Genomic DNA, 124,935 nt, shown 5'->3' on the forward strand with positions numbered 1-124,935 from the left:
GTATTTTAATTCAGTTTTCTCTAATGTCCTGCTAAAAAATCAGATAATCTGTTTTATTTAATTAAACAGCATCAATGTGAAATTTGAGTATACCAGTTGCAATGCTAATGATTTGAAACTTGCAAAGATATCTCAGTGGGTTAGAATCAAATAGTTGATCAGATCACATAGACTAATTTCTTCCTCCTGATTAAGCTTTTAGTTATTTCTGCTGTTCTTTATATTCTGACCGGTTGTCTGACCTGCCAAGTATATTTGCACAGTTATGATCTTTTTTCTTAAGTTCTTTAACCACTTTCTTAGAGGAAGGAAAGGGTAAGAGAAAAGAAGAGTATTATGAAAATGGATTCATGGTCATTAACATAGTTTTAATTCCAGATTATTTTTGAATTGAAATTCCACTATCTGCCATGGGAGATTTGGATGGAGATCCTCATAACATTACCTGGCTGTTTAGCAACAATACGGCTGCAACATCATCTCCCCATCCTTATTCTCCTTAGGTTTTTCTGCCTGTCATCGAGTCATACAGTGCATAAAAGGCCCTTCAGCCCATCAAGTCTGCACTGACAATACCTTCCACTGCAGGTGCACTAATCCCAATTTCCTGCACATGTCCCATATCCTTGAACGTTATGATATTTCAAATGCTCAACCAAATATTTATTAAAGGTTGTAAGGTTTCTGGCTTCCACTACCTTCATAGGTCCTCTGCAATTTCTAATAACCTTTCTCACTGTCCGCAATACCGCTTATTTTAGTGCCATAGACAAGTGTGAGGTCTTGCATTTTGGAAAGCCAATTCAAGTATGAGTTTCATGGCGAATGGTGGAGTCTTAAGGAGTCTGGTGGAATAGAGCGACCTTGGAGTTCAGGTGCATGGTTCTCTGAAAGTGAGGTCATGGGTAGACCGGGCAGTGAAGAAGGCTTTTTAGCACACTGGCCTTCATCAGTCAGGGCATTCAGTATAGAGGTTGGGAAGTTATGTTGCAGTTGTACAGGACATTGGTGAGGCACACTTGGAATATTGTGTTCAGTTCTGGTCACCTTACTATAGGAAGGAAGTTATCTTAGACTGGAAAGAGTGATGAAGAAATTTACAAGGATGTTGCCAGAACTCAACAGTCTAAGTTATGGGGAGAGGTTGGACAAGCTAGGCTCTTTAAAGCATAGGAGACTGAGGGGGGAACTTATAGAAGTGTAAAAGTGAAAATTAGGAAAGTGAAAAATGACACTTCCGACAGTATAGCACCCTCTCAGTACAGCACTAGAGTTTAAGCCTTAATTATAGGTCTCGAATGGCATTTAAAAGCACAATTTCTGACTCAGAGGCAAGAGTACAATCAGAGACAAGGCTGAAACTTTTAAAAACAGTTTTATTTTGTAATTTATTCACAGGATTCTGGTGCTACTAACAAGATCAACATTTATTGCCTCGTCATATATCCTCTCAAGAAAGTAGGGTTGAGCCACCTTCTTGAACCATCAAGTTTGTATGATAAATGGGCTTTCATCGTGCTGTTAGGAAGGGATTTCCAGAATTTTTAAATTCTTTGTCAATGAAGAAGCAGTGATATTATTCCAAGCCAGGATGGTGTATCACTTGGAGGGGATGGTGCTCTCTTCCTCCCCTTGGGTGATAGAGGTTGTGGGTTTGGTGAGTCAGTAGCTGAAATATAGCCACAAACTGAATGATGGCATTGGATTCTAACTCGTATGAAACAATTAGTCATCTCGTGGGTGGGCTGGCTTAACTGCCTGTCCAGAAACTTGAGATAAAACTGTGGATGCAGGATGTGGGCAGCTAATGTACCCTTGACGTATCCATTAGAATTAGATAGTCAAGGTCTGAATTGGAGTTTGAAACCACAATCTCAAACGCAATTATTGAGTCAAGGCTGATACTTAAAGAGGATATTTTATAACAGGCATTCCAATATTGACAAAAGGACCAATGATAGGAAGTTACATTACATCTCTAATCTAACTAAATTGAAAGAGAAAGATAAATTTGCATTTCTATTCTGATGAGTCATATTGGACTTAAAACTCAGTTTCTGTCTCCAAATTTGCTGCCAGACCTGTTGAGTTTCTCCAGCACTTTCTGTTTCTGTTTCCATTCTGTATCTCTTTCATGACTACTGGATGTCTCAAAGCACTTCATAGCCACTGGAATAAGTGTTGTCATTGTTGTCATGTGGAAGATGTGGCAGCAAGTTTGTGTACAGCAATCAGCAACCTGATAATGGCAGGTAATCTTTGTCTGTGACATTAGGTGATGAGTATGGAATTTGCACATTCTCCTTGTGTCTGCGTAGGTTTCCTCCGGGTGCTTCTGTTTTCTCCAACAGTCCAAAGATGTGCAGGTTAGAGTGGATTGGTTATACTAAATTGCTCAAAGTGACCAGGGATGAGCAGGCTTGGTTGGTTAGCCATGGGGATAAGGTGGGGTGATGGGTCTGGATGGGATGCTGTTTGGAGGGTCAGTGCAGACATGACAGGCTGAATGGCCTCTATTTGCTCTGCTGTGATTCTGTAATCATCAACCAGGATTCTGGAAATATTTCTTCCACAAAGTAGTGCTATGACATATTTTACATCTGAGGGAGGCAGGTGGAGTCTCAATTAATCCTTTCTTGTGAAAAATGGATGAATTGAAATTAATTGGGACGATTATTATACTTTTCAGTAGGCTACAGGAGTGTTGGCTCTGTACATTGAACAAACAGATGCATCACTTTCAAGAGGTTGATAGTGACTTATTTTGAAGTATAGATCAGTATTGCAGCGCCCCCTGTCCTGTACCCAAGTGAAGATGACTGGCATTCAGAGACCAAAGGACTTGGTGGCTAGGTCTTGTTCTAAAATCTTCATTTATTTGTAAGGCCAGGATAGCATTTCTTCTGTCCCCTGAGATGTGAAAATGAAATGTTGTCCTGGGACAGTACATATTTGTAACACAATTATTCTCTCCAGTCAATGTAACATTTCTTAGCATGTATTTGTTTGGTGATGAAAAATACAATGTTTCCCTGAGCGAAGGTGAGGACAAATAGTGGACAGCAATATTCTAATTGGCTTTGTATCAACCATGAGTTCATAAGAAACATTCCAGATTTGAGGCGAGTTGTTATTTAGAGTTTCTATCAACTTATCAAAATAATTAGTGTTGATTATTGTCCCTTACAGAAAATGTTCAAGATATTCTCTAATATGTCATTTGTTGGGGCGGCATGGTGGCTCAGTGGTTAGCACTGCTGCCTCACAGCACCTGAGTCCCAGGTTCGATTCCAGCCTCTGGCAACTGTCTGTGTGGAGTTTGCACATTCTCCCTGTGTCTGCGTGGGTTTAGTCCGGGTGCTCCAGTTTCCTCCCATAGTCCAAAGATGTGCGGGTTAGGTGAAATGGCCATGCTAAATTGTCCATAGTGTTAGGTGCATTAGTCAGACGGAAATTGGTTTGGTGGGTTACTCTTCGGAGGGTCAGTGTGGACTGGTTGGGCTGAAGGGCCTGTTTCCACACTGTAGGGAATCTAATCATTGGCTTTTATTGCAATGGGGTTAGAGTACAGGAGCAAGGAAGTCTCACTGCAGCTACACAGGGCCTTGGTGAGACCACATCTGGAGCCGTGTGTGTAGTTTTGGTCTCCTTACCTGAGAAAGAATGCGTGTGCCAAAGAAGGAATGCAGCAAATGTTCACCAGTCTGATTCCTGGAATGGCAGAATTGTTCTATGAGGAGAGATTGTGTTGACTTGGCCTGTACTCAGTGCAGTTCAGAAGAATGAGTGAATAGTGATTGTAACCAGCCAGGTGGATCTCATACAAAAGGAGTTCCCTGATTCGGGGCTGGATAGGTGTTAAGTGTTAGGCATCCTATTCACTCTGGGAGCTTGCGCTGAGGGAGCTGGATCGGTGTCAAGGGCTCCCCACATGTAAATAAAGGGTGACTTGATGATGGGATATTGACCATAGTGGGGTTATTTCAGTGGCGATAAGAGAAAGGCACACTGCTGAAGAAATTTGCTTGAGTTGGGGTAAGCATTTCTGCTATCATGCTGCTGATTGGGAAGCTTAACTTGTTTGATATTGCCATCGAAGACCTGGCCCAATATGTGTCATGTTTTCCAAGCAAAGGACATTGGGGCAATGAAAGATAACGACTAATAAAAGCAAATTACTGTGGATGCTGGAATCTGCAACCAAAAGAGAAAATGCTGGAAAATCTCAGCAGGTTTGGCAGCATCTGTAAGGAGAGAAAAGAGCTGGCGTTTCGAGTCTTTCTGTCTAATTCTCCTGACAGCTTGTGGACCTGCAGCTTTTTTGGTTATCCTCCCTCAGTTCGATGATTGCAGGTTAGAATGGATTGGCCATGCTAAATTGTTCATAGTGCCCAGGGATGTGCAGGCTGGGTGGACTAGCTTTGGGAAATACAAAATTAGGAGGATTCTGGTGGAGGGGGGGAATGCTGCAGGCTGGGTGCGGTGCTCTTCAGAGGATCAGTGTGAACTTGATGGGTTGAATTGCCTGCTTCCACACTGTGGGATTCTATGATTAGGAGCCTAACTTTTCTGAGGCATCAGACACTAAAACCTTTCAAAAGCTGACAGATTTAGTTAAGGAATATTTCAACCCCAACTGTCCTCTAATTCTGAGACGCTATTGGTTTTACTCGGCAATACGTAGAACGTGGGGAATCCGTATTGGGATTTTTGACTCGGTTAAGATGACTGGCAATGGCATGTGACTTTGGTTTAACCATTAATGAGAGAATGTTGACAGATCATTTGATATGTGGGGTTAACGATGTAACCGTACTAGCTGAAGCTCAACTGGACTTCAAACAAGCACAACAACTGGCTTTGTCTTTGGAAAATGAGGCAAGTGGAACATGAGTTACAGGGTATTCCAATGGAAGTGAATACCCTTACCAATCCGACTGAGAGTGGGGAACACCACTTGAGTGAAAGTAACTGCATAGCCTTACTCAGGACGTATTCTGAATAGAGGGTCTCTAAATCAAGCCGACATCAAAACAACAAAACAAAGTCAAGCCTCGGCCAAACAGTTAAGATTTTCTTCAGGATCTGGGCTAGCAAGCTGTTGTAGTTGCTACCTTGAGGCACCAAAGAGTCCTACTTGACCTGAATTGAATGAGAGAACTCATCGGCCTGCATCCAGGAGAATGCACAGCCTGAAATGTCCATTTACATCTGGTTTGGAACAGTTAAATTGCTTTGCAACATCCAAATCAGAACCAATCAAAATAAACATCTGGTTAAATGGTCACCTGGTTCTAATGGAAGTCGATATTGGTGCGGCCATTTCAGTGCTTGCAGAACCAGTCTTTAACAAAATTCGCTCTGGACTCCAATCCTTAAGTTTGCACAAGGTCTCAGCTGGACTGAGAATCTATACCAGAGAACTTTTACAGATTCAGAGTATAACTTTGGTTCCAGTCTCTTATGAGAAGCAGTTCGTGTAACTACCACTGATTGTAGTAAGAAGCTTGAACCTAAGCTTGATGTGGCAGAATTGCTTGAGATTCACCTAGATTGGCTCAACATTTCTCAATTAGAAAATGGCTGCCTGAGGGAAGTCCAAATTAATCACCTCGACGATTTTTTGGGAAAGTCTAGGGACTATCAAAGGAGCCAAGACCACTTTCATGTTGATCAGGAAGTAATTCCACAATTCTGCAAGGCCTGCGCAATGCCATTTGCTTTACCGGACACAACTTCTTGCCAACATCTTCATTTTGGAACCCCTGGATGACCCTGGTGGAATTCAGTCAGTATCTGGCAGCGACCTTTGCTCAGGACAAATCACTCTTGCTCTCCATACCATTCTCCACTGTGATCTGATCTCTTTGGGTCCAAGAGTTTCAATTCTGGTTGTTGGATGGCCCTTTGGTTTCCCCCATCACCACCAGCTGTCTGTTTTTCCAGGACCGGATTTTTTTGTGTCCAAAGTCTGAGATTGTTAGTTGCGACTGAAGGTATGTTCAGAAAACTTAAAACCATTATGGACTTCTCCAGTGGCTGTATCAACCATGGTGTATCAGCCAATGGGGGGCAGCTCAATGCATCTGCTAACTGGCCTCCTGGACAATGTTCCGATTTGCAATTATATGCACTTAGAATTAGAGCTCACAGCTGAATTCAGCCTGAAGCTATGGGCGGCACTGATTTGACCTCTTAATAGATCTAGCAGGTCCATTATTATTACAGATTTATGTCCATAAAAGGTATTGGTGGTACTTCCTGACTGCAAATATGACCACCAAAACCTTCCTTCTCTGTCTGGGCATAACCTGCAGTAGCCAAAGTCCTGGCATTTCTCTCCATTGGGCTATCTATGAGCTGATACCACACTAATGTCATATAGGGAGGAATCGCATGTCTAAATGATCCCAAGCAAGATCTGGTCGTGTGCTAACAGCTTAGAGGATGAGAGCTGTTTCTCCACTTCACTGGCAGCCACATCTAGGCTACACAACTATTTCCAAGGCTGATCCTTTTTTAAGAGTTGATGCAAAGGGTGCCAGATTGGAGGCCAGGTTATGTATGAACTTTCCGTAATAATTCATCAGCCCAAGGAAAGACCAAAGCTCAGTATAGAAGTGGGAGCCGGAGTATCTTTGATCACCCTCAATTTATCTTCCAAAGAGTGTAATCTGATCTTGTTGACTTTGTAGCCTAAGTAGGTCACTTGAGGTGCCTGGAACACACATTTTCTAAGGTATACATCTGTCTGGGCAAAATGTCGAAGGACTATGTTCAACTTCTCTAAGTGCTCATTTCGTAGCATACTTCTGGGAATCCTCATCAAGTACGCGCAACTGACGTCAAGCTTCATGAAGGACAGTTTTCTATGTGACGGATTGAATAATTATCCAGCTGTGAGAAGCAGTTTACCTTGTTTGTTTAAAACCCCCACAAATGCAAACCGACCCACCGGGCTTCATAATTGGTATGACTGGTGCTGCCCATTCTGAAAACTGGACCGGTTTGATGATTCCTTCGCTTTCCAGCCTTCTGATTTCTGCCTTTTGAAAGCATTGGATGTAGACATAGCTGTGGTGGTGGGGTAGTGTGCAGAGTTTCAACAAACTGGCAGCAGCCCCCCCCCCCCACATTTGTGTGAATGACCAGGTAAACCCTGGATTCAACTTACATGTTGACTGTGCAGGTCCTTTTATGGGCTCAATGATCTTAATCATTGTGGACGCCCACTCAAAGTGGCTGAATATGCATACAGTTCATTGGTCAAACATGGGGACAACGACAGAAAAACTGTGCACATCTTTTGCAATACCCAGGCTCCCGGAAATGTTGGTCACAGATAACAGGCCATTGTTTACCAGCCAATAGAAAATATTCAACTAAAGTTGAATGGGATTCAATATATAAAGACTGCCTCAAATTATCCGATCATCTAGCAAAAAGAGCAGTCCAAATTTTGAAGGCACACTTAAAGAAACAGCCTACAGCTTCACTAGAAGCAAACTTTCCCAGTTCCTGTTTGATTATAGGACCACCCTCATACAATGACAGGGATAGCTCCAGCAGAGTTGCTAATGGAGAGTAGACAGGTTAAATCTGATCTTCCTGGACCTAAGGGTAGGGTTAGTGAAATGGAATCAAGAACGCCAATGCTGGCACAAGACTCCGCTAAGCGAGTGTGATAGTTTACTTCAGGAGACAAAGTTTGGTGGAGGAAGCACAGGAATGACATGGGTAAGAGGCATAGTCAATGTGAGGTCAGGTCCACTATCATATAAAGTTTGGATAGGTGTGATGGTCCTGTAAAAGCACGTGGAACATACGAAAGCTGCAAACTCATAAGTGGTGCAGGAACAAAATTTGCCCAGCTCCTCAACAACCTTTCTGATTGTTCCAGAACTTGTTGGTTCTGCCTGTCTGTCAACGTTTGAAGATACCTTGGAATCTGAGATGGACACAGCAGCTCTCTTTGCCACCTGAAGAAGACAATGAATTTCTTCTGAGATGCTCTGGCCACAGGAAGCGAGCTGCTGTATGTTACATGCTACCTGTATTAGAGGCAGAGTTGGAGAAACCTGACCTGGTGCGACTGAACTTTGTACAATAAATGGTGAACTTCTCCACTTCTAACCCATGACATCATTGATGAAACAGCTGAAGATTGTTGAACCTAGGACACTACCCTGAGGGACTCCTACAGAGATGTCCTGGAGCTAGAAATGACTCCAACAAGAAATTTCCCCATGATACCCATTGATACCATTGGTTCATCGATAGCATACTCTGTCAAATACAGCCTTGATGTCAAGGGCAGTCACTCTAACCTTCTCTTTGCAGTTCGGATCTTTTGTCTGTGCTTGAATTCATGCTGTAAGGAGGTCAGGCCTGGCATAATCTAAACTGAGCTTTACTGAGCATGTTATTGCTAAGCAAATACTGCTTGTCTGCAATGTTGATAACCTTTTCCATCACTTTATTGATGATTGAAAGCAGACTGAGGTCATAATTGGCCTGGCTGGATTTGTCCTGTTTTTTATGTAAACACCTGGGCAATTTCCATATCACCCAGTAGATGCCAGTGTTGTAGCTGCACTAGACCTGTATTAAACTTGACCTTCAGAACTTGCCTAGCAAAGTCTTTAGCACTGTTCCTGAAATGTTGTCAGGGTCAATAGTCTTTACAGTATTCGGTGACTTTGGCTGTTTCTTGATATCATGAAGAGTGATCAAATGAGCTAAAGACTGACATCTGTGAAGCTGGACACCTCTGGAGAAGGCCAAGATTGAAGACTGTAACAAATGCCTCAGCTTTTGGAGTGATGCTCCTGCATCATTGAGTTTTGTTGTCATATTTGTGAAGCCTCCTCGTCCTCCAGTGAGTTATTTAATTGTCTACCTCCATTTACAACTGATGTGGCAACTCTGCAGAGATCAAATCTTCACCGAGGGGACCTTCATGACAATGAGAAATGTCCTGTGAATAAATATAAATCATATCCCACATTGTTGTATGAACCTATAACTGTTACCTTCTGGAAACACAGAGGCACCATGAGCAAGGGAATACCACCACTTTCAATTTCCCTTCCAAGACATGCAACATTTCAACTTGTCAATGTATTGCTGATCCTTCATCATCACTGGGGGTTGGGGGATAGTGGTGAAGAAGACACCGCAAGTATTTTTTTCTGTCAATTTCAGTCAGTGCAATTCATATTTTATTGAACATAGTGACTCTATTTTCCCCATTCCTTTGCTGTAGTGATTCTTATTTAAAATCTTTGATTAAGGAAGTGATACTGGTGAACTGATGAAGAGGAGTCATTGGACCCGAAATGTTAACTCTGATTTATCTCCATGTATGCTGCCAGAAATTTGATTGTTTCTGATGTATGTAGAATAGTGTGTGTTTTGGAGGCCTTCAGTGTTGTACCTTCCCTTGCAACAGTAAAAGATGCAAAACTTGCCAGTACACCAACTCCCCTCCCCTCACCTCAACCAGGGCCCTAAACAGTCCTTCCAGGTGAGACAGAGGTTCACCTGCCTCTCCTACAACCTAAATGAAAGTGAGGATTGCAGATGCTGGAGAGTAGAGTAGAGTATGTGATGCTGAAAAAGCACAGCAGGTCAGGGAGCATCCAAGGAGCAGGAGAAGCTATGTTTTAGGAAAAAGCCTAAAACAATCTCCTCCAACCTACTGTATTGTATCCAGTGCTCCCCCTGTGGTCTTCTGTACATTGGTGCGACCAAATGTAAACTCAGGGCACGTTTTGCTGATTAGATTAGATTAGATTAGATTAGATTAGTTAGATTATTTACAGTGTGGAAACAGGCCCTTTGGCCCAACAAGTCCACACCGACCCGCCGAAGCGTATACCACCCAGACCCATACTCCTACATATACCCCTTCACCTAACACTACGGGCAATTTAGCATGGCCAATTCACCTAACCTGCACATTTTTGGATTGTGGGAGGAAACCGGAGCACCCGGAGGAAACCCACGCAGATTGAAAAACGACCCTCAGACAGGCGTGGCCCCGGGAAGAACCCGGGGCCGCAAAGTGCGTTCAAAGTGTCGATGATCAATGTGTCCTGCAATTCACATTAATTCTCGCAGCTAGCTGTGTTCTTCATCGACGCACGAGCCGAGTGATCCACCGTTAAGAGTTGTCTGAGTTTGTTTTCGGTCTCTCCCTCGCCAGAGGAAAGCGACCCGGACCGCACATACGCTCCCCACCTTAGCAGCACCCACCTGCCCGCCGCACAGGGAGAATGTGCCAATTCCACACAGAAAGTCGCCTGAGGCGGCACGGTGGCACAGTGGTTAGCACTGCTGCCTCACAGCGCCAGAGACCCGGGTTCAATTCCTGCCTCAGGCGACTGACTGTGTGGAGTTTGCACATTCTCCCCGTGTCTGCGTGGGTTTCCTCCGGGTGCTCCGGTTTCCTCCCACAGTCCAAAGATGTGCAGGTCAGGTGAATTGGCTATGCTAAATTGTCCGTAGTGTTAGGTAAGGGGTAACTGTATGGGTGGTTTGCGCTTCGGCGGGTCGGTGTGGACTTGTTGGGCCGAAGGGCCTGTTTCCACACTGTAAAGTAATCTAATCTCCCGCCTCTCCCACATCTTTGGACTATGGGAGGAAACTGGAGCACCCTTACAGCGTTCTCCCAGCCTCCTGCTTGTCTACCTTATTTTTAATTAGTGGCGAGAAATACAGTGGATGTGTGAAACTGGTACAAGGCATACACAACAGTGGCACACTCTCAAAGTGAAGGGCAGAGTAGATTCCTCATAGCCTATTCCTGCTTCTGTTTTCTACAATTGCAAATCTTCAGATATGTGCAGCTACAAACAGCGGCAACAGCAATATAAGGCTCCCACTCACAATTCGTATACTCCAGAACGGGACAAACTCCCTGATTTTTTTTGCACAACCAAAGAGTCATCCTCAGAAATGCAGCACCCTCTTTGCTTTGGATGTTATCTGCTGAATGTGGAATCCCATTGAATTAGTTCCCGTTCCGGCATAACATGCCTTTTAATTTTTCCTTGCACACAGACCAACTTCACCAATGTCTGCATTCTGCTGACCTGAAACCTTAACGCTGTTTCGCACTGCATAGGCGCTACACAGCGTTTTCCAGCACTTTGTTAGAAATTGGTACAATCCCAAGCGCAGCTACAACGTAAGCCCCACTGGCATGCCTTCAGTCTAAAAGATCTGACGGCGCCGCGGCATTTTCATGAATGAACCCCGAAAGGCCCCGCCCACAAATGATGAATGGTGTGGCATGCGGCCAATCAAAGCTGGGAGCTGGAGCGGGCCGCGGGCTGATTGGGGACATTCCGCATGATTGACGTCGCGCTCACGGGCTCGTCTTGTGGGTGGGAGAAGGAGACCGCTGCTGCGGCCGCCATTTTTGTTTCTCTGTTCTCTCTCTCATTCTTACCTTCTCTCAGCGCGCGAAGCGTCGGCCGGCTCGGAGCTGTGGAGAACCGGCGATCGGAACCGAAAATGGCGGGCAGGCACCAGGCTAAGCGTTTCAGGTTCGACAGGGTGAGTGAGTGCGTGCGTGCCGGGGTCGGACGGGATGGTTTAACAGTCATCGCGCTTCGAACGGTCGCACCCCCTCCACACCACCTCCCCCTGCCCGCACACACCGGGCAGGCTGAACAAAGAAGGTTTGAGGCCTAGGCCGCGGTCAGTAGATAGAGGCCTTCACAAGGCAGCGGAAGGCATCTATTTCAACGTGCGATCAAACGCGCCGTCCGGAACCAACCACTCGGCAATTCAGTCCCGTCTGCTTTGGTGCTAAGTTAGAAGGACTGCTAATTGAAATGAATGCATATTCAAAGAGACTCCTTTTACGTCGTGTTTCCGCCGTTCTATACCATGCATTTATGATTTCAGTGTTTTGAATGTTAAAAGTTCGGTTTACCTAAGAAATCATGGAAACCCTACAGCTTGGAAGCATGCCATTCGGCCCGTCGAGACCATGCCAGCACTCCAATGAGCATCCCATCTCCTTACCCTATCCCTGTAACCCTACACTTCCCATGGCTAATCCACCTAGCCTGCACCTCCTTGAACACTATGGGCCATCCAGTACGGCCAATCCACCTAACGTGCACACCGTTGAACTTTGGGAGGAAACTAGAGCACCTGGGGGAAAAAAAACCCCACGCAGACACGGGGGAGAATGTGCAAACTGCACACAGTCGCCTGAGGGTGGAATTGAACCCAGGTCCCTGCAGCTGTGAGGCAGCAGTGCTGACCACTGAACACTGAGATGCAAAAATTGGATCTCACCCCTGGCCATTTGCTATCTTCACTGCTGGTAGCTGCAGTGCTCTATGTAGAGATTCGCCAGCAGAGCTTTGATTTGGACACGATTGGTTATTTTCTACTATTGTCAAGTCCAAGGTGATTGTAAATATCATGATCTTGAGATAATTCTTGTATGTAACTTGTCCCCAAAGAAGCAGCCCCACTATCTGACTTAGAGGGATACAAAGAAAGTACATTAATTATTGGGATGAGATTGAAGTGAGTAGATTGGGACTGTACTTTCTGGTGTTCTAAATGAATGAGAATTGATGATAAATGGTAAGGTTCCAAGAGGACTTGGCAAAGTAGGTACTAGAGTCTGTTTCGCCAGTCTTGAATTTGTCTCAGGATAAGGGGCCATTTTATTCTGATAACAAGACTCTGGTTTGTTTTGTTCTGGATAGTATTCAGTTTCTTGTCTCATTAGAGCTACATTAACCTAAGCAAGTAGAGTATTTTGTCAGTGTCCTTACTTGTGCCTTCTCGACACAAGTTGACACATTTTGGAGAATCTCACTTCCAGAAGTCCTAGCTTTTGTCTGTTCTAAGTGAGAGAAAGTTAGGACTGCAGATGCAGGAGAGTCAGAATTGAAAAGTGTGGCACTGGAAAAGCACAACTGGTCAGGTAGCATCCGAGGAGCAGGAAAGTCGATGTTTCGGGCTTCAGCCCTTCATCAGGAATGCTCTTATAACTTGTCTGTCAAAGAGGGCTGGTCCATTTAGTTTCTGGTCATTGGTAACTCCTGAGATGTTGTTACTGTGGACTTGCATGAAGTTAATCACAGAATTATTGTGGTGCTGAAAGATGGCATTTGACCCATTACCAATCTCCTGCCTTTCCCTATATCCTTGCCTACCATTTCATTCCAAATAAGCATTCAATGCCCTTTTAAGTGTTGAATTGAACCTGCATTCATCACGTTTTCAGGCAGTGCATTCCATGAATCTGAAGAGTGGCAAATAATGCTGAATATTGTGCAGTCGACTGTGAGTATCCTTCTGACTTCAGGTTATTGAAGCAGAGTTAAAGATAATTGAGCTCAAGGCACTATCTAAGAAAGCCTGGTGTGATGTTGTGGGGCTGAGGTGATTAGATTATCTTAAAATGCATGGCAGCCTTTTAAGGAGGGAATGATGTCCAAGTAGTATAATTGCTGGATTGTTAGAAGTTCATGAATCCATTGTTGGAAAACCCACCTGGTTCACTAATCTCCTTTTGGGAAGGAAATTGCCATTCTTACCTGGTCTGCTGAATGTGACTCCAGTCCCACAGCAATGTGATTAACTCTTAACTGCCCTCTTGGATGGGTAATAAATGCTGGCTTTCATCCCATGAATGAATTTAAAAAAAGAAAGCCTTGAGCCAGTTGAAAGGTTACTCTTATTTTCTTCCTTTCTTCTGCAGGATCCTTGAAGGAAAATATTATGTTACTGATTGAGGCCGTCACACTTAATGTTGATACTTTATATTCACCTTCTCTAGTAGGAAAACCAGGATCTTTGCTCAAGTTGCATGCACAATCTTCAATCAGAGATAAGGATGGAGTGTGGGAGTACAGGCTATTTTTCTACCCCTGTTAAATTATTGTTAACTGTAACACCATTACTAAAGTGAGTCAGTTCAGCCAGTCCATGGTTGAACATGCATTTCTGGGTAATCACTGAAGCTCTTCTGGCAGCAAAGATTTTCAATGAAATGGCATGACTGTAATCTGAGAGTTGATAACCTGTAAATATTGTGCTGAGGACTGAAGAATGAGTGTTTACCACAGGTGATCAGATAATGAACCATTGAATTGCAGAGAAAATCTTTGTGACTGGATTACAGTGAAATACTGACTTAATTAATAATTGACTTATGTTTTTTTTCAGGATGGTGGTATTGAAGACCTCAATAAGATTTCTCCATCTGCTGTCATACATATCCGAGGACTGTTGGATGGGGTAATGGAAGTTGATCTTATGGAGGCTCTGCAGGATTTCGGCAATATCAGGTATTTAAGAGGGTAATGTGAAGAGTAATGCAGATCCGATGTGAAATATCTCTTGGTAAGATTTGGAATACTTGCATCTACAGTGTGAAGAATAAGTAATCTTTATTAGTTTCAGTTTCTGTTACTTGCAACTTGATAAATGCTGATTGTGACATTTTCTGAGCTTGGAAGGGAGCAATACACAAACTTTTTTAACCATTTGTTATTTTTGAATAGCATTTCTACTTGGCTCAGACCTGATAATAAGTTCTGACTATTACACTCCTAATTCAAAGAATGTTCAATGTTAATCTTCCATTAGAATGGTGCAACACAGAAGGAAGCTGTTTGGCTCACTGGATCTGTTTTTCTTTCAAAGAGTACTTGATTTTGTTATACCATGTTTATTTTGGTGATTTCATTGCTGTGTGTGATGGTACTTGTGCAAAAAATGGACATATGGTTGTTTTCCTAAAATGGCGGTAGAAATAGTCCCTTTGAATATTTTTAACACCAAGGTAGATTCCTCATGAGCAAAGGGGTGAAATTTTGTCAGGGATAGATGAGAATGTGGAGTGATCAGATCAACCGTGTTCTTATCAAGTTTGGAGCAAGCTTGAGGGATGGAGTGGCTTTTTATTCCTAAATCATATATCTAAATGGTGTTTCCACACGCTTGTGTACAATATATGGTTTTGGTATTGGGACTTCCTACCGACAGTTACAAGAGTGATTATTAACATTTTGAAGTTTTTCCAGTTGGTGTGAACATTATTGTAAATGCTGGGACTTAAATTTTTTGTAGTTACTCAGTACATTTCCGTGTTTGCATGGGTGAACTCTTGGAGCTGGAACAAGGATCTTGAGGTGATGAATGCTTACTCTGAGAAATGAACCTAGAGGTTGAGTACTGATCTAAGTAGACAGTAGGTGTTGAGCAATTTGGAATGAAAGCCAGTGTGTGGATGCTTAATAGTTTTATTCCCTGGAACCCCAAAATGAATTCTTTTCAGTCAAAATGGACAACTTTTATATACAATGTATTTTCATGATTAGCTAAGTGAGTGGACAAATACCTGGCAAATGGAGTATAAAGTGGGAAAGTGTAACATTGTCCATTTTTGCTGAATTAATTAATTTTTGGTTTTCAGGAAATTAACAAAAGTTAAATCCTAATTTTTTATTCTCTAACTGATTGCTTACTACAAATGCAGGTTGCTGAAACAACATTGTACTCCACAAACAAAATCTGAACATTTCAGACAATTTTAGAATCTGTTGTTAACTGTCCTTCTGCTTGGTTTACAGTTGTGTGATGCTGATGCCCAGGAGAAAGCAAGCATTGGTTGAGTTTGAGGACATCGCTGGTGCATGTAGCTGTGTGAATTATGCAGCAGATAACCCAATCTATGTTGCTGGACAACTGGCCTATGTTTGTTTTTCCACAAGCCAGAAAATTGCCAGACCAGATGATGATGACTCTAAAAGCAATAAAGTCCTGTTGATCACTATTGCAAATTCTATCTATCCCATCAACACAGTAAGTTTAACAGAAGCTAAATAATGAATTCAGTTTTTAGCAGTCCCAATGTAGAAACTTTGTGTAGTTTAATGCCCCAAGGTGCATCAGAGGAGTGTTGAGCCACGTAATAGAAATATAGAAGGAGTAGTAGGTCATTCATCCCTTCTAGCCATCCATGTTCTAAATTATGGCTCATCACCTACTTCAGCAGTATTACCTCCGTAACCCTTGGTGTCATCGATATCTGGAAATCTCTCAATTTCGGTCTTCAGCATACTCAAAGACTGAGTTACCATGGCTGTTTGGGTAGAGAATTCCAAAGAATCAGTGCCTTTGAAAAGATTCTCCCTCATTTCAGTCTTTAAATGGCTTGTCCATAAATAACTAATTGGTGTCAATCCATTTGGGATGAAAATCTCTTAATTAATGAATTTTGTGGCCATGTTCTCTGATTCTAAACATGCCTCCCCATCTGAACACTACACAATGTGCCATTTGTGATGATTTTGGCACTGTGGTTGGGCAGTGTTCTGATAAGAGAAATGCAGAGTTGGAGTTTGCAAATGTGATTTAGTCATATATTGTCATTCTTTTACTGTTGCAACAGTTCTGGAACATACTCCCTAATAGCAATGTGGTTGTACTGCAAATGGACTGCTTGCTTCAAGAAGGCAGCTCAGCACCTGCTCTGGAAGAATGACTAGAGTTGGGCAATGAATGCTGGCCTAACCAATGAAAATAACATGCCATGAATTAATTACAAAACTTTTTTTAAAAAAAGCCTCTATGCTTTTATGCCATTGTCCATTAGATTCAAACATTGACTATTTTGAGGAGTCACTCAAACATGTTAGAGTTTGGATTCCGTACAGTGTTGAAACTGGCCCTTCGGCCCAACCAGTCCACACTGACTCTCCGAAGACTAACCCACCCAGACCCATTTTCATCTGACTAATGCACCTAACACTATGGGCAATTTAGCATGGCCAATTCACCTGACCTGCACATCTTTGGACTTTGGGAGGAAACCGGAGGAAACCCACACAGACACAGGGACAATATCGCCCGAGGCTGGAATCGAACCTGGGACCCTGGTGCTGTGAGGCAGCAGTGCTAACCACTGAGCCACCGTGCTGCCATGGAACGATAGACCATAATCATTTTTTTAAAAATCAGGAATATGATATTGTCAGCAATCTGCTAATTATAAATGCATAGCATTTTGTTTTTGGTCTGTACTGTATACTGTGACCACTGTGTTTCTTAGGTTTATGCCTAGATAATCTAGACCTCCAACCCAGCTGAGTTTGCATATTTATACTTTTTTTTTATTGTTGCTGGCTTGTCCTGAGTGGTTTTCTTTGGTTGCTTTCTGCTTAAAGCATTAAGTTGATATCAGTCAATTAAATATTATAGATGGTAATATTTGACAACATTTTACATTTGATCCTTAAATTGAATCTGTGATATTCATAGGTACACAAAGCAGGACAGTTTGCTCAATGTCAAGCTCTGGTTAGGCCATTACAGCCATGTTGCTTGAATCTGGTCGTCACATTTCAGGAGTGATATTTGCTGAGATCATCTGTTGGAATAGTGCTCAAAATTGTGCATTTTAGCTACGGTTCGCTAGTGAAGCAGGAATTCTTGGAGCACAGGAGACTGAGTTGAAATCTGATAACAGGTTTGATGAAGGTAGACAAAGAAAATACTACTAGTTTTGCTGATGGTATGAGATGTATAGGACACAAATTTAAGTGATGCTGGGGGTGTATGCAAAAAAAAACTTTTCACTCAGCAAGTTGTATTAACCTGGAGCATGTTGCCTTGCTGAACTAATGAAGGCCAAAATGTTGAGTGATTTCATAATAAATTACATTGATTCTTGAAGATGATAAACTAACTTGGCTGTTGGGATATAGCGAGTGAGATTAGTCCACAGAAAGCTGATAGATTTTGTGGGCCCACTGGCCTCTTGTGTCATAAATGACTCTGACACTGTCCTGTTATGAATGCCTTTTCTTTTGTTTTCAACTGCAATCTCATCAAACTCGCGTATTGTGTGTTGTATTTAGTTTCTTTGTCTGCTTCTTGAGAAGTTAGAACTACTTTAATCGTATCTCTGTGGGAATTTAAATGTGTGGTTAAGTCTTTACCCTTCACAACTTCCTTGTTTTGCAGGACATTCTATACACTATTTGCAACCCATGTGGACCTGTTCAAAGGATTGTGATTTTCAGAAAGAATGGAATTCAGGCAATGGTGGAATATCCTTTGAGTTCAGCTTTAAGCAGAATGTTAAGTAAATGTTTTTTAAAAGGGAATAAGTAGAAATGAGTAAATGAGAAATGAGTAAATGAGAAAATAGAAACAAATGTAACAGTGATTACAGGCTCATAAACAGAACCTGAAATAAGTGTTGGTCCTTACAGGCTGTGACAGGAGAAATTTCCATGGAAATTGAGGGAAGAATGTACATGTTGAACAAATATTTTGTGTTCTCTCAAGAGGTAAATGATTGGATATTAACCAATGGGCTAATAATTGTGAGTAACATTGAGAAATTATCAAGATAAAGAAACCATATGGTATCTTACTATGATCTGAAAAGCTCTCAAATTCCAGCAGCTAGAACCCTATGTCTCAAAGGTTCCAAACAAGGTACATGATAGATGCTAGTTCTTATTTTCTAAATTTCTTTGTATTCTAGAATGGTCCCACTGGGTAGGAATGTTACAATTATGAAACCACTGTTCAAAAATGAAGTAGAGAAAGAAGTTTAATTTACAGGCAAATTACCCTGACAACAGTAATTGGGAAAATGCTTGAATCCTTAAAATTGAGAAAGCCTTAATAGTGCACATGGAGAAACATTGTCAGACAAAGTCAACAGTTTTAAGTAAGCAATTTTGTTTTAACAAATGTATTCGTTTTCTAAGGAATTAATTGGAAGGCCAGATAGGAACAAATACAGAAACACAACAGGTCTGGCAGCATCCGTGGAGAGAAATCAGAATTAATGTTTTGAACTTTTAACTCCTTCAGAACTGAATGTAGCTTCATGAAGGTTGGTATGTATGTTGAAGATTGGGTGGGGTGGTGAGGAGTGAAGAGAGGGAGAGAGAGTCACAGTTGGGCAAGCAAAGGAATACGTAAAGGTCAATCTGGGAGAATGAATAACTGCTAATAGGACCATTAGTAGCTGACAGTGGGTTGTGGTAGTGGCCCATGTGATAAGGCCTGGTGTGTGGATGTTGGGGTAAAGACTTGGGAGAAAGGGCTCAGCCCTAAAATTATTGAACACTATATTGAGTCCATAAGACACTGGGGTTCCCAAGCATAAAATAAGTTGATCCTCCAGCTTGTGTTGAGATTCACTGGAGCACTGGCGACCTGAGACAGATATTGGCCACAGTGGTATGTTGAAATGGCAGGCAAGTGGAAGCTGCCAGACAGGAGTCATTCGTTGGTGCTTGCTTGAATTTCTAACAGGCATTTGATAAGGTGCTGCATGTGGTTAATACTCAAAATGTTCTCACAAAGTTAGACATAATACGTGAACATGAATGGAAGATTTGTTAATAATCAGGAAGTGGAGAAGAGAGATGAATGTGGGCTAGTAAGGGTTTTCACCTCTGTAACAGAGGATAGGAGCAGGAGTAGGCCACTCGATCCTTTGAGCCTATTCTGCAATTCAGTATGACCATGGCTGATCATAGAGTTCAATACTGTAAACTAACCCTGCCCTCTCCCATAACCTTTGGTTCTTTTAGCCTAAAGAGCTATACCACCTTTCTGAAAATAATGTTTTGGACTCAACCACTTTATGGTAATTAATTTCACAGCCATACCGTTCTCTAGGTGTAGAAATTTTGCCTCATCTCACTCTGAAAATGTTTACTCCTTTAAACTATGACCCCTGGTTGTAGACTTCCCTTACCATCAGAATATCCTTCCTGCATCCAACCTGTTTGGTCCTGTTAGAATTTTATAGATTTCAATGAAATATTGCGGTTATTCTTCTCAACCTAAGTGAATACAATACTAACTGATTTAATCTCCTCATGCATCAGTCCTTTCGTCCCACGAATCAATTTGGTAAACCATTGCTGCACTCCATCTGGCAAGAACATCCTTCCTCATATAAGAATATCAAAAATTCACACAATAATCCAGATATGGTCTCACCAATGCCCTGTATAATTGCAGCAAGATATCTTGTTCCTGAATCCTCTTGCAATGAAGGCCAGCACAGTTTGCCGCCTTCACTGCTTGCTGCACTTGCACGCTTTCAGTGACTGGTGTATGCGAACACCCAGATTTTGTTGAACATGCCCCTCTCCATTTACAGCCATTCAAATAATAATCTGCCTCTCTATTTTTACTTCCAAGTGGATTAAAAGTCTAGATAATGATGTTCAAAGATACTTCTCCAAGGAACAGTTATTGTTCAGGTGCATCAAGCAATTAAGGAAAAAAAACACTGCTGACTTTGCAAGAAAGTTGATGAACAAGTGTAAAGAAATGTTGCTACAGTTATATGGAGTTTTAGTGAGATCACATGGCGGTTACTTTGTGCAGTTTTGACTTCTATATTTGAGGATTGAGAGACTCTTTAAATGGGCCAATTGATACATTCAGAAAAATATAAACTCATTAAAACAGATTCTGCAATAGCTTGACAGGTTATACAGTTTGTGGTATGTAAAAACCCAGGGGCATAATCTTGGGATAAGAGCACTTTGGATTAATTTGAGAAATTTCTTCATATTAGGAATTCTGTATTGCAGAGGCTGGGGGTACTCCACTGGTAAGTAGATCAAAAGTTGAGATAGATGAGCAGAAGTCAGCGACTCAACTTTGAACTTGCTCTGTTGTCATATAAGATAGTGACTGATCTGATCACTGCACAATTCGACCCTGTTACCAAACTGCTTTGAGCATGTTTACATCCTTCATTAAATAAGGAGACCAATACGGTACGCAATTATCTTTTCCTAGGGTGGGGGAGTCTGGAACTAGGGGGCATAGGTTTAAGGTGAGAGGGGAAAGATTTAAAAAGAACCTGAGGGATAACTTCTCATACAAGGGGGGGGAGGGGGGAATGTGTGTGTATGGAATGAGCTGCCAGAGGAAGTGGTGGAGCTGGTACAGTTACAACATTTTAAAGGCATTTGGATGGGTAAATGAATAGGAAGGGTTTTGGAATGATATGGGCCGAACGCTGGAAAATGGGACGGGGTCAGATTGAGTTATTTGTTTAATGTGGATGAGTTGGACCGAAGGGTCTGTTTCTGTGCTGTATGACTGTGGTGCTTCACAATATCAGAATAAGGAACATCCAGTTGAAGTGGATCATATTGAATAATGCAGCAAGCACTGATGTCAGTGTACTCCTCTTTCTTTCCGTTCTTGCTTGTTCCTGATCTGCTCTTGTAATTTGGCTTTTCCTCATAAAAGTTTCTGTGTAATGCCAGAGGGCTATCTTGTCTATTGGTGGTTATCAACCACAGACTACACTCTGCTTCACAGTGACATTTACTAAGGCAAGTGCTTGCCCAAAAATAACATTGTGAAGTTCAAATGCTCTCATAGCACTTTTGTCTTGCATTATCCTCCCCCACTTGTCTGCCACAAAAGCATTTGACAATGATGACCAATTGTTAGTCTCGGGACACTTGAATTAGTGCAGGAATTTCATCATTTGCTTGCTAATCTAGTTGATGACGATTTTGCATTCTTTGAGCAGTTTCTGTGTATATGCAACAAGGCCTGGACAGTATTTAGCTGTCCAAAAAGTGTGAATGTAATTATCTCCCCATGACATTTCATTACATTACCAATGCTAGATTCTCATCAACAAAATGCTTAACGGTGCATTTATTGTCTAAACCATTGAGGGGAGCTGTTGAGCTTCTATCTTTGTGCTGAAAATGTTAATTGTCACCTTTTTGTGGAATATATCTATGCTTATTTTCCTTAATTCAGCATACATTTGACTCTGTTCAAAGTGCACAGAAGGCCAAAGCATCTCTTAATGGTGCCGATATCTATTCTGGATGTTGTACTCTGAAAATAGAATATGCCAAGGTAAGCATATGTGGTAAAATGCAGATTGTGCTTGTGAAAGTGATTGCGTTAGATAACCTGCATTATATCCTTTGTGTGGTGTTTTTTCTCATTTCTTTGGATGAGTGGAACTTGTAGGCATCTGTGCTGTTACTAAACTCTTGTCGCCTCCCCACAAAATCCTAATTTGGTAGTTTACCCTACTTTTCTGAAGCTGGTGATTCCTTGGTTGAGGTTCTGAGAACAGCTCTCCAGATGTCTTGCCCCGGGATGGAAAATGTTGATGTTTGAATGTAGAGTGTGTTACAGCTACTTGAGTTTTATCCTGTCCACTGGTACCTTGCATGTGCTTTCCAACAGTTGAATGTATAATGTCAACTGCAAACATTTTCCCTGTTTCCAAAACCTTTTCATGTTCTGAAGCTAATTAGTACACTAATTAACCAGTTAGTGCCAGTTGCTGTTCTGAAAGACAAGTAATTCAGCAAATACCAGAAATTGATTCTTGGTATAGTACCAAGTGTGAGACTTGGTATTATATTGTGTTCTTACCAAGCTCAGTAATCTAGTTAGCAGATTAGGTCACCTTTCATTCTTGGGCTAACTCTTTCAATGGTGAAGTAATTTGATAATATGATGTAGGGCCATTCAGTTCCAGTTGTGGATGGTAAGTGACAATGGTCTTTGTTAAATAGTTAAGCAAAAGTGATGAAGGGCTTTTGCCTGAAATATCGATTTTCCTGCTCCTCGGATGCTGCCTGACCTGCTGTGCTTTTTCAGCACCACTCTGATCTAAACCCTTTGTTAAATAGTTGCGTAGTCAACTGAATGGCTTAAATTTTAGGCACTTAATGACTAGCCCATTCACTAATAATTATTGTGTCCCTGATGCAATGTTTCACTAAATATTGTGCAGTCATCGCATCTCCAGGACATTACTATGAGTGTTCTTCAGGATAGTTTTCTAGGCGAGCCATCTTCAGTTGCTTTATTAATGACCTTCCCTTTAGCTTAAGGTCAAAAACTATTTGGTTTGATAGTTGTGCATTGTTTGAGCAGTTTCAGCTTATATGCAACAAGACCTAGATAGCATTCAGGCCCTTCAGAAAGTGTGCACTTCATTATCTCCACAGTTATTGAATTATCTGTGCTGGGTCCGTGCAATCAACATCCTTAGGTTTGCTATTGACCAAACCTTAACTGGACCAATCATATACATATTATTGCTACAAATCCTTTAATAGTATCCCATCTGTCAGCTTACATATTTATTCATAGTACTACTGTGCACAGTGACAACTTTCCAGTACTCCTGACCTTCTAAATCCTTGATTTCTTTGACCTCCCTATGAAAGACAAGGGCACCAGATGCATTGGAACACGACAATGTGCAAGACCCTATCCAAGTCTTTGACCTTTTGACATAGAATTGTATCCTTTATTCCTCACTGTCATTGGGTCAAAGTCCTAGAACTCCCTCCTTACCGCACTATGGCTGTCCCTTCACCACTTGGACTGCAGTATTCAAGAAGGTGACTCAGGACTGTCTTCTTGAAGCTACTTTGGGATGGGCAATAAACGCTGCCTTTGTTCCCATTGAATTTACTAAAAACTGGGAAAAGGCTGTAAATGATTTGCTGCACATTAAATTTGATAGCTCAAGTTTGCTAGGAATTGCTTTCTTAGGAAGTCATGAAATGTTCTGCCTTTAGGAATTTGTTTTGAATGCTGGTCACTTTGTTTCCATTTCAAAGTTTAACTTAACCTACTTTGAGCCAGTGAGCACTTATCTGAGATTTTTTAGCCATCGTCTTGTGATACCTTCTATGAACTAGATTCATTTATCCATACAACTCCTTATTTCCTGTTGCAGCCAACTCGTTTGAACGTCTTTAAGAATGATGCTGATACCTGGGATTATGTAAACCCTAATCCTGGTAGACCAGGTAAGAATTTAATTAGAATTTCAATACAGTCCTCTTTTGCATAGCTTGTCTTTTCTTTCTGCTTCTATTCAGTTTTACTTCCTGTCAGCAAATATATAGTAGAACCTCTGACCTTCAACCACACATTATTGGCATGGTGTAATAAAATTATCTTGTACGTCATCTTTGTGTATGTGGAATATGGGACTGTAAACATCGGAAGTGAGACTGTAGACCCGAGAATTTTGAAAAGATTTATTGTTTGCTTTTAAACTTTTTCGTCTTTTTGAGGCAACCGACCATTTTACTGAAGTTGAGGTGATTTTGTGGTCCTTCAACTGTTGCTAATTATCAGATTAATAGAGCTGATTTTAAAACACTCCCACTTGTGTTCAAATCCTTTCATCACCTTATCCACTTCTTCGTAACCTGCCGCAGGTTTCTATGAACTCTGTATTTCACTAAGTTTGGCCTCTTGTATATCTTCCATTTCCTTCATTCACCTTTAAGCCCCAGTCTTCATAGGCAGCAAGCAGTGAGATGCCCTCCCTAAACCTGTTTTATATAGGAATTCAGTATCTCTCCTCTTGTGTGGCTGCCCCTAAACTGAGTTTTTCTTTGTCACTTCCTCTTAATGTGTTTTCCTTTGTGCTGTGAAGTTCTATTTTATTATTTTTGAATTGCCTTGGAACTGTTATTCTGCGCTGAAAGCACTCTAGAAATGCAGTGGTTCAATCGTGGTTACATTTGACTGAGAAATTAATGCAGTGAAGATTTGTATCGGTGGCCAAAACACTTCCAGAGACTGGCAAATTCTTGCGGGTGAGGAATTGACGTCTGATGAATGGATTTTTTTATGCATGATGTTTAGGGGTTATTTTATCTATATAAGGTAACTGAAGTGCTTTTTTGTTGGAAAAAAAGCTCATCTCTGGGAGGGAAAAGACATTTTATTCATTTATTCACTTTCTCTTTTACAGCTTATTTTGTTAATTAGTGCCCACATTTTGTTAATGTTTTACAAAGCCAGTACTAAAAATGAACTGGATTAGCTTATCTAAATTCTTGAAGCTCATTGGTATTTGCCCAGACTTGAGGGAAGTCATCAATTGAGCATGTCAGGAGCTACGGGTCAGATTTAGGATGTTTTAAAATACATATATTGTAGAAAATTAAGATAATGTCATTACAGAATTATGTGGATTAGTTAAGTAAACCTGTAATATGGCTTAGCTAACTACAATAACAGCAAATGCAGGTGATAGTGGTTTGGCAGTACCTGTGCACAGAGAAACCGCTAATGTTTCAAATTGGTGACCTATCGTTAACATTTGGATTGTCACAGTTTGCCAGAGCTTATTGGGATGTGATAGTTTTCCTGAAATTTGGTGATTTTTTTTTTTTCTTTTCGCCCCTCCATTGAACTAATGTTCCTAGTACTTGGGAAAATATTTAACATTGTTCTGGATAGCTGAATATCGATAGGTATGACTATCTTTTGTCATCCTTTCTATATGTGTCTGTCAGCATTCAGGAATCAGACTGCTTTTTTTTTTCAACTGTGATAGTACTTGGGGTTTCCAGCTCTGGTGTACATGTTTGAGTGAATAGTTTTGTGTACAAATGCCTCCTGATATACGGGAGTGAAATTTACACTTTTTTTAAAAAAAGACTACATCCCATCGACTATCCAACCACAGAACTACTTGGTCCCTATCTGCTCTTTTCCCCTTGAATGTCTTGAAAACTGGCATTTAACCATTTAAATTTCAACGAATGCAATTCTAGTTTGTGCATCCTCTGCTCATTATTCTTTTTGAGACGTCAGAAGCGTGATTGGTTGTTTTACTTAATTCTGTTCCATGACTAAAAGAAATTTGGATTTATACTATTTAGTTGCAGTATTAGAATATGTAGCAAGTAATGCTATACTATTGTTCCACATGCACACCATTTAGTTAATTTGTGCCCCGTCTGACAGTTATCTAATTTATCTGATAAAGCCTGTTCAACATGGATCTGAAGTCATTAATAGTGGTTGGAGGTCAAAGGTTATGTTTTGAACCTGCACTCAGCTAAGCTTCCAGCACCCTGTATTAGGAATAGTAGTAGTGATTTATTTTATGTTGGCAATGAGGTTACCCATTCCTGCCACATTTGGAGTACTTAGTTTAGGATTGGTGTGAGCAAGGTGACAATATAGCAGTCATTCAAACAGTCTGGCATCTCCACAACTGCAGTTCAAGTCTCTCTTAAACATTTTGATCCAGCACAAACCTATTTAGATTTTCTTAGATTCGCAGCAATATCCAACCACATATATAAATACATAACCAGTACTGCAATTGAATTTAATGAAGTTACACTGTCATAGAATTTTAAAAACTTGTATAGCATTTAAAGTGGTCCACTTAGCAATAAATCACGTCACATATTATCACCTACACTCAAAACCCCTTAACTTTCATATCCTACTGATAGGCTTGTTTCTTGACACTAAATTCATAGCTTCATGTTCCCCTAGTCACTACTGCAAACAATAAAACTTGTAACACTTCACATTAATGTGCAGCTAACAATGTTCAATAGGTGCAATTCAGGTTCGACTAGACAGAATATTAGTGGATTTTTTTCAGAGTTTAAAGTGAATTGTATAGACATTTCATATTTGCCGTCCTGTTCAGCTGATACACAGGTGGCAATAATGCCCTCAGTGCTACTGTTTGATTGAGGTGGGAGGAAATGATGGTAAGATGGATCCAGGCCATCTACTCCGTATGATTTAAGTTGTACAATGATTTGCCTATTTCCTGTAGTTCTAGCACTTATTAATTAATGCATCTCACTGGGTTCATCCATGTGCTTCTAGTTAAACAAACCAAAACGTGTGAAGTTGTGTACTCATGAAAATGTAAATATTTTCATGTATTGGAATGCTTTACAAAGTCTCTTTTAATACATTTGTCCTTTGTTCCCAAGAAATGGTTGATTTTAACTGTTACAGTTAGAAATATAGTTCAGAACATTGCTTTGGCAATTCACCTTGCCATTTGTTTAAAAATGTGTTCTGTCACTCGATTAACAAATTGGAAACAACATATTGTATTGATTTCAAGTTTTGTAAATTTGGTGAGTTGTTCTTACTGTGCATCTCTGCCTTGAAATCACACTTTACATATTCTCCATTGGAAAGCAATTGGTTAAGTAATTGCAAACCTAAAATAATAGTCAGGAACTCAAGAATGATATTTCATCAGCAATTATAATTTCCACAGCACTGATCAGGCTTGCTGCTGTCAAGCAGCATTGACAAATGAGCCAACCTGAAATTGATAAATAAGCCTCTGAGTTATCTGCAATTGTTATTCCAAAATAAGACAACCCTACTGTATCTAACTCCTCTCCATGTGATTGTTGTATGAAGAGATATTTCAAAACTAGCAATCTTGTTACCATCTTCTTATCAATTCACTTGTACTGTGAGGTGGAGTTCAGTTGTGGATCAATGAATAATATCACCTCAGTTTTGCCTAAGCCTCTTCACCAAACCTGAGCAGCAGTTTCCTCGAGGATTCCAAGTTCTTGTTCAAGATTTGTAAGCACATTAACCTATCACCTCATCGCTATTCAGTGTAAATACTCTGCACATTGCTTCAAATTTCTGTTACTATGTTCATACTTAACCTACAGCTGCCATTTTAATAACTTTGCACTAAAAATGACCTATCAGTGAATGTATATAGAGTAATGTTTTCATGTCTATCCTTTACAGCCACAATTTTTGACTGAGGAAAATGAATGGGAAAATTCAGCTTTATTTCTTCTCTTGCCTCTTGCTTTCATTCCATGTTTCCACAATAATACTGATTTGTTTAATTTTTAAAAATCTGCTGTTGATTCTTTCAGTGAATAAGATCATCTCAATGGCATTGGAATGTTGAACATTTCTCTGTGGAGAGGAATGGGCTCCAAACTCTAGGGCTGGTTCACCTTGTTTACACTACTTTTTAATTTCTAACAACTGGATATTGTAGAAATTGGGGGGACTGATAGATAATAATTGGGGCTTAAGCAATGTTTGATGTTCTTGGCTTTAATTGGTTGTTATAAACTAAGCCGGTCGATATTTGTGACATAGGAATATTGACCCTCTAATATTGCATGTCCTATATTCTTTACTGAAAACTCCTTCAATTGTTTATATTGATTGCTGTGTTGAAACTTTGATTTATTTTTAAATAAGCCAAACAGTTTAATGTGCTAACCAGAAATCGAAGGTTGCTGGAAGCTTATCCTTTGCGTACAGCGAGCCTTCAGCTTTTTCTCAACAGTCTCTATTCACTGCCTACAACACAAGATGCTCACTTCTATACACACTTATAACGATGAACGTTACCATCGCTGGATGTGGACTGCATGCACAGATTGTCATGTAGCTAGTACTGTGCAAAAGGAAGGGGTGAGAGTGGCAATCCATGTGATCCTCACTGTATTCACAAGAAAACACAATGAATGAGGAAGCTCGTCAAGCTGTTGAGACCATGAAATACCTGAATAATTTCACCTCAAATATGTCCTGCTTTTCATTATAATCTTGTTCACCAACCTCTAACAAGGTGAAGACACTGAAATCATTCATCTACCAAGCCTTTTCTACTCATTAACTTCAAAACAAAATGTCACATTCTTGCTCTACCTGATGTGCACTGAAAGTCAGCATTCTATCTTCCACTAAATGCTCCAACCATACAGAATCTCTGAAGGATACCAGTCCTTTCACTGGGCAGACCATTCTACAGCCAGAGCCAGTCACCTCTGCAGGAGAAGTCATTGATATCAACTGTGAGCCGATGCAGTCAGTGCTAAGAGTACATGAGAGCTTGAGGGCAATTAAACATTTAAAAAAAAACTGAAGAACCAGCATGTATATAAGACCATGACTTTTTTCCTCTCTGGATTTAATTTTTTTGTAATCCTTCTGTATGACACATGGGGCAGCATGTTGTTCTATTTATGCAACGTCATGAAAACTAAAGTTTGAAAGTCCAAATAAGTGCCCTTTTGAAAGCAAGGTGCATTAAACAAAAAATCTTCCATTATTACAACAGCTGCTTAGTATTTTGCTGGGTATTATTCTTGATGTATACGCACCAGTATGTGTTATTTGAAAAGTGTGTAAAATAATGCTGCAAAACCATCTTAAAAACCTTTAAACAGGATGCATCTGTATAGGAAGCAAGCAGCTTTCATTTTTCAACCTTTCACTCTCTGTCAGACTAACGTTTAGAAAGGAGACAGAGCAGGGCAAGACCATAGTCTGATATACAGAAAAAAAAATTGATATGCAAAATACTTAAGTCGGTGAATAGGTTAATACCAGATGTCAGATAATGATGGGACAATGGGAGGCATTGTGAAAGAAATAGGCATGGAGAGATGGGCATGTGCAGAGAAGCATAAAGTGGTAAAGCACCATTTTGGTGGGGAAGTGGGGGTGTGAGCAGGTTAGGGAAAACCAGATAACACCACTGATGCCAACATGTGACTTGTTCCCAGATCAGGCATTGACCTGCTTAAGGTTTTTCATATCCTTGTCAGTACTGACACAATACATCTATTGCTGGAAGAGACTGGGAACAGTGTTTATCTAAATTGGCTTGTTAGGATTTGTCATAAATATATGATGAAGATAGGCCTGGGATTCATCTTGATACTTTGTTGACACTTTCATTCTAAGGAAGAGTTCCGGGGCAGGGCAGTAGGGTGGTCCTTGATGCCAGTGGGACAGAGTTGCTGTCATAGTCATATTTGACTTAACTGAGCAAACTTGGTGATCCCCTGTAAGCCAGCCTCAGGACATTGGGAGGCTGGGGAGTAGCAGAGTGAAAGACAAATTTGATTTTAGTCACAATTGGTGAGAGATTTTGTTTTGCAGGAAGAAATAAGGAATATAATTTTCATTTTGAGTAGCTTCATCTTTATAAAGAATAATGGTGACTTTTTTTACATGGCTGATGTAAGGCTGCCTCAAAATTAACCTTTCCAAATCTATACTGTTTAGAAACGCAGTGCATTTTATAAAGACTTTCATCTTCCTATTTAATCACAATTTCAGCAAACCAAATGTACTGCAGCTTAAGAGAACTTTCATCTGTTTGCATATTATGCATCTCAAGATAACGTTGCATAAGAGAAACAAGGTGACAAGGTCCCATAGAAATAAATACATTTCTGTTTCATGGTGTTGCTCGTGGGTTTTACATTGCAGTTCTGTCTGTCTATACATACCTCGAACGGTGGCTGTGATCTTGAGTCCTAAATGCTTTGCGAGATATTCACTAAACCAGAAGCTTCCTTGGCTTATATAAATTCAAACATCTTGATTCATATATACCACAGTCAGATATATGCAGTGGTGAACCTTTTCCCCTCAATCCTAGATTTTTCACTTTCTGCACATATTTAGATGTTATTATACAAATAAACAAGACCTTGATCTCCCTGTGATTAATTCTCAGGGCATTTAGGGATCATGTAGTTTTCAAGTTCATTGCCAGACCAAACTGAGGAGAAGAATCTTGCATGAAATCACATCAGGAATCTGTACATGTAATGTATCAACTAATCAGAATTCCTTTTCACTAAATTCCCAAATGTTACTGTGCAAAAGAAGTATATTTGGCCTAATTCTGAAATTGTCAGCAAGTGACCAACTCTTAACCAACCATTTGTAATTACAAATTTTACCCTGAAATTTTTGATTTGAGTTGTTAAAAATACTTTGAGTTATTTTAAAAAGTTGCTTACAGAACTTGAGTATTGTTGACAAGACATGTTGTGAAAAGCTTTCTAGCTTGAATGAATCAGGACAATTTGCGAGAAATTCCAAAGTAAAAGGAAAATCATTTATACTGTATGTGAGAGTGGTTCAGATCGGTTTCCCTTTAATTTGGTGTTTCTCGTGAATTGATTTGAGTACAAGATGAGAAGCTTCAATTTAAAGTATTAATTTATAGCAATGCTAAATGCTTTATACTACAAAGACCAATGTAAGCAATGGTCATGAAATGGGTGAGCTGAATTCCATGGTTCAGTCACAGTTCAGGACAAGTGGGCCTCGATTATAGAACTCTTTTGACAGTTATGTATATGTTGTATTGCTGAGCACCGTCATGTCGCGGAGAACATGTGCTTACTAAGTAAACTTGATGCCATCATGAGTATACTGAGAGGTTGAGGAATAAAACAGTAAAGACCAATCTGTAGAAATACTAAACCAATTTTAAGAACATTCCCTCATGGGACTGTTAGTCTGTTAATATGATTAATTTGTTCCTTCGACATTTTCCCTACTATTTAAATAAGGTATTTGGAATGTGGGGGAAATGTCTCTTCTGTAATAACATGAGTCAAGATTAGAGTAGTGCTGGAAAAACACAGCAAATCAGGCAACATCTGAGGAGCAGGAGAATCGACGTTTCTCTCATTCATCAGGAATGAGGCTGGGAGCCTCTGGGATGGAGAGATAAATGGGAGGGGTGGTGGGACTGGGGAGAAAGTAGCTGAGAGTGTAATAGGTGGATGAAGGTGGGGATAAAGGTGATAGGTCGGAGAGGAGGGTGGAGGGAAGGAAGATTGACAAGGGAGGGAAGGGTGGGCTGTTAGGGGCGTGGACCTGATCAGGTAGTCGTGGAGGGCGGTTAGGGGTGGGGAGAGAAATACATCTCTGGTGTTGGGGTCTGTTTGTAGGTGGCGGGTATGTCGGCTGATAATGCGATGTATACGGAGGTTGGTGGGGTGGAAGGTGAGGACCAGGTGGGAGGGATGGGGTTCGAGGGTGGTGGTGCAGGATGTGGATGAGATGCGTTAGAGGGCATCTTCAACTGTATGGGAGGGGAGGCCCTTAAAGAAGGAGACCATCTGGTGTGTTCTCGAATGGAACTGGTCCTCCTGGGAGCAGATGAGGTGGAGGAATTGGGAATAGGGGATAGCATTTTTGCAGGAGGCAGGGTGGGAGGAGGTGTAATCCAGGTAGGTGTGGGAGTCGGGTTTGTAGAAAATGTTAGTGTTGAGTTGGTCACCATTGGAGGTGGAGAGGTCCACGAAGGGGGAGAGGTGTTAGAGATGGTCCAGGTGAATTAAAGGTTGGGGCGGATGAGTTGGTGAAGTTGATGAACTGTTCAACCTCCTCATGGGAACACGAGATGGTGCCGATGCAGTCATCAGGGTAGCGGAGGAAAAGGTGGAGAGTGGTGCCGGTGTAATTCTGGAAGATAGACTGTTCTACAAAGCCGACAAAGAGACAGGCATAGCTGGTGCCCATGGCTACCCCATTTGTCTGGAGGAAATGGGAGGATTCAAAGGAGAAATTTTTGAGGGCGAGGACCAGCTCAGTTAAATGAATGAGTGTCAGTGGATGGGTACTGGGGGTGACATCGAGAAGAAGAAACTGAGGGTTGGAGGTCCTGGTCATGGTGGATGGAGGTGTAGAGGGACTGGACGTCCATGGTGAAGATGAGGCATTGGGGGCCGGGGAAACGGAAGCCTTGGGTGGTGTCCTGAATATATGTGGGGAGATCCTGGACCAGGATGGACAGGACACTATCGAGGTAGGTGGAGATGAATCCGATGGGGCAGGAGTAAGCTGAGGTGATGGATTGGCCAGGGTAGTAAGGCTTGTGGATATTGTGTCAGAGGGAGAATCAGGCAGTACGGGGTTCCCAAACTGAGGTTGGAAGCTGTGGGTGGGAGTTCCCCTGAGGTGATGAGGTTGTGTATGGTTTGGTGATGGGAGGGGGTGAGGTCATGGTCAACGGTGCAGTAGAAGGAGATGTCTTTGAGTTGGTACCTCGCTTCAGCAGTGTAGTGGTCAGTGCCCCAAACTACCACTGCACTCCCCTTGTCTACTGGTTTGATGGTGAGGTTGGGGTTGGAGCAGGGGGAGTGGAGGGCTGTGCGTTGAGGGTGAGAGGTTGGAATGGGGGAGGAGGTAAAAACATGAGCCAAATCCCTTTTTGCTTGTGGTTTAAAAAGACTAGGAGGGAAGTGCTTGGATATAATGTTTATCTTTCTGCTTTTCTGTTTTTCATTTCTGTATCAGCCTGTGGTATAATCACTGTATCTTGCCAAGTTGCTATTTACTTGCAAGATTCAAGGCCACCATGAATGCCAGCAGGCTACTCATTTTGGATATTGTAGCTGAGCCTCATTTTGTCCTTGCCTAGCTTATCTTCATTTCAACAAAAGGTTATAGGGAAGAAAACTGTGAGCAAAAGTCCTGACTGATTTTCTTCCTGCTCCCAAAAGATATTGAAGTTCACATTTCAGACCATTTGGTGCTTTCCCAGCTAAGTTAATGGTGTACAGACAGGTCATTAACCCTTTAGAATCAGCTCACCCATTTCAAAGTTTCCTAAAGCACTGACTTTGCAGTTTTGGTTTGGCTGAACTTGAATTTGGGTTTATTTCAGATATGGTCACTGACCAAGCTTAAACATTTGTAAAGTGAAAACTGTTGGACCCATTTATGATGTACGATACAAAATTTAGTCAACTAGCAACACAGATGCATGAATGTGGATCAAGTTTCCAATTCTGTTACACTTTCTGCCTGGGACCAGTATCTTCTACCTACTGTGTAGGAATACTTGCATTTGCATAAGCTATCTTCACTAGTTAGTTTAAGAGGAAATATGTAGACCCTTCTCACTTCGTGTACAGTGGACATCAGTACGAAAAATGAATACACATGTTTTCAAATGAACCTACAACAATTGGGAATCCTTGAGGGCTCAAACATAGAAGAACAGCTTTTCTTAAGTCACTTCTCACAGACTCTGACCTGCAGTCTTTCAGTGTTAAAAATTCATTCCTTCTGTAACTTCATCTGTGTGCTGTAAGCTTTTAAAGTGCAAATAAAGAAATATGATGTGTAGAGAATTCTTTCTAATTGTAATCTTGTACCTCTATGGTGTTCATTTACTGTAAAATGTATGATGCAGGATTGAAGTTTCAAGCCTGTGTCGAATCTGCTTGCAACCGTATGTTTGATGGAGAACCATCTTTCAAACTGCCATTTGTTGCTGTTGAGGCATAAAAGTGGTAAGATAATGTTCACTTGGACCTTGTGCCCTAGCACTGCTGTAAGTAGACTCATTTATGTATTAGTTTTGTTTTCCTTTGTGCAAACTATGGTCTTTTTGATTCAATTTTTTTAAAATTGACTTCTGATAACTCTGTTTAGTATTACATGCTTGGGCAATGCTACTTAATGTAGTTCTGAAAGTGAGACCTTGTGTGTAACAATTGTTAATAGTTTATTCATGCTATATGTGATTTGTTATTAGATTTATTCCATTTCTATTCCAGAGCCTTCAAACAAGCGCTCTAGATTGCCTGCCTTGCTTGGCGATGCTCCGTCTAACTTTGGTGAGTAAGACTGCATGAAAAATATCAGCACTGTCTCCACTTGTAGTATGTTCATTCTGTGTCTCCTTCTCTACTTAAATTCAAAATGTGCATATATCCCATGTTTGGCTTTAGTTTCAGAGACGAAGCCTTAATTTTTAGACTGTCATTTCAATGTTTTCCGTCCTTCACTGGGGAAAGGAATAAATCTGTTTGCATTGAATAAGATCACAGTATGTAAAGTTCTTGAATTATTTCTTGCCCAACCCAGCAAGTGGGTTTATGAGTGAAGAATGATGTGCTAATTTGTAGTAGCCAAGGGTGACTGGACTTGCTAATCTCATGGATGGAGTCTTGTATAAATCCTTATCAAGTTTTATATGAATAGCTTGGTTCCACTTAAAATCTTTTAAACCTGTGCATTATAAAATTCCAGTTTCTCTTCGCAATCTGAAATTCCACAATTGTATTTTCCAGATTATTTGTGTGTCCAAATAGAATTTAAAAATCAATTTCTGTTATTTTCCGTTTTTGTTCCCTGGGTATTATCTGATCTGATGCTTTGGCAAAACATCTGCAGGAAATCGCTGATGCTGTACAGTGGGCCAGTTTCAATTTTATGGGTGTGGTGTTGGAGGTGAAAAATACTATCTCATCACAAAGCAGGCCTTGAGTGTGTGGATACTTGATGCATAATGGAAGAAATTGCAGGGCCATTATTGGAAGAAAGATGATCAAAATCTGACTGATCCATTTTGGACTTCGAATCATATAATCAATACAGTGTGGAAACAGGCCTTTTGGCCCAGCAAGTCCACACCGACTCTCTGAAGAGTAATCCACCCAGACCCATTCCCCTACCTTATTAGATTAGATTACTTAGTGTGGAAACAGGCTCTTTGGCCCAACAAGTCCACACCAACCCCCTGAAGAGCAGCCCACCGAGACCCATTCCCCTGCATTTACCCCTTACCTAACACTACGGGCAATTTAGCATGGCCAATTCACCTAACCTGCACATCTTTGTGATTGTGGGAGGAAACCGGAGCACCCGGAGGAAACCCACGCAGTCACTGGGAGAATGTGCAAACTCCACACAGACAATTGCCTGAGGCAGAAATTGAACCCGGGTCTCTGGCGCTGTGAGGCAGCAGTGCTAACCACTGTGCCACCGTGCTGCCCATCGTGGCACCGGTAGCAAACCTGAGATCACTACTCTTCTCGTCCTGCTCTTCAGCTTATCATATGTTTACCCCTGACTCATGCACCTAACCTACACACCCCTGAACATTATGGGCAATTTAGCATGGCCAATTCACCTAATCTGCACATCTTTTGGATTGTGGGAGGAAACCAGAGCACCCAGAGGAAAGCCAGTCAGACATGGGGAGAATATGCAGACTCCACACAGATAGTTGCCCGAGGCTGGAATTGAACACACATTCCTGGCATTGTGAGGCAACAGTGCTAACCACTGAGCCACCGTTAGCATTCAGATGGAAAAAGGCAGGTTAGTTAGCAAGAGTCAGCATGGATATGAAATGGGGAAATCATTTAACTAGTTGCCTTTTTTTTTGAAGAATGAACAGGCTTGATGGGGTAATGCTGTTGAAATGTTATACATGAATTTGCAGAAAGCAGATGATACACTGTCACACAATAGACTTGTGCGGAGCATTATAGGTCATGGTATAAATGAGACTGTAGGAACACGGATACAATATTGCCTGAGTACTAGGAAACAGTCATTGTAATGTGCATTTTTTTTGGGCTAGAGGAGGGTTTGTAGTGGACTTCCCCTGAGGTCACTATTGGGACCCCGGCTTTTCCTGATAGATATTTATGATCTGGATTTTGATATGCAGAGGACAATTTCAAAGTTTGCAAATGACACAATTGTAAGAATTGTAAACTCTGAGGAGGACAGTGTAGGACTCTAAAAGGGCATTGACAAGGGTTGGCGAAGTGGGTGGACAGGTGGCAGGTGAGGTTTGATGCAGGGAAGTGCGAGGTGAGCCACATAGGTAGGATGAACATTGACAAACTATATTAAGTAAGAGGGTGTTGGTGCAGAGGAGCCTGGCTGTGTATATATGCACAGATCGTTGAAGGTGCCAGGACAGGTGGAGAGAACAATTGATAAAACATTGTGTCATTGGCTTTATTAATAGGAGCATAAAGTACTGAGCAAGCAGCTGATGTTGAACTGTGTAAGACACTTTTTAGACCTCAGCTGGAGTATTGTGTACAGTTGTGGACGCCACATAGAAAAGATACAAATGCAATGAAGAGAGTGCAGAAGCAATTTAGAAGAATATTTCAATGTTGAGGACTTTTTGAAGATAGATGGAAGAAGTTGGGAGTGTTCTCCTTGAAGAGTGGAAGGCTGAGGGATTTAGTCGAGGTTTTCAAAATCATGCATGAGCTGGATAGAGTAGATGTGGGTTACCTGTTCCCATTTCATAAAAGGAACAAGAACGACAAGGTGTAGATTTAAAGTGATATGCAAAAGATAGGCCAATTTACCTAACCTGCACATCTTTGCATTGTGGGAGGAAACCGGAGCACCTGGAGGAAACCCATGCATATTCAGGGAGAATGTCGCAACTCCACACAGACAGTTGTCCGAGGTTGGAATTGAACCCGGGTTCCTGGCACTGTGAGCCAGCAGTGCTAACCACTGAGCCACTTAGTGCTTTAATTTAGCTCTACGCCTGTAAATTCAAACCAAGACAAATGTAGATGACTTCACTGTCCCCATGAGTGTACTGGCAATTCATGTTTCCAACTTTGAGTATTGGGCAGCATGATGGCTCATTGGATGGCACTGCTGCCTCACAGTGTTAGGGACCTGGGTCTGGTTTCATCCTAGTGTTCGTGTGGGTTTCCTCTGGGTACTCCTATTCTCTCCCACAGTCCAAAGATGTGCAGGTTAGGTGGATTGGCCGTGCTAAGTTGCCTCGTGTCCAGGTCTGCGTAAGTTGGGTAAGTTAACCATGTGATCTGCTGGGTTATTGGGGGTGGATCTGGATGGGATGCTGTTTAGAGGGTTAGTGTGGACTCGTTTGGCTGAATTGCCTGCTTCTACGCTGTAGGGTTTCTATGCTTCTATTTTTGTCAGTACTACCTGGTAATCCCAGGATGTCTTTTTAAGGGATGAAATAAATATTTTTTGAAAAGTGGATTATCTACTATACTGTATTTTTTTTTCCTTCTGCGTATGCGCCGAAGAGTTAATGGGTATCTAAATTAGTGTCTGCTGCAGCTTCCCCAGTTAGTGGTTGTCAGGTGGGTCTGTATGCCAGATTTCATGCCATGTAGTTAGCAAGTTCACCTACACTTGACAATGATACAAAGTTTCGAGAACCTATGAAATTCTCTGTGGAGGCTAAGTCACGAAATATATTTAAGAAAAGTAGACTTCCAGAGGCTAAAGGTGTCAGGGAATGTATGATAGAATAAGAGTACAGTATTGAGACAGAACAACAGCCATGATCATGTTGAATGGCAGAGTGGGATTTTGGGGCCAAATATCCTCTTCCTGCCCCTTCTGAAAACAGTCCAATGTTTGTGCAATATCAGTCTTTTGTATTGTGATTTTCCTATTTGGATCGCTGTAATGCATGCTTGGTGCTGTTATGTAAAGTAGGAGCTCCTGCTGTAGAGAGTAATATACCAGCATGGATAGAAGATTATCATGCAGAAAACTAGGTTTACATTAATGGGTATTTTTCAGATTGGTAAGATGTGTTAAATGGAGTCTGGCAGGAGTCAGTGCTGGGCTCGCAACCTTTTACAATATACAACAATGACTTAGATTAGGGGACAAGTTGACATGGTGGCTAAATTTACACATGGCACCAAGGAAAGTATGTTGTGAAGATGATGTGACAAAGGTGCAAGTATATAGATTGAGCAGACAGATATGTGCACATAGGGTATAATGTGAGGAAATGTAAAGTTTTTCACTTTAGCAAGAAGAATTAAACAGCAGAGTATTACTTAAACGGAGAATTATTGCAGAATTCTGAGATGCAGAAAGATCCAAGTATACGAGTGCATGAGTCACAGAAATTTAGTATGCAGTTACAGCAAGAAATTAAAAGGTGAATAGAATGCAATTCCTTATTATAAGAGAAATTGAACACTAAATAAGGAATTTATGCTTGAATTATACAAGCCATTGGTCAGACCACGTTTCAGAAACTGTGCAGTTTTGTTCTCCTTATTTCGGGAAATATGTTGTTGATTCAGAGGGAGTTCACCAGATTGCCTGAAATTAGTGGGTTGTCTGTAAGGAAGGATTGGACAGGTTAGACTTGTTTTGGTTAGACTTGTTTTCACTGGAATTTAGAAGAAGGGTGGTTTGATTAAAATGTATAAAGTCATGAATTGTCTTGACCAGGTGGATGTTTCCTCTTGTGAGTGAGTGCAGAAGTTGGAAATGCTGTTTTTAAAATTAGGGGTCGACTTTTTTTGGACACCGATGAGGCTAACTTCTTTTTCTCTTGAGTTTTGAAATTGAAACTCTCCACTTCAGAAGGTGGGGGAGCGGGGCGGGCGTGGGGTCATTGAATATCTTTGAGACAGATATATAGATTTTTGTTAGGCAGGGAAGTCTAAGGTTGTTGTGGTAGATGGGAAAGTGGACTTTGGAACACAAATGGATGGCCCACAATCATCATGAATAGTGAAGTAGGCTTGAAGGATCAAATGACTAACTTCTGCTAATTTTAATGCAAGAGGCTTAACAGGTCAGGCAGATGAACTCAGCATGGGACTGGGATATCATAGAAATTACAGAGATGTGGTTCAGGAATGGGCAGGACAGGCAGCTCAATTCAGGGTATAGATGCTATAGGAAGGATAGAAAGCAGGTTAAGAGAAGAGAGGGAGTGGCAATTTTGACGAGAGATAACATTATGGCTGTACTTTGGGAGGGTATTTGAAAGGGATGATCACCTCATTGGGATTGTACTACTAAACCTTCTCTCTCCCCCCCCCCCCCCCCCCCCTACCCCCAACAGTCAGTGGGAAATTGAGAAACAATTTTGTATCTGTAAGATATCTATAGGAATAATAGGGATCTGATAAGAATAGTAGGGTGGTTACGATAGGGAATTTTAACTTTCAAACATAGACTGGGACTGCATGTGATAAGGACTTGGATGGAGGGGACTTTGTGTGTACAAGAAAATTTTCTGCTCCAGTTTGTGGATGTACCTACTAAAGAAGGTGTATAACTTGACCTACTATTGGGGGAAATAAGGCAGGGGGAGTGACTGAGTTGTCAGTGGGAAGCACTTTGGGGCTAGCAACCATAATTCTATTAGTTTTAAAATAGTGATAGAAAAGAATAGACCAAATCTAAAAGTTAAAGTTCAAAATTGGAGGGAGGCCAATTTTGACAGCATTAGGTAAGAACTTTCAAAAGTTGATTGGGGGCAGGGTGTTTGCAGATAAAGGGACAACTGGAAAATGGGAAGCCTTCAAAAATAAAAATGAGCGTCTAGAGACAGTGTTCCTGTCAGGGAGAAGGGCAAGATTGGCAGGTGGAAGGAATGCTGGATGACTAGAGACATTGAGGTTTTGGTCAAGAATAAGAAGGAAGCATATGTCAGGTGTAGACATGAGAGACGGAATGAATCCCTAAAAGACTATAAAGGCAGTAGGAGTATACTTAAGAGGGAAATCAGGAAGACAAGAAGGGGAGATGAAATAGCTTTGGCAAATAGGGTTAAGGAGGATCCAAAGGGATTCCATGAATACATTAAGGGCAAATAGGGAGAGAATATGGCACCTTTAAAGATCAGCAAGGCTGCCTATGTGTGGAGCTGCAGGAGATGGGGAAGATATTAAACAAGTATTTTGCATTAGTGTTTACTGTGGAGAAGGATCTGGAAGATAGAGAATGTAGGGAAATAAATAACGATATCTTGAAAAATGTCCATATTACAGAGGAGGTGGTGCTGGACAACTTAAAATGCATAAAGATGGATAAATGCCTGCGATCTGATCAGGTCATAGAGATGTACAACATGGCAACAGGCCCTTTGGTCCAACTCATCCATGCTGACCAGATAGCCTAACCTAATCTAGTCCTGTTTTCTAGCACTTGACCCATATACGTTTAAACCATTCCTATTCATAAACTCATCCAGATGCCTTTTAAATGCTATAATTGTGCCAGCCTCCATCACTTCTCCTGGCAGCATATTCCATACACGCAGTGCCCTCTGCGTGTTGTACCCTAGAACTCTGTGGGAAGCTAGGGAAGTGATTGCTGGGCCCCTTGCTGAGATATTTGTATTATCAATAGCCATAGGTGAGGTGTCAGAAGACTGGAGGTTGGGTAATGTGGTTCCAGTATTTAAGAAAAGTGTTAAGGAAAAGCCAGGGAACTATAGACTGATGAGCCTGACATCGTGATGGGCAAGTTGTTGGAGGGAATCCTGAGGGACATGATTGACATATATTTGGGAAGACAAGGACTGATTAGAGATTGTCAACATGACTTTGTTCGTGGCGATATCGTGTCTCACTGACTTGATTCGAGTTTTTTGAAGAAGTAACAAAGAGGATTGATGAGGGTAGAGTGGTGGATATTATCTGTATGGATTTCAGTAAAGGGTTCGAAAGGTAGATTGGTTAGCAAGGTTGGATCATATGGAATACAATGAGAACTAACCACTTGGACTGAGAACTGGCTTGAAAATAGAACACAGAGGGTGGTGGTGGATGGTTGCTTTTCAGCCTGGAGGCTTGTGACCAGTGTGTGCCCTGTTCACTACCTTTTGTCATTTATATAAATTATTCGGGTGTGAATATAGGTGGTATAATTAGTTTGCAGATGGCACCAACATTGGAGGTGTAGTGGACAGCAAAGGTGGTTACCTCAGAGTACAATGGGATCAGGATCAGAAGGGCCAATGGCTGGCAGATGGAGTTTAATTTAGATAAATGTGAGGTGCTGCATTTTGGAAAGGCAGATCAGGGCAGGACTTGTACACGCAATGGTAAGGTGCATGGGAGTGTTGCTGAACAAAGAGACCTTGGAGTGCAGGTTCATAGCTCCTTGAAAATGGAGTCACAGGTAGATAGGAAGGCATTTGGTAGGCTTGCCTTTCTTGGTCAGTGCATTTTAGTATTGGAATTAGGAGGTCATGTGGTGGATGTATAGGACATTGGTTAGGCCACTTTTAGAATATTGCATGCAATTCTGTCTCCCTGCTCTAGGAGCGACATTGTGAAACATGAGAGGGTTCAGAAAAGATTTATAAAGATGTTTCCAGGGTTAGAGGGCTTGAGCTATTGGGAGAGACTGAATAGTTTGAGGCTGTTTTCCCTGCAGCATTGGAGCCTGAGGTGTGACCTTAGAAGTTTATAAAATCATGAGGGCATGGATAGGGTGAATAGACAAGATCTTTTTCCTAGGTTGGGGAAGCACAAAACCAGAGGTTTTGTGAGAGGGGAAAGATTTAAAAGGGACTTAAGGGGTAACATTTTTCATGGAGTATGGTGCGTGTGTGGATGAACTGCCAGAGGAAGTGATGGAGGCTGGTACAATTACAACATTTTAAAAGGAACTGGGTAGGTATATGGATAGGAATGGTTTAGTGGGTATGGACTGAGTGCTGGCAAATGGGACTAGATTAATTTAGGGTATCTGGCCAGCATGGATGAGTTGGACCAAAGGTTCCTTTTCTGTGCTGTATATGTGCATGGTGATAGTACTTGTGTAATCAGTGCCTGGATTGGGGCTTGAAGCCATGACTACCTGATTAAGGTGCAGATACTGCCACTGACCCATGTTAGTAATCACATGGTTTCAAAACACTGTACTAAAAAAAAGAGGACCAGGTCAGATTTTGTTTTAAATTTATGCATTTCTTCTGCTTGCTTCTGACCATGCTATCATTCTAATTTGAACAGGTCATGGCTACCCTCCTTCTACATACCATGGCTATTACGATGATGAGGATGACGATGACTATGCTCCACCACACCATTATGAAGGCAGGGGAATGGGTCCTCCACCACTGCCACCTTCAGTGGGAGGTCCTCGTAGGGGTCCACCTTCACGACGATACACAGCTCAATATGGTGGTGCAGCACCACCGCCACCACCACCTCCACATGGTGATTATGGTCCTCTGGCTGATAGTCCCGTACTGATTGTTTATGGGCTAGATAGTAAGAGGATGAACCCAGACAGGGTGTTCAATATCTTCTGTCTTTATGGCAATGTGCATAAGGTATGTCTTGATCTTTTTATTTTAAAGAGTATGAATTATTGTTGTGGACCCTGCTTTCACTGTTGAGTTGTTTTGAAGCTTTGAAATTTTGAAGTTGTGCTGCCAATTCTGTTGGATTTCAGTGACGTTTCAATTTGTGTTTGCAGAAGACCGGCATAAATTATGCAATCAGCATATATATTGATTCCATGTGTGAACTAGGGAAAATAAGTGATAGCTCTTGAAAGTGGAGTCACAGGTGAATAGAATAGTGAAGAAGGCATTTGGTATACTTTATTTTATTGGTCAGAGTATTGAGTACAGGAGTAGGGAGGTCATGTTGCAGGTGTACGGGACATTGGTTAGGCCACTGTTGGAATATTGGTGTGCAATTCTGGTCTCCTTCCTATCGGAAGGATGTTATAAAACTTGAAAGGGTTCAGAAAAGATTTATAAGAATGTTGCCAGGGTTGGAGGGTTTCAGCTATAGGGAGAGGCTGATCAGGCTAAGGCTGTTTTTCCTGGAGTGTCGGAGGTTGAGGGGTGACCTTTATAGAGGTTTACAAAATCATGATGGGCTTGGATAGGATAAATAGATAAAGTCTTTTCCCTGGGGTCGGGGAGTCCAGAACTAGAGGACAGAGGTTTCGGGTGAGAGGCAAAAGATATAAAAGAGACCTAAGGGGCAACTTTTTCACGCAGAGGGTGGTACATGTATGGAAAGAGCTGCCAGAGGAAGTGGTAGGGGCTGGTACAATTGCAACATTTAAGAGGCATTTGGATGGGTATATGAATAGGAAGGGTTTGGAGGGATATGGGCCGGGTGCTGGCAGGTGGGACTAGATTGGGTTGGGATATCTGGTCGACAATGGACGGGTTGGTCCGAAGGGTCTGTTTCCATGCTGTGCATCTCTATGACTTTCTGACTCTATGTACTTTTCAAGTGTAGTTATTGTGGAGAATAGTTGGGAAATGTGTTAATCAATTGCACTCAGCAAGATGCTAAAAACCAAAATGAGCAATGCAACTAAGTTTATTTGCTCAAGTTTATTGATGCCTAAATGTTCAGCACCCTGAAGTGAAAATTGCTGGCAACTTCCAAGTTGTTTTTCCTCCCCACTTTAAACTGGTTGTAATCAACTATACCAGTGTTCTACCTGTAATGTAGCCTCTGAGCTGCATGGTCATACAGCAAACCAGGATATTACTGTGCACTAGTCCTCCCCTTTACGATACTGCATCAACACAGCAGTGTGGTGATATTTAATCGTGCTATGCACTTACTGGATAGGCAACGTACAACAGCCAAAATAAAGGGATGCTGACCACTCAGGTTTTTGTATAAATCTCTCTGTAGGTCAAATTCTTAAAAAGCAAAACTGGGGCTGCCATGGTGGAGATGACCGATGGATTTTCAGTAGACCGAGCCCTAACATGCCTGAACACTGAAAACTTTCTGTTTGACCAGCATATAAACGTATGGTAAGAAAACTGTGCTATCGGTGATCTTGGACCGTGTAACTTTAGCTGATGTTTGTGACTATGTTGCTGAGATGTGTTTTCCCACCTCCCCACAGTGTGTCGAAACAGAAGGTAATAGTTCCAGGCCAGTCATTTGAGTTAGAAGATGGCTCTTGTAGTTTCAAGGATTACTCAACCAACCGAAACAACCGGTTCACAAACCTGAAGCAAGCTGCCAAAAATCGAATCCAGAAACCTAACAACATGCTACATTTCTTTAGTGCTCCTCCAGGTGTTACAGAAGAAATATTCCATCAGGTTTGTATTTAATTTATATTTTTTTGAGCTCTCTCTTCTTCTGTGATGGAAGCAGGTACACAGAGTGATATCTTGTTCTCACATCTGCTGAAACCACGCAGCACATGATTGTAAAAATGAACTGAACTATTGCTGTACCTCCAAAGGTTTAAGACCATAAAAAATAGAAGCTGAGTCGACCATTGAGTCGACTGAACCTGCTCTGTTTTTCAATAAGATCTTGACTGATCTTTAAATTAACTCCCCTTCCAGTCCCAGGAATATAGGATAAGGAGTTGGCCCTTCTGCACCTTGAACTTGATTCACCATTTAGTGTCATACCTGATCAGCTATCTCAATGCCATTTCCTGTGCTGATCCCATATCCTTTGATGTCAATGGTATCTAAAAATGGTTTGATTTCTATCTTGAACATATTCAGTGACATGAACTTCTTTAACCCTTTGGGGTGAAGAAGTGAAAATTCCAAAGCTTTGGAACCCTCCGAGTGAAGACATTTCTCCTTATCTCAATCCTAAGTAGGTTGTCCCTTATTCTGAGACTCTGTCTGCTGGCTATAGATCTCCCAAGTCAGGAAAAACATTGTTTCAAAATCTATCCTGTCTTCAATGAGGTCACGTTGTCTTTTCAACTCTAGAGAATGCACTGTCATCTCTGTACTACCTGATTACCTTGATGTCCAACAATCTATTGATCTCAGTCTTCAGCTTTAATGATTGAGCATTCACAACCCTCATAAATATTCATAACTCGTTTCCCTACTGGTGTGCTTCATATATTGGTGATAATAACTATTTTATCTTTAAGAATGATTTTTCGGTGTTATCATGATCTGATTCCATGTTTAAAGCCGGAGTGACAGATTTTTTCACTTAAGTTAAACAACAAAATTGTCTTTAGATCCAAGACTTTGGTATAACTCTTCACATAGGAAGATAGGCCCCAAGTGCATTTTAATTCCTTTGATTCTCTGAAGATTTCTTTTGAGTGGTGCTCAGTGTGCAGACAAGCAGTAGATGGATTTCAGCAGATTTTCTGGCCTTGTTTCACTTGATGCTGAGATTTCATGAAATCACATTATAAACTGATATTCTCATGACCACTGAGTCTTTATGTGCTTTTCAATTTACAATTTGATAACTTTGGTTATCACTTTTGAAATCCATAACTGTTATAGATCAACCTTTTCTTTCTTCTCATGCATCCTAAAATGAGAGTGGGTTTCAGGACAATGGTTGAACTAAAAGGGTGGCTAGTATTTAGCAAGTGGTGACTACTAAATAGATGAGGATGCTAAACTGTGAATTTATTTTTGCTCTGCATTTAATTGCTCGATATATCTTGACAACTTTATCTGGGCAGAGATCAGGCTGGTTAATCTTCACTTTATTTCCAGATATCTGACAAAGCTAACGTGAAGAGGCCTAAAAGTATTATATTTTTCAGTGGAAAAAGTAAGTGACACTTTGCAACTTGGGTTAATTTTACAGTTCTGTTGTCATTCTGATTCCAAAATGTGAGGGATAATGGGTGTGTGCAATTTTCACAATATTTCGAATTCTAATATGTGGAACATTTTAAATATTACCATCCCAAATTCTGCTGTAATTTGTCTATTCTACGAGTATATTTTGTGATGAATGGAGAAGGAGTTGATGTAACGGTTTTCTGGAGGGCACCAAATGCTGCAAAAGCAGTGTGGTGTGTTCTATGAGGTGTCTTGCTGTCTTTTTGACCGGCCTGACTGGGACCCTCCATGCATTAGTTTACTTGCTGTTTGCAAAATACTGGCTATTATCACAAAACGAAAACTGCTTCTAATGTTTCCAATTTGTTACTTTAATCTGAAGGGAGGGATCCTCTGACTTTGTAACTGAGTGGATATCTGAGGACTTTTGAGAATTTCTGTTAATCAATGTATGCATGCAGGGAAACTTCTTGTTTGATTTTGTGCTTTTTTTTGTGATCTTTGGCATGTTTCAACCTTCTTCAGCTGGATCAAAAGGAAACCAAGGTAAGAGCCAACTTCAGATGTCTTCACTAGTTACTGTCTGTTTTTCTTCAATGGAACTAGAGTATGTAGTATTCACTTGTCATGCAGTTGTGATGGGTTCAGGTGATGGCTGCCTATATAACTTTAATCCCATTATTTTAGGGCTTTAATTAAAGAAATTATTGATCGTAAACCTTACGAATGCTGCTAGGCTGTGCAAGAGCGACCTTCTATCAGGATAGGGAGGAACATATGTATCTCAGTATGTTCCAGGGTGAATGATATTTAGAACACATCATAAAGTTGGTGTTGCTGACCAGTTGGTTATACAAATGCACCTTGAAGTAAGAATCTTATGATTTCAGGTCAGTTATGTGCAAAAAGGAGTTTGTTCCAAATTTATTATCTATTTCTATCTGTAATAAAAATGTGTCAATTTTTCACATTGGAGTCAAATACTCTCAATTATAATGCAAGTTGTATTCGTCCAGGCAGATAACGGGTGGAATTTTAAATGTGCCGCTACTATCCCCAAGGATTGGCTTTGGGAGCAGAGATTACATTTTTTAAAATGCAGAACTGATTCAATCAGCTGTGAACGTACGTATTGCTGCTTCAACTAGGGTGGGTGTTACTGTCAGGACAGTAACACGCTCTCAAATGGTGAATTAGTAATTATATTATTTAAGTGGGTCTGTCTCCTTCAGATGTGAGTAACCTATGAATTTAATACAGGCAAAGTCAAAGTGATTCCCAATGACCATTAATGTAAAGGGCACACAATGTGGTTTCCACCTCTATATTCACATATGTTTACAGTCTTTGTTTTGGTAGGATGTGTGGGAGGCACCAACCAGGTTACTCACTCTGAAGGCAACTTTGTGCCTGTATAAATTTGTAATTTCACTAACCCACGACTTTTTTTATTTTGCATTCATACAACTGGCAATAATGGAAAATATTTCTAGCATTGTAAGGAGATCTCCGTTATCTGTAAGAATAATAGGGTGGTTATGGTAGGGGATTTTAACTTTCCAAACATAGACTGGGACTGCCATAGTTTTAAGGGTATGGAGAGGTATTCAAGTGTGTACAATAAAATTTTCTGATTCAGTATGTGGATGTACCTACTAGAAAAGGTGCAAAACTTGGCCTATTCTTGGGCAATAAGGCAGGGCAGGTGACTCAGGTGTCAGTGGGGTAGCACTTTGGGGCCAGCGACTATAATTCTATTAGTTTTAAAATAGCGGTGGAAAAGGATAGACCAGATCTAAAAGTTGAAGTTTTAAATTGGAGAAAGGTGATTTTTGATGGTATTAGGCAAGAACTTTCAAAAGCTGACTGGGGCCAGATGTTCTTAGGTAAAGAGACGGCTGGAAAATGGGAAGCCTTCAGATATGAGATGACAAGATTCCAGAGACAATATATTCCTGTTAGTTTGAAAGGAATAGCTGGTAGGTGTAGGGAATGCTGGATGACTAAAGAAATTGAGGATTTGGTTAAAAAGAAGGAAGCATATGTCAGGAAAGGTCGAGTAAATCCTTAGAGTACAAAGACAGTAGGGGTATATTTAAGAGGGAAATCAGGAATGCAAAAAGGGGACATGAGATAAATTGGCAAATCGAATTAAGGAGAATCCAAAGGGTGTTTACAAATACATTGAGGACAAAAGGGTAACTAGGGAGAGAAAACATCAGCAAGGCAGCCTGTGGAGCCACAGGAGATGGGAGAGATACTAAACGAGTATTTTGCATCAGTGTTTACTGTGGAGAAGCTTCATGGAAATATAGAATGTAGGAAAATAGATGGTAACATCTTGAAAAATGTCCATATTACACAGCAAGAAAGTGCTGGATGTCTTAATGCATAAAGGTGGATAGATCTCCAGGACCTGATCAGGTATATCCTAGAACTCTGTGGGAAGCTAGGGATGTGATTGCTGGGCCTCTTGTTGATGTTTGTAGTGTCGTTAATTATAGGTGAGGTGCCGGAAGACTGGAGGTATGGTACCACTATTAAGAAGGGTGGTAAGGAAAGCCAGGGAATGATAGACCAGTAAGTCTGATGTTCGTGGTGGACAAGATGTTGGAAGAAGTCCTGAGGGACAGGATTTACATACATTTGGAAAGGCAAGGACTGATTAGGGATAGTCAGCATGGCTTGTGCATGGAGAATCATGTCTCATGAATTTGACTGAGTTTTTGAAGAAGTAACAAAGAGGATTGATGAGGGCAGAGTAGTGGATGTGATCTCTATGGACTTCAGTATCAGTAAGGCGTTCAGCAAAGTTCCCCACGGGAGACTGGTTAACAAAGTTAGATGTCACGGAATACAGGGAGAACTAGCCATTTGGGTACAGAACTGGCTTAAAGACAGAGGGTGGTGGTGGAGGGTTGTTTTTCAGACTGGAGACCAATGACCAGTAGATTGCCACAAAGATTGGTGCTGAATCTACTACTTTTCATCATTTATGTAAATGATTTGGATGTGAACGTAAGAGGTGTAGTTAGTAAGTTTGCAGATGATGCCAAAATTGGAGGTGTAGTGGACAGTGAAAAGATTACCTCCGATTACAACGGGATCTTGATCAGATGGACCACTGGGCTGAGGAGTGGCAGATGGAGTTTAATTCAGATAAATGCGAGTTGCTGCATTTTAGGAAAGCAAATCTTAGCAGGACTTGTACACTTCATGGCAAGTTCCTCAGGAGTGTTGCTAAACAAAAAGACCTTGGAGTGCAGGTTCATAGCTCCTTGAAAGTAGAGTCGCAGGTAGATAGGATAGTGAAGAAGGTGTTTGGTATGCTTTCCTTTATTGGTCAGAGTATTGAGTATAGGAATCTGAAGTGTTTGCAGAAGAAACTCAATTTGGCATGACTCCAACTATTGTCTGGTAGCTACATTTAGCTTCAGAGCTTGTTTAGAACCAGACTGTCATGGCTGACTGGCAGTTCTGATTTGGAACATGCTGGCATAGTCTAACAACAGATCATTTTAATTCTGCCTTTTTAAAATAGCATTATTCTTTTCTCTCTCAAATACATTGATAGTTCAGTCTCCGTATCTGACACTAGCAGTCTAGCTTCAGATCAACACTGCAGATAATGGAGTAACTTATACCCTTTCTCCTCTTCCCCTTTGTTATTCAGAATATGATATTTTCCAGAGGGAGTGTGGTGATTTTCTGTTTTTAAACACAGTTTGAGGTTAAGTTTAAATCAGGAAAAGAAATGCTTATTTCGACAAGACCCTGAGATGTAAACACTTAGTTCCGTCACTCCCCCGGGCACTAGACACACAAGATGGATTCCAGGGACAAAACGTGTATAGGAAATTTGTGGAGTTAATAGAAATAAATCATGTTCAAATTTCAGTCGTTTTGAAAAGCACGTATTGCTAACCTGAATGGGTTCTCTTTTGTGGTTCTTTGGATGAAGGATAGTTGGAGGTGCTTCATTTTCCAGGCACAGGCAAACCATCTCACTGGCTGTTCGGCCCCTAACACCGAACTACCTACATTCCTAGTGGCACTGCTGCAGTCGTCATCCATAAGGAGTAAGAAAATTGAAGCGATTAGGATTTAAAGTTATTAGCTGTGATGTTAAGCTTCAATGATTTAAAAAAAACCAGCACAAAGATGCTGTAACCTCCATTGAGCACTGTTTGAAACATAAAGATTGTTGTGAAGTGAGATAAGGAATTAAAAGAATTGGAATCCTGTTTTTACACTGATTTAAATTTTCAGCAATGTAGAAAAGGTCATACTTGTAGGCAGTGCAAAACGTACACAGGCAGTATGCCAAGTTGAAAGTGCAAATAACTCATTGCGCTTGGATGGAAGTTTTGGGTCACTAGTGGGAAGGAAGGATGTGAAAAGGCAAGTGTTGTATCTCTTGCACTTGTGTAACAGGGCAATGAACTATGGGAGAGACCATACCTGAAATACTGAACAGTTTGGTCTCCTTATCTAAGGGAGGATACACTGGTATTGGAGGTAGCCAAGAAAATGTTCATTAGATAGATCCTGAATATGGATTTTCTTGTGTCAACTACTCATTGGGGTTTAGAAGAAGTATGTTTTGATAAAATTTCAAATATTCTTAGGTTGCTCAAGAGTATAGATGCAGAGAGTTGTTTTTACTTGTTGGAGAAACTAGGATTTCTGAGCATAATCTCCGAATAAGGGGTCAACAATTTCAGAGGGAGATGAGGATTTTATTGTCCCCTGAGGATAGTGTCTGTAGACTTATTCTTCTTGGAGAATTATCGAGACTGAGTTGTTAAGCATATTTGAAACTGAGCTATCCAGATTTCTAATCCGTCCAGGAATTGAGGGTTAGGGGGATAAGGCAGGAAAGTGAAGATCAGGATGTTAAGAACTACCAAGATCATGCTGAATTGTGGAACACGTTTTATGGGTTGAATGTCTATTTAGCTTCTATAGTAAACCAGGTTGTTGCTGAGGGAACTGTCATGTTGCATTACTATAATGGGGAATGGGAAATCTGTTAGGTTGTGACTTCCCAGAAAGCAGGTAATATTAGACACCCCCACCTCAGTTATACTGTCTTCCACCTTCTTCCATCACGCAAAAGGTACAAAAGTTTGAAAACACATACCAACATATTCAAAAACAACTGCTTCCTTGCTTTTACAAGACTTATGAACAGACTGCTCATTTATTAGAGTTGATCTTTCTCTGCATCTTCTCTGTAGTTATATAACACTATATTCTTCATTCTGTTCTATTACCTTGATGTACTTAGGTAAAGTAAAACTTCTCTGGATAGCATGCGAAATAATGCTTTGCACAGTGACAGTAAATCAAGTCAAATTGTGATAGAAATTTCTGAGGATCTATTAAATGTGTAGGTTGCTGGATCAAAGCTGACCTTGCCGTGATTATTGGGAGGCGGGGGTTTGGTGTAGTTGGGTGTGGTGCAGTTCAGGAAATGACACAGGACTGGTTGAATGCGACGTCACCTATGGTGGAAGGTGTAGTGGGGGAAAGTTGTTTGTCCCCCTCTAATTTGACAACTAGACTTGGTTCCTTTGACATTGGTTTATTCAAGCATATGCAAGGGAGCAGTATTCTTCATATGATGCTGTACTGACTCATTACAAAACCCCCCTTTGTACATCATGTAGCAATAATACTAATTTACATTTACTGATGGCAACCTGTTGCTCCACAGAGTGTTCTTACATGTCAGTTAAAAGCATAATCAATAACAGCGCAGAAATCAAGCTTCACTATTCCCAAAATCATCAACAAAATGTGAAGATTTTGAAGTCTCAATTCTCCAACTGACCTGTGTTTTAGACTCGAGTTGACAGAAAAGCAAGGACCTGGTTAAGAATGACTATTTATTACAAATAAATAGCCTATAGCTGTAGGTAAACAATTGAGCCATCAGCATGTATCGGAAGTAGTTAAAATTCTAATCCCCTTGTAAACTTCTCCTTACATGCGCATGCACACTCAAACGCACGCGCACACACAAACAGGGGGAGAAAACATGGGTATTAATCCAGCAATACTACCATTGTGACACTATCTCCCCCAAACTGAAGGTAGACAAAGTCAGAAATCACACAACAGGCCAAACAGGTTTATTTGAAATCACAAGATTTCAAATTCACAAGCTCACCTGATGAAGGGGCAGCACTCCAAAAGCTTGTAGTTCAAATAAACTTGTTGGACTATAACCTGGTGTCATGACTTCTAACTTTGTCCACACCAGTCCAACACCGGCACCTCCACAAATTGAAAATGTACTTTGGCTTACTTCTTGATGTTGACGCTGTAGCCAGGCGTCTGTATTGGGCTTTCCTCATTGGATCAGGATGATACCTGCTCTTGGTGAAATATATGTGAATACACATGGAACCATTGGACTTTATATGCTGTAATAGAAATAGTGAGTGTTACTTTCAGATTTACATTTAGCAACTCTAATAAATTCTGACTGATGGCAAACACCGAAGCCTAATTAACACCAACCGATATCACAACATACTCAACTTATTGCTAATTTTCAAAACTAAGACAAATTTGCTTCTTAAAATAGGTTCAACAATGTGCTATATTCCTTATTATTCAACAATATGGCTCAGTGGTTAGCACTGCTGCCTCACAGCAGCAGGGACCCGGGTTCAATTCACCCCTTGGGTGACTGCCTGAGTGGACTCAGCAAATTCTCCCCATGTCTGCGTGGGTTTCCTCTGGGTGCTCCGGTTTCCTTCACAGTCCAACGGTGTGCAGGTTAGGTGGATTGGTCATGCTAAATTGCCCATAGTGTCTAGGGATGTGTAAGTTAGCCATGGAAAATGTAGGGATAGGGTAGGGGATGGGTCTGGGTAGGATGCTGTTTGGAGAGGTATGGATTCGATGGGCCAAATGGTCTGCTTCAACACTGTAGGGATTCTATATCTATATTTGGAGAATACAATTTTAAAAAATCACCATTTTAATCGCAAATGATCGTAGCAAACAGCCTGCAATCATAGAACCTAAAGAGTGACTACACCATTGAGAGAATATTGTCAATTGTGACTCTCATAATTCTATATCACCTCAATGCAATGAGGAATTGACAACCCCTTTTCAAAGTCCTTGGACAGTTGATTGGGGGCAGGGGGGAGTGGGAGCAGGTTGAAAAACCTGGCTGTATTCCTAGGATCTAGGAGACAAGAGGATTACCCAGTCGAGATGCGTCAATCATTAAAAGCATTAGGAAGGTAGATACAGAGAAACAGTTTTCTCTGGTGGGGAGAAAACCAAAAATGTAGATAGTAGGTTAAAATTACACCCTGTCATTTATGAGCAACATCAAGTTTTTTAAAAATTTTGTAAGCACAGTGGGTAACAAATTTGGGAATTCTCCCCAAAACAGTTGAGGATGTCAGGACATTTTGGATTTAGGACTGAGATGACTACATTGTTAGGGGAGTTAATTACAGATGTGGACCAATGATGGGAAAAGAGATATTAGATGCACATCAGCTTTGGTATAAAGCAAAGAGTGGAGCAGGATCAAGGGGCTGAGTGCCCCTATTCCTATTCTCAGGATACAATGCTCTCAGCAGCAGACATTGGTAATTCCAGATTCAAGACTACATTCCTTTCTAATATCCTGTAACCCTGTCCAACCTCCACCTGAGAACAAGGCAGGTGAGAAGGAAGAAACAAATTTACTCACTTAGTGGCAGGAAGCAGGAGATGTCAAACAGATGAAAAACAAAACTTAATATAGAGGCACAAGACAAAGCAAAAAAAAAAGCAAAGCAGGAAAGAAAGGCTCTTTCCAATATTTTAACTCCCATTTGAATCTTGTCTTAAAAAGAGACAAGGGTGTCACATGAATGCGTGAAAAATTCACCAGCAGATGCTGCCAATATTAATTAAATGAAAGCACAGAAGCAATGGTTTAGTGGTAATCTCACTGTATTAGCAGTCAAGAACCCCAGTCGAATGAGTGGAGGACGGAGGTTTGATTCCCACCATGGCAGATGGTGAAATTCAAATTCAACAAAAAGGTAGAATAAAAGGCTAGTCTAATGCAACCACCATGGACTGTCGTAATAACTCATCTGGCTCACTCAGGGAAGGAAATCTGCCATGCGTACCCGGTCTGACTCCAGACCCATGGCAACGTGTTTGACTCTTAACTGGGCAATAAATATTGGACTCTCAGTGATGCATGATTTTGAACAGGATTTTGGTGATATTACAAGCTTAGAATATTGAGGTTAACATGTCCTCTACCACCCCACCAACCTCCATGTACAGCGTATCATCCACCGTCATTTCCGCCACCTCCAAACGGACTCCACCACCAGGGATATATTTCCCTCCCCTCCCCTATCAGCCTTCTGAAAAGACCACTCCCTCCATGACTCCCTCGTCAGGTCCAACCCAACCTCCACTCCCAGCACCTTCCCCTGCAACCGCAAGAAATGCAAAACTTGCGCCGACACCTTCCCCCTTACTTCCCTCCAAGGCCCCAAGGGATACTTCCATATCCGCCACAAATTCACCTGCACCTCCACACACATCATCTATTGCATCCGCTGCACCCGATGTGGCCTCCTCTATATTGGGGAGACAGGCCGCCTACTTGCGGAACGTTTCAGAGAACACCTCTGGGACACCCGGATCAACCAATCCAACCACCCCGTAGCCCAACACTTTAACTCCCCCTCCCACTCCACCAAGGACATGGAGGTCCTTGGACTCCTCCATCGCCAGACCATAGCAACACGACGGTTGGAGGAAGAGCGCCTCATCTTCCGCCTAGGAACCCTCCAACCACAAGGGATGAACTCAGATTTCTCCAGTTTCCTCATTTCCCCTCCCCCCACCTTGTCTCAGTCAAATCCCTCGAACTCAGCACCGCCTTCCTAACCTGCAATCTTCTTCCTGACCTCTCTGCCCCCACCCCACTCCGGCCTATCACCCTCACCTTAACCTCCTTCCACCTATCGCATTTCCAAAGCCCCCCCCCCCAAGTCCCTCCTCCCTACCTTGTATCTTAGCCTGCTGGACACACTTTCCTCATTCCTGAAGAAGGGCTTATGCCCGAAACGTCGATTCTCCTGTTCCTTGGATGCTGCCTGACCTGCTGTGCTTTTCCAGCAACACATTTTCAGCATGTCATTTTTGATAGCTTTGTTCCTTTCAGCACCCCTTATCTCGCCCTAGTTTCTACTGATTTGGAGTTTCAACCAAAATCTTTTGGTCATCAAAATCCCTTTGTCCTTTGTTTCTCTTATCATTAACAGCCTATTTAACTTTTGCTTTGATGGGTATCTTTGCAATGGCTGTGAAACTGTTTTGCCTTTCAGAAGGGGATAATTGTGTTAGAAACAATTCAGAAAAGGTTTACTTGACTGATCCCTATGATGAAGGGGTTACTTTATGGCGAAGGTTGGAAAGATAAAACGCTGGCTTGGAGAGGGCCGGTGAGGAAACTGTGTAGACTAGATGCTTGGTTAATGAGATTTCCAATTTAGGGAGAAAGCATGAAGTGGTACAAGCATAGGCTCCAATGTACTGGAAAAACAAACAATAGATGGGACCAGACGATGTCTGGAAGAAACAATAATCCACACATCCTATAAAAAGTCAGATGTTGCTGGAATCTACATCTAGTCTCAGAAATGCATTGAGAATTATTTTGATTTTCTCCATGAATTGAAACATATCAAAATTCTAGCACAGTCAAACTCTACCCCTGAAACTCAAACTGTTTCATCTTGGAATAAATCACTTGCGGTATCTCAGTAAAAGCTAAGTACTGCAGATGGTGAAATTCTGAAATAAGAACAGAAAATACTGGGGAAAACTCAGCAGGTCTAGTAGCATCTATGGAAAGAGGAACAATTAATATTTGAAATCCAATATGACTTCAGAACTGAAAGAGGCTTGAAGTTTGTACTTACGCTGCTGATAGTGTGGGGGATTAATGGTGAGATGTCCAGAGCAAAAGAAAAAGGGAGTGTTAATAGCAGCATAGGAGAGTGAAAATTTGGTGTCAATAGATGGCAAATGGATTAGTTTTTGTAAGAGACAAGTCAAAAGACCTATTCCAGTTATACCTGTCTGTATGTGGGGTACAGAGGAACCTCGATTATTTGGCATTTGATTAATCGAGTTTTGGATTATCTGAACAAGATCGCAAGGTCCCGATGCTTGGCTATGTTATCCGGCATTCGATTAACCGAACAAAATACTCCTTTGGATAATCGAGGTTCCTCTATATTGGCAGCATTCCTTGTTCCTCTGATGTATGAATGATACTGCTTCCCTCTCTGTCTTGGAATTGGAAAAATTACTTTGCTTTCAATGTCCATTCTCCTCTCACCTTCATCTGGTCCATCTCTGACCTTTCCCTTCCTTTACTTCATTATTTCAATTTCTGGGAATTGGTTGTCTGCCAATATCTAGTATAAACTACTTGATTCCCACAGTTACCTTGACAACACCTATCATGCTCTGCTTCTTGAATGACACAATTCCATTCTCCCAGTTTCTTCTTCTATCGAGCCTGTTGTGGTGATGCAACCTATCACAGAGATGTCCCTCATTTTCCTCAACCAAGGATTCTTGCTTGCATCCCAACCGTGGTTGATAGGGTCGTCAGTCATGTCTGACCCATTTTCTGCAGCTGTCTTCAACCTTTTTGCTCCCTCCCAGAATATCAGTGGGTTCCTCTGACCCTTACCTTTCCACCTCCCCAGTCTCCACATTCAGAGGATCATCTTCTGCTATTTCTGCCATTTCCAGCAGGATAACACCACAAAGCACATCTTCCTCTCCTTTGCATCATCAACACTCCACAGGCACTATCACTTTTGAGAAATTCTGGTGTTCTCTTCCCACAAACACCACCTGCCATGCCCCCTTCCTATGTAGCTACAGAGTGGAACACATGTTCGTTTGTCTTCCTACTCACTGTCCAAGCCCCAAACCAGCTCCAGGTGAAGCAGTGATATACTTGTACCTCTTTCAATCCAGTCTACTGTATTACTGCTCCCAAAATGGCCCCATTACATATCATTCTCTTTATTATCATCATTAGTATTCCCTCTGTCATGATCTGTTCCAATTATACCCCTTGTCACCCTCATCCCCCTGTTGACAGCATAAAACCCATAGTTTTCCAGCCCCATTCAGTTCTGGAGCAGAATCATATTGGACCTAGCATTAAATGTGTTTCTCTTTCCATCGATGCTGCCAGGCCTGCCTTTCTCCAACATTTTCTGTTTCTTTTTATGATATTTCAAAGTTGCTGACAACTTACATGAAGCTTAGCATTAAATATGATGCTGTTCTGGTGCATCAGCAAGGGAACATTGAGTGTGGTGCTCGATGATCAGATCATACAAGATTGTTGATCTTAAAATCAGGAGGTTTCTGCTTGGGAACGTTTCTTTTTAAACAATATTCATTTTCTATTCTAATAAATGCCAGAAATAAATTTCAGATCTAACCATTCACACAAAAATAATGCTACTAACTTCCCCAAAATCTCAATTTTTAGGTGAGAAGAGTTCTTCTGGCCTTCTGGAATATGAATTGAAGAGTGATGCTTTTGAGGCATTAGTTATGCTGAATCACTACAGACTAAAGAATCCAGGTATGTTATTTTAATGAAGTGTAAAACTGACGTGATATGTAATCTAAAGGATTTTCAACCTTGCACATACTAATGATGGCATATTGCTGTTTAATCATAGCTAACCCGTTGCTGTAAAGCACCTAAAACATTGGACAAGCAACCTTATTTCTATTCTACACATTTCAACCTTTCACTCAGTTAATCTGCTACTGATTGCAGATAGTATTAACATCAGAATGAGTGAATATTGTGACTTAAGCTCAAATAATAGAGCTACGGAAAAGTACAAAAAAAAGTTATAATAGTGATACCAGAACTGAGGTATTTTAACTATCCGAGCAATCTGAAGCCCTTTTCTCTAGCAAAGAGAGTGCTGATTTGTAGCATGAAACTATAAAATTTCTTTGAAACTATTGAAATGGTTTAATAGGATAGATGGCACCACTTCTGTGGGGAGTCCAGAATCAGGTTATAAATATCCATTAGATCCAATAAGTAATTGGAGCCATAGAGATGTACAGCACGAAAACAGACTCTTTGGTCCACCTTGTCCTTGTCAACCAGATTCTAACCTAATCTAGTCCCATTTGTTAGCATTTGGCCCATATCCGTCAAAACCTTTTTCATCCCTGGAATGGTTAGATTGTGAAACCTGCTCCCACGTGTCGTAAATAACTTCATGGTTTTGGTTCTTTTGTATCTTAACTTGCATTTGGGAAATGGTCACAAGTGTGATATTTAAGATATTAACTGTATAAGTTAAGGGCAAATTTAAATAGGTGGAGGACATTTTGTTTTTGTGCACGTTGAGACATTTATAGGTACTGCTGTGATCAGTATGGTTAGGAACTGTACACTTGTAATGCTTCACTTTGGAATAAATCCAAACTGAATAAAGATTGAATTCTAGTCTTCAAGCTTTATATGAGGAATGGGGATGGATTATTTGAAGGACTTGGTAGTACCCATGAAATATATTCTAGTGCACTTGTCAGTTTCTCCAGAGTAACCTGATGATAATAAATAGAAACCCTCGAATAAGCAGAAGGCAGTGGGACTGCACTGAACGTTGATAAAGATAGCCTAATATCTTGTTTGGACATAAACCTTAAACCAAAAAATCTGTGTTTGCCAACATTATGTTCCTTTGGACTTCAGTAATGCACTTAAAGATTTTCTTTAAGACAGGAAGGTTAGTTTAGTTAAATTTATTTGCCAATTTGTGTACTAATGTGTGTGTCTTTTTTTTCTTTCCCTCCTGAATTTTCTGAAAATTCAAAATTTAAACAGATGGGCCTGACCTGTTCACACTGAAGCTGTGTTTCTCGACTGCCTAACATGATCCTGTGCACGGAACCAACTCATCGAGGCTGATCGTTGCTTTTGATGTTTTATTTGCTTTTGCTTTCTTTAATGCTGTAATGTGCAGTGACCCATGGAAAAGAATTTGTTTTCCAGTGCAAGGGCAGTTTTTTTTTTAGCTTTCCCAAGAATGAATGGTTAGTGAAATGTGAAATGTGGCTGTGCTAGTGGTTAGTATATACAAACATTTGTTTAGACTTGTTTAATTATTGGAAGATTCCTACACTGCAGAGAACTGTACACTATTGTGTTACAGCTAAAAAGTATTAATAAAAACACTTCTTTTAGTCTTTATGAATGCTTGTTCAAGGTAATTTAAATGAATAAATGGATATAACTTTACAACAATCTACTTAGCGCATACACACACGCACACTTGGAAATGTAGCACAGTAGAAATGTGCAAGAAGAAAGCCAGTGTGACATTCTGGATGCAACCCTTTTCATTAGAACTGAGGGTTGGAAAGTAAAGTGGAATTTTTATGATTGTTTTAATGCTTTTTTTTATGACTTGCCAATGGTCTATTGTCTATCCTCTTTACTGCCTTGAGAAAATGGTGGTAATGTGCTGAACTGCTGTAGTTGTATGGTTAGGTTCAGCCATGGTGCATTTTCCCTGTAGTGCAGTCGTGAAGTGCATGGCCTTTGTTGACAATCTCCAATAGTTTAAAAATCATGACTGAGAATAGCATTTTATTCCAGATTTAATAAAAGATTGAATGTAAGTGTCCTCAACTGCCATGGTGGGATTTAACTTGTCTCCAGAGCATTAGCCTGGACCTCTGGGTTACCAATCCAGTCCCAATTGGAAGTGCTTTAACTCAAAGCAATTTCAGCCCTCAGTTTAGCATGTACATTGGTGTGTGTCTCATGTATCACCAGGCACAGCCATTATTTCATTTGGTGCTATCCTGAAATAGCTTGGAGGTGGCTAGCATTCAGAATTATGCTGAATGTTCCAGGAATTAACCTTTGCGGTACTACTAGGAAGAAGTGGGGTGGGGTGTGTGTGTGTGTGTGTGAGACATCATAAGAGAACAAAATAAGGTGTCTTCAATTTAAAAGCAATGAGGATTTTTTATTTTGAGGGTCATGAGACTTTGGAACTCTTCCTCAAAAGGTATTGGAAGCCTTGACGAGAGCTTGAATACTTTTAAGGCAGAGGTAGGCTCTCAGTCCCTTGCTCATCAAAAATCTATCAGAGGTAAGTGGGAATGTGGAGTAATCAGGTCAGCTATAATCTTATTGAATGGCAGAACAGACTTGCAAAGCCAAATGCCGATTTCTGCACCCAGCTCATATGTTTGTCAGTATATTTCACGTAGTTTGAACACCCTTGGTGTCTAAATTGTAAGAATATAGAAAATGGCAAAAAGGCAATTTGCTGACAACTCATCCAGTTAGATAACCAAGAATAATTGCTCTCCAAGGAAATGATGGATGCTGTGGGTTGGGAGGCAGCTTTGAGATGGCGTGTGCATCCACCAATTTAAAATTAAAACTGAAAGTGAAACCCTTCATTTGCCAAGTGCAAGAATATGCCAATGCATTCTCTACTTCAGCAAAACTACCTTCTTCTTTTGGACCAAAAAGACCCAGGACATCAAGACCTCCAAGGACACCAAAGTATCCAGTGAACAGAATAGATGCCCCTGAATTTTGTGTTGAGTTTTACTGGACATTGATATGTTTGTGTTATAGAGTGGAAACAGGAGAATCTTTTTTTGAAAGTCACAAGTTTAGAGGATCAAAATTAAATTTGGAGAGAACAGGGCTGTTTGGTAAAGTTGTCAACAAATCTGATGTAATTTGAAAGTAGCCCCATCATGAACAATGAATCCTGCACTGAATTGGAGAAAATAATTCTCAATAACTCTTAGGGAAAATTTGATGGTTGGATAGGGTTAAACAGACAAGTGTTTCATCTTGTATTGTCAGGCAAGTCCTAGTGAATGGTTGAAACACAACTTAGGGAGAGGACCAGGTGCTTGTTGGGTGAGGAGTTGTGAAGTTGGAGATGGTGAGGGGTTACATTTACGTTTTTTAATGCAGAATTGAAAATAGGGTTAAGTTCTGGGGTGGTGGTATTGGTACTTTATAAGGGGCTGAATTGAATTAGTAAGGATTATTTCTGGAATGTTGAAAACCAATCTGCTCTGCTAGTTTGACTTCTGGAAACCAATAACATGAAAACCACTTGCTTACTCCTTTGAAAAACTAGTCCCAACTGGGGCACGGATGCGTGTATAATTAGAATGTTTAAACGACATTTGGATAGATAAACAAATAGGGAAGATTTGCAGGAATATGAGCCAGGAGCAGGCAGGTGGGACTAGTTTAGTTTGAGATTATGTTTGGCATGGACTGGTTGGACCAAATGGTCTGTTTTCATGCTGTATGACTGAATATAACTATAACCTACAAACTGATGACTGCTCTGTTTATTGTTGGTACACCTCAGTTAATTGTGAACATCACCAATGGCAAGTTGATAACTGTCCCAAGTGGTGAAGTTGCAGATTTGAAATATGCACAGAAAGTCTGGACAAGCTTGCTTTAGGACAGAATTGGTCACTTGGTCCACAAGTGGAATATTAGGTACAAATTGTGGCCATGCATATGAGACTTGTCCATTTATTGAATTTCTGCATTGAGAGATTCTTGACTGGAATCAGCACAAGCCTGGTACTTTCTCCCCACCCCCACCAGCTACCTACATATAAGAACTAGGAGTGGGAGTCGGCTGCCTGTTCCACCATTTAATAAGATCATGGCTGATCTTTTCGTGGACTCAGATCCACATACCTGTGCTCTTGCCATATCCCTTAATTCCATTTTTTGTTCAGACAAAAAAAACTTATCTTGCTTTAAAACCGTTTACTGAAGTAGTATCATCAACTTTCACTGAGCAAGGAATTCCATAAATGTACAACCCTCTGCGTAAAGAAGTTCTTTTTAGTTCAGTCCTAAATCTGCTCCCTCTAATCTTGAACCTATGCCCTCTTATCCTAGTGGAAACATTCTCTCTACTTCTATCTTATCCCCTTCATAATTTTATGTTTCCAAAAGATCCCCCTGCCCGCAATTCCAATGAATATAATTCCAGCCGACTCTAGTCTCTCCTCACAAGCCAACCCCCTCAACTCCAGAATCAGCCTAGTGAACCTCCTCTACACCCCCTCCAATGCATCCTTTCTCAAGTACTTTAAATCCAAAATTTTCATTCTGACTGTATACATTGCTCTTTCCCTCTTCCTTTAATAGTTCACCAGGGTTTTGCTCACACGCTTCATCAAATTACATGGTTAATTGTCAGCCTAAAACTGGGATTATCATAAATTCCTCGCAAGGTGGAAGCAGGTCATTCGGCCAATCGAGTCGAATCCGTTTCTAGTGAAAGGGAAGTTGAATATAATTTGAGATTCGCTAGCTGCAGGAAGCAAAGGTTCATGGTCTTTTATATAAGGTCCACATGAGCACAGGATTGGGTTGTTCGCGATAGAGGTTCCTTTGTCAATTGATGACGTGCGCCCGCCTATCAGAGTGCGGCGATAGGTGATTGACATGCTTTGTCTCCATTCGGATGTTATGATGGGCTGGATCCCACCAACGATAACCAATCGGTGCGAGATCGTAGGGCGCGCTTTGTTGCTGGCTACCAATCAGGACCGGGATGAAGGGCGAGCTCTTGGTCCCGCTTCATCAATTGGATACCGGTGAAGAAGGGGGCGGGAAAGGGCCCGGCAGCGCGACTATTTATAGCGGCTGCCATGTTGTCTCTTTCTGACGGAATCTGAAGACGGCCGGCAGTGGTGTTAAGATGGCGACCAGGCAGCAGGTGTACGACGGGCGCGCAGCAAAACGCCAGCGAACCGAAAACGATGGCAACCGAGTAAGAGGAGCCGGAGGCCGGGTACCGACTCAGGGGAAAATAAATATGGGGTGGGGGGAGCGAGAGGGGACGTTATGAATGAAGTGCTGTTGAGGCGCCGCCATTTTGTGACGCGGAGCCGGCTGTGGCACTAGACATGAGGTGAAGAGAAGTATCTGCTTTGTGTCGGTGACTTCTGTCCACCCTCCCTCTTATCCACCGGCCTATTTCCCTGGCTGCTCGTTGCCCACAGTGGGAGCCGCCTTCTCCCTGTTTCAGCGCACTTTATTCCTCTTGCGGCCGCTGTTGGAAATGGAAGTTAGGTTGGGTCGGGTATCTTGCAGACTTCCTTCCCTCCCACCTGGCCGCCATTAGTGGCGTGGTTTACCCACTGCATGACAGCGTTGGCCTTGGAGGGCGATAGCACGTGTCGGGATTTAGTGGGTTGAAGCTGCATCTATCTCGAGCCGCTCGCGAACAAATGGATGTTTCGGGCGATTTATGCCCACTGCAGTACTTTAAGTCATTAAGGCATTTGGTAGACAATTCTATATTAAAATTCACAATTAAACACATTGATCTTTGTGTTATTGATTTCCTGGACAATATTGCCTCGGCTACCATGCTCTCATTTCAAATAGCTCAAAAACGCTTCATTAACTGCTTTTCCTGTAATAGCTGTTATTGTTTTATTTCCAGTACCTGCAGTTTGTCCATCTATTCTAATTCTGTTTCCAGCACGCTTTGTTTGCTAAGGCGTTTCAACTGTTCATCCAAAGTGTGTCCACAATCCTCTGGGTGAAAATCCACTCTAAATCTTGTGGCAAAAACTACTTGTTATTGACCACCTCTGCTAAAGAGAAATTTTTCTTCATATATCTAAACTTCTCTACATTGTATATGTCTGAGAGACCCACTCCCCTCTACACCTCTGCTCCTAGGAAACCAACCCCATACTATTGATTTTACGTCATAGCTAATTTGCTCCAGTTTAGACATCATTCCAGTGAATATTTTCTGCACCCTCTCTGGTGCAATCACATCCTTCCCACAGGCCCTTTACATCCATTCAAGGTATTGGGCCTTTATTCATTTTCAAATCCTGGCCCTCACAATTTCGCTCTTGTTCAATAGGACACCAGAATGTCTGCCTTTGTCTGTGGTCAAACCCTGGAGTGGGGCTTGAACCCAGTGCCTTGTAAACAGGACCTTCTCTCGTATAGAGCTGGATGATTTATTGCATCCCATGCAGGCATTGGGATGGGAGTGGCTGTCACTTGATACTGGAAGTTTTTAAAAATTGTTTGGGAAGGGAGTTACTGGAGTAGCAAAGAAACAGGCTCCCTGGAGCCATCTAGACACTCTCATTCCCTTCCTCTGTTGTTACTTCTCTACAAACTTATTTTTGTCAAGGAGCCACAATCTCCTTTGCTCCATGGAGGGCATTCCCATCTTTTGTAATTCAGCTCTATAATTAAAATTTCCCTATTTTTAGAGAACCATTTCACCAGATTTCTGCTCTCGTGCTCTTTCCTTCATCCATGAATGTAGTGCTTTGGCTGTGGTCTAACCGGGGCATTAACATAAGTCGAACGCACGTTTCCCATGTTTCGTATTGTATTCCTTTTTACGAAGCCTCTGGCCCCAATTGCTTTGCTAACTACTTTCAACAGATCCTGCCACTTCAATGTTTTAGGCACATGAAGTCCCTCTACCCTAAGTACTCTTGGAACTATGTCACAAGTCACAGTTTCTGTTCACTTATCTTTAAGTTCCTCACTTTGTGCTTCTCTCGATTGTCTTTCATCTGCTATTTGTGCACCCAGTCTGACAGCTGTTGCACTGAATTGGTATCATCCACACTACACGAGTTTTATGCCATTGATAGATTTTAAAACTTTGTTCGGTGTTGCAGCATACACTGTTAACCTTTGATTACCTTTGTGAGCAGGTGGTCCCATGGGCTGCAGTTATTGTTCACACCAGCTTGCAAAATGATGCAGGTTGTGTGAGAGAAACCTTTTGAGCATAGCCCTTTTTTTTGTTGTTGTTGTTCCCCAGCCAAATTATTTATTTTGTTGATTGTATATTGGTCATGGTTGCAGCCTGTTGAAAATTGTAATTGCATTTGTATGGTTCAAAGTCTTATGACCTTGAAACTGGAACTACCAAATCCTTTCACTTTACTTTCAGTTCCTTAAATGTTAAACCGGTTGTGTGCCTTATTTGTATCTGTGTAACCAGAATTATCACTTGTATTATTTGCAACTTTTATGAGAAAAACAGATTTGCTATAATTGAGGAGGTGGTAGAATTTGAAGAGTTGACCTCCTTCTGTGCTTTATCTAATCACCCTATACTTCGTCTTATTTCCTTACTCTTAATTTTTTTTTCCCTTTCACATACAATTCCTCTTTTGGCTACATTTGAATCTGCTCTACTACTTTCAGGCAGATCTTAACCGCTCAGTAAAGTTCTTCCTGTGTTGCCTGTGGTCCCTCTGTGAATAGGTTTAACTTTTTTTTTCTTGGCTTTTGACCATTATGCTTATGGCAAGTTTGTCTGCTTTGTCCAAACACTTCTATTAAATCACTTCCAGGCCTTCTGTAAACCATCTCCTAATTGAAATTCCCTATTTGTGAAAACATTCTTATCTTTTTCTGCACCCTCTCGAAGTTTGCTGCCTTCAGTCAATTAAACAATTAGTGTATAACATTCGAGACATGCAGTGAGATTGTAATTAAGAATTAGATTTGTTATGTGTACTCAAGTACAAGAGTACAGTGAAGTGTATAAAGTCTCCGTTCTTGGGCAACATCTTGCATCTCAGGTGATCTTTTTAAATTCTGGTTTTTACATTTTTTAAAAAAATGTTACTGCATTAGGGTTACCATTGCGGTTCTTCACCCTCATGAACTCCCAGTGACAATGCATGAGACCGTTGCTGCCATCAACCACAAGACCCTTGGGTGGTCAGGACTGAAAACTATACACTATCTAAATGCCTGCTGTACTAAAGTTTTTTTTTTAATCCCTTGCAGCAGCAAGATGGCAGCTATCTTGAAGATCCTCACAAACCATCCCCATCCCCTGTGGTACATGTTAGAGGATTGTCTGATGGCGTTATGGAAGCAGATCTTGTAGAAGCACTACAGGAATTTGGTGCCATCAGGTATGCTGATCAAGTTGAGTCAAGATGCTGCTTTGACTTCAGAATTATTTTTAAAACTTTGCAGATGAAGTCCTACTTGGGCTTCGAGGGTGCTGTGAATTATGAAATATGGGGACAGCCAAAGATACACAAATGTCTGACACTTGTACAAATTGATCAATGGGCAGCTTTAGAAATTCGGAAACTTTTTGAATGACAGTTCTCTTGTTTGTTGCTTGTCATTGATTGGATTCTGACAATTCTTCTTATTGTTAAGTTAAACTATAAAGGTTGACATTTTAGCTCCTGATATGAATCTAGGTAATTGTGAGGCAGAACCAAATCTACTCGCTTCATTTGTCATGAAGCGTTAACCTTTGAATGTCCTGTAGATTGTAGTGTCCTCTAACATTGCCAGTATTTATTGTCGGTCCTAATTTACCTTAAGGTGGTAGTGAGTACTGGCTTGTAATGCAGCGGTTGATCCTGAAGGTGTCCCATGGTACTGTTCGTGTGTTCCATATTTTCAGCCAAGCAATAACAAAGGAACAGATGTATTTCCCATTCCAAATCAGGATTATTTGATCAGAAGGGATACTGACAGTTGATGATTTTGTGCCCTTCTAGACAGATTTCGATATGGTAGGTAAAGGTAAAGCCAAAGCCTGGGTGAGTTGATGTAGTTCTTGTAGCTGGTAAATGCTGCCAGGATGGTGAGCTAATGGTGTAGGAAATGAAAATTCTAAGGTGATGGATTAGATGTTAACCCAGCTGGTTGCTTTCTCTAGTTGTTTATTGGAATTGTACATGTCTAGGCAAATGGTGTCTTTGACTGCGCTCAATGCTTTTATGATGGAAAGGCTTTAGGATTTTAGGTAGTGGGTCACTCGGGAACACTATTATAGCTCTTAGCTGCAATATTGTGACCGGTCAGATTAAGTTTCTTGTTGTAGTGACTTGCAAGATGTTTTCAGTGATCTGGCAGTTGAATAATTTCAAAGAAAGATGATCCATCACATGGAAATGGCATGGATACCTGTAATTTGAGATTTTTTGAGCAGGGTTAAAATGTACACTGTTCTGTTGTCTTTAATAACTTCATTTATAGAGGCATTTGCTACCAAGTTAGCTGAAGCTCTGAATGCTTGGATGGTCAGTTCCTAAGTTAGTATAATTTGTCAAACTAGTGGAAAGTGCATGTAGATGCTCCTAATTGCAAGGGGCACCCTACTTCTACACAGATGGTCAACAAATGAAATAATGGTTGGGCGGGGACAAAAAAAGGACTGCAGGTGTTGGAAGTCAAACAAAATCAAATTGCTAGAAAATCTCAGCAGGTTTTTAGCATCTGGAGAGAATGCAGAGTTAATGTTTCTTCAAAACTGAATAGCTAATGAAATTGGAATGCGTTAATCAAAACTGGGCTTTAAAACTTCACAATTGCTGTTTCAAAATAGAAATAAATGACGACATGATCTTCCTCTGTACAACAGTTATCTGCTCTGCTTTATAGGTTCTCTGTTTTGGATATGTCTGGAGTGATTGTAATTTGTCTGAATTTATGCTGTTCGCTGCTAAAACAAACTCTTATGCTAATGTTATTTAAAACTAGATTTAATCACGTGTGCACATAGGAATTGCTCATGGTACATCATGGAAGTCTTGGTGAAATTTTTAAATAATGCTCTGAATGTTTTGTTATCATCTAACACATTTTATTGTCAGAACTCATTTTCCTTATTCTCAAATAGTATTAAGTCAGGCATTCAGATTGAAAATATGGTTAGATATTTTTTGATTAGGCATTCTTTCTCCTATCTTTATCTGTTCTGAACACGTCGGTACAGTACCTTTGGGAGAAGATGTAAAATGTTTCTGCTTTCTTTACAAACTTAACTTCAATTCTATCTGAATGGAGTTTGCTCTGTATTGTAGCCTGAAGATAAATGACACTATCCACTTTCTTTTTCAGCGGCCATGATACTGTAGACTTTGGTTTTGCTGCCAGTTTAGATTACCATTGACAGATCATGATTACTGATGGAGGTTAAATACTTTGGAAATTCTCTTCTCTGGTACTCTGAAGATTGCTAGTTATTTATGTACATGGCATTTTTTAATAATTGGCACAATATGTTTGAATTCTCAGCTATGTTGTGATGATGCCCAAGAAGAGACAGGCATTAGTGGAATTTGAAGATCTGAATGGTGCATGTGCCTGTGTCAACTTTGCAGTTGAAAGCCAGATCTATGTTGGTGCACAGCCTGCTTTTGTGAACTACTCAACTAGTCAGAAAATTTCCAGACCTGGTGATTCTGATGATTCCAGAAATGTGAACAACATACTCCTCTTCACAGTGATGAACCCCATCTATCCAATTACAACAGTGAGTTATTTTAAATTTTACAACTGCATTATGGGGTGTATTTGAATTGGAGAAAGACATGTCTGTTGGATTTGATTTTAAACTGAATGAATGAAATTCCGTTGGAAATGTGATATTTTATTGCTCATTGACGTTTGTGTGTATCATTCTTTTCCTGCTTTGGGTTGTGTAAATTTGAGGTTCACATCTTTTGCCTGCTGAGGGGGGTTATAGGTGGAAGGCTGAGTTGAGTAAATGCATGACCATTTTTGTCACAATTAATTGCTTTTTTTTATTTTTCAGGATGTTTTGTACACGATATGCAATCCATGCGGGCCTGTGCAAAGGATTGTCATATTTAGGAAGAATGGAGTCCAAGCAATGGTGGAATATCCTTTTTTTTTTGGCACTAACATTTGAGCATAGAATGAGATGTGTGGCAGGAATTTGATGGAAGATTGCTGATCTATTCTACTTGTTTAACAAATTGTTGTTAGATTCTGGTGTATTCTTCAATATTTGCATATAAGTGAATTGAAGTTGAAAGATACTGGGTGGTCCCTTTAGGATTGGGAGAAACCTTTTCTTCAACATCATCCAGTGAGTGGTGAGGCTGTGGTATTCTCTGCTACAAAAAGCATTTGAGGCCAAAACATTGTTTTCAAGTAGAAAATAGATCTGATTCTTGGGTTAAAAGGCTCCAAGGGTACAGTGATGAAGGGATTTTAGGGTACTAAGTTGGATGATTAGCTATGGTCCTATTGAATGGCAGTGCAGAATCACTGCTCAATTGCCTACTGTTTCTATGCTTTTGTGAAGTATATGATTGAAAATTAGTGTAATAAATTCTTGCAGTTTGGTTGTGCCATGTTTTGGGTTTGGATTTATGATTTGCAGTTAATACAATAAGGTATTTTGAAGAATACATGGTCTGAGGATTACCTGTTTTTGTGATATTCTCGTGATATTTTGTGACATGCATGGCCATAATCCCCTTTTGATTGTTGAAGTCAGATTCTATCAACCTCTAGTCCCTGTGCTTCCAGTTGGTCTGACCTCTTGTGCACCCTGTGTACTCTAGAAGAATATTTGCTGACTGGGCCCCATACTTTAGTCCTCCATTTCTAATCTGTTTATATCCCACCCTTTTTATTTTTTGAAGCTTTTTTTTAAAAAGACCAGCTGTTTCAAAGGCTTTGGTCACCAATTTGGCTGAGAGCCACTGAGTTTTTTTCAAATTTTATTTTACTAAATCTGTCATTATTTTTCCTCAGTGTAACCATTCATTAATTCTAATGACTGACCACAGAAGTCTAATAGACCATTTGAGTTAAAAATAGAGTAATGTTTGATTGTTATAGTTGTAGTGCTTTAGACTTTGCATTAGCAGGCAGCTATTGTGCATCCTTAATAATTCTGTAATATTTACCTTAACATGAGGCACATTTGATTCTGTACAAAGTGCACAAAGAGCAAAAGCATCTCTCAATGGAGCAGACATTTATTCTGGATGTTGTACTTTGAAGATTGAGTATGCAAAGGTAAGTAACTTTTGAAATGTACTCCGTGACAGAGGATACTGATGTAAGATTTTAGGATGGAATCTTTAAAGTTTGTAAGGAATTGTGAAAATTGATATGGACATATTAAATGCACAATTTTGCTTTTAAAATCTTTTAACCCTCCACTTAGTGTGCTGATTTACTTCAGAATATGACATTGGTATTTGAGTGTATTGTATGCAAGCGTTCGTGTTTTGCAGTTTGATATGATACCAGCCAGCAGTACGTGCTCTGAGGCTTTGTATTGCCCTTGTGTTGCATAAGGAAACTAGGTTTTAGCCTGCATCGTGGCCCTCAGCTGAAGGGCGGATGTTCACCTAATCAGTTTATTAATCTAATTTTGATTCCACTTTCTGTAGCCTACACGTTTGAATGTCTTCAAAAATGATCAGGACACATGGGACTATACAAATCCTACTTTGGGAGGACAAGGTAATAGATTTAGTATATGCATATTCCATGTTATACAGAATTATTTGTGACTGAAATTGTACGCATTCCAATTGAAAATTATACACATTTAATCCTACACTATATTTTACAGTTTAACTTTGGTGCTGTCATTTAATAGATTTGAGAAAAGCTTCCAGCAACATTGATTTACTGCACCATAGAAATCTAACAACTGATTAGCCTTAAGGTGATGGGCTCTTGCTTTTGGTGTACAGCTTTCATTTTTCCAGTAAGTTGAGGGTTATGGAGATTGCGACTAGCTCAGTGGGCAGACTCTTGATCAGGACTGAATGCATTATTGACTAACCTTTTAATAGCTCTTTAGGCTGCTGGAAAGCTTTCATGTGAGTGAGGTAATTTTGCATTGAACAATATTTTGTTTACTGTGTGTTGTAGCTTTCACTTTTAAATATGTCTTTTTAGTACGGGTTCTATTTTTGAGTTCAATGGGGCTTATGTAGATCTGTGTTGACTACGTGAACTCAAATTTATGCCAAGTGTTCCACTTCCTCTAGAAATTTGCTGTCTGCTAGGTCATTAGTCTATATTATCAGTAAGGCAAAATTGTCACGTCCGCAAATACAATACTGCGGATGCAGATATTATGGAATTAAAAAACGCTGTAAACATTGTCTTGCAGATCTGTAGCATCTAAAAGAAATTCCAGGTCATGAACAGGCTTTCTATCTTCCGAAACCTGCAGAGTATTTCTGCCACTTTCTGTTTTCAACATTATTCACCACGTGCTGGTTGTCCCCAGCAGCTATAAGTAAAATTTTAAGGGTGATGTATCTATAAGTATTAGCTGTTTTTGCTTTTGGTTATTGACAAAACTGTATTGCAGTTCACCCTTGTCAAACAGACATTGGGACAGCAGTATAATGTTTGCGTTTTGGCTTAGGTTTTTGAAGCTTGGACAGAAGGTAGGGAAAAAGCCTTTTTGAAGGGCTAAAGTTTTGCAGAATACTTTTTTTTCCTGCTCTTCATTGGATGTTCACTTTTCACAGTGGAGCTAATTCGGCTGCCTTTCCACATCAGGATGATTATAGATTTGGGAAGATTTAAACTAATGTTGATGTTTTCTCTAAACCTACCATTACGTCAACTTGTTAAATGAACATAACGGTATCTCCTCCATTTGAGTCTTCAACTTAAACAATTTCTCATTGCTGCATTGAGCCCTGAAATTTGGATAATTATGGTATTCTCATTCCATCTCTATGACAAGCTCAACTATATAATCCATTCATACATTTACTGAAATCAATTTTGAAGAAAAAAATTTAAACTTAAATCAAGATCCAGTGATCTAGCTGGTTCAAGACTAAGATTTGGAATTATATTGATTTAAGATGTGTCGTCATAAGGTCATCTGTACTTTGGTACTGTGGCTTGAAATTTATTTTTAGACATTTTGTGGAAGGGAATGAGTCGAAAGGAGTTGCCTGAATAAGCATAAAGACTGAACTTGAATCCTCCTGATAGCATATGTCCATGTGTAATCTTGTGATTGTGGTTCTAGACTAGGGTAGTGCATTATACAAAACCTCCAGTCTCAGGTTCAACTAAGGAATGAGCAATAAAAGTACTAACTTGACGAGCTTTGCTGGTATCTTTGGCAGCAGGTCGTTTAGATTTTACTGAATATTAGTATCGCTCATGTGGTAGTGGTGTTCAACGGTCTTGTTTAATTGCTGTAGATTTTTAATAAAATGGTTCCTCATAGGATGTATGTAGCAGAATTAATCCCATAAAAGCAGTGACTTTGGTTCCACTTACAATAAGCTTCCTTTTTGGTTAATCTACTTTGCAGAAGATTTATTCCAAATGAGATCCAGATTTTAACTATTTGGCTTTTTTAATCTAGGTGCCTTGCTCCAATCTTTTGGATTATGTAAAAATGCTTGGCTTTTGCTGTAGTTTTGTAAGGCATGTTCATTACCATCTGACCTATGCCTTGTGACTTCGCCGAGGTAGGGTATAAAGCAGCCAGCATAGTACACTGTGTTCCTGAACCATAAATCTATTAAAGTTTTGTGCATCCATTGAACACATTTGCATTTGCCTGCTTTGATATCTTTCCTAAGTAACATTCAACAATGATTGTAAATTTTCATATCCTTGAAGTTCATCTAGGGTGGAAAAAAAACCTTTTTGAGTAGCTCAGGTTAAGTTTTTATGGAATTAAGATTCCAATATGATGCTTGTTTGAATAAAGGGCCTGTTTCTAAAATGCTTTCTGACTTTAATCTGACTTGTGATGCTCTGTGACTGAACTTGTCTCAATGCAGAATGTTGCTGGAAGTTTTTGCACATCCACAACAAGGTTTGACTTTCCTGACATTTGCCACCTGTGTTCCACTTGGTGTACTGGTATTTAGTGAATGTAAACACTCAGTGGTTTTCTGTGGACTGTGTACTCATCAGCATAGACTAGGTAACCGTGCTGACACTTGGAGGCAAATTGTCTTGGCTTTAGGTAATTGCTAACTGGGTTAATATTATGTTTTCATTAACTAAAATGCAAGCATTGAGGGATTTTCTGCAATCAAATATATAAACAATGCTTCTAATATTTTTGTATATATTGATCTTTGCCTTAAAGATTAGTAGGCTTTTTTGATTCACTGTTTTTGTATGGAGCACTTTAATGTTATGCTAATTGTTTTGTGAAAGCCTTCCATTAACTTGCAGAAATGTCAAGAAATCTTTACCTCACTCTACCAAGGATAGGATGGACTTAATTTTTATTTTAGTGCCTTGGCATTTTCCCTGATTTGTCCGCAATTAAGTCAGATTGCTGAGCCAACTTTTAAATTTTCATTATATGAAGCTAACTTCATTGCAGGGTTGCAAATGGAGCAAGTCCAATTTTACTCAACTACTCTCAGTAGTCAGAAGGTAATTTTGGAGTGATGTTTGATTTGGTTACCAGTTACTAGGTAACTTGGCTAACTATCTTGACTTGAGTTGAATCGGTTTAACATCTAAGTTTTTACATCTGCCATTCCCTTCTGTTACTGACTGTAATGCCAATTACGAAAACGTGTAATGGCTGCTCACTGAGTATACTACCTGTTGTACACTTTGAAGTCACCATAAAATGAAGCTGGGAGGCATGCTGCTAGTTTGGATCGTTGCAAGGTGGCAGCTTATACAAATCTAATGTCCTCTTACCCATCCAATGCATGGGTTTTAGTTACATGTTCATATGGGTATGCTTTTAAGTTAGTGCTGTAATATAATTTATCATTGCATTGAATAAAGTGGAAAGTCAAACCTGAGATTTTGGCAGCCCAAATGGTGACTGTAAACTGTGACAGCATGTATTTTTAAAGGATATTTGTATAATTACTTCATGAATTCCTTCACAATGCACAGTTGAATTCTATATGATTGTGATGACTATCTGTATCTGAATCTAATCCTAAATTGCACTATTCACCTATAATGAGCACATCTGATCCAAAATTGCATTAAATCGCCATTTAAAATTGAGGTGTACATGTGTAACCATTGGGAAGCCAAATATGCACAGTTTAAAATTAAGAGACTTCTGGAAAGTTTACAAAACTTGTGTATAAATCTGGCGTACAAGAGTATGAGCTGTTTTTAATGAAATTCAGCTGTAGCATGATCCAAATGAAGCAAACTGCATATATTTTCATTTAAATGTTGAACTATGCTAGTAGTCGGTTAATTTTAAACTCTGCTCTTGCATTATATAATCAACCATTTTCAGGGTTAAGGGCACACACAGTGCAGCAGTAATAGGCAGACCTTTCTGAAGAAGCAAGCAGAATTCTTTCCTTTTTTTCATTGAACAAGAACAGTACATCGAGTGTCATACATTGACCCAAGATTACCTTGCAGCCACAACGATACGACATGCCATCACTTACATACTGTGAGGCAAACCATCATTTTTCTAGACTTCTGAAGTGAAGGTATTGAAGGCAGACAAAAATGAGGCATATTCGCAAGAGATGTAACTGTTTCATTTTCAAGATTTCTTCAGATAAAAGGTCAAAAAACACTGCCTCATGTGAACTGATACAGAATTGTCTCAGGGGTTTTCCCGCACTTTGCTTAGAGGAACTCTCGTCATAAGACAAGTGCATTCATACAGCGCTCTTGAAGTACATGCCGAGTTCCTTCCACCAGTCAACCCAACCTGCTGAAACACCAGTTTTCTACATTCCTACATTTCAGAGAACATTCAGACATCTGCCATAAACAACTGATACTCGGCAACATGCAAGTTCAACAGGAGGGATAAGAGACACATTGTATGAGGCACATCAGTACAGCTATTTTGCTGCATAAATGATACATTACCAATGGTACACAACTTCATTTTGGACACCCATGTGGGAGATGTACACAGATCCTGCACAAGTAAGCCTTGCTACCTACCACAAAGCCCAAGACCAACACATCCAACACTACTTTCAGGAGAACGACATGGAGGAACACTGGGTTTTCATATGCTCACAACCTTTTTACTGAACCATTTGACACCTGTGAAGAATCTTTTACCTGAACTGTGAACGTGAAATTTGTTGCTAGATGCAATTGTTAGAACTAGTACTGCCTTTGTATAAAATCTCTATTCATTGCTGTAAAACGTGTAATGCAGGGTTGAAGCATATGTTTGGGGCGCCATCTTTCAAAACTGCAATAAGTTGCTGTTGAAGCATTGGGTGGTAAGAAAAAAAATGCAGACATATTGTGCACATGGACGTTGTTCTCTAACTCTGGCTGTAAGTAGAACTTTTTATGCTTGAACCTTTGTGGTATTAGATCTGTTAAGACTACACTATAAAATTCAAAGCCAAAGTTTTATATGTATCTCTGTACTGTGGAAAATATTGTAATAACTCATGAAGAAAATCAAGTTTCAATTTTTCTGTTATATTAGTTTGGCTATCTGGCAGCTTGGGCAATGCATTTAACACTGTCCTTTTCCACTACGTCCTTTCTCTTTATAAGGTGATCCTAACAAGCGACAGCGCCAGCCAGCCTTGCTTGGAGATCATCCATCCGAGTACGGTGAGGGTTGGGTGTTAATACGTTTAACAGCATACTCTTGTTTACGTCGAAACTTTAGCTTTTTCCTGCCTTTTCACTTTGAAGAAAGTGCTTAGTTTTTCCCCCTCCCTATTTTAGTGGTGTTTGCTGGGTGCAATTTGTCTTGTGACAGTTCACTGTGTTATGCAGCCAGTGATCATATACACTTGGCTTTGGTGAGTGAATCCTGCCCTTGTTTGAGGGTATAATGCACTTCCACCATGGGTTGCTGGATAGCCACCAAAACAAGTAAATTGACTGGCTATGAGTTTAGATTTTTGGTGTCTCCTCCTGCTGATTTTGTAATGAGGTTAATTGTTGTAATGCTGCACAACTGGATTGGCTGACTTTGCACTGGATTTCTTGAACAGTGCTATGAATGGCTCTACACAGTAACAAACTATCCCCTTGGTCACGAAATTCCACTGTCCTTGTGCTGTCTTTAGTGAAGTTCCTGTTTTGAAGATGAAATGTAATATAACTCCCTTTACTGTCCAATATGCAGAATGTATTAAAACATTTTCACAAATGTGCCATTTCAGGTTGATAAGATTTATTTTGTGATGTGGAGGTTTTCATCGCCTTCAATGCAGCATTCGTTTTTAAATCTGTTTTGATTCCTTCCTAAGGGGCTCCCCAAGGAGGATATAGTCACTATCCAGATGATGATTATGGTCCACCTACCCATTACGAACGCCGAAGGATGGGAGGTCCACCTCCAGTGGGTGGTCCTCACCGGGGCCCACCCAGTCAACGTTATGGACCTCAGTACGGACCGCCTCCTCCACCACCACCACCAGAATATGGTCCTCAAGCAGAAAGCCCAGTACTGATGGTTTATGGTTTGGACCCTTCAAGAATGAATTGTGATCGAGTGTTCAATATCTTCTGTCTGTATGGAAATGTGGAAAAGGTAAATTTTCTGCTTTTCTTGGAGGCAGAGAACCATGATGCCTTATTCCTACCGTATTACTGTTTGCCTGTTACTGTTCGGTCTATGTCCACATTTTGAGACTTGTGTGATTTTTACCACGGTTAAACAATAGTAAGTTCGTACTGAAAGACTGTGTATCTGATTATTTGTCACCTTTTTTATTGTTTTTCTAGGTGAAGTTCATGAAGAGTAAGCCAGGAGCTGCCATGGTAGAGATGGGAGATGGATTTGCTGTGGATCGTGCCATCGGCCATTTGAATAATACTTACATGTTTGACCAAAAATTAAATGTCTGGTAGGTGCTAACATTTAAAATTTTCTATGGGAGAGTGAAGGGAATAGATATAGTATTCTATCCCAAGATTTTCAAACAATAGTTAAATTAGACCAGTGGCCCCCCCCCCCCCCCCCCCCCAGTTGTGTAGAAGTAGAGTCTAGTGTTCTGAAATCCACATTGTAGGAGAGAGGAGATTTCTCAGGGTGTTGAGCATAAACAGGAAGGAACTTTTATTCCATCGTGGATTGAAGGGGCACATTTCAAAGATGATGTGAAGACCATTACTTACACCTAGAGTGGTGGGAACCTGGATTTAGATCTGCAGTGCGATGCAAAGGCTATGGATCAAGTGCTGGAAAATAGCATTAAATAGGTGCTTGTTTTTGACTGGTGTAGACTTGATTGGCTGCAAGGTACTTTTCTGCACTGCAGACTTACTGATATGCAATTCTAGTAAAGTCTGAGGGACTCAGCAGTGTGGTGAATATTCACTCTATGTAAAATGATATTGTAGCTGGGGTATCTTAATTTTCTGCCGAATACCAAAACATTATGTCAGAAATATTGTCAGGCAGCATCTGTGAAAAGGTTCATGTTTTGCTTAAAATTAAAAATCACACTACACCAGGTTGTAGTCCAATAGGTTTAATTGGACGCACTAGCTTTTGGAGCGCCACTCCTTCAGGTGTTTGTGGTGCTCCGAAAGCTAGTGCTTCCAGTTAAACCTGTTGGACTATAACCTGGTGTTGTGATTTTTAACTTCGTACACCCCAGTCCAACACCATGTTTGCTTGATGAGCTCTTAAATTCACCGCTTGTTGTGCTTGGTATAACTTTGGATCCTGAACGGCAAGTCAGTAAAGATGGTTTTTAAAAAAAATGTGGTGTCAACTGTTGATTTTGTGAAGAGAGATCGTCTGTGCAAGGAGGATGTGGTTGTGTGAGGTCCTGCTTTGGAAATTCTTGTGGTAACGGTATTTTTTTTTCTGTGAAGTGTATCCAAACAACAAGCTATAATGGCTGGTCAATCATATGAGCTTGAAGATGGGTCCTGCAGTTTCAAGGATTTCTCTGGCTCCAGAAACAATCGCTTCACCACTCCAGAACAAGCCAGCAAAAACAGAATCCAGCACCCAAGCAATGTCCTACATTATTTCAATGCCCCTCCAGAGGTGACTGAGGAAGCCTTCTGTGAGGTACTATTTGGTTAACATTTTCAGTTAGCATATTGGGGGTCCCTATGTTTGCTTTGTCTCCTTTCTGAGCTGCTGTACTTGTTTTTTTATGTTGCACAGATACTGAAAAGATGACTGGAACGAGACTCCTGTTTATTCATTTGAATAAAAGATTTAGGTGCTTTTGCATTTAAGATAGCAGTACGAGGTGCTGTCTTTTGATCAAAACTTTGGTTTAACTGCTTGGTTAGCTGTACTGCATGGAAATAGACCTGTTGCTCCAACTCTTCCGTGCCATCCAGATATTGTAAATTAATCTTCTCCCATTTGCCAGCACCTGCCCCAGCTGAGCGAACATACCCGGAACCATGGCAGCTGGCATCTGAGCTAAAATTCTTTACGCAAACCTTCAGTGTACTTTTTAAAATGTTGTAATTATACCAGCCGTCTCCACTTTCTCTGGCAGCTCATTCTATACATGCACTACCCTCTGTGTGAAAGACATTGCATGCCCCTTTGGTCCCTTTTTTTTTTTCTTTCCTCCTTAAACCTACGCCAGTTTTGGGCTCTCATACAGTTTGGTTGGCTAGCCAAGGATATGAAACAAACTGCAGATGCTGGAATCCAACATAGACAAGCAGGAGGCTGGAAGAACACCATAAACCAGGCAGCATAAGGAGGTGAAGTCAATGTCAGAAGGGTTACACCCGAAAAGTTGACTTCTCTACCTCCCTGATGTTGTCTGGCTTACTGTGTTCTTCCAGCCTCCTGCTTATTCACCCTGTCCCCTTGTGATTTTATAAATCTCCTGTAAGGTCACCTCTCAGTCTCTGCTCCAAGGGGGGGATAAAAGACCTGAACTATTCAGCCCCTCCCAATCGCTCAAACTTTCCAATTTTGGCTACATCCTTAAGTCTTTTCTGAACCTTTTTTCAAGTTTCACAACATCCTTCCTATAGCAGCGAGACCAGAATTGTATGTAGTATTCCAAAAGTAGCCTGACCAATGTCCTGTAAGTGACCTCCCAACTTCTACTTTCAATGCACAGTTATACAAAACACTGCTTTCACTACCCTGTCTACCTGACAGTCCAGCTTCAACGATCTAGAACCTGCATTCCAAGGTCTTTGTTCAGCAACACTCCCCAGGATCTTACCAATAAGTGCACAAGTCCTGCCCTGATTTTCCTTTCCAAAATGCAACACCTCTCATTTTTATCTAAATGAACTCTTCAGTCCGTCTGATCAAGGACCTGTTGTACTGAGGTAGCCTCATTCAATGTCCACGATACCAATATTTTTGATATCATCTGCAAACTTGCTAACCATTCCTCCTATATTCACAACCAAATGAGCAAGGGGCCCAGCACTAACTCCCATAGCTTCCTATGAAGGTCTGGAATACACCTGATCAGGTCCTGGGGATTTATCCACCTTTTATGCATTTTAACATGTCTAGCACCACTAATACCTCTTTCAAGATATCACTCTTTATTTCTCAGAGTTCTGTCTTTCCAAGCTTCCCTATTCTTCACAGTAAGGTACTATCGCAAAATACTCATTTTAGTATCTTGTCCATCTCCTGCAATTCCACATATAGATTTCATCAATCTTTTAAGGGACCTATTCTCTCCTTAATGACTTTTTTGCCCTTTTAATGTATGTGTAGAATCTCTTTGGATTCCCCTTTTAATCCCATCTGCCAATGCTATGTCCTGTTTTTCCCCCCCCCCCCCCCCTTTACCATCTTAATTTTCCTCGAGTATACTACTATTGTCATTTATACTCCTATAGGGATTCACTCAATCCCAGTTCTCCATACCTGCCATATGCCTCTTTTTCGTTTGTCATCCAGAATTCCCTACACCTACCAGCTTTACTTTGCACTTCACACTAATAGGAACATTCTGCCTCATTTTTTTTGAAGGCCTCCCAATTTCCAGCTGTCCATTTTCCCTGCAAATAGTCTATCCCAATCAACATTTGAAAGATTCTGCCTAATACTGTTAAAATCGACCTTATTCCAACTTTAACTTTTAGATCAGTTTTATCCTTTTCCATTGCTATTTTAAAACTGATAGAATTATGATCACTGGCCCCAAAGGGCTCACCTAATAACACCTCAGTCACTTACCCTGCCTTATTTTCCAAGCAAAGGTAAAGTTTGGCTCCTTTAGTAGGTTTATCCCCAAACTGAATAACCAATTTTTCTTGTACACAACAATTCCTTTCCATCTAAGCTCTTAGACTGGGACTACCACAATGTTATGTTTGGAAAGCTAAACTCTCCTACCATTACCACCCTGTCATTCTCACAAATAACCCTGAGATTTCCTTACAAATTTTGTGGGGAGTCTACAATACAATCCCAATAAAGTGGTCATCTTTCTTATTTCTCCATTCCACTCAAATAACTTCACTGTGTGTACTTCCAAGAATATCCTCCTTAAGTACAAAAATGTTATCCCTAACTGAAAATGACACTTTCCCTTCCTCTCTCGCCTCCTTTCTTTCCTTCCTATAGTATCTATACCCTTGAATGTTTTAAGCTGCCAGTTCTGTCCATCCTGAGTTGCATTTCTATAATAGCTGATATCCCAGTTGTATGCCCTAAGCCTTGTGTTAAACCTCTTGCATTGAAATACTTTTTAATTTATCAGTCTTAACCTGTTCTCTGCCATGTTCGTGCCTGCCTTGACCAGTTGACTTCCTCCATGTAACTGGAGGTGCCTCAGTGACCTGTTACTATCTGTTTGAGACGCACACGCACACCTCCCTCTCATATATGCATTCCACAGATTCACCATTTGCTACCCCGTATCCTATGACTGACCTCTCATCCTAGACCCTCACGAGGAAGCATTCATTCAATGTCTAACGTATTCACACCATTTATAACCTTGAGTGCCTCAATTTGATCCTTACAGACACCTTTTGCATTGCATGTCTAGGGAAAATTTAAACTTGAGGAAAGGTGTCTTCACTCAAAGGGTAGTGTACCTGTGGAAATCTTACCAGAAAACTGGTGGCCAAGTCACTTCATATAATCAACAACCAAATATCTCTTGACATATTAAGGACATCAGAGAGAAAGTAGGAATATGGTGTTGATCATAAGTGATCATCAGTCTTATTAAATAGAAGACCAGACTCCACAGATCGAATGGCTACTGCCTCTTAGTTTGTTTCCAGGTGTAGTTGAACTGTTTGGCTTGAGAGTAAAAGAGTATGACTTGACCATATGAAAGTCGTCTTGAATTTCAACAGGGTACCTACAGTTGCTTTCTTTTTTAGGTATGTGATGAGTTGGGTTTGAAAAGACCATCTGCCTTCAAGTTATTTTCTGGAAAGAGTAAGTGCTGATTTGAAATTGCGATTGGAGATAAATGTATTTTTGTAGACAGTTCAGATTGGTGTACCTTGATAGCCTGTAACTAGTCTTTTCCTAGCTGAATATTAAGATGTTTTTATCAATTTGCTTTAAATCCAGAGCGTTCACTTCTTCCTCTTAGTTCTGGTTGAAAATTCAGCCTTTTTACAATCTACGTTCATAAGGAAATGTCAAATTTGCTTGTTTTCATGTTTTGTCATCTTGATAGCTGCTTAAAGCATCTCAGTCTACCATCCCATCAATTCAGTGAAATTTTCAGAAGGTCAGTTATTTCCCTCTTGTCCAGTTGACAATTTGGTAATGTTTGGTGTGTCAACAATCAAATGACCTTTTGTCTTCCAGCTCTTTGTGGTCATGGCTTGTTTTACCTACTAATATATGTTGGCAATCACTCCCAAATTTATTTCCGTTGTAGGTGAGAGAAGTTCTTCTGGCCTGATTGAGTGGGATTCAAAGAACGATGCTATGGAATCGTTGTCTCTGCTGAATCACTATCAAATGAAAAACCCAAGTATGTCTTTCTACAAGTCCTTAACTAACTGGGGCTGTCATGGGAGGAATGAGGCTTGTTTATTTTGGAATAATCGATATTTTGTTCTTCCCCCTAGGTGGCCCTTACCCATACACTCTGAAACTCTGCTTCTCCACAGTGCAGCACGCCGCATGAAAACTCAAAATACTTCAGACAAGATGGACTGCGAGCTGTTCTCCATTATTGTGACTGTTGTATTTTAGTATTTTATGTGAAGTTGATAACTTGCAGTAACCCTTCATTTATGTAAAAGGCATGAGCCACAGTTATATTCCAGTTATTTTTATTTTGGTAGATTTCAGTTTAATCTTTTGTAATCTGTATTGTAGAAGTAAAATGTCCCTTCATTTTTATTAGCTGGGATTTGATGTGATCACAGCACTACAATTGAATAAATGAACAGTTTAACTGGCATGACTTTTTAAAGATGTTTTGGGGCATATTGATGATTGAGCTGACATCCTTCAGGTACACCTCTTGAGACGGTTATATTTTGTTTTGATGGATCTGGCTTACTTGTCGCTTCTGTCTGTTTTTCTCTTTCTGCCCAGTCATTTTCTTAACTCGGAAGTCTCACAACACAAGGTTATAGTACAATCAGCTTATTTGAAATTTCGGGTTTATTTCCAATCTGTTGGATGACCTGGTGTCCTGTGACTTTGTGCACTCTAGCTCCAACAGTGGCTTCCCCATATTTTCTTAACTAGGTTAATTTTGAATGCCACAGTTTGTTATGAAGAACATGGACACTTCTGGAAATCTGGACATCCATAGACATTCCCCTGTTTGCTATGTTAAGAATAGTGTCTTCAAAAGAATCCGGTCAGTGATTCTGGCAACATGACCAAGCTTTCTCCAGTCAGTTGAAATTTAAGGTGTTCAGTTGCTCTATGCTAAGAAAGACTCTTAATTCCTTGTCAACAGACTGAAAATTAATGCAATATTGTCAAAGGGCCCAATTATGTCTGACTGACCTTTTTTAATTTCTTAATGTACAAGGTTTTTTGATTTGGTACCCCTGACAAATTTTTCTAACTCTTGTCTTTTGCTAGGAATGTTTCTTAACTATTGCTGTATTTTTTAACAAGTGGCACTCTCCTTGTTGTAAATGGTTGTTGCAGATCATTTTTTTTTTACACCTACTGACCTGTTTTATCCATTAACAGATTGGTCTTGCCATTTTTAACTAAAACTGCCCCTTGTCTCTCTCTCTTTAAATAAATCTAGGTTCTCAATTTATTCACAGTTGCCCATTTCAAGGACTGATTTTTGATCATCTGATTTGCTTACAGATAAATATTCACATTGTTTAATCTGACTTTGTGTGGCTGATTTGGCAGGTCCCATTTGATTAGTTTACTTTTATATTTAAAAGTTAAATGCTTCCCATTAAAACCCATCTGGCTTTGCTATTTGTTTTTTAATTTTAATCTCAGCAATTATGCAAGCTGTGTCACAGCAACAATCAGCCTTGTACAACAGTGCTCCAAGTCTTTGTAGAAGTAGGAAATGGGGAAAAGATTTCTAAGTTTCCACTCCGTGTTGTGATTTATTTCTTTTAAAAGTGTTCCTCCCTGTTTGATGTGTCCTTATCCTGTTGACCTTGCAGCCAGATCCACACACAGCACCCAGTCCTGGCTGTCTCTCTGCTAAACCTTTGCAACAGTAACCATTCACATGCTCCCAAGTTTAATTTTATGCTTACAATTGATCCATCTGACACTGCAATTTAATAATCATCAATTTAACCAGTGGGAAATCCACTAACGTCAATAGTCTGAGCCAGTAGAATAGGATTTTGAATAATGTTGATTCCTCCAAGTGTCAGACAGACAAGCAGTTTGTCTAACTGGGATGTTTGTTTATATTTAACTAGTAGTGACTATTTGCCAGTGCTGCCCAGTAATGATTGGTTACATGGGGACATAACTCCTTTTGAACTGAGTGCAGTGGTGTCTCTTTTGTTTAATGTCATCCAACAACTTCACTTTGTGACTTCTTGGTAGCCATGATTTAGAGATGCCAGTGTTGGACTGAGGTGTACAAAGTTTAAAAATCACACAACACCAGGTTGTGCTTCCACTCTGTTGGACTATAACCTGGTGTTGTGATTTTTAACTTCTTTTGTAGCCAGTTAGGTACCATGGCATCACCTTGTGGCCACTTGCTAAATGTCCCATTTTCCCCCCCCCCCCCGGTAATTTGGACAAGGTTTAAATTTAAATTCTAAATGCCCTAATTTCATCCATCCTGAAAAGCTAGTTTTGTGCATGCCATTTTGGCTCAATTCCCTATTGCACCACTTCTCTTGGCACCATCCCGTGAGAGCACAGGTGATGTCTGTAAGACCATAAGACAGGAGTGGAAGTAAGGCCATTTGGCCCATCGAGTCCACTCCACCATTCAATCATGGCTGATGGGCATTTCAACTCCACTTACCCGCATTCTCTCCGTAGCCCTTTAAATTCTTGATGTCACAAGGAAATATCAATCTCTGCCTTGAAGACATTTATCTTCATGTCACCTGCCCTTCTGCTGCCTCATTCAGGGTGACTGTGATTTGCATATTCTAGAATCACTGCTCTGTACTACAGACACCAAGTGAGAATTAGGTGAGCATTTTCGGAGTCCAAGAGATGTACAGCATGGAAACAGACCCTTCGGTCCAACCCGTCCATGCCTATTTACTCTATCCATGCCCCTCATAATTTTGTAAACCTCTATAAGGTCACCCCTCAGCCTCCGATGCTCCAGGGAAAACAGCCCCACCTGTTCAGCCTCTCCCAATAGCTCAAATCCTCCAACCCTAGCATCATCCTTAAATCTTTTCTGAACCCTTTCAAGTTTCACAACGTCCTTCTGATTGGAAGGAGACCAGAATTGCATGCAATATTCCAACAGTGGCTTAACCAATGTCCTGTACAGCTGCAACATTACCTCCCAATTCTTGTATTCAATACTCTGACCAATAAAGGAAAGCATACCAAACACCACCTTTACTATCCTATCTACCTGTGACTCCACTTTCAAGGAGCTATGAACCTGTACTCCAAGGTCTCATTGTTCAGCAACACTCCCTAGGACCTTACCATTCAGTGTATAAGTCATGCTAAGATTTGCTTTCCCAAATTTTGCAGAGATTTCAGCCTACGAGTGCAACCCTTAGCTTCCAGATGTAGACCGTTTCTATTTTGATCTCTGGCCTCAAACAGCTAATGAACGTTGCCTATAAATTCAAGGAATAGCACTTTTAATGAATCGCGTTACAGATATGTGGACTAAAATGAGTTCAGTTTGCATAACTGGTTCAAAATGTTCTGACAATTAATAGTTCTGCTTTCACATACACACGCTCTCTAATTTTATCTAATCACAACTATCTGTACCTTTTGTCACTTAAGCTCTTCTGTCTTCCACTTTCTTGCAGATTTTCCCTTCGATATTTCATACCAACTTTCTCAGCTTCTGTACTTATTTAAAGCATATATTTCTAGTATTTTCTCATTCTGCCAAAAGTCCTATCAACGTAAAATGCTAACATACTTCTTTCCATTGAAGAAGAAACACTAGACTATTTGGGATTGCTCTATCCTTCCAATACAATCACAGCTGATTCAAGCCTCTACCTTTTTCGTTTCTCCTTCCAGCTTCCTCAATTGCCTGCATATCCAAAATTTAATGAGCCATGAACATACTGAATGTTAACAGCCCTTTGGAGGAGTTGCAGCTGCAGGATAGCACCTGTATTGTGATTTCTGGTTGATTACAATAAGAGCTTTGAAGACCATAAGAGACCGGAACAGAAGTAGGCTATTCAGTCCATTGAGTCTGTTCCACTCTTCAATGATGCATGGGTTTTCTCTGGTTTCTTTCCACAATCCAAACATGCGCAGATTAGATGAATTAGTTGCGCTAAATTGCCTAGCATGTTCAGGAATCTGTAGATTAGGTGCATTAGTCGGGGAAATATGGAGCAATGAGGTAGGGGAATGGGTCTGGGTGGGCCAAATAACCTGTTTCCACACTAGGGACTCCATGACATCATGGCAGATCTGATCATCTTCAACTCCCCTTTCCTCAATTTTCTCCAATACATGATTTCCTTAGTGATTTGTTTTTGTTTTTAAAAAAGTCTCTGCCTCAAATGTACTTAATGGCCCAGCCTCGGTCATAGAGATGTACAGCATGGAAACAGACCCTATTCCATTTGGCTCACTACCCTCACATTAAATTACTAATCTCTACCCTTTTCCACATCTCAACTCCCCTAAGAATCTTGTACATTCTAATGAGTACAAGCTTCACACATTCAACCTCAAGATAATTCCCTTCATACCCCAGAACAACCTTGTGAGCCTACTCTGAATTGGCTCCAATGCCAGTATATCTTTTCTTGGATATGAGAGCTAAAGCTGCTCACTGTATTCAAGTGAGCTGATCACTACCTTGTGTTGGTTCGCCAAGACTTCCATATTTTTATAATCCATTGCATTTGATGTAAAGCTCCTTTTATTACAATATCCCATCAGGGCGAGAAGTAGAGTAAATCTCATTTCCAGTTGAAGATACTCCTGTTGCAATTCATACTCATATTCAACTTGTGTTTTCCTGGAACTTTTGAATTCTTTTACTTAATTGCTTAACTCTTTTAAACATTTTGGGCTTTTTTTTTCAATCTTGCACTTCCACACACTTTTGAACTTATTTTGCTCAATGGAAGCTTTTCTAAGCATCTTTTTCCACTTGTTTACTGTTAAACTTTTCTCAGATTTTTCTCAATGTATAAGCTGCTTGTTTTGTTTTTAAATTTATTCATTTGCATTATACCTCCTTGCTTGTTTTGACAATTTTTATCTGTTTTAGCATTTTCCCAGCATTTTTATTGCATTTTGAAATCTCCTGACTTTCCATGTTGGAACATTTTCATTTTATGTAGAAAAGTGGAGGTCCTTTTGAACCTGCTGTGTTACTTAAATATGATCGTGGCTGATCATCTAACTCCATATCATGCCATTTTGTATCCTTTAGCTCTGTGAACTATGCTGGCTCCTTAAACATTCGATGTTTTGGCCTCTGCTGCTGTCTGCACATAAACAGCAATATAACTTTTCGCATTGTACTCCTTTTTGCTTTCCAAGATTTTGTAAATGTTTTCCTGACAGTTCAGTCTTTGAATTTGATATTAAATTTTCCTCACTTTGCTTGTTGATTTTACTTTCTTTCAGTGTTGCATTTTTTCTTTTATTTTTGATGCATTTTATCAATTTTCTCAGTGAATTAGGGCAGTGAAAACGCACTTCCCCTTGAGCAACTCCTCTCACTGTCTCCAATTAAAGGGATTGGATGTGGGTCCCAGTATACTTGGTTTGTAGGTATATTTGTAGGATATGTAGAACATTTGTACTCGAGGCACCCTTTCCCATCTCCTTCATCAGTACATAGATAACTGCGTTATTGCTACTTCCTGATCTTGTCCAGAATTGAAAAAATGTTACTTTCAATATGCATTCTTAACTTGGTCTATCTCTGCTTCTTCCCTTTTCTTCCATGACATCTGTTTCCATTTCTGGAGATAAGCTGTGTAGTTAAATCCATTCCGAATTTACTGACTTCCCACAAGTCACCTTGACTGTCACACTCCATGTAATGTGAACATGCAGTTCACCTAGATTCACTGTTGCATCTGTATGATGAGGTTAAAGGATGGGCTTAGTACTGCTGCCTTGCAGCACTAGAAACCAGGGTTCAATTCCACACTTGGGTGACTCTGCAAACTCCATATAGATATACTCACTGTCTGTGTGGGTTTCCTCACACAGGCCAAAGATGTGTAGATTAGGGGGATTGGCCATGCTAAATTGCCCATAGCCAGCACATCTCTGGACACTAGGTGGATTAGCCATGGGAAATTACAGGGCCACAGTGCTTTGGTAGAGGGAGGATCTGTGTGGACCTGATGGGTGAATGGCCTGCAATTACACAAAGGATTCTATGTTATGTTCTTCAACTAGGGTTCTTTGCTCCTCTGTGCTCCATCACTTAACACATCCTCATTTCAATTCTTTCCTACCCTCTCACCCCCACACGTCAGGCAATTGCCTCTTGCCATCTCACTGTCCGAGACCCAAACACACATTGCAGCTGAAGCCCATCAATCCAGTCTTCTGTCTTTCATGCTTACATGCGGACCTCTATATTGGTGAGACCGAATGCAGACTTGGTGAATGTTAGTAGAACACTTCCCCTCGAAGAATGACTCTGCACTTCTATGATGTGGAGGAGCCAGTGCTGGACTGGGGTGGACAAAGTTAAAAATCACAACAGGTTATAGTCCAAATAAACCTGTTGGACTATAACTTGGTGTGTGATTTTTAACTCTGTACTTGCAATCACGTGCCTTTTCAAACACCACCTTGCTCATTCTAACACTGCTGCAGCCAGAGGAACAGAACCTCATTTTCCACTTGCATTACAATGTTCAAGACTCCACAATGAGTTTAACAACTTGCATCCGTTTTGCTGATCACTTTTTTTCCCCTTCGCTAACCCTATGCTGTAATTATCCATTTCCTGTCATTAACATTGCCATTTACTCTCGGAGACACGTTCACTCCTCTCTCTACCTCGTATCTCTCGGATGGCTTGTGTGGTACTATGCTGCGGTGACACTGCCGGGCCGCGGGCGGCGCAATACTCTACTTGCAGTGACTCCGCCTGGCTATGGGTAGCGCTATTGTCTACTTGCGGTGACTATTGGGCCACGTGATCTACTTGCAATGACTCCGCCTGGCCATGGGCAGCGCTATTGTCTACTTGCGGTGACTATTGGGCCGCGTGATCTACTTGCAATGACTCCGCCTGGCCATAGGCAGCGCTATTGTCTACTTGCGGTGACTGCTGGGCCGGCGGCGGCGCTGTGGCATACTTGCAGTGATACTCATGGGCCACGGGCAGGCGGCGCTATGCCTTACTTGCGGTGACCGCCGGGCTGTGGGCGGCGCTATGCCTTACTTGCGGTGACCGCCGGGCTGTGGGCGGTGCTGTACTCTAGTTGCGGTGATACTGCCCGGCCGCGGGAGGCGCTGTAGGCGGGATTGTCTCCAGGTCGCTGTCGGGGCCGATGGCTGGTCTTCTGGTCGGTGGAGCACGGAGGAGCTGTGAGTGTGGCTTCTTGGGGGAGCGCGGGAAGGGGTTGTGTCCGGTTCGGGGGGGGGGTCGGGCTCGGCTAAGTTTGTCCCGGGGAGGAGTGGACGTAAGTTTTAGATGAGGTGCCGGGAAGCCTTCGGTACTGAATGATATCCGTGTAAGTGGGAAAGTATCCCTGGATTTGGGGTTCAATCATAGAATCCCTACAGTGCGGAAAGAGGCCGTTCGGCCCACCCAGCCAATACCGACCCTCTAAAGAGAATCCCATTCAGACCCACCCCTGCATTCCAATGGCCAATCCACTTAATCCACACATTCCCTAGACACTGTGGGCAATTTCTCATGACCAATCCACCTAACTTGCTGATCTCTGGACTTACATTAGATTAGATTAGATTAGGTTAGGTTAGATTAGAGTTGAAACTTTATTGCTGGAACAGCACAGCAGGTCAGGCAGCATCCAGGGAACAGGAGATTCGACGTTTCGGGCACAGGCCCTTCTTCAGGAATGAGCAGAGAGTGTTCAGCAGGAGAAGATAAAAGGTAGGGAGGAGGGACTTGGAGGAGGGGAGTTGGAAATGTGATAGATTTCCAACTCCCCTCCTCCAAGTCCCTCCTCCCTACCTTTTATCTTCTCCTGCTGAACACTCTCTGCTCATTCCTGAAGAAGGGCCTGTGCCCGAAACGTCGAATCTCCTGTTCCCTGGATGCTGCCTGACCTGCTGTGCTGTTCCAGCAATAAAGTTTCAACTTTGATCTCCAGCATCTGCAGACCTCACTTTCTCCTCCTAGGTTAGATTAGATCCTACAGTGTGGAAATAGGCCCTTCGGCCCAACCAGTGTGGGCGGCACGGTGGCACAGTGGTTAGCACTGCTGCCTCACAGCGCCAGAGACCCGGGTTCAATTCCCGCCTCAGGCGACTGACTGTGTGGAGTTTGCACATTCTCCCCGTGTCTGCGTGGGTTTCCTCCGGGTGCTCCGGTTTCCTCCCACAGTACAAAGATGTGCAGGTCAGGTGAATTGGCCATGCTAAATTGCCCGTAGTGTTAGGTAAGGGGTAGATGTAGGGGTATGAGTGGGTTGCGCTTCGGTGGGGCAGTGTGGACTTGTTGGGCCGAAGGGCCTGTTTCCACACTGTAAGTAATCTAATCTAATCTAATCTAATCTAATCTAGTCCACACCGACCCTCCGAAGAGCAACCCACCCAGACCCAGTTCCCCTGATTAATGCACCAAACACTATAGGCAATTTAGCATGGCCAATTCACTTGACCTGCACATCTTTGGTCTGGAAACCCACCCAGACATGGGGAGAACAGGGAACCTCCACACAGTCACCTGAGGTTGGAATTAAACCCAGCACTCTGCTTGTCGATGTGGGCAAAAACTACGAACTGCAGTAAATACTCCATGATCTGGGTTACTATACAGTGGGAGGGGCAGCAGGAATTTAACTGCTGCCTGCTAGCATCCAGCAGTTGGTCAAAGTTGAAATTCTTGACTTGCAGCTTTCCTAGTAACTATAGAATCTCAACCTCCCTCAACATTCACTCCCTGGACAATAATGAGCAAGGCCCACCATCCACAAGTCACAAGCCAGGAGTGAGAGGGAATACTCCCCATTTGCCTGGACGGGTGCTGCTCCAAAACACTCAAGAAGCTCAACACCATCCAGGACAAAGCAGCCTGCTAGATTGGCACTACATCCACTCTATTCGCCACTGATAATCAGTAACAGAGGTCTGTATCATTTATGAAATGCACTGCTGCAAATCTTCTAGACTCCTATGACTGCAACTTCCAAATCCACATCCCTTGCAAATTCCCTTCAAAGCCACAAACCTCCCAAACTTGGAAACGTATTTTTGTTTCTTCTGTGTCACTGGGTTTGAAATCAGTGTCCCTACACCACACATGGACTACAGTGGTTCAAGAATGTGTGACAGTGCTATGGCTTTAAGATGTTATTTGTCCTGGTTTCTTTTAAGAGAGAGATTGAACGAGGGCACTCTATTCAAGTTAACACTACTTGAATAAACAAGTTGAGTAGCCTTTGGGTTTTTTTTAGCACCATGAATAGGTGTCGCCAGCTCTCTCAGATCGTGATTTCTGGGTTTTGGTTTCTCAGTAGCATTAGAAGCTGTTAGGGTCTCAACAGAGTTGGAAGCTTCAGTGAATATCTCTTTGAACTTTCTCTTGACGTTTCTTTCCTCCTGGATTGGAGAACTGCATGTGAGATTCTGTGTCTGAATTTGCCTTTTCACCAAGGCAAAGTTTCTGGGAAGTCAATTGTATTGGAATAGTTAATTAGTAATAGTTACCATATCTATTATTTGGTTAAGTTTTCCAATAGAGTTAAGTTATTCTTTTTTTTCTTTTGTTTAAATAAATTGGTTTTGCTTAATGTTGAGTAGTGCGACCAGTTGCATTGCATCTGGAACATGATACTTTGCATCTACCTTTAAAATAAGAAAACTAAAAGGTCTAAGGTACCTTAAAATATTTTGAGCAGGTTTGGTCTGATCCATAGCACAGGCAACTCACCACCACCTTCAGGGCATTTAGGGATGGGCAATAAATATTGGCCAGCCAGCAATGCTTAAATAAATAAATACTAGCTGGTTTTATACTGATATCACAGTCTTAATTGGAACTGGGCAAATGTGGTTGGATTTCCTGTCACAAATTTATTCCTTCGCCATTGCATCTTTGCACCAGAGTGGAATTTGGGATTATGATGAAACCAGGAAACCTGTTGGGATCGAATTCCCAGCTTCAGTTGCTCTGCATCAATGTTGTAAAAAAAGAACTTGCAGTTACAGTACATCTCATGATAATTAAATGTCTCAAAGACCTGAAAGAGCCTGTGTTTTTTGTCTCATCTAAACTGTGTACACACTGACAATGCAGCAATCCCAACATACTGCATTGGAATGACGGCTTTGATTTCTCTCAAGCCCTGGCGTGGATTTTAAATTTGGTGACTTACTCAGAAAAAAGTCTTCCTCCTCCTCATTCCACCCTCCTTTCCCTATCCATGAGATTTTGCTCCTCGTCTGTGCCATTGCAACACATATCAGAACAACAGCGTCCAAATGGCACAGAGTCCGTGCGCTGTGAATGATGTAATCCTGGACAACAATCGATTAAATAAAGTGTGTTATCAGAGTGAAGCCACAAAACTGTACCTAAATGATGTAGGAAAGAACAGGTTCTCTAATCTAATTCCACCGTTCCTATGTCGTCATTTTAAGCCCTAACAACATCCAGAATACGAGGGAAAATTCTGATTCTGCAGGTTTGGAAATTAGGCTTGATTGAGGATGGCAAAAGTGAGCTTCTTAGGTGAATTGTCAGATATTCAATGGTTCTGGAAAGAGAAATCCTTCCCTCTATCTTGCTCCACCTATCTACCATATTCCCATGAGTTAGAGTTACATACTACCTCTGCTAATTGTCTCAGACCTCACTCTTTCTCTGACTTAGGACATCTTACTTATCACAGGATCTCTTCCTGCCTACACCACAATACTGCCTCAGCTGCCCCAAGACACCCCTGTCCGCTCCATGACCCTTACCAGTCTGCCCCAGTATGACTCTTTGTTTGTTCCAAGATACCCCCATCTGTTCATTGACCTTTCCCCGTCTGCCTTGATGCATTGCTGTCTGCTCTAGACCCTTCCCTGTCTATCCTGAGATACTGCAGTGTTCTCCAGGATTCCTCCTTTTCTGCCGATTGTCCTGTTCTCTGGTTTCCAGCTTCCCCAAGCCCTGACTGCAGTTTGAGACTACTACGCGCAGCTAAGTACAGAAACAAATGTGGGTGCAAGTGTTTGCACTTTGGGGACTAAGTGCACAAGTTTCTATTCGGGTTTTATTACACTTCCGATCACCCTTGCAGGTCGAGGCCTGTTCCAAACGTTGCAAATTGGAATACGGACAATGTCTGCTGCTGTGGCCTCATACGATTTTGAGACTCTGCATGTCTCGCAACCAAGAGACAGTGTGCTGCATGTGGAATTGAACAGACCTAACAAGAGGAATGCAATGAATCATACCCTTTGGAGGTGATTGCAAATTTTACCGAATAATGTTTAAGAATGAGTAACACTGATCTACTCTTGGTCAGAGGGAATGCCTGTTTCAATACCGTTAAAGAGCCCTCTCGTTTACCTTTGATTCATTGCAGATTAAAGAGACTTATTGATGTAACAAGGCCTACAGACCAGATGACAATAGGCTAAGTCTTTAGTCTATGTTGCTTGAGCATTGTTCCCAATGCTATGATCATTGTCACACCCCACCTAAAAGTGGTAGCTACAGAAATAATGGATGCATTGATTGAAATTTTCCAGAAATCCTTGGATTCTGGGGAAATACCAGAGGATCGGAAAACTGACAATGTGACGCCCCCACTTGAAAAGGGAGGGAGACAAAAAGTGGGTAACTGTACATACTTACAGGGTAAATGTCCATTGTTGGAAAAGTATTGGAATCAATTATCAAGAAAGTAATAGCAGAACATTTGGAAAATCATAATCTAATCAAGGAGAGTGCTGAAAGAGATATTAAAGTCTTTCAAGGAAGTCTCAACCAGAGTGGATTGAGGGAAACCAGGGGATGTGTTGTATTTGGACCTCCAGAAGACATTTGACAAGGTTCCTCACAAAAGGTCAAGTCGTAGGATAAGAGCCTATAGTGTTGGGGATAATATATTGGTGTGGATAGAGAGTTAGTTCATGGGCAGGACGCAGCAGGTAGGGATAAGGGATTCTTTCTCAGATTGGTGATCTGTGACCAATGGGATTCCACAAGGATCAGTGCTCGGACCTCAACTGTTTACAATGAATATTAATAACTTGGAAAAAGAAAATGAATGTACTGTAGCCACATTTGCACATGACACTAAAATATGTGGAAGGACAGGTTGTGAGAGGGAGACAAACTGTTTACAGAGAGAGATTGATAGGTTAAGTACGTGGGCAAAAGGTTGGCAGATGGACTACTATGTGGAAAAAAGGTGAAGTTGTTCATTTTGGATGGGAGAACAAAAAGAACAGTATTATGTAAAAGGAGAACAACTGCAGAAAGCTGCAAAACAAAGCAACTTGGGGGTACCTGTGAACGAAACACAGAAGGCTAGCACGCTGGTCCAGCAGGTAATAAGGAAGGTTAGTGGCATGTTGCTCCTTATTTCAAGGGAGGTGGTGTGCAGGAGTAGGGAGGTCTTACTGCAGCTGTACAGTGAGACTACATCTGGAGTACTGTGAGGAATTGTGGTCCCCTTATTTAAGGAAAGACATCATTGGAGGCAGTTTAGCGAAGGTTTGCTACGATGATCCCTGGTTTGGAAGGATTATCCCATGAGCAAAGACTAATCCTGGTTGGGACTCATTGAAATTCAGAAGAATGAGAAGTGATCTCATTGAAGCATTTGGATTCTTATGGGGTTGGCAGGGTAAATGCTGAGAGGATGTTTCCTCTCATGGGAGAATCAAGAATGAGAGGGCATAGTCTCAGAATGAAGGAGTGCCAATTTAAAGCTAAAAAGAGCAGGAATGTCTTCTGTCAGAAGGTTGTGATTCTTGGTAACTCCTTGTCAAAGAGAGCTGTGGGGGCACAGTCCTTATGTATATTTGAAGCTGAGACAGATTCTTGATCAGTCAGGAATCAAGGATTTTGGGGAAAGGGCAGGAAAGTGACCATGAAAATTGTTGGTTCAATAATGATCCTGTTGAATGGTGGAGCAGGCTTAGGGGCTGAATGATCTCCTCCTGTTCCCATTTCTTACAGACTTATCGTGATCTATTGTTAGGAGTCCCCCTGCAGAAAGGGAGGGAATAATCACAGCATATGAACTGTTCATTAGCACCTTTAAGCTGGTAAGATGTTCCTAGGCTACTAAAGGAAGTGTTATCAAGCTAAATTTGACATGAGTCACAAAAGAAGATTTTTAGGATGGGTGAGAAAATGATTGTTGAAAGTAGATGTTAAGAAGCATCTCAAAGGATGAAAGACAGGTGGTGAGGCAGAGAATTTAAAGAGAGAATTCCACAAGTTAGGGTCTCGGTAGCTAAATACCAGTGATGGAGTGATTGAAGTCAGGACGGGTAAATAGCCAGAGCTGGAGCATACAGATCTTATGCGTTTTGAAGCTGGAGGAGGTTACAGAGATAAGGAGGGATGTGGGAGCTGGAGGAGGTTACAGAGATAAGGAGAGATGTGGGGGCAGGAGAAGGTTAGGGAGATGAGGGATGTGGGGGCTGGAGGAGGTTACAGAGATAAGGAAGGATGTGGGGCTGGAGGAGGTTACAGAGATAAGGAAGGATGTGGGGCTGGAGGAAGTTACAGAGATAGAGAAGCTATAGAGATTGATGAAAGAACCAGATTTTAAATTAGCTGATGGGCTTAAAAATATGCTATTATCATGATTGTAACATACAGGTGGACTTATTACCTGTCCAATAATGTTAGCAGTTGATGCTAATAAATCCTGTTATTCCAATCATTCACTCTGACTCCAGACCCCATTGCTTTCTCCAGCGTAGTAAGTTGTTTACTGTCTAGCAAATGCGGCTTAAATAACTTGAATCCTTAGCTGTTGGCGGCTTTCAGCCTTGTGTGTTACAACAATAATGACACTGTCTTGATCCAACAGAGAGATGGTGGAATGCTTTAACAAAATCACACATGACCCTGATCACAGAGTAGTTGTTGTATCAGGAGCTGGAAAAATGTTTACTGCAGGTAAGTGTGACCTCAAAAAGCTTTAAAAGAATTAATTAGGTTGTGGTGTGTATAACAATAAAAATTCATGTTGTCACCGGCTGGTAGGGTGGCTCAGGGGTTAGCAATGCTGCTTCACAGTGCAGGGTTCGATTCCAGCTTCGGGCAACTGTCTGTGTGGAGTTTGCACATTCTCCCTGTGTCTGCGTGGGTTTCCTCCGGGTGTTCCGGTTTCCTCCCACAATGCAAAGATGTGCAGGTTAGGGTGGATTGGCCATGTTAAATTGCCTGTAGTGTTCAGGGATGTATAGGTTAGGTGCATTAGTCAGGGGTAAATGTGGAGTAATGGGGAACAGGTTTGGGTGGGATTGTCTTCCGGAACTAGGAGAGAGTTCCTCTTCAGAGGCTTGGTGTGGACTTGTTAGGCCAAAGGCCCTGTTTCTCTACATTCTATATATCATCTAACTATTAGAATAGACCCCCTAATTTGATAGGGAAGGATGTTTGAGGATGAACAGTTACACAAGTTGCCCTGTCTCTGGACTATAATTTCTCAAATCCTGTTTAACTTCAGCCTTGCTAATCAGGGATGCCAGATGTGATTGTAACAAGGAGATGATTAATTATTGTATACTGATGCTGAATCAAATCAGTAATTGTGCTGATGTTTGCAGGAATTGATCTGATGGACATGGCTGGACAAGTATTGCAGCCTACAGGAGATGATGCAGCAAGGAAAGCCTGGCACTTAAGGAACAAGATCCTCCAATATCAGGAGAGCTTTAACGTGATAGAAAAGGTAGGAACTCTGACTTTCATTGTACCAGGATCCTCCCTGGTTTACTCTCAGAGTCGATTTGCACTTTGCACCTGGCCTCCAAATTGCAGCTTGCAATCACAGTCACAAAATCCTAACCCTATCATTGCATGGCCTGTGCAAGGTAGCACGGGTTAACAATCATGTTGGGTTTCAAAACTGAAATAAGTTTCCACCCCAAACTCTCTCACACAGACACCCATCCACACCTGCGTGCACCTGTGCACACTCTCATGCTCACAAACAGCACATATGCTTGTTTACATTGATACATACATGCGCGCACACAAAACGCACTCAAACAAAGCAGCGGACACACCTACCTGTGGACGCACTCACCTGCAGACTCCACATGTGGAGACATACAGAGTCAAAATTACAGTGGTGCTGGAAAAGCACAGTAGGTCAGGCAGCATCCGAGGAGCAGGAGAATCGACGTTTTGGGCAGATTCCTGATGAAGGGCTTTTGCCTGAAACGTCGATTTTCCTGCTCCTTGGACTTGCTGCCTGACTTGCTGTGCTTTTCCAGCGCTACTCTAATCTTGACTCTGATCCCCAGCATCTGCAGTCCTCACTTTTGCCTGAATGGAGACATACATCAACCGACTGCCTTCCCAAAGGGGAAGTATAAAATGAAATCCTTTGTTCTAGTCCCTACACAGCCCTATGGTCCTCTGGAACATTGGTGACTTTATCTTACATACATTTACCTAACGTTCAAAAAAAATTCTCCAATGATTTAATTGGTGTTCGGTGTTTAATTATTACCATGACGTGTGTGACATTTCACTGCAGCAAGTTGTGAAATTAAATGAAAAATCCATCTGGTTCTCCAGTGTCCTTCAGGAAAGGACACACCTACTTAGTTTGGACAACAATTCTAGCTCCAAGTCAGGTGGTTGTCTCCTAAAGCCCATCAAAATATCCATACCCTTGGACCACAATGTTGCATTGGCAGAATAAAGTACTTTTCATTCTCTCCGATTATTAAGTTATTTTGTTTTCCTAGTTTACCTCTCCAACCCGTGAATCTTTGTCAATCTGAGAGCCCAAGGTTTGACTTGCTGTCCAAGACACAGGAGAACTTTGGCTTCCACACCAGTACTCCAGATGGCAAATCTTTACAAGATATTCAAACGTGCATGACTCCAATGTCTGCTGAGTGTCGTTTTAATTTGTGCTCCATTTCAGTGTCCTAAGCCAGTGATTGCAGCAGTTCATAATGCGTGCATTGGAGGAGGTGAGCGCTTTGAGTTGTTTTAATAATCTGGAAATTTATAGTTCATTTTGTGAGGGATAGAATCCTCACCACATGAGGTACTCCCTCACTCTTGAGAGTCTCCATAGAGGTAACTTTAAGTTTTAGGAACCCAGTTTTAAATGTCGATCGAAGAAAAATCTGACGAAGAAACTGGGAAACAATCCTGAAATAAGTGTAATTCAGACAGATTGGGGTGATTCCAGTTCTAAAGGGATGTTCCATTATGTTGCTGGTAATTCACACCCAAGATTATATTGGCTACATTGGATCTAACTGCAGGAGTCAGATTGCTTCATAGTGTTTTGATATTATTCATGTAGGTTTCCAGAATTAAAACAACTTGTAAACACTGGGTTTCATAATAGAACCAGTAAGTCTAATAAGATGATTGTAATCGCCATTAGAAATATAAATTATTCATATGGGTCCCAAATCAAATGGTTGTTTTGAAGGCTAAAGATAACTAGTTGAGATCTCTATCTGGAACATCCATGCATGGCTGTAGGGTAGAGGGTCAGAGAGTAATCTTGTGTTTTGGGTTCACCGGTGTGCTTCTTTCACCAGCAGAGAGAGAGAATGCTATTAGGGCTCAGCTTGGAGGGCAGAGGTATGTCCACTGACAGCTGGAAGAAGGAGTAGAGAAGCCATTAGGAGTCAAAGACACCATTTAGTTTGGAGTCACTAAGCAGGAATTGTGAGTAGGACTTATGCTTAGGACGATAAGTCCAGATTCATGAGTACTTAAAAATGACCAGATCTGCTTGTGGAAGAAATCAGCAGTAGAATCCTTGCAGAGAGGAGGTCTGAGCATCAGTTTGAGGAGAATCAGAGTGAATTCCTGAAAGCTATGTCTCACTTTGGTTTGTGGGGAAGAGAAAGATTCTATAAAGTATGGGGAAACTCACATCTTGAATTAAAAACAGCATGAGTTATTACAATTATCAGCTTTGAAGAATAAAGCTTTGCAAAAATTAGTAGGACTTTGTCCAATTCTTGTTGTAGAAATGTTTGTTTAAAATATGAAACTTTGTGGTGTCATTCTTTCAGGAGATAACTGGGAGTTTGAGTTTTTTTAAAAGAAAATATTTATGGCTCCCTTGTGCTCATTGTTATACCAATATGTACAATAAAGAGTTTGTTCTAAACGCAAGTTGGTGGACATGTTGTATGCTTGGAAACTCCTCACCAGCAACCCAGGAATATTATTGCAGACTATCTGTGGCTCCAGTGTTTCGTTACCAAAATCACTGCTCAGTCTGCTGAGGTTGTAAAAAAAACACCCAGGGAACCATTTGTTCCCACCTCAGGCGACTGTGTGGAGTTTGCACATTCTCCCCGTGTCTGCCTGGGTTTCCTCCGGGTGCTCTGGTTTCCTCTCACAATCCAAAAATGTGCAGGTTAGGTGAATTGGCAGTGCTAAATTGCCCGTAGTGTTAGGTGAAGGGGTAAATGTAGGAGAAAGGGGTCTGGGTGGATTGTACTTGGCGGGTCGGTGTGGACTTGTTGGGCCTGTTTTCACCCTGTATCTAATCTAATCTAATCCAAAAAAAAACCAAGAGAGTTCTCCCATGGTGTTCTGGTTAAGTTAATCTTTCAATCAAAATTATGAAGATAGATTATCTTGTTATTGTGGCTTTGCTGTTCGCAGGAGCTTGCTGTGCACAAATTGTCTGCTCATTTTAGATGTTTTTAATCAACCTGTTCAGAGTTGTTATGACACATCTCCCTAAGGGCATTGTGGGTCTTGCTATAGCATGTGGACTGCAGTGGTTCAAGAAGGCAGCTGACCGACTCCTTCTCAAGGGTCAATTGGGGATGGCCAATAAATGCTAGCCAGCCAGCGACGCCCACATCCTACAAGTTAAACAAAAATAAAGCCTCTGGCCCAGAGGTAGGGACACTCACACTGCACTTCAAGAGCCCACTATTCTGCTACTTCTTACATTACACTCCATTCTAAAAGTGCATTGGGGTGTGTTGAGACAATGAATGGCCCACCACAATAATGCATGATTTTCAAGTGAACTTGGAGTTTTTGGTGCTTGCAACCTGCCAATTTGTCCTTTCAGACAGTGTAGGATTGGAAGGTGCTGTTGAAAAAGCTGCTCATTTTTCTCAACAAGATATACCAACCGGGTAACAGTTTAGACCCATTGAGTAATTATTGACTTGTATATTTCCCTGGCCAGAGTCTTGTTTGCTGTAACGTGGCTAAGTGTTACAAAGGACATAGCAGATAAGAGTAGGACAATTCACAGGTTCAATCTGTATTCACACCTAGAATACATTTTGATGTGAGATAATGGGTCTACAGTAATCATTTAGCATGGTAATGTTCTTTTGAAACTATAAATGGAACATAAGGCAGACTATCATTTATCTAATATCTTTCATAACCTCGATGTTCCAAACCTCTTCACAGATAACAAATACTTTCTTGAAGCCTAGTTACTGTTGCAAAGTAGGAAGTGTTGCACACAGCAAGGCCCTATAGGAAGGGGTGACATAAATAGCCATATTATCCATTTTTAGTAATGAGGCTTGAGGGATTAATATTTGGTTGTCGCTGAGCTGTAAGTTTGTTCTCATGTTTTGTCTAGTGAAGCGCTGGAGTTCTGTCCCGCCTGCTGTTGTGTCTTGGTTTGTTGTGATAGGTGATATCATTCCTGGTTCTGTTTCTGACAGATTGGTAAATAGGGTCCAAATCTATATGTTTGTTAACAGAGTTCCAGTTTGAATGCCAGGCCTGCAGGAATTCCTGCACCTGTCTTTGTTTAACCAGTCCCAAGATAGATGTATTGCCCAGTTAAATTGGTGTCCCTCTTGCTTGATTAATATTCGCTGGGAATCTGGCAGTCTCCTCACTGTTCCTTGAAGTATGATTGTATGATCTTTTACATACCCCTGAGAAGACAGACATGGTTCAAAATAAAGTTTCATCCAATGGGCAGCATCTTCAACAGTACGGCACTTCCTCAGAACTGCACTAGGCAGTATCAGCCTAGATTAGACACTTAAGTCTCTGGAGTCACACAGGGAAATGAGTAACAGGCACATGCACGAGATATTGTACTGGATTAAGAACCCAGCAATTGCAAATCACAAATAATGGAATTGGAATTCATTGCATCTTCTGTATTATAGATTGACAGATGAACTATGTAAGCTGCAGATATGTTGCAACATATTTTTTTTGTAATCTTCAGAGGGGGCCACCTGCTATCTCAGCCTAATATGACCCACATATGTGACACTCTACACTAAACACTCTTGGTGTATTCTAAACTGGTTAGTTGCCATCAGTTACACAGAGCAATAGATCCAGACATCCCCACAGGGTTTTTGGTTTTGGACATGTGCCAACATGGAGAATGGAGGAAGTTACTTGTTGCCGTCAAAGAGTGGGTTTACATTGAGGAGGCTTATGAGGCTGTTTCCCAGCTTTCTTGCTCTGTCTTCTTGGGGAGCTGACACTGGAATGTTGTTGGTTGGTGAAAGGCCACATCATCTGAATATAATAGAGAGTGAACTGGGTTGGAACAGCCTAATGGTTGTTCTCAATCTCCGCTGTTTGCTATATGACCTGGATGTGAATTGAAGGATATAATCTCAATGGAGCTTATTGGCTCAACGACCTCAGTGTCTCAAATGCGATTAATTTATGTATAGCATTAGGTCAATGGTTTGAACTGTTTCCCTCTTTATTTCACTTAGTCGGTATCCCAGAGAGATTAATAGTAGATTTGTGCTTCCCAGTCTGTGGAGACCACTGGAGAAGTGAGAGTGTGATAAAATTAATTCATCAGAAAAAAGGAGGGGTGGGGGAAAGATACTGTGCAACAATTCATACCCAATCTTCCCTTTCTTAGAGAAAAGAACAAAGAGAATAACAAACAGTACAGACACTGTCCTGGAGTAATAGCTCCTTTCCAAATATTAACCTTATCATTCTGTCAAATCAGCAAAGTTTAAATACCTGCTTGAACCACATGCACACTATATTCCATAAAATAAGCTGAAGGCGCTCTTTCCTTTACAGGTGTAGATTTGATTACAGCCTGTGACATACGGCTATGCTCGCAGGATGCCTGGTTCCAGGTGAAGGTGAGAGCTTCTGTTTTAATAAGTTGCTTTGTCAGCTATCTTATATTAAAGACAGTTAGCAAAACACAACAAAAGTGTTTCAGCTTATTTCTCAACATTATCAATACCAGTGACTCAAGTCTAAGGAAATTACTCTCCCCTCCAATCTTAACTGACTTTGACTGTCACTTTGCCATGGCTTGTAGAGCCCTTTCCAAATCTGCCAATATGAATTTTTCACGAATCTGAGAACTTAAAACTCTGTCAATTCTAATAACCTGCACATTTCTAATTTGGAAGTTTTACAAACTGAACACTTCTGCTGAGATAACATGTCTCCTGAATTGCCCTGAATCTTTTCAGGAGAAAAGCTGAACTTGCTTCTCAACTCACCACTGTTTTTCTGAACTGAATGAAATACAAACTTGCTCGTTTCTAGATTCTTCTGAATTGAAAACAAAGATAATGGGCTTTCTAGTTTACTTTAGCAGTGATAAACACAACAGTATAAACAGTTTTCTGTTCACACCACAAAAGTCTGCAGTCATCTGCTTTCTGACAAAGCGCTGAATTTAATCACTGTCCCAGAAGGACACTGTGACATTTATTATTTGTTTTAAAAAGAATGCCCTCAGAGAAGTGACGAACACCAAAAACTATGTTAAGGTCTACATTATACACTTTTCATCATGTGGTGTCTAAGCAACGTATTCCAGTAGCCATTAATCTCAGGATTTTCTCCATGTTTGTATTGTGTACATGAACTATTACAATGGGAGTAAGCTTGGGAACCTTGTTTATCCAAGAAATATGATACTCAAGTCTCACAGTACCAGTGTGAAAGTATTACCTGGTTCATTATTATCCTTCCTTTCTGATCCTTTCTGCACCTTTGCGGACCCAACCTAGAGGAGGCAGAACCCACAAGCGAAGCCTGTGATCAGTTTCAGAACAAACTCTGGCAAAATTATTCCCCAACTCAACACTGTCATATATTGAGTAATTTCAAAACGGCATCTCCCTCCTCACATTCCCCCTTTCCTGAAAACTCCCTCCTTCCTTCGGAAATTGTTGATTTATTCATGAGATGTTGTTCCAAACTTACTGCCACTATCAGTAATCTATTCTAGGGGATAACTGATAGTTTGGGTTGATCTCCAGTCAGTTTCCACTTCAAATATTTATGAAAATCTACAGTGTCTGCAGTGGTTTGTTAAGTAGCACTTGCACTTCTGATTCAGAATGTTGTTGCTTCGACTCCCACTCCAGGAAATCATAACTGACAGCTCAGTGTGGAGGACTGAGGGGGTGCTACGCTGTATGAGGTGCTGTCTTTAGTTGTTAAATTGAAGCTTCTTCTGCCCCTTCAGCTAGTTAGAAGGTATCCCAGGTCACTGTTACGAGGCTGTGTGTCCTGTTCTTATTTATTCCTGAACTACAGCCGGTGATTGGGTCAGTTACTTTATTGCTTTTTGTGGGATCCTACTCTGCACATTGTCTGTCATATTTCCTACAACTCAACGCTGAAGACATTTCAAAAGTATTTCTGAAATGTTTGGAACATCTTGAGGTGGTGAAAAGCAGCATGGTGGAAGTTTTTATTGCTGACGAATGTTTATGACTAAGTACTGCTTCACAATTTGCTGAGAGTTGTTTGATATTACATCTGTTGACAGACTGCTGAATAAAATTGCACAAGTTTAAGCCTATCCTTTCTACATGTCTAGGAAGTGGACATTGGAATGGCAGCTGATGTAGGAACTTTGCAGCGACTGCCCAAAATTATAGGAAGTGCCAGGTAATTTTTTAAAAATATTCTTTCGAATGGTGTGGGCATTGCTGGAAAGGCCAGAGTTTGTTACCCATCATAGAACATAGAACATAGAAGAATACAGCGCAGTACAGGCCCTTTGGCCCTCGATGTTGCGCCGATCCAAGCCCACCTAACCTATACTAACCCACTATCCTCCATATACCTATCCAATGCCCGCTTAAATGCCCATAAAGAGGGAGAGTCCACCACTGCTACTGGCAGGGCATTCCATGAACTTACGACTCGCTGAGTGAAGAACCTACCCCTAACTTCAGTCCTATATCTACCCCCCCTTAATTTAAAGCTATGCCCCCTTGTAATACCCGACTCCATACGCGGGAAAAGGTTCACACTGTCAACCCTATCTAACCCCCAATCATCTTGTACACCTCAATCAAGTCACCCCTAAACCTTCTTTTCTCTAATGAAAACAGCCCCAAGTGTCTCAATCTTTCCTCATACGATCTTCCTTCCATACCAGGCAACATCCTGGTAAACCTCCTCTGCACCCGTTCCAGTGCCTCCACATCCTTCCTATAGTATGGCGACCAAAACTGCACACAATATTCCAGATGCGGCCGCACCAGAGTCTTATACAACTGCATCATGACCTCAGGACTCCGGAACTCAATTCCTCTACCAATAAAAGCCAGTACGCCATATGCCTTCCTCACTGCACCATATGCCTTCCTCACGTCATGCCCTTGAGAAGGTTGTGGAGAACCACTACTTTGAACTGCTGCAATTAATATAGTGCAGGTGCACCTTGTTGTTAAGAAGGAAATTGCAGGATTTAGTGCCAATTACAATTTTATAAACAGCAAGACAGGTGAGAGAAGCAGACTCTTGAGAGGTCTTGTCTCTGCCTCTGTTACAATGCACCTGCGTTCCTGCCTATTTCTTTGTCTCGATCTTGTCAAATACTCTTCATTTTCCCTTGTTTTCTCCTGTTCCCCTAATCATCCTCTGCCTCCTTGCTCTATCTGACTTATACTAAACTACTGCCCTTTTGACTGCTGATTAACAACTCTGCTTTGTGCAAATTTTAAAAAAATGTTTTTTTAAAAAGAAAACTGATCCAGGTCCATTTGCAAGTGGGAATTGCACAGGAGTCACAGAACAGCAATAAGCTACCAGTGTAACAGGTCTGGTGAGCCTACTCCCACTAAATTCCTTTTTTCCTTGAGTCTGTATTTGCCTTCCACTTACATAAGTCTAAAGCATTCACCTCAACTTCTATATGATACAATGTTCCACTGTCACTCTCTGAATGGAAGAAATTTCTCCTGACTTTCCTATTGGTTGATAATGAAAATCTTAGACTGATGACATTGTCTTAGTTGTTACTCAGGGGGGTAGCACAGACTATGGGTTCATGTCCTACTCTGAAATTCTAGGTTGACAACTGAGGGAGTGCCGCACTGTTGGAGACACCATCTGCCCTTTCGGTTGAATGTGCAATATCCATTTTGAAGAAGAGGAAGGATTCTGGCCAGTGACCCAGCTAATATTTAGCCCTCAGTCAATACCAATGAGAAAACAATTGACCTGATCGTTATAAACTTGCTGAGTTAGAGCTTGCCATGTACAAATTGGATTCTTTGACTCCCACAGCAGTGAGTATTGTGAGATCTTTGCAGGACAGATGAAAACAACTTGCAGCACCTGAAAGGCAACATCAAGCTAAAATCAGTTCACTTTGGTAGATATGTACAAATTGCCACAAAAGTATACTACTATACTCCTCCTTCCTTACTGAATATGTTGCACAACATTCAGAATTCCATACAGTTTACATGTATCTCATGTTTTCTATTTATTTACAAATTTAACTTGACCACTGGTTTGCCGTTCCTAAAATGGTCTTGACTCAAACTTCCAGTGGAAAGAGTTTGACTCACCTTGGCCTGTGACCGGTCTTTTCTCAAGGGTAGCAGAGTCCAAAGCTAGAGGGCATAGGTTTAAAGGAAAGATTTAAAAGGGACCTCAGGGGCAAGTTTTTCACACAGGGGGTGGTGCGTGTATGGAATGAGCTGCCAGAGGAAGTGGTGGAGGCTGGTACAATTACAACATTTAAAAGGCATCTGGATGGGTATATGAATAGGAAGGATTCAGAGGGATATGAGCTTAAAAATGTGTTGCTGGAAAAGCGCAGCAGGTCAGGCAGCATCAAAGGAGCAGGAGGGCTTATGCCCTTGAAGGGCTTATGCCCGAAACGTCGATTCTCCTGCTCCTTTGATGCTGCCTGACCTGCTGCGCTTTTCCAGCAACACATTTTTAAGCTCTGATCTCCAGCATCTGAAGTCCTCACTTTCTCCTTCAGAGGGATATGAGCCAAGTGCTGGCAAATGGGACTAGGATATCTGGTCAGCATGGCCAAATTGGACCGAAGGGTCTGTTTCCTTGCTGTACAGCTCTCTGACTGAAGAGAAGACAGGCTAAGCAAAGACATGCTAGAGAATACCTAGGGGCCTGGCACTCCAACCGCAACGCCATAAACAAACACATAGATCTAGATACCATCTATCAACCCCTCAGAAAACGAACAGGAAATGACATCACCACAAACCCCAGGAACCCCATCCAGGACAAACATATAAATAGAAAACAGGAGACAACAGCTTCGCTTCACTTGGAGGTCGCCACTGATGATGTTACCGAGCCAGGTAATGAAATGTCTGGATATCAAACCTACAGCTCAGAGAGCAAACCTACACCCTAAATCTCAACCTGAGCTACAAACCTTGCAGAGAAGTTTTCTCCAATAAGAACTGATTTTGCCTTTGACCTGCAATTGAATTTTCCCCTTCATCAGACACGTGAGACTGACTCTGACTTGGATCTGAACTGATTTCAGGAATGATTTGTATTGGAGCAGCAATCAGTATGCTACCCATATCCCAACTGTCTGATTCAGCAGACACATTTGATTCTTCCCAATACTCTTTTTGCTTCATGAACTTTTGAAGGTAAAACATGATCTACGTATCCAAATCTAACCTTTCCACAACAAAGCATCTTGATCCAGATGTGCGGGCCATATACTTTTACACATTTCCTTGGTAGTCACTTCAACCCACTTGTGAAGAAATTCTTAACCTTCTGGTTCAACATTAGACTTCTTTTTCTCATTCTACCCGTTATGACCTTTGTTCCGTCTGGATGGTTTTTTCTTCTGACTGCTAAATGTGGTTTTAGCAATGAAATCCTCATTCTCAGAAACAGTTCAGCTGGCATTCTCCCAGTAGTGAGAGGTGTATTCGGAAAAATAAACAAAATTACACCCCTTTGTGATTCAGTGATATCTGAAATTTCATCCAATTTGTATCCAGCATTTTTTAAACAAGAGCACGCTTGATATTTTGTACTCATGCATTTACTGTTTCATTCGAAGCAAGGATGATTCAGTGAAACTCTAGATGTTTGATCTTGTTCATTCTCATGAAATTTGAAAACTCTCTGATGCAAAACTGAGGTCCTTTATCAGACACACTTTCTTCTGGAAATCCAAAAGCAACAGTCAAACAATACAAAACATCCAGAGTTTTTCTTCTAACTGTTACATCAGACACCCTTCAACTGACTTGGAAATGACTATCTATCTCAATGTATAACTATTGCCCTTCAAATTCTGATAGAACACCCTATACAGCCTTGGTCACATGTTTGATGGTTATTTTCATGGTTGCAAAGGTACCATTGGTGGTTTTCCTACAGCTTGATGTACACTATGCTGATTAATTGTTTGTTCTATGTCCTCATCGAACTCTGACCTCTAAAGATAGCTTCTCACCAGGCTGTTAGTCAAACTCAACCCTACGTGTTGATTGGGAGGGTTGAACATTACGTCACTTTATATCTCCGGCGCTCTACAAAACACAAAGGACAACTCATTCTCATGGGTAAAGTAAAAAGACCTGTTTTCTAAATCTGTGTTGGCAACACGTTTTTGATATGGTAATACAGCCTTGACAATATGGTATCCATACAACTTATCAATGTCATCTGCTGTGATTGGCAACTCATCTACATGTGAAAAGAAAAATATATCCTTCCTCAGTGTTCTGAGGAAGGGTCACTTGACCTGAAACATTAACTCTGATTTCTCTTCACAGATGCTGCCAGACCTGATGAGCTTTTCCAGCAATTTCTGTTTTTGTTTCTGATTTCCAGCATCCACAGTTTTTTTGGTTTTTATTTAAATATATCCTCCTTTATATGTCAGATGAGGATGGTAATCTAGGAATTGCGTTAGCATTACAATGGTTAGAAGATCACTTCTACTTTAATATTGTACTTCTAAGAAGATAAAACTAAAGCTAATCGCTGTATTTGGGCTGCAGTTAAAGTCAGTGCTGGAGCCTTCAGACTCAAAATAGTCATCAGGAGTTTATGATCACTTTCAATTGTGAAACCGCGACGATACAATTATTTATGAAATAAAAGCAGAAAGTGCTGGAGAAACTCTGCAAACTCACAAAATGAGTCATAACATTAACACTATTTCTGTTTCCACAGATGCTGTCAGAGTTTCTGCAGTGCATTCTGTTTTTGTTTAGCTTTTCAGCATACACAACAGTTTCCCAACAAAAGAATACCCCTCACAATTCATCTACTGGCTTGTTAGAAGCTTACCCAACCCCAACGTTTTCAGCTAGAGACATCCACAATTTCCACTTTGTCGCCAAATGCAGTATATTTGCAGGACAGCCTGAAACAATGTGCAAATACTGGACCTGATTTATTTTGGTACATACATACAAGGGCCACAAGAGGGTGCTATTAGTAAAGTTGGCTGTAAAGTACTTTATCGAGAGTGTGGCGCTGGATAAAGCACAGCAGGTCAGGCAGCATCTGAGGAGCTGGAGAATCGATTGTTTTGGGCATAAGCCCTTCATCAATACTTTGGAATGTTCTGAGATTGTGAAAGGCCTTTCTTTAAGACCTATTGTTTTAATGCACCTCCCACCCCCATGACCTCATCCCCAAAGGATTGTATGTTCTCCAAATTTATTGTCTCAAAACAATATGCTGCTAAACTGAAGCAGGATCCAAGCTAATTGGTCAACGTCACTGGCACAAATTATCCTGTTGAGTGGCAGTTTGTTTCAGTCCGAGGCAAATTCTCTTTTCCATCAGAGTCAAACCAAGTGCCTAGCAGGAGAGAGGAAAAGACTAACTCCATCCTTTCTGCCATTGTTGGGAAAGCTTTGTGATCCAGATCTGGCGGTTAACAGGTATGAAGTGGAACAAGACCTGTTGAACCTGCTTAATCAATACATAACTGAGGCTTGGACCAGAGTTATACTCAAGAGGCTGTCCATTGGTTTAGGGGAAGTTGGAATGTTCAGCATTAGATATAGCTGCCTTTAACCAGTAGATATATTAAGGCTGAGGGGGGAGTGAAATGAAAGTTGAGTTAAACTATGATTTATGATGTTCTATTTTTCCTATTGTCTTTTCTAGTCTAATGAGCGAACTGGTTTATACAGCGAGGCAGTTGATGGCAGACGAAGCACTGAGCTGTGGTCTGGTGAGGTAATCTATTTGGTTCTAAGTTACATTCAACCTTGTGTCAACCAAGTCACTGTGTTTGTGATCTGTCGTTGCAAAGCTGCTAGCTTCATCTCACTATGACCCTGTTGATCAGTCCGCTCCAGGATGCTACTCACATTCGTACCTCTGACATACCCAGGAGCATCCTCATCAGGTGCCGGAGCTCTGTTAACTGCTTCTTGTAGACGAGAAACTGAACTAGGTCACCCAGAGCCTTAACAGGGTAAAATACCTGACGCCAGTCCTGGTTCACTGGTGGCACTCAGACAGTAGGAGATTGTAGGTTGTTTACTACTCTAAAGACTTGAGCAGAATTTCTAGCGGAGCTCTGAACGTTACCTCAAGTGGATGCAAAAGATCCCACTGCACTATTTTAAAGAAGGCCAGGCAAGATAATCCAGTGTTTATCCCTTGAATAACATCAAAAAAACAGATCAGCTGGTAATCACATCTGGGGACCCTGTCTAGTGTAAATTGCCACATTTCCTACATTATAATATTGGCTACATTTTCAAATACTTTCGGGGAATTGTAACGTCTTGAAAGTCCGCATAAATGCAAGTTATATCTATCTGTTCGATTCTAAAACATATTCCAGAATAAATGTGCATCAGTTGTCTGGCTCCATAAGACTGAAGCCAAAATGAAGAGGGTGATGTATGCGTGTAACACAACAGGAGGCCATTGTAAGGCATGATAGTATGATGTCTCCATTGTTATGAAAAAGATTGGTGCAGTGAGTGCCATTACACACTAGTCTGAGAGTGTATTCACTGGATTAATTTATTTTCATATTGGGCTTGATGTTTAACATTGATCTGAATGTTCTAAATTCACCATTAGGTCAGAGGGCACTTGCACAGGTGTTATGACACAGAGCACCATGCAGTAAATCTTGGTTCTTGATCTGAGTTATTGCATCTCAGCTGAGACAGCAGTTGTCCTTGGCGCTGTGTGTGTTGATTTTAGTGGATTTGTGCTTTGCTGTAAAGCCACATGTGTTCAGATAGCCCATCAAACCTCATGGGAAGAATGACAACTTGAATAGAGTACTAGAGGTCTTTCAGGAGATTGATATAGTTCTTAGAGTAAAGGGATCAAAAGGTATGGGAGAATGCAGGAACACAGTACTGAGTTGGATGATCAGACACTTTAATATCGAGTAGTAGAGAAGGCATGAATGGCCAAATGGCCTACTCGTGTTGTTATTTTCTACGCTTCTCCTTTCAGAACCTATCACATTTGGGATGGTGATGACAATTGTATACATTGAGATATGAAATGAAATTTGCATTGTGTTATCTTGTCTCAATTAGATTGGCAGACGACCAAGTAACTAATATTACCACATGCAATTATAAACATGGATCTAGTGAGGCCAGGAACCGAGAGATAATTACCATTATCTGTTGGCTGCCTTTTAGCAGGGTACCTGTAACAATTCCAAATCTTGCTGATGTTAGATTTGGCTTTGCTTGCGCCTCCTCCCCCACTCCATGTAGTGTGGTAGTGTGCCAAAGCACACTGACCCATGAAGCATGTACACTGAAGAATTGGCATGTTGAACTTTGCCAACATTAAAAAGACTAATGTCACAAGCTTGTTTTCTTTCATCTTGTCTGAAGCCGAGTCTTTGAAGACAAAGAAGCCATGTTGGAAGGTGCCTTCGAGATGGCATCTGAGATAGCCAGTAAGAGCCCATTGGCAGTACAAGGAACCAAGCTGAACCTGATTTATTCAAGAGACCACCCTGTTAAGGACGGTTTGAACTATATTGTGAGTATGAGACAAATGATTGTGGTTGACGTAAAGGGTCATTGGGCAGCATTGCAACAGGAACAACCTGACCTCTTGTCCCCTCTTGACTGGTGGATGTATGTGAGACATTTAAAGATTACAATGGAATATCCACGCGAGAGGTATTTTAGAATATACCACAAACACCTTGAAATAAACACCACTTTATTGGACCCAAGTAATTAATATTGCCACATGGATCTTCAAAGAAGAGCCTGTGCTTAACCACTTATTCCCTTTCTGCGGAGACACTTTGAGTCTCCCATGAGAATATTCACAATATTGGAAATCCAAGGTCATGCAGTCTCATAGTGAATGTGAACAAACAAAGCCTATGTTTTGAAAGCTGAACTGGGAGAGACAATTTCCCCCTAAGTATTGTTTTCCTTTTGTCCACCCACATCTTTTAAAGAAAGTATCTGTTGGATGAACAATATTATCCTCTTCTTGGTGGATTGGCACTATTTCAAAGTGGGCAAGGCATGTGTATTTTTTTGTTTATTTTTTCTCATTACCCATGCATCCCCTTTGGCATTGCTTATCAGGATTGAGATATTGCGAACCATTTGATAAAGTACCTTTTATGTTTGAGGTGACAGTACCTCAGCTAAATAAATTCCTGCACAGTTCAGTGGCGATTATCCATCGTTTATACTCTCTCATGATTTCCTTTCATTAACAATGAACAGGATACACTAAGGCTATCTCCTTGTTTTTCTCCAGGCCACATGGAACATGTCAATGTTACAAACAGATGACCTTATAAAGTCAGCCCAGGCTGCAATGGAGAAAAAGTCCCCCAAAGATGTGCCTTACTCCAAATTGTGATGGAAAAAAGTTTCAATATACCTGTTCTCAATTTGCGCTAATAATTCCTCTAATTCTGATGATTTTGAAAGCAAATAAACTCATAGAACATTGCCTACAAAAATGTTATTTACAATGTAGATGTTATCAAATCATTTTTACATTCTGTGATTTTTATTTGCCATCATTTTCAGCTTTTGATTTGTAAATCCACCAGTGTAATCATGTAATCACAATAATCATTATGGGGAGATGGAGGCATAGTGGTAATGTCACTGACTAGAAATCCGGGGAACATGGTTTCAAGTCTTACCACGGCAGCAGGAATGGAATTTAAATTCAATCAATGAGTTTTGGAATTAAAAAGATATGATCACCATTACTGAGATTAAACTTGTAATTGATTATTATAAAAATCCATCTGTTTGCGATGTCATTTAGGGAAGGAAATATGCATTCTTACCTGGTCTGGGCCTACTCCAACCCGAGACACTCAGGGATTGTAGCTGATTCTTAACTGTCCTCTGAAATGGCTTAGCACATGCTTTCGTTTGGGCAACAAATGTTAGCCTAGTCTGCAACACCCACACCCCAAGTAAGAAAATGAAGAAAAACAGTGAATGTGAAAGTCATTACTTTTTTTAAATAATGTTTTTATTGAAAGAAAAAGATTTTTTATAAAATTACAAAATTCCAACAATAATACACCAACAAAAAAACACTACTCTGTATAAAACAAGAAACAACACAAATAAAACTCAACTATTCTCATGTGCAAGATGAACAAATCAGTAAAGGCAATTAATAAATAAATTAATAAATAAAACATCTCAGCACAACAAAGCATTAGCTCCTGAACTCTGAGAGCATTGAGTATTACATATGAATTTATTCAAAATGCTTCCTTTGAGGGTTTCAAGTTCACTAAATCGAATCGTCATGGCTACACAAAACCCCTAGTTAAGATGGCAGATAAATCTACATCCAGATCATCAAAAACGGCCACCATATCTTAGAAATATTTTCAGTTTCTCGGCGTACAGTATTCGTAAGAAAGTCCAAAGGAATATGTTCCATGATTAGCTTACTCCAACCTGACAGACTTGGGGGGGTTTTCAGAGACCCCACACATCAAAATATTTTTTCTCGCTCAAAAAGTGAGAAAATTAAAAAGTCTTTTCCCATGAACATCTAAGGAAGATAAATTGGGTAGGCCCAGGAGAAGAGAGATAGGCTTGCTCTTAGCTTCAATCCCCAAGACCCTCTCTATTACTCCTGCCACAGCACTCCAATATGTATGGAGTCTGCGGCAAGACCACAGACAATGAGTGAGACTATCGATACATATTTTACGCATAGTTGCCATTTGCCAGTGCTGAGAGCCTATAACATTGCCCTTAACCTCAATCTCTAAATATACTGCAGGGTGGTCAGAAATATTAATATTTCCAATTGTGCAAGATCTTACCGAATCCAAGGATAATGCAGAGGTTAGGAAAAGATCAATCCTCGTATGACACTTGTATGGATTAGAAAAAAACGTTAAGTCCGTACCCATGGGGTGGCGATGCCTCCAGACATCCACCAATCCCAATTCCGCACATAAATCCACTAGTTGCTTAGATGGTAAAGAAAGTGTTGAGGGGCCTCCAGGTATTCTATCCATCGCAGGATCCATAAGGCAATTAAAGTCTCCCCCTATAATAATCTGCCATAGTGCAAGTGCGATCAGTTTGGAGAGTGCGTCTATCTAAAGTTTAACGGGATGTGCCGGGGGACAATAAACATTCAAAATACCATACTCTTCTCCATGTATTGAGGCTTTAAGAATGACGAACTGCCCATACTCTTCTTTAATCTGATCTAGCAACTTAAACGGACAATTGTAAGTATGGCCATTCCCCCCCACTCCTAGTGTTGAAGGAGGAGAAATACACCCGATCAAACCCACCCTGCTGCAATTTCAGATGTTCCTTATCATCAAGGTGAGTCTCCTGCAAAAGGGCAATGTCTACACTCTCCTTTCTAAGACTAGAAAGCACCTTTTTCTTCTTAACTGGTGAATGGATCCCCTCTAATGTTCCAGGTACACCATTTGAGGACACAATTAGCTATGACTCTCTGTAACAACATTTGAACTCCAAAAAGAAAGAATTCGACTTACCAGTTGCTGAGCATAAACAAAAAAAAGACTTATGAAGTCTAAAAAATACATAAACTACAACTACTAAAACTAACACACTCATAACTACGTATACAAAAAACCAACAAACTAAACTAAATATAAGACGCAGTGAGGGGTTCTACCCCCTGCCCACAGGGGGCACTTACATATCCCAAAAACAGCCTCATAACTCCTTCCAGCTTGAGCCGCATTCCAGACCCAAGCCAAAAAAGGAAAGAAAAGTAAGATTAGCAAGGAAATTAAAAGTAGGCACTCTACCCATCCCCAAAAATGCATGAACACCCATTAATATCAGAAAAACTTCAGCAACACTTTCTTTAAGAAAAAGAAAAAAAAGACACTATTGCCCACATCCTTTAAGTCATCCAGTCTATTTTAAAGCATCCAAAAAGTTTTTCACTTTTTCTGAAGAGTCAAATGAGTGCACAGACACATCATAAGCGAAACGAAGCACCACCGGATACTTCAAGGAATACTGGATATCAAGGGCTCTGTTTTCTCTTGGCTTCATCAAAGCATTTCCTTTTATAAATCACAGCTGTAGAAATGTCCTGGAAGAACATTACCCTGGCACCTTCGTGAGTTAAGGCTTGTGGATCCTTCCTCTTCACTCTGGAGGCTTTCATAACTTTAACTTTGTCCCTGTAACTGTGGAGTCGCACTAGGACCACGCGAGGGTGCTGGTCCGAAACTGGCCTACCCACCGCAACCCAATGGGCCCTGTCAACTTTCACCCGGCCTGACCCAACCTCCAAGCCAAGAAATCGCGGCAGCCAGCTCTCAAAGAAGCTCGCTGGCTGATTGCCTGATATTCCCTCTGGCAGCCCCGTGACACAGAGATTCTTTTGCCTACCTCTGTTCTCGAGGCTGTTGACTTGTTCGAGTAAGGTAAGGACCTGCTTCTCGAGAGCTCGAATCTGTTCCTTTGAAGAGTCGATCGCGGTGTCCAAAGCTGCGGTCCTTCATTCAACTGCCTCTGTTCGGCATTCAAGGCCTTCAAGCTGCTCCTCATGCTTGTGGAGCACGGACTACATTGGGTCCAGCCTACCACGGAACTCCTCCTCGATCGACAACTTGATCATTTCTCGCAGTTTCATAAACGCTGCACCCAGGGCCTGGTGGGTGAGTGACTCCGACAGACTAGTGGAGGGAGCTGCAGCTGCAGGCAATCTGACATCTCTGGTGAGTGTTCCATATGTTGGGACTTACTTGAATCTTTTACCTTTTGTCATATTTCTTCCATAGAACAGACTTTGTAAAAATATTGTATAGGTTGTATCATTCTTTAAAGGCCAAATTTCACAAAAATAACTTAGGTGGGGAGGGTGAAAGTACTACTTTGCCTGAGGTGAGATGTAGAACTCAGCAAAGCAGACCTTTCAGATTGCTGCCATCTTGGATTCCCAAAGTCATTACTTTTAATGTAATAAAAATTAAACCATGGGCCCTCTTGTGGTGCAGTGGTAGTGTCCCTACCCCTGAACCGAGAGGTCTGGGTTCAAGTCCCACCTGCTCCAGGGGTTTATAATAACATCACTGAACAAGTTGATTAGAAAAATAAATTAAAGGTCAAAACAAGGGCTCTTGTGGCACAATTTGTAGTGTTCTTACCTCTGGGCCGGGAGGCTTAGGTTCATGTCCAAACTGCTCCAGAGGTGTGTAATAATGCCTCTTGAACAGGTTGATTTTAAAAAACGGAAATGCATGAGGTAGGAATACGATGTTTGCGGTCCCTCCAGCTTCATTAACTTATGTACAGAATCATGATAAATTTTTATCCCTCAAGCATTGTTGCTAAACTATTTAACATTCATTCATTATCTCATTGTTACTTGTGGCCATTTGCTGTGCTCAAATTGGTTTGTGTTTTCCTACTTTACAATAATGATGATGCTTTCCAACTATTTAATTGTAAATTGTGGGTTTTGGAATGTCTTGATTTGAGACAATATAAATACAACTCCCTCCTTTTTTGCAGTTGCTTTCATTTCTACTTGCCTATTGAACCCTGATTTTTCCATATTCAATTCCTGCTCTGAACCTTTGTACCCTGACCTGGATATGGCAGAATGAAATGTTTTCTTAACTTTTGAAGCATGAGCAACCTCATTCCTGGTCCTGGCCAAGCAACTTGAAGGAGGAAAAATGAGGGAACTGGTAGCTCTGAAATTGCTGGAGGAGATGGACATGATCAGCTTGGATAATGAGTCCCTGAGATTTTCCTTTGCAGAGTAAGTAGAGGTAAGTGAATATTTTGAAACAGGTGCAGGATTCTCATAGATAAAGGACAGCACTAGAAATACAATGGAATGAAACCATTTATGGAAGCACTCTGGAAGCTTGCAATTTCTCATCAGGCTGGCCATCCCAGGATTAGAGATGTGCTGCAGTTGATCAAGTCTTCTAGTATACAGAGTCATTGAGTCATTCAGCATGGAAACAGAGCCTTAGGTCCAACCATCCATGCTGAACATAATCCCAAACAAAACTAGTCCCACCTGCCTGCTCCTGACCCATATCCCTCCAAATATCTCCTATTCATGTACTTATCTAAATGTCTGTTAAACATTGTCATTGTACCACATCCACCACTTCCTCAGGGAGTTCATTTCACAAGTGAACCACCCTCTGTGTAAAAAAAAAATGTCCACCTTACCTTTTTTAAATCTTTCTCCTCTCACCTTAAAAATGTGCACCCAGTCTTGAAATCCCCCCCGGAAAAGATAACTAGCATAAACTCTACCTATACCCCTCATTATTTCATAAACTTCTCAACCTCCTACACTCCAGTGAAAAAGGTCTCAGCCTTTCTTATAACTCAAACCTTCCATACCTGGCAACATCCTGGCAAATCTCTCCTCAACCATCTCCAGTTTCATATCTTTCCTATAACTGGGCAACCAGAACTGGACATAGCATTGTAGAAGAGTTCTTAACAACCTCTTGTACAATCTCAACATCACTTCCCAACTCCTATACTCAAAGGACTGAGCAGTATGTAATTGGTCTCTTCCTGATTCAAACAAAAACATCTCCACATTTATCACTTTAAAAATGATGATTCAGTCATGTTTCGTGTAATCTCCCCATTTCCCCCTTAGTAAACATGTTTTGATTTAGCCTCCAATAAGGAGGAATCTTCCATTCCCTGCAACATTCTGGTAAATCTTTTCTGAACCTCTCCAGTTTAATAATATTCTTCCTATAACAAGAGTGACCAGCACTGTAAAAGAGGCCTCACCAACAGAGGAATTGGCATTGCTCCAAAATTGAGCCAAATGCTTCTAAGTGCAGTGCAGCTACAATACAATCAGCAACAATCACCATTTATGTGGCACCTTTATTACAGTGAAATGTTGATTATCAAATATTTTATTATTCGTTCATGGGATGTGGTCATCGCTGGTTGGTCCATCATTTACTGCCCTTGAGAAAGTTGTGAGAAGCTGCCTCTTTTAGCTGCTGCAATCTATTTGGTGGAAGTAGGCTCACAATGATGTGAGGGAGGGAGTGGCAGGATTTTGACCCAGCAACACTGCAGGAACAACAATGTATTTCCAAGTCAGGATGTTGAGTCACTTGGACGAGAACTCATAGGTGGTGATGTTCCTAGGATCTGTTGTCCTTATCCTTCTAGATGGTAAATGTCATGTGTTGAGAAGCTGTTGTCTAAGGAGAAGGTGTTTAGAACGGTTGCCTTCATTGTTCAGACCTTTGAGTATAGGAGTTGGAATGTCATGTTCAAGTTGTAGAGGATGTTGGTGAGGCCTCTTTTACAGTGCTGGTCACTCTTGTTATAGGAAGAATATTATTAAACTGGAGAGGTTCAGAAAAGATTTACCAGAATGTTGCAGGGAATGGAAGATTTAAGATATAAAAATTGACTGGGAAGATTGGGACTTCTTTCACTGGAGTGTAGGAGATTGATGAGTGTCCTTATTGAGATTTATAAAATCATAAAGGGCATAGATAAGGTGAATGACAAGGTCTTTTCCCTAGACTGGGGAAGTAATCTTGGGGACAGATTTTTAAAGTGAAGGAGAAAGATTTAAAAGGGACATAAGGGGCAACCTTTTTACATAGAGTATGGAATGAATTGCCAGAGAAAGTGATGGATGCAGGTACAGTTACAATGTTTGAAAGACATTTGGATATGTTCGTAAAAATGAAAGGTTTAGTGGTATACGGGCCAAACACAGGCAGATGGGACCAGTTTGGGAATATGGTAGGTGTGGACTGATTGGACTAAAGGGTTTGTTTCCATGTTGTATGACTGAGACTTGTGAATGTCTGCACTGCATCTTGGAATAATACACTGTTGCTACTGCGCTTTGGTGGTAGAGGGAGTGAATGCTTATTCAAGTGGTAACAATCAAACAGACTGCTTGAACCTGAATGATATCAAGCTTCTTGAATATTGTTGGAGCTGCACTCTTCCAGGCAAATGCAGAATATTCCATCACATTCCTGTCTTGTGTCTTATCACAGACATATGGGGAGTCAAACAGTGAATTATTTGCTGCAGGATTCTAAACCTCTGACCTACTCTTGTAGCCACTTTATTATATGGCTAGTTGAGCTCAGTTTCTGGTCATTGTTAACCCCTAGGATGTTGATACTACATTTGACAACGAGCCACATAAATAGATATTAAGGTAACTGACCAAAAGCTTTGTCAAAGAAGCATTTTAAAAGTGAGAAAGGTGTAAAGGTTTAGAGCTTTGCACCAAGGCAGCTAAATTTATGACTACCAATCATAAGGTTAAATGGATTCCACAGGAACCAGAATTGGAGGAACATGGAACTCTTGGAGTTGATTGATGGAACCAGTTGTTGAAGGAAGCTTTGAGAGTTACTACATTATGTCTGTCAATGGTACATGCTATGTTGGTGAATGCTTACGATGGTGCATGGGATGTCAGTCAAACAGATTACTTTGTCTTGATCGTATTAAGGTTCTTGAATATTATTGGAGTGACACCAGTCCAGATAAGTGGAGAGTTTTACACTCCTGAATTGTGCTTTGTAGATAGTGGCCTAGCATTGGTGGGACAGTAATTGCTGAGGGTCACTGCATATATTGCTGATATCATCATGTATGGAGATTTCCCATGGCTTGAGACAGTGCACAGAGTTATACAACACGTTAACAAACGCTTCGGTCCAACTTGTCCATGCCGACCAAATACCCTAACCTATTCTAGTCTCATTTACCAACACTTGGCTCACTTCCCTGCAAATCCCTCTCACTTATGTACCCATCCAGATGGCTTTTAAATGTTGTAGTTGTACCAGACTTCACCACTTAAAAGAGGGAATTCAGAAAATAATCTGAGAACTAAACCGATCTATGTTTGTGTCTTGGCTATTTTGAGATTGCTGCACATGGAAAAAGGAACTAATAAAGACCCCCAACAATGCTTTACTCAGGTAAGTACACGAAGGTAGAAAATACCAGACACAATTGGTCAGTGCATTGGATATAAGAGTTGGGAGGTCATGTTATGGCTGTACAGGACATTGGTTAAGCCACTTTTGGAATACAGTATTGCAGTCAATTGCGGTCTCCCTGCTATATGAAGGATGTGAAACTCGAAAGTGTTCAAAAAGAATTTACAAGGATGTTGCCAGGGTTGGAGGGTTTGAGCTATTGGGAGAAGCTGAATGGGGTTGGGGCTATTTTCCCTGGAGCGTCAGAGGCTGAGGAGTGACCTCATGGAGTTTTATAAAATCATGAGGGGCATGGATAGGGTGAAAAGCCACAGTTTTTTCCCTGGGGAGGAGGAGTCCAGAACTAATGGACAGAGGTTTAAGGTGAGAAGGAAAACATATAAAAGGGACGTAACAGGCAACTTTTTCATGCAGAGGGTGGTGTGTGAATGGAATGAGCTGCCAGAGGAAGTGATGGAAGCTGGTACAATTACAACATTTAAAAGCCATCTGGATGGGCATATGTATAGGAAGGGCTTAGAGGGATATGGGCCAAATGCTGGCAAATGGGACTAGATTAATTTAGTCTATATGGTCGGCATGGATGAGTTGACTGAAAAGTCTGCTTCCCAGCTGTACATATTAGTGACTCTATATCTGGTCCTAGGCAATGGCCAGATTGGACAATCAAAATAAAATTGTTTTCTATCCACCCTATGCTTTGGGAATTAAAGAGATAAGTCTCTTGATGCAGATTATTCAGCCTCTGTTTTTGTGGCTATAGTATTTACATGGCTGATTTAAATGTGTTTCTGGCCAATGGTAAATCCACAATGTTGACGGTGAGGGATTCAGCACTTAAAACGCTTTGCAATGTCAAAGGAGATGGTTTGATACTGTTTTGTTAGAGTAGTGCCTGCTACTTAAGTGGGCACGTGCCATTTATGTCACACAGCAGTCTAAGACTGAATGTTGTCAGTCTCTTGTTATATGCAAGCTCAGACTGCTTCAGTATCTGAGGAGTTGTGAATGGTACTGAAAAGTGTGCAATCATTACCAAACATACCCACTTCTGACCTTACAATGAAGGGAGGGTCTTTGGAGCAAGTTAAGATGGTTTGGTCTGGAAAACTATTCTGAGGAACCATAGCAGTGATATTCAGGGATTGAAATCATTGCCTACAGCAACCCTAACCCATTTTTCTAGGTGCTAGGTATGAATCCAATAGGTTTCCCGTATTCCAATTGCCATAAATTTTGCAGGGCTCACTGATGCCATCAAATGATGCTCACCTCTTATTTCTATTGTTGATAGTTGAATCATGGTTGCAATGAGATCAGGAGCTAAGTGGTCAGTGTGGAATCTAAACCACATCAGTGAACAGGTTGTTGTTGACCAAGTGCTGCTGGATATATTGTCAATGACACCCTTCGTCACACTACTGATGATTGAGAGTAGACTGAAATAGTGGAAATTCACTTTATTGGATTTATCTTGCTTTTTTGTGACAGTACCTACCTGGACAATTTTCCACATTGTTAGGTATGTGTCAGAGCTGTACTAGAATAGTTTGGCAAGAGATGCAAATAGTTCTGGAGCACAAGTCTTCAGTATTCAAGCTGGTACATTGATTGGCTACAGGGTCTTTGTTGTATATATTATCATTGTAGGTTGTACATTACTCATTTATCACAGAGTGAAGAAATTGTCTGAAGATTAATATCAGTGATGCTGGGTACCTCAGGAAAAGCTGTGTCATCTACTTAGCCCTCTGGTTACAAACATTCTAGCCTTATTGTTTTACACTGACATATTGGGGTTCACTAATATTGAGAATGAGGATGTTTTTGCAGCTTCCTCCTCAAGTTAGTTATTTAATAGTGCACCAGCATCATGTCTGAATGTGGCAGGACTGCAGACCTTCAATCTGGCCTGTTGAATGTGGGAATACTTGGCTCTGCCTATCAGATTCTGCTTTCACTGTTTGCATGTTTGTCCTGTGTAGTGGCTTCACCAACTTGGCAACCAAGTTTTAGCTTTGACAGTCAGTTCTTCTGGTATATTTTCCTATGTCACCTTTGAAGCAGAGTTGGTCTTGTGGCAATGGTGGAGTGAGGGATGTGTTGGGCCATGAGGTTACAGACTGTTGAATATAATTCTGCTACTGCTAATAGCTCAGAATGCCTCTGAGATGACCAGCTTTGAGCTACTATATCGGGATTGAATAAATCCCACTTTACAAGTGTTAGTGGCATACAACACAACGGAGAGTATCCCGATGTGACAGGAACCTGTCCCCAGAGGAATGTGACTGTGATCACTCCTACCAATAAGAAAACATGGGCAGATGCCTTTATGACAAGTAGATTGGTGAGGACGCAGTCAGGTAAGCTTTTCTCTCATCAACTGCCGTAAACCCAATCTGGCAGCTATGTCCTTCAGGAGTCAGCCAGCTGAGTCTTTAATAGTGTCACTCTCGATGAAGTCCCCAGCCAGAGTACATCCAGTACATAATGGGCACAACGCCTCTTCCCAGTAGTACACAACATGGAAGAGTTCTGATATGTTAGCTGAAGAAGAATGATTGGTGGCAACCACAATGTTTTCTTGCTCATATGTTAACTGATGCTATGAGAGTACCAGGATTCTTGTATACCACTGTACCACCCCCTCTGGCCAGTCTGTCATGCAGGTGGGACAGAGCATAGCTATATCAGGCAATTGCTTGGTAAGGCATTAGACGTCCCAAAGAGACATACACCAAACACCACCAATTTCATCAGCAAGGGCAGTATCATTAAGTTAGTGAAACTATGCCTTACCATACACTTCACCTTCAACAACAAAACCTACAAGACAAACCAACGGGACACCCATGAGATTTCCGATATCAGGATTCTTAGCAGAGACAGTAATGCAGAGACTCGAACAAACAGCTCTGCCCACCATCCAACCCAAACTTTGGGTCCAATATTTGGATGACACCGTTGTCATCATTAAATGAAACAAATTAGAGGAAACCTTTAAGATCGTCATTAATACCCTTCCTGGCATAAAATTCACTAAAGATGAGGAAAACAACAACAAACTGCCATTCCTAGATGTTACAGTAGAGAAAACTGCCAACGGAGAACTTCAAACCAGTGTATGCAGGTAAACACATACAGACCAAATATTGAACTACAGAAGCAATCATCCCAACATCCACAAACTAAGCTGCATCAGAACATTATTTCAACAAGCCATCACACACTGCAGCGCAGAGGAAAATCACCTATACAGTGTACTTAAATAAAATGAGTACCCAATGAACACAGTCCGCCGATTTCTGAGCAAGAAACCCAAACAAGCAGACAAAATGCGTCCAGAAACCCTAGCCACTCTCCCCTACATCAAAGACGTTTCGAAAATGACTGCCAGACTACTCAGACCCCTTGGCATCATGGTAGCCCACAAATCCACCAACACACTGAAACAGCAGCTAATGAACTTGAAAGACCCTATGTAGACAACAGCAAAACTAATGTCATTTACAAAATACCATGCAAGAACTATAACAAACACTATAAGGCAGAAAACTAGCCACCAGGATAAATGAACATCAACTAGCCATAAAATGAAATGACCCTCTCTCACTAGTATCCTTACATACAGATAAGGAAGGACACCACTTTGACTTGGACAACACATCCATCCTAGGACAAGCCAAACGGAGACATGCACGAGAATTCCTAGAAGCATGGCATTCCATAAGACCATAAGACATAGGAGCGGAAGTAAGGCCATTCGGCCCATCGAGTCCACTCCGCCATTCAATCATGGCTGATGGGCATTTCAACTCCACTTACCCGCATTCTCCCCGTAGCCCTTAATTCCTTGTGACATCAAGAATTTATCAATTTCTGCCTTGAAGACATTTAGCGTCCCAGCCTCCACTGCACTCTGCGGCAATGAATTCCACAGGCTCACCACTCTCTGGCTGAAGAAATGTCTCCGCATTTCTGTTCTGAATTTACCCCCTCTAATTCTAAGGTTGTGTCCACGGGTCGTAGTTTCCTCGCATAATGGAAACAATTTCCTAGTGTCCACCCTCTCCAAGCTATGTATTATCTTGTAAGTTTCTATTAGATCTCCCCTTAATCTTCTAAACTCCAATGAATACAATCCCAGGATCCTCAGCCTTTCCTCATATATTAGACCTACCATTCCAGGGATCATCCGTGTGAATCTCCGCTGGACACGCTCCAGTGCCAGTATGTCCTTCCTGAGGTGTGGGGACCAAAACTGGACACAGTACTCCAAATGGGGCCTAACCAGAGCTTCATAAAGTCTCAGTAGCACAACGGTGCTTTTATATTCCAACCCTCTTGAGATAATTGACAATATTGCATTCGCTTTCTTAATCACGGACTCAACCTGCATGTTTACCTTTAGAGAATCCTCAACTAGCACTCCCAGATCCCTCTGTACTTTGGCTTTACGAATTTTCTCACCGTTTAGAAAGTAGTCCATGCTTGTATTCTTTTTCCAAAGTGCAAGACCTCGCATTTGCTCACATTGAATTCCATCAGCCATTTCCTGGACCACTCTTCCAAACTGTCTAGATCTTTCTGCAGCCTCCCCACTTCCTCAGTACTACCTGCCTGTCCACCTAACTTTGTATCATTGGCAAACTTCGCTAGAATGCCCCCAAGTCCCTTCATCCAGATCATTAATATATAATGTGAACAGCTGCGGCCCCAACACTGAACCCTGCGGGACACCGCTTGTCACCGGCTGCCATTCCGAAAAAGAACCTTTTATCCCAACTCTCTGCCTTCTGTCAGACAGCCAATCCTCAATCCATACCAGTAGCTCACCTCGAACACCATGGGCCCTCACCTTGCTCAGCAGCCTCCCGTGTGAGACCTTATCAAAGGCCTTTTGGAAGTCTAGGTAGACCACATCCACTGGGTTTCCCCGGTCTAACCTACTTGTCACCTCTTCAAAGAACTCCAACAGATTTGTCAGGCACGACCTCCCCTTACTAAATCCATGTTGACTTGTTCTAATCCGACCCTGCTTTTCTAAGAATTTAGAAACCTCATCCTTAATGATGGATTCTAGAATTTTACCAACAACCGAGGTTAGGCTAATTGGCCTATAATTTTCCATCTTTTGTCTTGATCCTTTCTTGAACAAGGGGGTTACAACAGTGATCTTCCAATCATCCTAGACTTTCCCTGACTCCAGTGACTTTTGAAAGATCTCAACCAACGCCTCTGCTATTTCCTCAGCCACCTCCCTCAGAACTCTAGGATGTAGCCAATCGGGGCCAGGAGATTTATCAATTTTAAGACCTTTTAGCTTTTCTAGCACTTTCTCTTTTGTAATGGCAACCATACTCAACTCAGCCCCCTGACTCCCTTTAATTGTTGGGATATTACTCCTGTCTTCCACTGTGAAGACTGATGCAAAGTACTTATTAAGTTCTCCTGCTATTTCCTTATCTCCCATCACTAGGCTTCCAGCATCAGTTTGAAGTGGCCCAATGTCTACTTTTGCCTGTCGTTTGTTTCTTATGTATTGAAAGAAACTTTTACTATCATTTCTAATATTACCGGCTAGTCTACCTTCATATTTGATCCTCTCCTTCCTTATTTCTCTCTTTGTTATCCTCTGTTTGTTTTTGTAGCCTTCCCAATCTTCTGATTTCCTAGTGCTCTTGGCCACTTTATAGGATCTCTCTTTTTCTTTGATAGATTTCCTGACTTCCTTTGTCAGCCATGGCTGACTAATCCCTCTCCGGATAATCTTTCTCTTCTTGGGGGATGA

The 124,935-nt window shown here is 41.1% G+C and overlaps 3 protein-coding genes and 1 non-coding gene across 8 annotated transcripts; 3 read left to right on the forward strand and 1 right to left on the reverse strand.

Annotated features, from left to right (window-relative positions):
* Positions 1 to 10,020: 10,020 nt before the first annotated feature.
* Positions 10,021 to 10,174, reverse strand: LOC122542956 (5.8S ribosomal RNA). The gene has a single exon (XR_006309894.2). It is a non-coding gene; the product is annotated as a 5.8S ribosomal RNA (ribosomal RNA).
* A 1,228-nt stretch (positions 10,175 to 11,402) lies between these two features.
* Positions 11,403 to 59,012, forward strand: LOC122542865 (heterogeneous nuclear ribonucleoprotein L-like). Of its 2 annotated transcripts, XM_043680966.2 has the most exons (14): positions 11,405 to 11,562; positions 14,206 to 14,327; positions 15,615 to 15,846; positions 18,010 to 18,095; positions 21,822 to 21,918; positions 23,771 to 23,843; positions 34,191 to 34,250; positions 42,162 to 42,484; positions 43,821 to 43,945; positions 44,041 to 44,242; positions 45,638 to 45,695; positions 46,235 to 46,255; positions 57,279 to 57,374; positions 58,647 to 59,012. In XM_043680966.2, the coding sequence occupies exons 1-14, from the start codon at positions 11,521 to 11,523 to the stop codon at positions 58,691 to 58,693; spliced, it is 1,584 nt and encodes a 527-aa protein (XP_043536901.2). In that variant the 5' UTR covers positions 11,405 to 11,520; the 3' UTR covers positions 58,694 to 59,012. The 2 variants fall into 2 exon arrangements, with proteins under 2 accessions (XP_087840034.1, XP_043536901.2); XM_087983908.1 differs by lacking the exon at positions 46,235 to 46,255 and having other exon boundaries at positions 11,403 to 11,562.
* A 3,456-nt stretch (positions 59,013 to 62,468) lies between these two features.
* Positions 62,469 to 81,911, forward strand: LOC122542866 (heterogeneous nuclear ribonucleoprotein L-like). Of its 3 annotated transcripts, none has more exons than XM_043680969.2 (13): positions 62,469 to 62,610; positions 65,631 to 65,761; positions 67,890 to 68,127; positions 68,410 to 68,495; positions 69,551 to 69,647; positions 70,028 to 70,100; positions 75,114 to 75,173; positions 75,821 to 76,104; positions 76,299 to 76,420; positions 77,397 to 77,598; positions 80,871 to 80,928; positions 81,383 to 81,478; positions 81,576 to 81,911. In XM_043680969.2, the coding sequence occupies exons 1-13, from the start codon at positions 62,539 to 62,541 to the stop codon at positions 81,632 to 81,634; spliced, it is 1,578 nt and encodes a 525-aa protein (XP_043536904.1). In that variant the 5' UTR covers positions 62,469 to 62,538; the 3' UTR covers positions 81,635 to 81,911. The 3 variants fall into 3 exon arrangements, 2 of the variants coding, with proteins under 2 accessions (XP_043536904.1, XP_043536903.1); XM_043680968.2 differs by having other exon boundaries at positions 62,503 to 62,631; XR_015754718.1 differs by lacking the exon at positions 80,871 to 80,928 and having other exon boundaries at positions 62,500 to 62,631.
* A 6,611-nt stretch (positions 81,912 to 88,522) lies between these two features.
* ech1 (enoyl CoA hydratase 1, peroxisomal) lies at positions 88,523 to 111,884 on the forward strand. Of its 2 annotated transcripts, XM_043680970.2 has the most exons (10): positions 88,523 to 88,656; positions 92,547 to 92,712; positions 95,304 to 95,392; positions 96,046 to 96,170; positions 97,380 to 97,428; positions 101,489 to 101,553; positions 103,260 to 103,330; positions 108,812 to 108,883; positions 110,527 to 110,677; positions 111,422 to 111,884. In XM_043680970.2, exons 1-10 carry the CDS (start codon positions 88,620 to 88,622, stop codon positions 111,524 to 111,526), a joined length of 930 nt encoding a protein of 309 aa, XP_043536905.1. In that variant the 5' UTR covers positions 88,523 to 88,619; the 3' UTR covers positions 111,527 to 111,884. The 2 variants fall into 2 exon arrangements, with proteins under 2 accessions (XP_043536905.1, XP_087840206.1); XM_087984080.1 differs by lacking the exons at positions 97,380 to 97,428; positions 101,489 to 101,553.
* Positions 111,885 to 124,935: the final 13,051 nt, after the last annotated feature.

Source organism: Chiloscyllium plagiosum, unplaced genomic scaffold, assembly GCF_037043375.1.
Source record: "Chiloscyllium plagiosum isolate Xiang-an unplaced genomic scaffold, Cpla_swu_hap1 HiC_scaffold_47, whole genome shotgun sequence".
Lineage (NCBI taxonomy): Eukaryota > Metazoa > Chordata > Chondrichthyes > Orectolobiformes > Hemiscylliidae > Chiloscyllium > Chiloscyllium plagiosum.

Bases quoted from the DNA above. Each gene is read 5' to 3' on its own strand.
- ech1 (XM_043680970.2), top strand. From the start codon at position 88,620: ATGGCTGGTCTTCTGGTCGGTGGAGCACGGAGGAGCT. The intron at 95,393-96,045 runs GTAAGTGTGACC...TGATGTTTGCAG, and splicing joins TGGAAAAATGTTTACTGCAG to GAATTGATCTGATGGACATG. The intron at 96,171-97,379 runs GTAGGAACTCTG...GCTCCATTTCAG, and splicing joins GCTTTAACGTGATAGAAAAG to TGTCCTAAGCCAGTGATTGC.
- LOC122542865 (XM_043680966.2), top strand. From the start codon at position 11,521: ATGGCGGGCAGGCACCAGGCTAAGCGTTTCAGGTTCGACAGG. The intron at 18,096-21,821 runs ATATCCTTTGAG...AATTCAGCATAC, and splicing joins GGAATTCAGGCAATGGTGGA to ATTTGACTCTGTTCAAAGTG. The intron at 43,946-44,040 runs GTAAGAAAACTG...ACCTCCCCACAG, and splicing joins GACCAGCATATAAACGTATG to TGTGTCGAAACAGAAGGTAA.
- LOC122542866 (XM_043680968.2), top strand. From the start codon at position 62,539: ATGGCGACCAGGCAGCAGGTGTACGACGGGCGCGCAGCAAAACGCCAG. The intron at 62,632-65,630 runs GTACCGACTCAG...AATCCCTTGCAG, and splicing joins TAAGAGGAGCCGGAGGCCGG to CAGCAAGATGGCAGCTATCT. The intron at 68,128-68,409 runs GTGAGTTATTTT...TTTATTTTTCAG, and splicing joins CCATCTATCCAATTACAACA to GATGTTTTGTACACGATATG.